The sequence below is a fragment of the Macaca fascicularis genome, chromosome 4 (assembly GCF_037993035.2).
Source record: "Macaca fascicularis isolate 582-1 chromosome 4, T2T-MFA8v1.1".
Lineage (NCBI taxonomy): Eukaryota > Metazoa > Chordata > Mammalia > Primates > Cercopithecidae > Macaca > Macaca fascicularis.
This window is the reverse complement of record NC_088378.1, coordinates 90,968,389-91,099,132: the sequence shown is the minus strand read 5'-3', so window position 1 is coordinate 91,099,132 and position 130,744 is coordinate 90,968,389. Positions and strand designations below refer to the sequence as shown.

At 37.5% G+C, this 130,744-nt stretch overlaps 1 protein-coding gene across 24 annotated transcripts; it reads right to left on the bottom strand.

The window, feature by feature from the left end:
• Positions 1–16,551: 16,551 nt before the first annotated feature.
• CEP162 (centrosomal protein 162) lies at positions 16,552–126,115 on the bottom strand. Of its 24 annotated transcripts, none has more exons than XM_074037559.1 (28): positions 126,052–126,115; positions 124,805–124,920; positions 119,521–119,635; positions 116,248–116,309; positions 114,230–114,376; positions 113,727–113,910; positions 111,714–111,781; positions 102,590–102,705; positions 100,388–100,418; positions 99,459–99,575; positions 93,630–93,824; positions 92,355–92,436; positions 86,256–86,538; positions 85,106–85,367; positions 79,737–79,870; positions 79,245–79,472; positions 78,572–78,712; positions 76,142–76,254; positions 74,170–74,275; positions 68,265–68,391; positions 66,892–67,055; positions 65,962–66,066; positions 53,832–54,044; positions 50,886–51,520; positions 47,907–48,048; positions 45,066–45,164; positions 18,660–18,794; positions 16,552–17,573 (listed from the first exon to the last, which is right to left on the bottom strand). In XM_074037559.1, the coding sequence occupies exons 5-28, from the start codon at positions 114,318–114,320 to the stop codon at positions 17,364–17,366; spliced, it is 3,981 nt and encodes a 1,326-aa protein (XP_073893660.1). In that variant the 5' UTR covers positions 114,321–114,376; positions 116,248–116,309; positions 119,521–119,635; positions 124,805–124,920; positions 126,052–126,115; the 3' UTR covers positions 16,552–17,363. The 24 variants fall into 24 exon arrangements, 22 of the variants coding, with proteins under 22 accessions (XP_073893660.1, XP_073893662.1, XP_005552492.2 ...); XM_074037561.1 differs by having other exon boundaries at positions 93,630–93,821; XM_005552435.5 differs by lacking the exon at positions 116,248–116,309 and having other exon boundaries at positions 125,486–126,115.
• Between the last annotated feature and the right edge of the window lie 4,629 nt (positions 126,116–130,744).

The window sequence follows — 130,744 nt, the reverse complement described above, 5'->3', positions numbered from 1 at the left end:
ATCAGATGGTTGTAGATGTGCAGTGTTATTTCTGAGGCCTCTGTTTTGTTCCATTGGTCTATATATCTCTTTTGGTACCAGTACTATGCTGTTTTGGTTACTGTAGCCTTGTAGTTAGTATAGGTTGCAGCCAGATAGCATGATGCCTTCAGCTTTGTAGTTTTTGCTTAGGATTGTCTTGGCTATACGAGCTCTTTTTTGGTTCCATATGAAATTAAAAGTAGTTTTTTTTCCTCAATTCTGTGAAGAAAGTCAGTGGTAGCTTGATGGGAAGAGCATTGAATCTATAAATTACTTTGGGTCGTATGATCATTTTCACAACATTGATTTCTTCCCATCCATGAGCATGGAATGTTTTTCCATTTGTTTATGTCCTCTCTTACTTTCTTGAGTGGTGGTTTGTAGTTCTCCTTGAAGCAGTCCTTCAGATCCCTTGTAAGTTTTATTCCTAGTTATTTTATTCTCTTTGTAGCAATTGTGAATGGGAGTTCACTCATGATTTGGCTCTCTGTCTGTTGTTGGTGGATAGGAATGCTTGTGATTTTGCACATTGATTTTGTATCCTGAGACTTTGCTGAAGTTGCTTATCAGCTTAAGGAGATTTTGAGCTGAGACAGTGGGGTTTTCTAAATATACAATCATGTCATCTGCAAAAAGAGACAATTTGACTTCGTCTTTTTCTGTTTGAATACGCTTTTCTTGCCTGATTGCCCTGGCCCGAACTTCTAATACTACGTTGAATAGGAGTGGTGAGAGAGGGCATCCTTGTCTTGTGCCAGTTTTCAAAGGGAAAGCTTCCAGTTTTTGCTCTTTCAGTATGATATTGACTGTGGGTTTGTCATAAATAGCTCTTATTAATTTGGGATACGTTCCATCAATACTTAGTTTATTGAGAGTTTTTAGCATGAAGGGCTGTTGAATTTTGTCAAAGGCCTTTTCTGTATCTATTGAAATAATCATGTGGTTTTTGTCTTTGGTTCTGTTTATGTGATGGATTACATTTATTGATTTTCATATGTTGAATCAGCCTTGCATCCCAGAGATGAAGCCGACTTGATCATGGTGGATAAGCTTTTTGATGTGCTGCTGGATTTGGTTTGTCAATATTTTATTGAGGATTTTTGCATCCATGTTATCATAGATATTGGCCTGAAATTTTCTTTTTTTGTTGTGTTTCTGCCAGGTTTTGGTATCAGTGTGATGCTGGCCTAATAAAATGAGTTAGGGAGGAGTCCCCCTTTTTCTTTTTTTTTATTATTATTATTTATTATTATTATTATACTTTAAGTTCTAGGGTACATGTGCATAACGTGAAGGTTTGTTACATATGTATACTTGTGCCATGTTGCTGTGCTGCACCCATCAACTCGTCAGCACCCATCAACTCGTCATTTACATCAGGTATAACTCCCAATGCAATCCCTCCTCCCTCCCCCCTCCCCCTTCCCCATGATAGGCCCCGGTGTGTGATGCTCCCCTTCCCGAGTCCAAGTTATCTCATTGTTCCGTTCCCAACTATGAGTGAGAACATGCAGTGTTTGGTTTTCTGTTCTGGTGATAGTTTGCTAAGAATGATGGTTTCCAGCAGCATCCATGTCCCTACAAAGGACACAAACTCATCCTTTTTTATGGCTGCATAGTATTCCATGGTGTATATGTGCCACATTTTCTTAATCCAGTCTGTCACTGATGGACATTTGGGTTGATTCCAAGTCTTTGCTATTGTGAATAGTGCTGCAATAAACATACGTGTGCATGTGTCTTTATAGCAGCATGATTTATAATCCTTTGGGTATATCCCCAGTAATGGGATGGCTGGGTCATATGCTACATCTAGTTCTAGATCCTTGAGGAATCGATATACTGTTTTCCATAATGGTTGAACTAGTTTACAATCCCACCAACAGTGTAAAAGTGTTCCTATTTCTCCACATCCTCTCCAGCACCTGTTGTTTCCTGACTTTTTAATGATCGCCATTCTAACTGGTGTGAGATGGTATCTCATTGTGGTTTTGATTTGCATTTCTCTGATGGCCAGTGATGATGAGCATTTTTTCATGTGTCTGTTGGCTGTATGAATGTCTTCTTTTGAGAAATGTCTGTTCATATCCTTTGCCCACTTTTTAATGGGGTTGTTTTTTTCTTGTAAATTTGTTTGAGTTCTTTGTAGATTCTGGATATTAGCCCTTTGTCAGATGAGTAGATTGCAAAAATTTTCTCCCATTCTGTAGGTTGCCTGTTCACTCTGATGGTAGTTTCTTTTGCTGTGCAGAAGCTCTTTAGTTTAATGAGATCCCATTTGTCAATTTTGGCTTTTGCTGCCATTGCTTTTGGTGTTTTAGACATGAAGTCCTTGCCCATGCCTATGTCCTGAATGGTATTACCTAGGTTTTCCTCTAGGGTTTTTATGGTATTAGGTCTAACATTTAAGTCTCTAATTCATCTTGAATTAATTTTCGTATAAGGAGTAAGGAAAGGATCCAGTTTCAGCTTTCTACTTATGGCTAGCCAATTTTCCCAGTACCATTTATTAAGTAGGGAATCCTTTCCCCATTTCTTGTTTCTCTCAGATTTGTCAAAGATCAGATGGCTGTAGATGCGTGGTATTATTTCTGAGGACTCTGTTCTGTTCCATTGGTCTATATCTCTGTTTTGGTACCAGTACCATGCTGTTTTGGTTACTGTAGCCTTGTAGTATAGTTTGAAGTGAGGTAGCATGATGCCTCCAGCTTTGTTCTTTTGACTTAGGATTGTCTTGGAGATGCGGGCTCTTTTTTGGTTCCATATGAACTTTAAAGCAGTTTTTTCCAATTCTGTGAAGAAACTCATTGGTAGCTTGATGGGGATGGCATTGAATCTATAAATTACCTTGGGCAGTATGGCCATTTTCACGATATTGATTCTTCCTATCCATGAGCATGGTATGTTCTTCCATTTGTTTGTGTCCTCTTTGATTTCACTGAGCAGTGGTTTGTAGTTCTCCTTGAAGAGGTGGTTTACATCCCTTGTAAGTTGGATTCCTAGGTATTTTATTCTCTTTGAAGCAATTGTGAATGGAAGTTCATTCCTGATTTGGCTCTCTGTTTGTCTGTTACTGGTGTATACGAATGCTTGTGATTTTTGCACATTAATTTTGTATCCTGAGACTTTGCTGAAGTTTCTTATCAGCTTAAAGAGATTTTGGGCTGAGACAATGGGATTTTCTAAATATACAATCATGTCATCTGCAAAGAGGGACAATTTGACTTCTTCTTTTCCTAACTGAATACCCTTGATTTCTTTCTCTTGCCTGATTGCCCTAGCCAGAACTTCCAACACTATGTTGAATAGGAGTGGTGAGAGAGGGCATCCCTGTCTTGTGCCAGTTTTCAAAGGGAATTTTTCCAGTTTTTGCCCATTCAGTATGATATTGGCTGTGGGTTTGTCATAAATAGCTCTTATTATTTTGAGGTACGTTCCATCAATACCGAATTTATTGAGCGTTTTTAGCATGAAGGGCTGTTGAATTTTGTCAAAAGCCTTTTCTGCATCTATTGAGATAATCATGTGGTTCTTGTCTTTGGTTCTGTTTATATGCTGGATTATGTTTATTGATTTGCGAATGTTGAACCAGCCTTGCATCCCAGGGATGAAGTCCACTTGATCATGGTGGATAAGCTTTTTGATGTGCTGCTGAATCCGGTTTGCCAGTATTTTATTGAGGATTTTTGCATCCATGTCAACATTAAACAGATCAACGAGACAGAAAGTTAACAAGGATATCCAGGAATTGAACTCATCTCTGCAGCAAGCAGACCTAATAGACATCTATAGAACTCTCCATCCCAAATCAACAGAATATACATTCTTCTCAGCACCACATAGCACTTTTTCCAAAATTGACCACATAATTGGAAGTAAAGCACTCCTCAGCAAATGTACAAGAGCAGAAATTATAACAAACTGTCTCTCAGACCACAGTGCAATCAAACTAGAACTCAGGACTAAGAAACTCAATCAAAACCACTCAACTACATGGAAACTGAACAACCTGCTCCTGAATGACTACTGGGTACATAACGAAATGAAGGCAGGAAGAAAGATGTTCTTTCAAACCAATGAGAACAAAGATACAACATACCAGAATCTCTGGGACACATTTAAAGCATCGCACAGAGGGAAATTTATAGCACTAAATGCCCACAAGAGAAAGCAGGAAAGATCTAAAATTGACACTCTAACATCACAATTAAAAGAACTAGAGAAGCAAGAGCAAACGCATTCAAAAGCTAGCAGAAGGCAAGAAATAACTAAGATCAGAGCAGAACTGAAGGAGATAGAGACACAAAAAACCCTCCAAAAAATCAATGAATCCAGGAGCTGGTTTTTTGAAAAGATCAACAAAATTGACAGACCGCTAGCAAGACTAATAAAGAAGAAAAGAGAGAAGAATCAAATAGACACAATAAAAAATGATAAAGGGGATATCACCACCGACCCCACAGAAATACAAACTACCATCAGAGAATACTATAAACACCTCTATGCAAATAAACTAGAAAATCTAGAAGAAATGGATAATTTCCTGGACACTTACACTCTTCCAAGACTAAACCAGGAAGAAGTTGAATCCCTGAATAGACCAATAGCAGGCTCTGAAATTGAGGCAATAATTAATAGCTTACCAACAAAAAAAAGTCCAGGACCAGATGGATTCACAGCTGAATTCTACCAGAGGTACAAGGAGGAGCTGGTACCATTCCTTCTGAAACTATTCCAATCAATAGAAAAAGAGGGAATCCTCCCTAACTCATTTTATGAGGCCAACATCATCCTGATACCAAAGCGTGGCAGAGACACAACAAAAAAAGAGAATTTTAGACCAATATCCCTGAGGAGTCACCCTTTTTCTATTGTTTGTAATAGTGTCATAAGGATTGGTACCAGCTCCTGTTCGTACCTCTGGTAGAATTAGGCTGTGAATCCATCTGGTCCTGGGCTTCTTTTGGTTGGTAGGCTATTAATTATTCCCTCAATTTCAGAACTTGTTATTCGTCTATTCAGAGATTCGACTTCTTCCTGGTTTAGACTTGGGAGGTTGTATGTGTTCAGGAATTTGTCCATTTTTCTTGATTTTTCTAGTTAATTTGCATAGGGGTGTTTATAGTATTCTTTGATGGTAGTTTGTATTTCTGTGGAATCAATGGTGATATCCCCTTTATCATTTTTTATTACATCTATTTGATTCTTCTCTCTTTTCTTTATTAGTCTGGCTAGCAGTCTAACTATTTTGTCAATCTTTTCAAAAAACCAGCTCCTGGATTCACTGATTTTTTTTGAAGGATTTTTTTGTGTCTCTGTCTGCTTCAGTTCTGACCTGATCTTAGTTATTTCTTGCCTTCTGCTAGCTTTTGAATTTGTTTGCTCTTGCTTCTCTAGTTCTTTTGTGATGTTAGGGTGTTGATTTTATATCTTTCCTGCTTTCTCCTGTGGGCATTTACCGCTAAATTTCCCTCTACACACTGCTTTAAATGTGTCCCAGAAATTGTGTACATTGTGTCTTTGATTGGTTTCAAAGAACATCTTTATTTCTGCCATAATTTCGTTATTTACCCAGTAGTCATTCAGGAGCAGTTGTTCAGTTTCCATGTAGTTGTGTGGTTTTGAGTGAGTTTCTTAATCCTAAGTTCTAATTTCATTGCACTGTGGTCTGAGAGACTGTTTATGATTTTCATTTTTTGCATTTGCTGAGGAGTATTTTACTTCCAATTATGTGGTCAATTTTAGAACAAGTGCAATGTGGTGCCGAGAAGAATGCATATTCTGTTGATTTGGGGTGGAGAGTTCTGTGGATGTCTATTAGGTCCTCTTAGTCCAGAGCTGAGTTCAACTCCTGAATGTCCTTGTTAATTTTCTGTCTCCTTGATCTGTCTAATATTGACAGTGGGGTAAAGTCTCCCATTATTATTGTGTGGGAGTCTAAGTCTTTTTGTAGGTCTCTCAGAACTTGCTTTATGAATCTGGGTGCTCTTGTATTGGGTGCATATATATTTCGGATAGTTAGCTCTTGTTGCATTGATCCCTTTACCCTTATGTAATGCCCTTCTTTGTCTCTTTTGATCCTTGTTTGTTTAAAGTCTGTTTTATCAGAGACTAGGATTGCAACCTCTGCTTATTTTGCTTTCCATTTGCATGGTAAATCTTCCTCCATCCCTTTATTTTGAGCTATTGTGTGTCTCTGTATGTGAGATGGATCTCCTGAATACAGCACACTGATGGGTCTTGACTCTATCCAATTTTTCAGTCTGTGTCTTTTAATTGGGGCATTTAGGACATTTACATTTAAGGTTAATATTTTTACGTGTGAATTTGATCCTGTCATTATGATCCTAGCTGGTTATTTTGCCCATTAGTTGATGCAGTTTCTTCATAGTGTCAATGGTCTTTACAAGTTGTTATGTTTCTGCAGTGGCTGGTTACCAGTTGTTCCTTTCCAAGTTCAGTGCTTCCTTCAGGAGCTCTAGTAAGGCAGGTCTGGTGGTGACAAAATCTCTCAGCATTTGCTTGTCTGTAAAGAATTTTATTTCTCTTTCACTTATGAAGCTTAGTTTGGCTGGATATGAAATTCTAGGTTGAAAATTATTTAAGAATGTTGAATATTGGCCCCCAGCCTCTTCTTGCTTGTAGAGTTTCTGCTGAGGGATCTGTTAGTCTACTGGGCCTCCCTTTGTGGGTAGGCTGATCTTTCTCTCTGGCTGCCTTTAACATTTTTCCTTCATTTCAATCTTGCTGAATCTGACAATTATGTGTCTTGGTGTTGCTCTTCTTGAGTAGTATCTTTGCGGTATTTCCTGAATTTGAATGTTGCCCTGTCTTGCTAGGTTGGGAAAGTGCTCCTGGATAATATCCCAAAGAGTGTTTTCCAACTTGGTTCCATTCTCCCCCTCACTTTCAGGTACACCAATCAAATGTACATTTGGTCTTTTCACATAGTCCCATATTTCTTGGAGACTTTGTTCATTCCTTTTCATTCTTTTTTCTCTAATCTTGTTTTGAAACTTTATTTCATTAAGTTAATCTTCAATCTCTGATATCCTTTCTTCCATTTGATCGATTTGGTTATTGATATTTTTGTATGCTTCATGAAGTTCTCATGTTGTGTTTTGCAGCTCCATCAGGTTATTTATATTCTTCTCTAAACTGGTTATTCTAGTTAGCAACTCCTCTAACCTTTTTTCAAGGTTCTTAGCTTCCTTGTATTGGGTTAGAACATGCTCCTTTAGCTCGGAGGAGTTTGTTATTACCCACCTTCTGAAGCCTACTTCTGTCAATTTGTCAAACTCATTCTCCATCCAGTTTTGTCCCTTTGCTGGTGAGGATTTGCGATCCTTTGGAGACGAGGCATTCTGGTTTTTAGAATTTTCAGCCTTTTTGTGGTGATTTCTCTCCATCTTTATGGATTTATCTACCTTTGCTCTTTGATGTTGGTGACCTTCAGATGGGGTCTCTGCATGGACGTCCTTTTTGTTGATGTTGATACCATTCCTCTCTGTTTGTTTGTTTTCCTTCTAACAGTTAGGCCTCTCTGCTGCAGGTCTGCTGGAGTTTGTTGGAGGTCCACTGCAGACCATGTTTTCCTGGGTATCACCAGCAGAAGCTGCAGAACAACAAAGATTGCTGCCTGTTCTTTCCTCTGGAAGCTTCATCCCAGAGGGGCACCCACCAGATGTCAGCCAGAGCTCTCCTGTATGAGGTGTCTGTCAACCGCTGCTGGGACGTTTCTCCCAGTCAGGATAAACGGGGGTCAGGGATCCCCTTGAGGAGGCAGTGTGCCTGTTAGCAGAGCTTGAACACTGTGCTGGGAGATTAGCTGCTCTCTTCAGAGCTGTCAGGGAGGGACATTTAATTCTGCTGAAGCTGCACCCATAACTGCCCCTTCTCCCAGGCACTCTGTCCTAGGCAGATGGGGGATTTATCTATAAGCCCCTGACTGGGCTACTGCCTTTTTTTCAGAGATAACCTGCTCAGAGGAGGAATCTAGAAAGGCATTCTGGCCACAGTGGCCTTGCTGAGCTTCAGTGGGCTTCGCCCAGTTCGAACTTCTCAGTGGCTTTGTTTACACTGTGAGGGTAAAACCTCCTACTTAAGTCTCAGTAATGGTGGTTGCCCCTTCACCCACCAAGCTTGAGCATCCCAGGTTGACCTCAGACTGCTGTGCTGGCAGTGAGAATTTCAAGCCAGTGGAACTTAGCCTGCTGGGCTCTGTGGGGGCGGGACCTGCCAAGCCAGACCACTTAGCTCCCTAGCTTCAGCTGCCTTTCTAGGGGAGTGAACAGTTCTGTTTCATTGGTGTTCCAGGTACCACTGGAGTATGGAGGAAAAAAACAAAAACAAAAAAAAACTGCAGCTAGCTCAGTGTCTGCCCAAATGGCTGCCCAGTTTTATGCTGGAAACCCAGGAGCCGGGTGGTATAGGCACTGCAGGGAATCTCCTGGTCTGCAGATCATGAAGACCATGGAAAAAGCACAGCATCTGGGCCAGAGTTCACTGTTCCTCATGTCACAGTCCTTCACAGCTTCCCTTGAGTAGGGGAGAGAGAGAATTCCTTGACCCTTTATGCTTGCCGGGTGAGGCAAAGCCCCACCCTGCTTCAGCTTGCCCTCCATGAGCTGCACCCACTGTCCAAGCAGTCCCAATGAGATGAACCAGGTACCTCAGTTGGAAATGCAGAGATCACCCACCTTCTGCATCGATCTTGCTGGGAGCTGCAGACCAGAGCTGTTCCCATTTGGCCATTTTGATGGACTTTTCTAGATATAAAATCATGTCATCTGCAAACAAAAAGAGTTTGACTTCCTTTCTTCCTATTTAAATACGCTTTATTTCTTTCTTTTGCCTGATTGCCCTGGCCAGAACTTCCAATACTATGTTGAATAGGAGTGGTGAGAGAGGGTATCCTTGTTGATATGGTTTGGGTGTGTCCCCACCCAAATCTCATCTTGAATTGTAGCTCCCACAATTCCCATTTGTTGTGGGAGGTAATTGCATCACAAGGGTGACACTTTCCAGTGCTGTTGTCGTGATAGTGAGTAAGCCTCATGAGATCTGATGGTTTTATAAGGGGAAATCCCCTTTGCTTGACTCTCATTCTGTCTTGCCTGCTGCCATGCAAGACATGCCTTTCACCTTCTGCCATGATTGTGAGGCCTCCCCAGCCACATAGAATTGTGAATCTATTAAACTTAAGTTTCTTCATAAATTGCGCAGTCTCAGGTATGTCTTCATCAGCAGTGTGAGAACAGACTAATACACTCGTCTTATGCTGATTTTCAAGGGGAAAGTTTCCAGCTTTTACTCATTCAGTATGATATCAACTTTGGGTTTGTCATTTATGGCTCTTATTATTTTGAGGTATAGTCCTTCAATACCTAGGTTTTTGAGTTTTTGACATGAAGCAATGTTAAATTTTATGGAAGGACTTTTCTGCATCTATTGAAATAATCATGTGATTTTTGTATTTAGTTTTCTTATGTGATGAATCACATTTATTGACTTGTGTATGTTGAACCAGCCTTGCATCCTGGGGATGTAGCCTACTTGATTGTGATGGATAAGCTTTTTGATGTACTGCTGAATTCAGTTTGCCAGTATTTTGTTGAGAATTTTTGCATCAATGTTCATCAAGGATATTGGCTTGCAGTTTTCTTTCCTTTTTTTTTCTTTCTCTCTCTCTTTTTTTTTCCATGAGACAGAGTCTTGCTCTGTTGCCCAGCCTGGAGTATACTGGTGTGATCTCAGCTCACTGCAACCTCTGACACCTGGGTTCAAGTGATTCCCTTGTCTCAACTTCCCAAGTAGCTGGTATTACAGGAGAGCACCACCACACCCAGCTAATTTTTAGTAGAGACAAATTTTCACCATATTGGCCAGGCTAGTCTTGAACTCCTGAGCACAAGTGATCCATCCACCTTGGCCTCCCAAAGTACTGGGATTACAGGTGTGAGCCACCATGCCCAGCCTGAAGTTTCCTTTTTTTATTTTATATCTGCTGGGTTTTGGTATCAAGACGATACCAGCTTCACAGAATGAGTTAGGGAGGAGTCTCTCCTTTTTGATTTTTTCTCTGAATAGTTTCAGTCAGAATGGTACCATCTCTTCTTTGTACCTCTGGTAGAATTCATATGGTCCTGGGGTTTTTTTTGGTTGGTAAGCTATTTATTACTATCTCAATTTCAAAATGTGTTGTTGTTCTATTCAAAGATTGAATTTCTTTCTGGTTCTCATGTTTGGGGGCTTATCTGTCTTCATTCTTTGAGGTTGCTGACCTTTGGATGTGGGGTTGGGGGTGTGTGTGTGGTGTTGTTTTTGTTTGTTTTTAACAGTTTGGCCACTCTCCAGCAGGGCTGCTGCAGTTTGCTGGGGGTCTGCTCCAGATCCTAGTCATCTTGGTTTTTCCAGTACCTGGAGGTATCACCGGTGAAGGCTGTGAAACAGCAAAGATGGCAGCCTGCCCCCTCCTCTGGAAGCTTCCTTTCAGGGGAATACCAATCTGTTGTTGGGCTGAATGCACCTGTAGGAAGTGGTTGGAGAACCCTGTTGGGAGATCTCACCCAGTTGTGAGGAACAGGATCAGGGACCTTCTTAAATAAGCAGTCTAGCTGCATTTGGTAGAGCAGTTGTGCTGTGCTGGGGATCCCTTCATCCCCCAATTGATTTGGGCTCTCCAATGCCTGGAGGCTAGACTGACTGAGACACCTAAATAGCAAAGGTGGCAGCCAGCCTTCTACACCTGGGCATTTCATTCATCCCAGGGAGAAATTAGAACTCTGAAGGCTGTAGAACATGGGTGGGGATGGCTGGAGGCCCCAGCTGGGAGGATTGGTCCAGTGAGGAAAAATGGATCTGGATCCTGTTTAAAGAAGCATTCTGGCCATGCCTCCACAAAACAGCCATGCTGTGCTGGGAAACCACCTCTGCCCTGGTTTGCTAGGACTCTCCAAAGCCTGTAGGCTGAACAGCCCAGTTGTCCAAACACCAAAGGTGGCATCCCACCCTTCCCCCAGGGCACTCCATCCCAGGGAGAGATCAGAGCTCTTTCTAGAATACCCGCAGATGAGGGTGGCTGGAGGCCCTGGCTGGGAGGTCCCGCCCCATGAAGAGGAACAGATCAGAGTCCTCCTTAAAGAAGCAGTCTGACCACATTCTGGCAATGCAGTTGTGCTGCACTGGGGGAACCCTTCCTCAGAGTGTCTGGACTCTCTAAAGCTTGCAGGCTGGAAGGGCTGAGTCGACCATACAGCTAACATCTTAGCCTGCCCCTTCCTTTGGGACCTCCACAGGCAGGCTCCACCCTGTTGCCAAGTGGTTGGTTGGAATTCCAAGGCAGTGAGTCTTATCTTGTGAGATGCTGTGGGAGTGGGTCTGCAGACTGACACTGCTCAGAACCCTGAATTCAGCCCTCTTCCTAGGGCTGGATTTTTAGTTTCAGGTCTTAAATATATTTAAGTTTTTAACCCAATTTAATTTTTATATATAATGTGAGATAAGGATCCAATTTCATTCTTCTGCATGCGGATAGCTAGTGTTCTAGATGCCACTTATTAAAGAGATTATTTTTCTCTATTGTGTGTTCTTGGTACCTTTATTACAAATCAATTATTTGTAAAAGTGTGGGTTTAATTTTGGATACTGTATCCGGTCTCACTGGTCAATGTGTCTGCTTTTGTGATAATATTATGCTGTTTTGATTACTGTGGTTTTGTAGTATATTTTGATGTCAGGCAGTATGCCTTGAGCTTTGCTCTTTTTGCTTATAATTGTTTTAGTTACTGAGATCTTTTTGTGGTTCCATACGACTTTTAGGACTTTTTTTTTTTTTCTATTTATGTGAAAAATGTTATTGTAATTTTAATAGGAATTTCATTGAATCTGCAGATTACATTGGGTAGTCTAGATACTTCAGTATTTTTCCAATTTATGAATATGGGATATCTTCCCCAATTTGTGTTTTTGTTCAATTTCTTTCACCTAAATTTTTGTTGTTGTGCAATTATTTAACACTCTCACTTTAACAGTAGATGCCTTGTGAGGCTGGAAGTTTGTTGTAACTCAGCCAAGTGCAAGATGAGGTCTAGTGTTTATTTTCAGCAATTATAGCCTTGTGGCTCTAGGAGATGAGATTCTCTCTCAGGGCACACTAGAAGCTATTAAATTATTTATGCATTGCCTGAGCCAGAAATTCAAATCTCTGAGCTCATCCGTTTAAAAATTACTTTGTCCAGCAACATTAGGGGTAAGCAACTGACATAATTATATTCCTTAGTTTTCCACAAGTGTTTGAAAGTGTCATATACAGAATCACTAAATTACATGCCTCTTACAAGTGGTTGATCAGGAGTACTCAATCCAGATGTTTTGTGTATCACAATAAGCAGTTCATCCCATTAATCCTATAGACTATTAGTGCTCCCTGTACTGTTGGAAATAGACTCCTTAGCACTTGAAGTCCAATCAGATTAGAAAGCAAACTCTAGAAACCCCAAAACCAATTAAAGAAACTCATCCTAAAAGTTCTATTCCCCTAGAATAACTCCTGGTGCCACAAATCTGTATTAGGGTTCTTTAGAGATGTAGATCAAGATTTATCATGGGAGTTGGTTGACACATGATGGAGGGGCATAAGTCCCATGATATGCAACATGCAAGCTGGAGAAATGAAAGCCAGTGGTGTAGTGCTGTCCAAGTCCAACACAGCCTGAGAACCTGGGGGACACTGGTTTAAGTCCTGGAGTCTGAAGGCTAGGAAACTTACAGTTCTGATGTCCAAGATCAGAAGAAGGGTGTCTTAGCTCCAGAGAGAGGGTGCAAATTTGTCCTTCCTCTGCCTTTTTGTTCTATATGGGCCCTCAACCATTGGATGGTGCCTGTCCACACTGTGTGAGGATGGATCTTCCTTACTCGGTCTACTGATTCAAATGCCAATCTCTTGAGCAACAGCTTCACAGACATAGCCAGAAATAATGCTTTAGCAGCTCTCTGGATATCTTATAATCTAGTGGAGGTGACATCTAAAATTAACCATCACACTAGGAGAAGATAGATCACTTCTGGAGCTTGAATCTTTATAAAAACAGCCAGATGTATCCATCTTCTGTGTCCTCATCCTGGCCCCTAAGTGCAATGATTAAGGAATAGGATATGGCTGCTGGGTTTTTAGTTCTAACTAATAACTTTTAGAGTACTTATGGATCTTAGAACCGAAGACCTGCCATATACGTATATAGCTTATTCCAAAATAGAATATAGAATCGTCATCAAAATAGGATATACCTTTTCTGAAAGTAATTATATGATGTGTGGGGGAAAGAGAGATCAGACTGTTACTGTGTCTATATAGAAAGAAGCAGACATAAGAGACTCCATTTTGTTCTGTATTTGAGATGCTGTTAATCTGTGACCCTAACCCCAACCCTGTCCTTGCAAGAGACATGTGCTGTGGTGACTCAAGGTTTAATGAACTTGGGGCTGTGCAGGATGTGCTTTGTTAAACAAGTGCCTGAAGGCAGCATGCTTGTTAAAAGTCATCACCATTCTCTTAATCTCAAGTACCCAGGGTACTGCGGAAGGTCGCAGGGACCTCTGCCTAGGAAGCTAGGTATTGTCCAAGGTTTCTCCCCACCTGATAGTATGAAATATGGCCTCGTAGGAAGGGAAAGACCTGATCCTCCCCCAGCCTGACACCCGTGAAGGGTCTGTGCTGAGGATTAGTGTAAGAGGAAAGAAGGCACACTGGCAGTTGAGATAGAGAAAAGCATCCGTCTCCTGCCCGTCGTGGGGCAATGGAACATCTCAGTGTAAAACCCGATTGTATGTTCTATTTACTGAGATAGGAGAAAACTGCCTTAGGGCTGAAGGTGGGACTTGCTAGTGGCAATGCTGCTCATTATGCACTAAAAAGGTTTATGGAGATATTTGCATATGCATATCAAGGCACAGCACTTTTCCTGAAACTTATTCATGTCACAGAGATCTTTATTCATATGTCTTATTGCTGACCTTCTCCCTGCGATGATCCTATTATCCTGCCACTTCCCTTTTTCTGAGATGGTAAAGATAATGATCAGTAAATACTGAGGGAACTCAGAGACCGGGTGCCAGTGTGGGTCCTCTCTATGCTGAGTGCCGGTCCCCTGGGCCCACTTTTTCTTTCTCTGTACTTTGTCTCTGTGTCTCATTTCTTTTCTCAAGTCTCTGGTTCTACCTAACGAGAAACGCCCACAGGTGTGGAGGGGCAGGCCACCCCTTCATGATGTTCGCACGTCCCTGTGTTCCAGAACCAGGCACTGCTTGCATTTGGAATGAATGGCCCACAGACAGTCAAAAGGACAAAGGAAAGGATGGGTGCAGCTATACATTAATAGGCTCACAAATAAAAATACACAAAACACACTCAATAAAATAAATTACTTATAGCTTAAAATTTCTTTTACATAAAAAATAGCAAACCGTAATACTTTTACTACCTTCTAGGCATATGGTTATGGAGCACTTGAAATATGGCTAGTCCAAACTGGGATATGCTGTAACTGTAAAATGTATTTTGAAGATTTAGTATGACAAAATGCAAAAACTCAATTTTTATATCAATACTGGTAATATTTAGGTAGATTATATAAATTCGTTTCACTTGCTTTTTACCTTTTTATTTTTTAATTTTTTTTTTTACAGGCAGGGTCTTGCTCTGTTCCAGGCTGAAGTGCAGTGGTGCAATCATAGCTCACTGCAGCCTTGAATTCCTGGACTCAAGCAGTCCTCCTATCTCAGCCTCCTGAGTAGCTGGGACTATAGGCACGTGTCACTACACCTGGCTAATTAAGAAATATTTTTTAAGAGATGAGGGCTTTCCTATACCATGGTGTGGTATCTTCCTATACCATGGTGGAATGAAATTAGAAATCAATACCAAAAGGAACTCTCAAAACTACACAAACATGGCCAGGCGCGGTGGCTCACGCCTGTAATCCCAGCATTTTGGGAGGCCGAGGCGGGCAGATCACCTGAGGTCAGGAGTTCAAGACCAGCCTGGTCAACACGGTGAAACCCCATCTCTACTAAAAATACAAAAAATTAGCCAGGTGTGATGGCGTGCGCCTGTAATCCCAGCTACTTGGAGGCTGAGACAGGAGAACTGCCTGAACCCAGGAGGCGGAGGTTGCAGTGAGCCGAGATTGCACCATAGCATTCTGGCCTGGGTGACAGAGCAAGACTGCGTCTCAAAAACAAACAAAAACTGCACAAGACATGAAAACTAAACAACTTGCTCCTAAATGACTCCTGGGTAAACAATGAAATTAAGGCAGAAATAAAAAAATTCTTTGAAATAAATGAAAATAGAGACATAACATACCAAAACCTTTTGGGATAAAGCAAAAGTAATGTTAAGAGGAAAGTTTATAGAATAAATGCCTACATAAAAAGACAGAAAGATCTCAAATTAACAACCTAACATCGTACCTCAACCTCAAGGACCTAGATAAATAAATGGTGCTGGGAAAACTGATTTGCCATATGCAGAAGAAATAAACTAGACCCTTACCTCTCATCATATACAAAAATTAATGCAAGATGGATTAAAGACCTAAATGTAAGACTTAAAACTATTAAAATGTTAGAAGAAAACCTAGGAAAAACTCTTCTGGATGTTGGCCTTGGCAAAGAATTCACAATGAAGACCCTAAAAGCGAATGCAACAAAACCAAAAATAGATAAATGGAACTGAATTAAAATTAAAGGCTTCTGCACAGCAAAATAATCAACTAAATAAACAGACAACCTACATAATGGGGGAAAAATATATGCAAATTATTTCCCTGAGATAGGATTAATATTCACCATCTAGAAGGAACTAAAACAATAAGAAAAAACCCCAAACAATCCCATTACAAACTGGGCAAAGGACGTGAACAGACATTTATCAAAAGAAATACAACTGACCAACTAACACGTGAAAAAATGGTCGACATCACTAACCATTACAGAAATACAAAAACCACTCTGAGATATCATCTTATACCAGTCACAATGGTTATTATTAAAAAGTCGTAAAACAACAGATAATGGTGTCAATGTGTAGAAAAGGGAACATGCGATAGTTTGCTGAGAATCCCAAGAACAGAAAACCAAACACTGCATGTTCTCACTCATAAGTGGGAACTGAACAATGAGAACACTTGGACACAGGAAGGGGAACATCACACAATGGGGTCTGTTGAGGGGTGGGGGAGAGGGGAGGGATAGCATTAGGAGATATACCTAATGTAAATGACAAGTTAATGCATGCAGCACACCAACATGGCACATGTATACATATGTAACAAACCTGCACGTTGTGCACATGTACCCTAGAACTTAAAGTATTAAAAAAAAAAAAAAAGGAACATGAATACTCTTTTGGTGGGAATGTAAATTAATTCAGCCTCTGTGGATAGCAGAGATTTTTCAAAGAAGTAAAAATAGAACAATCTCATTACTGGGAATCTACCCAAAGGAACAGAAATTATCATATAAAAAAGATATCTGCACATGTATGTTTATTGCATCAATATTTACAACAGCAAATTCATGGAACCAACTTAAGTATCTACCAACAATTGACTGGATAAAGAAAACGTGAGAGAGATATATATATATAGAGATATATATAAATGGAGTATTATGCAACTATAAAAAAGAATGAAATCATGTCATTTGCAGCAACATGGATGGAGCTGGAGGCCATTATCCTACGTGAACTAAATCAGAAGTAAAAAATAAAATATTGCATATGTTCTCACTTAAAAGTAGGAGCTAAACAATGGGTATACACAGACATAAAGATGCAGATTAGACACTGGGGACTCCAATAGGGTAAAGAGTGTGAGGGGCAGTAAGGGTTGAAAAATTACCTATTGGGTACAGTGTTTAATATTTAGGTGATGAGTACACTAGAAGCCCAATTCTCACCATTATTCAATACACCCATGTTACAACAAGCACATATATCCCCTGGATCTAAAATAAAAATTAAAAAAATCCCACATTATCAATAAAAATGTGGCACAGTATGTTCAATTTTCTTTTCTATTTCTAGCATACAAGTGAGACCTTCTCGGCTATAAAGGAACCTGTCCATAAATCACTTAAAATGTGACTGGTTAATGATTTTTAGTAAAATACACCATGATATGTTTTTATTGGTTAAAGGCAATTTATTTTGAAATGTTGCTTTGGTTGTTTGCTTTCTGGAAACATACTGGAACACTTGTTTTTCATAAGCTGTCCTGGCAGTGGCACAATCCCATCCATTTTTTAGGCCTTTTAATAAGGTCATTATGAAATCTGAGTTTCTAGGAATACTCTGGTGCATTCACTTCATCTGCAAAAGCAACTGGCACAACCACCCCTTGCCGGTGCAGCTCTCGGAGAACATCTAATATTGAGTCTAGTTCTATGCGGAACTTCTCCAGCTCACGATTCTTTAACTGTGCCAGTCTTTTCCATTTTTCAACTTCTTTGTTTTGCTCAGTTTCCACTGCTTGGTGTGTTTGCTGTATTATCTGCAAATACAAAAATTCCACATTGCTGTCATAGTTCATAGTGGTGGGTGAGGAACCTTTAACAATCTTAAAGTAGGCAAACCTGGGGTTTCTTTGGGGAACTCAGGTAAACTATAATGCTCTGCATAGATGCAGCATTTTCTGTCTTCAAGGAGTATATACATCCCAACTGTGTTAGGGACTAAATGTTTGTGTCCCGCTCAAATTCATATGTTGAGGTCCTAACCCTTAATGTGGCTGTGTGTGGAGTAAGGAAATAATGAATGCTAAGTGAGATCATAAGGGTGGGGACTTGATTTGATAATAATTAGTGTTTTCACCACTGGAGACACCAAAGAGATTCTCAGCAGAAGAGACACCAAGGAGATGTCTCACCCCTCTTCCTCACCTCCGCGCACATGGCACTGAGGAAAGATCATGTTAGAATGAGAAAAAAGGTGGCTATCTGCAAGCTGGGAAGAGAGACCTCACCAGAAACCTAACTGACCAAAACCTCAATCTGGGACTTCTGGCCTACAGAACTGTGAGAAAATAAATTTCTCCTGTTTAACCACCCAATTTATGGTATTTTGTTACATCAGCCCAAGCAGACTATATACTGTTCAAACAAGTAAAATTTCAGCACCAAGGCAAGTGCCTAAAAACACATCATGCCTTTAGATCTGCTATTTTAATTAATCTGTTTGTAATTAAGTATAGTAATATTACTAGTGCTAGCTATATAATTTAAATAATCATATTAAAACAATTTATTTCTTATAAACATTTGCTGAAATGACTTGAATATGGAACACCATCCCTTGTTCCAGGGTAAGATGTGTAAGTTTTTAGGAACCCATCAATAATTAAGAACATGATACAAAGTTTTGCTTTTTTTCCAGATATAAGGATACCAATCTTCAAGCACTTGAGATATAAAGTCTCATTTTTCTCGTAAAAGTTATAAATTTATTAAATTTTTAACAAGATCAAAATACACTGGAAACACTTTAAGTGGTAATTTTTGCTAGGGATGACAAAACTATAGCAAAGTAAAGGCATTTAAAAGTAAAGACCTATATAAATATGTAAAATGATTTACTTTACCTGTTGAAGTTCCAGTTCTCTTTGTGCATGTCTCATTTCCATCTGCTTAATTTTCTTTTCTAAGCCCACGAAATGTTTCATCTCTGGTGTATGGTTTTCTTTGGCTTCTCTCAATTCTTCTAAGAGTTTTGTAACCTAAAATTGACATTGAAGCACATTGAAGCAAATGAAAACCTATGATCACGAGAACTAATTATTTTTTAATAGGTAATCTTGAAAATCAGAATATTTGTATAACATTTCTCTATATAAGTAAGAGGCATCTTGGATTGTTAGAGTAATTAATAGCTTTCATTCTCTATATCCAGAAAGTAAAGGCTCATCCTAGCTCTGAGTTGACCTCACAGTCTAAGAGGTTCCAGCTGAATGGACCATTTTCTACCTCCCAAGTATGGCAGTGTGGTAAAGGGGCTGAAAATGAAGTTGGCACGTTCTTTAATGCATTAAGTTTCACTACAACGTATTTGTTAGTAAGGTAGTTATTTTCAGAATTTAAAAAAGTATATTTAAAGCACTCAACACAGTATAGTGCCCCATGCACAGAAAGAGTTCAATGAAAATGTATTTTTCTTCTGTTAACTCCCTATAATTCTATTTGTAATTCTCTATGGCCCTATCACTTTATAATTTGTAGTAGTTCATTCCACAAATAAATGTATACATATAAAAACAGAGACAAGGAAGTACTGAGCCCTTTCTGTGTTGGCTGCTGTCTTAGGACCTGGGGATCCAGAGATTAAAGACATAAACACCACCCTCATAGACTGTAATGCAGTGCCTTCATATTGAGCTTGGGAAAACAATTAATTGTATCTTCTTTATTCCATATAATCATGAACAGAAATTCCAACAAGAATCAGATCTTGCTAATTGTTTACATCAAAAGGCAACAAAAACCAAATGAAAATGGATAGAATTAACAATCACTCCTGTTTTCTATGAAAACACCCATTACCTAATAACAATAATACCAAAAAATTCCAGTATCTTACCTACATTAGTTGAAAAACATGCAAAGATACAAGCAAATTAAATCAGAGGCAATCTATTTTAAATGTGGAGCATCCCTGATGGTATCATCACTGAACAAAGAACTATGCAGACTATCCTTGGGATGGTTTGCAGAGAGCTCAGGGAGAGGCCTCACAGAACATGCTGTGCTGATGAGTGTTGGTTAGGCATAAAAACTGTATGTGTGAAAATAGTGTTTACTAAAATGATTGTTTAAAGAACTAATGATGACTAACCTAAGAAAGCTGATAAAGGCACAGTCATACACAGAATGGTCAAATATTACTTCAATTCCTGTAACCTTTTTAATGGTTGAAAAATGATTTTGAGTAACATTTCCAGCTGTTACTATCTTGTGATACAACTGTTCCTGGTACACCAGTTAGGAAGCTCCGGTTTTCTGAATGAAGCAGTCAAGTGAATGAGAACTCTAATATGGTGTGCTATGATACAGAGATGGCCAATGAGTAGTGAGATAAGTGAGAACACCTCACTCGAAGAGAAGATGGGCCACAGAGAATTCCTAAGGCAGCTGTGCTTGAATTGAGTCTTAAAGGGTAAGTAGTAGTCAGTCATTACATTATGATGTGCTAGGCATTAGGCTAAGCACTTTACAGATGTTGTCTCATTTTTTATTAAACCTTATATATGTTTACTGTCTGACTCCTCACATAAAACGTAAACATCATAAGAGCAAAGATTTTTGTCTTTGTTCTCCTCACTATTCCTAGCACCTAGAGCTGCCCATGGCAGAGAGGTAGATGTTTAACAATTATTCATGAATTAATTAGTGCATTCACTTTTCGATGATTAAACATTCATTGATAAATCATATAAACTTAGAAATCTGGTTTTAGAAAAATAGAGAAAATTTCCTTTTAATTGCATGTACCTAAAAGAACCTTTAAGAATATAATGAAAACTGAATATGTATATATATTTTAAAAATCCTTTTATTTTAATGAATTATCCTATAGAGATAACTTAATAAACACATAAGAAAAAAAACACTTCCTGCTATGTACATATTATTAAAAAAACTGGAAACAACCCGCATACCAACAATAAGGGATTTGTGAAATAAATTAGTAATGATTAATAAGAGCCTGAGACCTAGAGTCACAGGCAACAGGTTCTAATGGTGGCATTTCTATATGGTGGTTGGTAAGCCTGGACAAGCTTTTTCACTTTCCTTAGCATCAGTATCTTCATCTAAAATAGGAATAATAGTAGTAACTACTCTTTTGGTTGTGATGAGAATCAAATAAAATAAGGCATATAAAACACTTTGTACAGTTTCTAGTACACATTAAACTTTTTAAAAAAATTATACTTTGTTCTGGAGTACATGTTGCATAGGTTTGTTACATAGGTATACACGTGCCATGATGGTTTGCTGCACCCATCAACTTGCCACCTACATTAGGTATTTCTCCTAATGCTATCCCTCCCCTAACCCCCAACCTCCCAACAGGCCCCTGCATGTGATGTTCCCCTCCCTACGTCCATGTGTTTTCATTGTTCAACTCCCACTCATGAGTGAGAACACGCTGTGTTTGGTTTTCTGTTCTTGCCTTAGTTTGCTGAGAATGATGGTTTCCAGCTTCATCCGTGTCCCTGCAAAGGACATGAACTCATTCTTTTTTATGACTACATAGTATTCCATGGTGTGTATGTGCCACATTTTCTTTATCCAGTCTATCACTGATGGGCATTTGGGTTGGTTCCAAGTCTTTGCTATTGTGAACAGTGCCACAATAAACATATGTGTGCATGTGTCTTAATAGTAGCATGATTTATAATCCTTTGGGTATATAGCCAGTAATGGGATTGCTGAGTCAAATGGTATTTCTAGTTCTAGATCCTTGAGGAATTGCCACATTGTCTCCCACACTGGTTGAACTATTTATACTCCCACCAACAGTGTGAAAGCATTCCTATTTCTCCACATCATCTCCAGCATCTGTTTTTCTTGACTTTTAAATGATCACCATTCTAACTGGCCTGAGATGGTATCTCATTGTGGTTTTGATTTGCATTTCTCTAATGACCAGTGATGAGCTTCTTTTCATATGTTTGTTGACTGCATAAATGTCTTCTTTTGAAAAGTGTCTGTTCATATCCTTTGCCCACTTTTTGATGGGATTGCTTCTCTTCTTGTAAATTTGTTTAAGTTCTTTGTAGATTCTGGATATTAGCCCTTTGTCAGATGGATAGATTGCAAAAATTTTCTACCATTCTGTAGGGTGCCTGTTCACTCTGATTACAGTTTCTTTTTCTGTGCAGAAGCTGTTTAGTTTAAAGATTCCATTTGTCAGTTTTGGCTTTTGTTGCCACTGCTTTTGGTTTTTTAGTCATGAAGTCTTTGCCCATATTGATTTTGGACTGAGATGATGGGGTTTTCTAAATATACAATTGTGTCATCTACAAACAGACACACTTTGACTTCCTCTCTTCCTATTTGAATACCCTTTATTTATTTTTTCTTGCCTGATTGTTCTGGCCAGAACTTCCAATACTAAGTTGAATAGGAGTGGTGAGAGAGGGCATCCTTGTCTTGTGCCAGTTTTCAAAGGGAATGCTTCCAGTTTTTGCCCATTCAATATGATATTGGCTGTGGGTTTGTCATAAATAGTTATTATTTTGCAATACGTTCCATCAATACCTAGTTTGTTGAGAATTTTTAGCATGAAGGGCTGTTGAATTTTGTCAAAGGCCTTTCCTGCCATCTATTGAGATAATCATGTGATTTTTGTCCTTGGTTCTGTTTATGTGATGGATTATGTTTACTGATTTGCGTATGGTGAACCACACTTGCATCCCAGGGATGAAGCTGACTTGATCATGGTGGATAAGCTTTTTGATGTGCTGCTGGATTCGGATTACCAGTATTTTATTGAAGATTTTTGCATTGATGTTCATCAGGGATATTGGCCTGAAATTTTCTTATTTTGTTGTGTTTCTGCCAGGTTTTGGTATCAGGATGATGCTGGCCTCATAAAATAAGTTAGGGAGGAGTCCCTCTTTTTCCATTGTGTGGAATAGTTTCAGAAGGATTGGTACCAGTTCCTCTTTGTACCTCTGGTAGAATTCGGCTGTGCATCCACCCAGTCCTGGACTTGTTTTGGTTGGTAGGCTATTACTTCCTCAATTTCAGAACTTGTTATTGGCCTATTCAGGGATTCGACTTCTTCCTGGTTTAGACTTGGGAGGGTGTTATGTGTCTAGGAATTTTTCCACTTCTTCTAGACTTTCTAGTTTACTGGCACAGAGGTGTTTATAGTGTTCTCTGATGGTAGTTTGTATTTCTGTGGGATCAGTGGTGATATCCCCTTTATCATTTTTTCTTGTGTCTTTTATTCTTCTCTTTTCTTCTCTATTAATTTGTGCTAGCAGTCATATCTATTTTGTTGATCTTTTCAAAAAATCAGCTCCTGGATTCACTGATTTTGAAAGGTTTCTCACGTCTCTATCTCCTTTAGTTCTGCTCTGATCTTAGTTATTTCTTGTCTTCTGCTAGCTTTTGAATTTGTTTGCTCTTGCTTCTCTAGTTCTATTTTGTGATGTTAGGGTGTTGATTTTAGATCTTTCCTGCTTTCTCTCATGGGCATTTAGTGCTATAAATTTCCCTCTAAACACTGCTTTAGCTGTGTCCCAGAGATTCTGGTACGTCATGTCTTTGTTCTCAGTGGTTTCAAATAACATATTTATTTCTGCCTTAATTTCATTATTTACCCAATAGTCCTTCAGGAGCAGGTTGTTCAGTTTCCATGTAGTTTGTGGTTTTGAGTGAGTTTCTTAATCCTGAGTTCCAATTTGATTGCACTGTGGTCTGAGAGACTTATGATTTCCATTCTTTTGCATTTGCTGAGGAATGTTTTACTTCCAATTATGTGGTCAATTTTAGAATAAGTGTGATGTGGTACTGAGAAAAATTCTGTTCATTTGGGGTGGAGAGTTCTGTAGATGTCTATTAGGTCCGCTTGGTGCAGAGCTGAGTTCAGGTTCTGAATATCCTTGTCAACTTTCTGTCTCATTGATCTGTCTAATGTTAACAGTGGGGTGTTCAAGTCTCCCATTATTATTGTATGGGAGTCTAAGTCTCTTTGTAGGTCTCTAAGGACTTGGTCTATGAATCTGGGTGCTCCTGTACTGAGTGCATATATATTTAGGTTAGCTCTTCTTGTTGAATTAATCCCTTTACCATTATGTAATGGCCTTGTCTCTTTTGATCTTTGTTGGTTTAAAGTCTGTTTTATCAGAGACTAGGATTGCAACCCCTGCTTTTTTTTTTTTTTGTTTTCCATTAGCTTGGTAGATCTTCTGCCATCCTTTTATTGTGAGCCTATGTGTGTGTCTCTGTACCTGAGATGGGTCTCCTGAATACAGCAAACTGATGGGTCTTGACACTTGATCCAATTTGCCAGTCTGTGTCTTTTAACTGGAGCATTTAGCCCATTTACATTTAAGGTTAATATTGTTATGTGTGAATTTGACCCTGTCATTGTGATGTTAGCTGGTTATTTTGCTCGTTCGTTGGAGCAGTTTCTTCCTGGCATTGATGGTCTTCACAATTTGGTGTGTTTTTGCAGTGGCTGGTATCAGTTGATCCTTTCCATGTTTAGTGCTTCCTTCAGGAGCTCTTGTAAGGCAGGCCTGGTGGTGAAAAAATCTCTCAGCATTTGCTTCTCTGTAAAGGATTTTATTTCTCCTTCACTTATGAAGCTTAGTTTGGCTGGATATGAAATTCTGGGTTGAAATTCTTTTCTTTAAGAATGTTGACTATTGGCCCCCAGTCTCTTCTGGCTTGTAGAGTTTCTGCCAAGAGATCTGCTGTTAGTGTGATGGGCTTCCCTTTGTGGGTAAGCTGACCTTTCTCTCCGGTTGCCCTTAACATTTTTTCCTTCATTTTAACTTTGGATAATCTGACAATTACATGTCTTGCAGCTGTTCTTCTCGAGGAGTATCTTTTTGGCGTTCTCTGTATTTCCTGAATTTGAATGTTGGTGTGCCTTGCTAGGTTGGGGAAGTTCTCCTGGATAATATCCTGAAGAGTGTTTCCCAACTTGGTTCCATTCTCCCCGTCAGTTTCAGGTACACCAGTCAGATGTAGATTTGGTCTTTTCACATAGTCCCATATTTCTTGGAGACTTTGTTCATTTCTTTTTCCTTTTTTTTCTCTAAACTTCTCTTCTCACTTCATTTCATTCATTTGATCTTCAATCACTGATACCCTTTCTTCCACTTGATCGAATTGGCTACTGAAGCTTGTGCATGCATCACATAGTTCTCATGCCATGGTTTTCAGCTCCATCAGGTCATTTAAGGTCTTCTCTATGCTGTTTATTTTAGCCATTCGTCTACTCTGTTTTCAAGGTTTTTAGCTTCTTTGCGATGGGTTCGAACATCCTCCTTTAGCTTGGAGAAGTTTGTTATTACTGATTTTCTGAGGCCTACTTCTGTCAACTCATCAAAGTTATTCTCCGTCCAGCTTTGTTCCATTGCTGGTGAGTAGCTGCATTCCTTTGGAGGAGAATAGGTGCTCTGATTTTTGGAATTTTCAGCTTTTCTGCTCTGTTTTCTCCCCATCTTTGTGGTTTTATCTACCTTTGGTCTTTGATGATGATGACCTAGAGATGGGGTTTTGGTGTGTATGTCCTTTATGTTTGTTAGTTTTCCTTCTAACAATCAGGACCCTCAGCTGCAGGTCTGCTGGAGTTTGTTGGAAGGTCCACTCCAGACCCTGTTTGCCTGGGTATCACCAGCGGAGGCTGCAGAACAGCAAATATTGCAGAACAGCAAATGTTGCTGCCTGATTCTTCCTGTGGAAGCTTCATTTCAGAGGTGTCAGTCGGACCCTACTGGGGGGTGTCTCCCAGTTAGGCTACTTGAGGGTCGGGGACCCACTTGAGGAGTCAGTCTGTCCATTCTCAGATCTCAAACTCCGTGCTGGGAGAACCACTACTCTCTTCAAAGCTGTCAGACAGGGACACTTAAGTGTGCAGAAGTTTCTGCTGCCTTTTGTTTAGCTATGCCCTGCCCCCAGAGGTGGAGTCTACAGAGGCAGGCAGGCCTCCTTGAGCTGTGGTGGGCTTCACCCAGTTTAAGCTTCCCAGCAGCTCTGTTTACCTACTCAAGCCTCAGCAATGGCAGATGCCCCTCCCACAGCCTCGCTGCTGCCTTGCAGTTCGATCTCAGACTGCTGTGCTAGCAGTGAGCAAGGCTCTGTGGGCGTGGGACCTTCCGAGCCAGGTGCGGGATATAATGTCCTGGTGTGCTGTTTGCTAAGACTGTTGGAAAAACGCAGTAGTAGGGTGGGAGTGTCTTGATTTTCCAGGTACCGTCTGTCATGGCTTCCCTTGGCTAGGAAAGGGAATTCCCCGGCCCCTTGTGCTTCCTGGGTGAGGTGATGCCCTGCCCTGCTTCAGCTCACACTCCTTGGGCTGCAGCCACTGTCCACCAAGCCCCAGTGAGATGAACCCAGTACCTCAGTTGGAAATTCAGAAATCACCCGTCTTCTGCATCGCTCACGCTGGGAGCTGTAGACTGGAGCAAAAGTTCCTATTCAGCCATCTTGCATTTCAGATGGTGGTTTTTTCTATAAGACCCTGACTGGGGCTGCTGCCTTTCTTTAAGCGATGCCCTGCCCAGAGAGGAGGAATCTAGAGAGGCATTCTGGCTACAGCAGCTTTGCCAAGCTGCAGTGGGCTCTGCCCAGTTTGAACTTCCTGTAGGATTTGTTTATGCTGTGAGGGGAAAACCACTTACTCAAGCCTCAGTAATGGTGGACACCATTCCCCTCACCAAGGTTGAGTGTCCCAGGTCACTTCAGACAGTTATGCTGGCAGCGAGAATTTCAAGCCAGTGGATCTTAGCTTGCTGGGCTCTGTGGGGGTGGGATCTGCTGAGCTAGTCCACGTGGCTTCCCAGCTTCAACCCCCTTTCCAGGAGAGTGTCTTGCTGGCATTCCAGGTGCCACTGTGGTATGAAAAAAAAAAAAAAAAAAACTCCTGCAGCTAGCTCAGTGTCTGCCCAAATGGCCTCCCAGTTTTGTGCTTGAAACCCAGGGCCTTGGTGGCATAGGCACCCAAGTGAATCTTCTGGTGTGTGGGTTGCAAAGACCGTGGGAAAAGTGTAGTATCTGGGCTGGAGTGCACCATTCCTCATGGCACAGTGCCTCACGGCTTCCCTTGGCTAGGGGAGGGAGTTCCCTGACCCCTTGCACTTGCCAGGTGAGGCAATGCCCCACCCTGCCTTGGTTCACCCTCTGTGGTTTGCACCCACTGTCTAACCAGTCCCAATGAGATGAGCCAGGTACCTCAGTAAGAAATGTAGAAATCACCTGCCTTCTGTGTTGATCTCACTGAGAGCTGTAGAACAGAGCTGTTCCTATTTGCCCATCTTGCCAGCCTCCCCCTACAGATTAAACTTTTGATAAATAATTATTACTACTATTATAATGCCTCTATTTTGAAATGGTATAACAGAAGTGCTAATAAAGATAATATACTGTCATGAAAAGATTTTATGCACACATACACACGCACACTATTACATTAAAAATGCTTTGAAAATCATATGCATGCATACATATACATGAACAAACATGTATTTGCATGTGTACACACATGAGAACCATATCCACAATATTTGTATTTCTCTATATTTATGAATAGAAAAAAATCTGGAAGGATATAGAGCAAAATATAACTAGGTAGTGGGGATTATAGTGTTTTATACCTTCTAATTGCTAATACTAATTATCATGTATTAATAGTATAAAAACACATTGCATATTGAATCCATGCTCAACTAAGGACAGAAATAGCACCAATAAAAAGCATAAAAGCATATATTCTTTAATGAATAAAACTCTGTTATCTTATTCATCGTTTATTACTTTGCTAAAGTAAAAAAGAGTGATTTCACCCAGATGATGTCACTTAAAAGTGAGTGAAGATGCTTTCCTACTAGAGAAGACAGATATCACTGACTGCTGGCAGGAGTTGGCTCAGGTGCTAGAGTTCAAACAATCTGTGCATAGCCCAGAGACTGCTTCTCAGAGAAGACATTTGTCTTCGTTCTCTTACTTGTTGGTGAGTAGATAATCTTACAAATTACACATTTCAATTTACACTGAACCACAAAATTACTACTATTTTTATTACTTCAAACGAGCCTGGGCCGGTCGTGGTGGCTCACGCCTATAATTCCAGCACTTTGGGAGGCCAAGGTGGGTGGATCACTTGAGGTCAGGGGTTCCAGACCAGCCTGGCTGACATGGTGAAACAACTCCATCTCTACTAAAAATATAAAAATTAGCCGGGTATGGTGGCACAACCCTGTAATCCCAGCTACTCGGGGAGGCTGAGACATAAGAATCACTTGAACAAGGGAGGCAGAGGTTGCAGTGAGAGGAGATTGTGCCACTGCACTCCAGCCTGGGCGACAACAGTAAGACTGTCTCAAAAGAAAAAAAAAATGAGCCTGGTACTCTGTGTCTGTGTACTTTTCAATCATGTCATGTACCTTTGTGCTTTGTAACTATTGGCATAAGTTTTCCTGGTCACTTTGCTAGAGGAATTGTGAGTGCTTACTTAATCTAGAGGGCTTAGATTCTAACTAGGCTGGCACTGAAGGAGATACTGAGCACTGTGTCTTAAGCAGCCATTCCTGCCTTCTTTGCTGACAAGGCCTTGATATTGTTCATGTCATGCTGGGGTAAATTCTGATCAGTTTTACTGTCAGTTTACTGGACAACTACTGGACAAAAACAACTTATTAGTTATAGCTGTCCAGTTTTTCTTGGCAGTGATTGGTTTAGAGGTGGGCACATGTCTTAGTCTATTTTCTGCTGGTATAACCAAATACCACAGACATTTATTTGGCTCACAGTTCTAGCATCTGGATAGTCCAAATGCATGGTACTGGCATCTGGGAAGGGCCTTTTGCTGTGCTAACCCACGATGGAAGGGCAGGCGGGTGATGAGACAAGAGGGAATGAGAACCACTGAACTTATTCTTTGATCATGAGCCCACTCTTGTGATAACTAACCCATTCCTGCTTTAACATCAACTAAATGTAAACATAAGTTTTGGCAGGGACATTCAAACCACAGCAGCATGTGACACAGTTCTGAAGCAAAGGCAGTTAGCAGGAGACATGGACTATATGTATCTGTTTGATTATTTTTCTGTCCCACTGGTTAGAATGTTGCTTGAGAGCAAGGACTTCAGATGTTTCATTGCTATACCTTAAGAAGCATATAATAGGGACTGACATCTGCTCACTAAGTATTTATTAAATAAATGAATAAAAAGCGCTATGAAGGTCTTATTTAACTTGACAGCTGTATAAACTGAGGCCGAGGGAGTTTAAAGGCACTAGAAGTGGCTATGTAAAGATAACTTTTTTCTTTTGCATGAGAAACTGACCTTGGGTTCAGTTTTCTGTGTCTGTTCTCCCCTTGATAAAGAATGGCCATCGGCCACACACCAGGCACCTAGGCTTGGGGGACTTTGTATGAACTGAAATACTTCATAGGAAGACAGTTTTGGGCTCTCCTGAGCATGCTGCCTCTTGTCACTGAGTATGTCCTTGTGGGAGCCGCCGCACAAGAATTACTATAAGAGATATCGATTCTTGTGGAGCATGGGGCATCTAAGCTAGCAAGGGAATAAGACTCATGCCTGGCAGGTGGTATGAGTCTTACTTCCTTGCACCTGTGTTGTCACTCGGACAGCTCCTGGACAACTATATGAACTGCTATAAGAATGACTTGCACTGAAGAGAAATGCCTCATGCTGCCTTGCTAGCCTGCTGTTTCCTGGCCTGTATCCAGCATGCCAAGTACAGCCTTATGGTTGTTGTGTGACTCTAAATGTTTACTTGAACATGCTAATGAGCCTTATAATGGCGAGTCAAGAATTTAAACCAGATCTTATAAATGCTATGATCATTCCACTATCTGTTCATAAAACAACAGCAGCTAGCTGTAGAATATTTGGGACAAATTACAGTAAGAATTTTGATAATTCTTATGAGTTGGCCACAGTAGTCCCTGGGGTCTTATTAGAGGTTAAGTCTTAAATATTTTCTATATCTTTTATAAAATATTTATGTAGATTAAAAAACAAAATAAAATCCCATGAATGAAAAAATCTATAATCAGTAAAATGCATATCCTAATAGGAATAATATGAAAATAAGCAATAATAGCATCAATCCTTAGTTATCTGTAGGGATCATGAGTAAAAATTCATGTCCTTTCTCTACAACTGCAAGGTGTGAAGAAATAAATGAACTGAAGATTTCTGCAGTCAATTAGAAGTGGAATAATAGACTGAAAAATCTATGATGAATATTAAAACACAAAAGATTAACTCTAGAGTCTTAAAAAAAACAAAGATTTGAAAAACACATGGCTGAGTTAGCATCAACCGAAGAGGTGCTAGATGCTTAATAAGATTTTCACCCCATTGCAGCAGACATAATTTTAAAATATGTGCTTGACAATATTTTAGGTGACAAAGGCATGAAACATAATGAGTTTAGAAAGATCCTTTCAGATTTCTAGAATTAATATACTAAGTGGGAATTATCTCCAATGACATTGAGGGATTTGCTTTATGCTGAAAACTTCTAAATCATTAGTTATCTCATGGCTTATAAAATGTTAGAAACACATAAGCAATCAAAAGTCCACCGATGGTTTAAAATGTATAGTTTGTTTTCATCTGTGGTGATGTATAGTGCACTTTCACTTGTGGCCATGTGGAGACAAGGGGAGACTCCTCCTTTTAACAACTAGAAAACAGCACAAAATATTTGAAACAACTGTTTTCAGACACTGGATAAACAGCACTACAGACTGTGATTTCTGGGAGAAGAGAAATAAGGTGAGCTCTAGAGTTGTCCAGCTTATTGCCAAACTGCTTTGGCAAACAGCTTATTGCCAAAACTGCTGGAGGCAGTTTTGAAGCCAGAGCATTTCCTGGAGCTCACACAGAGGTGGGAATAGTTCATATTTCCATCAGCCTGAGAGGAAATGCCTCATAATACACAGGATGTCAGGGAGAGTCCTCGGAAGGGTATCAGCAGTAGCAATAAACTAGTCTTGTCAAAACAGCTATTTTATAGAATATTACACATAATACAGCCATTATAAATAAACCCCATATTAAAAGGTAGGTATTCCAATTAAAAGGCAGGGTGTCATTACCTTTACTCAGGACACTGAGTGCTTAGCTTTCTAGTAATTAGGCTTAAAAATCATGGGCTGTGGCTTTTCTATTTTCAAATATTTTAGCTATTCTTAAAGAACTGTCTTATCATTGTATTTCTAAATTAACAACAAAGCTAAAACTGACTTCATTCTTTATCTTGCAAACACACAATAAGTACATATACTTTCTTTTATTGCTTTTCCTAAAAACTTTACTTCAGTTCTGAGGTTCTGTAAACTCAGTGCTTATGTTAAAGTTTTATGTACATCTTAAACATTGAAAAGAATGCACAATGTTGAACTAGCCTTTCAACTAGAACAGGATTTTAAAAACTGACACTCGCATAATTGTAGAGTGTTTTTACATTGATCTTTTCATAATACAATTGGCTCTATATTTTGCCTGTGGGACTTAAGTCCTGAGTAACAATAAATGGTATATATGCATCAACGAATAGGATGTGCAGCTTTCCTGGCTTTTCACACTTTTTAGAATTAAATGGATCTTAGAGTAATAAAAATGGTAGGTTTCCAGAAAGATTTATTTTTGTAATGACATTGTTACTGGTGATCCAGTATGACTCTATCACGGTGGCCTGGCCTATTTATTAATCAAACAGTAGTAGTACTGAAGGAAATCAGAATATGTTATCTCAAAATATGCCTCTTTGACTTAAAAATTATTTTTGAGCTAAAGGAAATAAGCAGCAGCAAATGGAAGAAAAGCTTTCTATCCTCCTGTTCTGCCTAAAAGTAGGAAATAAATTTTCCTTTAGTGAAGAGGGCTCTAGATGCTTATCAGCCTAGAGATGGCACCAGAGGAATCTGCAGTACTCCATGAGTTTCCTACCATATATTTACATTCCCCCCGTTTCCCACCTTTGTAGCCTAAAACTGCTTTCCTATGTCCTGTCTTTATCTACAAATTGATTGTTCTTTGTTAAAGATGGCTTGTAAGCCAGAGTTCTAAGCCATTGTTTTGAGTTACTTTTTGTTGAGGTTTCTCCTGTGATATGTGCTGCATACATTAATAAACTTGTTTTTCTCTTGTTAATCTGTCTTTTGTTCCAGTGGTCTGTCCCAACAGGAACTCACATGGGTTGAGAAAAAATTTTTTTCCTTCCTGACAGTTTTTGGCAATGCAGATGGGACTTTCTGGGATACCCCATCCACTCTGGAACCTTCAGATGAAATCCTAGCAAAACTGGCAGAAGCTGGTAAAAGGTAAGAATTCTTATCAAACTCAGCTCTCCCAGATATCTGTCTATAGCAGACAAGAAAGGAAGCTGAAATTTTTCCTGGTCCTTCTTTTCCATATTCAGATTGGTAGAGGAAAAAAATTTGTACAATTCTTTGAATTTGTGACTCTTGTGGGTTTGGTTTTGGCGACCTATTCGTTATTATCTTTAGCCTCCTTGAAAAGGTCATTGTTTTCTATTGTCTTTTGCATCATTTGTTGTAAGGAGGAGAATCACAGTATAGAACGCAGACATAGGTCATATAAGCCTGTTGTTCCAGCCACCCTCTCAGGCTGATGAGTTTATGGTTCTCATCAGACTGGTGTGCTCACGGTTCTCACCAGACTGGTGTCTGTTTAGACAAACTTAAAGGATGAGGTTCACCTTTTATCTTGTTTTATGTCGTGAGAGCTTGGCTTTTATGACCACTAAGAACACTCTCTCTGGTCTCTGCCAGGTGGGGGGGCACAAGCGTGTTGGCTTGTGTCAGGCAGCCAGGTGAACAGGGTGGGAACCCAAGACACAAGTGACAGGCAGCGTTCTCTTTGTCTGATGCAGCTCAGGGGAGTTTGTCTGAATAAGAGAAGCCAGTCCGTAAGGAGCCTTTGGCGTTTCAAACTTTGTTGCTTGGTTCATACTGGGAGAGTCCTATCCCAGTAATGCCTGTGTGGTGTCACAGATTAGCAGGTCTGTGACTGGAGTTCTCTCTGTGGGAGGCTTGAAACACCATTTTCACACAACTATTCTGTCTGCAGAGCAATGAAGGTCTTTGTTTTCTTAGGCTATCTTTAGGAGAAGCTTTGCATATTGAGGGAGATTTGATCTTTTGCAGACTTTTTGAGGAAGCCCCCGGCAACCATGGTTAAGCTACAAAAGGCTTCTTGGTTGTTTTTTTTTTTTTTTTTTGTAAAGACAGGGTCTTGCTCTGACACCCAGGCTGGGGTACAATGGCACAGTCAGCTCACTGAAGCCTTGAACTCCTGGGCTTAAGCAATCCTCCCACCTCAACCTCTTGAGTAGCTGGGACTACAGGCGCATGTTACTGCACAAGCTAATTTTTATATTTTTTGTAGAGATGGTGTCTTGCCATATTGCCCAGGCTGATGTCAAACTCCTGGCCTTGAGAGATCCTCTCACTTCAGTCTCCCCAAATGCTGGGATTTACAGGCGTGAGTAACCCTGCATGGCTGACTTGTTTTAAACCATAAAAAAAGCTTATTGGTCTAGAATAGCAGTTCCCAGCCTTTTTGGTACCAAGGACTGGTTTTGTGGCAGACAGTTCTTCCACGAAAAGGAGGATGGTTTTGGGATGATTCAAGCTTCTTACATTTATCATTAGATTCTCAAGAGCCCACAACCTAGATCACATGCATATGCAGTTTACAACAGGGTTCACACTTCTATGAGAATTTAATGCCGCTTCTGATCTGACAGGAGGCGGAGCCCAGGCAGTAATGCTCACTTGAACCCTGCTCATCTCCTACTGAGAGGCCAGGTTCCTAACAGGCCACAGACTGGTACTGGTTTGTGGTCCAGGGGTTGGGGACCTCTGGTCTAGAGTCACATTAAAATGGGTATACCTTTAAAAATTTGAGCTTTTATATCGAAAAATGATTTTTTTTTTAATTTTAAAGGGAGCATTCATTCTAAACAAATGTCTTACTGGTACTTATGGTAAGATAAAATTTAAAAGAGGGCGTAAAAGAGTATCAAGTCTTGTCTAAAAAAGAAAAAAATAAACAAAAGTCAGATTAGACTTAAGACCGAAGTTAATATCCACACCTGCTATGGATTCCTTCTCACCTACCTATAGTCTCCTTTACTCCCAACTGCCTGACGTTGATCTACCAGAAGATCTTCCGATCTCTGGGTCCCTGACTAAAAAATCCAGTCTCATCCTCTGAACAAATTCTTTTAATCTTAAAACTCCTCCAACTTCCCCAGGAAATCTTTTAAATGCCCAGCTGCCTACTAACTTGTCTTCCTCTGAAAGATTTACAGAAAGTACTCCACTGATATACAGGGCCGGGGTGTATAGGTTACTTGTGTAAATACTGCCAACCAGGAAGTAAACAGAACACTGTCTCAGGGAACTGGCAGCCAGGCTGGCTTTGCTGTACCTACATTCCACCTACTTTCCAGGGCTCTATAATCAACTCCATCAGCTCCAGGCCTTCCTATATTTTGGGTCCCCACTACAAAAATATTCCTTAAGACTGTCCTGTGCTCCAGGAAAAGAAAAACTTAAAAAAAAAAAAACCCGGATCTTTCATAATAGACAAATATGTCCTAAAACTCCTTCTTGGAGAAAAACTTCCATCCTTTCTCAGTCCCTCAGAGATGTAAATCTTACCATGTCTTTGAAATTTAAACATTCAAGGAGTTAACTAAAACAACCCCCACATACATTTGAGACTAAAGAGAAAAAGGCGGCCCTGGGGGAGAAGAGTTTGTTTTTTTAAACACACTGCTATAAAAACTCCTTTACCCCAAATTTAGTCCATACCCTCCATAAGATTACCTACAAAGGGCAAATGAAAAATTTTAAGTCTTCCTCAGATATACTAGTAAAAAGTTTGGCCATCTAAACAGGTAACCTTAATTTATTCTATCTGCCAAATATACAATTTGCATTCAACTATTCTTTTATAAATTAGTGAGTTTTTGGGGAACGCCCTAGATGGCCGAATAGGAACAGCTCCAGCCTCCAGCTCCCAGCGTGAGTGACACAGAAGACGGGTGATTTCTGCATTTTCAACTGAGGTACTGGGTTCATCTCACTGGGGAGTGCTGGACAATCAGTGCTGGTCAGCTGGTGCAGCCCGACCAGCAACAGCTGATGCAGGGCGAGGCATCTCCTCACCTGGGAAGCCCAAGGGGGAAAGGAATCCCTTTTCCTAGCCAAGGGAAACCGAGACACACAACACCTGGAAAATTGGGTAATTCCCACCCTAATACTGTCCTTTACCAAGGGTCTTAGTAAATGGCACACCAGGAGACCATATCTCACACCTGGCCAGGAGGGTCCCATGCCCACAGAGCCTCCCTCATTGCTAGCACAGTAGTCTGAGATCTAACTGCAATGCAGCAGCAAGGCTGGGGGAGGGGCACCTGCCATTGCTGAGGCTTAAGTGGGTAAACAAAGCCATAGGGAAGCTCAAACTGGGTGGAGCCCACCACAGATCAAGGAGGCTGGCCTGCCTCTGTAGACTCCACCTCTGGGGACAGGGCATAGCTAAACAAAAAGCAGCAGAAACCTCGGCAGAGGTAAATACCCCTGTCTGATAGCTTTGAAGAGAGCAGTGGATCTTCCAGCATGGAGGTTGAGATCTGACAACAGACAGACTGCCTGCTCAAGTGGGTCCCTGACCCCTGAGTAGCCTAACTGGGAGACATCCTCCACTAGGTGCAGACCGACACCTCCCACTCACATGGTGGGGTACACCCCTGAGATGAAGCTTCCAGACCGAAAATCAGACAGCAACACTCGCTGTTCAGCAATACTCTACCTTCAGCAGCCTCCACTGCTGATACCCAGGCAAAGAGAGTCTGCAGTGGACCTCAAGCAAACTCCAACAGACCTACAGCTGAGGGTACTGACTGTCAGAAGGAAAACAAACAGAAAGGACACCCATACCAAAACCCCATCAGTACGTCACCATCATCAAAGACAAAAGGCAGATAAAACCACAAAGATGGGGAAAAAGCAGTGCAGAAAAGCTGGAAATTCAAAAAATCAGAGCGCATCTCCCCCTCCAAAGGAACGCAGCTCATCACCAGCAACGGAACAAAGCTGGACGGAGAATGACTTTGACGAGTTGAGAGAAGAAGGCTTCAGTCAATCAAACTTCTCAGAGCTAAAGGAGGAACTACGTAACCAGTGCAAAGAAACTAAAAACCTTGAAAAAAGAATGAAGGGATAACTAGAATAATCAATGCAGAGAAGACCTTAAAATAACTGATAGAGATGAAAACCATAACACGAGAACTACGTGACAAATGCACAAGTTTTAGTAAAGACTTGATCAACTGGAAGAAAGAGTATCAGTGATTGAAGATTAAATGAATGAAATGAAGCGAGAAGATAAATGTGGAGAAAAAAGAGTAAAAAGAAATGAATAAAGCCTCCAAGAATTATGGGATTATGTGAAAAGACCAAATATAAGTCTTATTGGTGTGCCTGAAAATGACAGGGAAAATGGAACCAAGTTGGAAAACACTCTGCAGGATATCATCCAGGAGAACTTCCCCAGCCTAGTAAGGCAGGCCAACATTCAAATTCAGGAAATACAGAGAATGCCACAAAGATACTCCTCGAGAAGAGCAACTCCAAGACACACAATTGTCATATTCACCAAAGTTGAAGACACACATAGGCTCAAAATAAAGGGATGGAGGAAGATCTACCAAGCAAATGGAAAACAACAACAAAAAAGCAGGAGTTGCAATTCTAGTCTCTGATAAAACAGACTTAAAACCATCAAAGATAAAAAGAGACGAAGAAGGCCATTACATAATGGCAAAGGGATCAATTCATCAGGAAGAGCTAACTATCCTAAATATATATGCACCCAATACAGGAGCACCCGGATTCATAAAGCAAGTCCTTAGAGACTTACAAAGAGACTTAGACTCCCATACAATAACAATGGGAGACTTCAACACCCCACTGTCAACATCAGACAGATCAACAAGACAGAAAGTTAACAAGGATATCCAGGAATTGAACTCAATTCTGCACCAGGCGGACCTAATAGACATCTACAGAACTCTCCACCCCAAATCAACAGAATATACATTCTTCTCAGCACCACATCGCACTTATTCCAAAATTGACCACATAATTGGAAGTAAAGCACTCCTCAGCAAATGTACAAGAGCAGAAATTATAACAAACTGTCTCTCAGACCACAGTGAAGTCAAACTAGAACTCAGGACTAAGAAACTCAATCAAAACCGCTCAACTACATGGAAACTGAACAACCTGCTCCTGAATGACTACTAGGTACATAACGAAATGAAGGCAGAAATAAAGATGTTCTTTCAAACCAATGAGAACAAAGATACAACATACCAGAATCTCTGGGACACATTTAAAGCATCGCACAGAGGGAAATTTACAGCACTAAATGCCCACAAGAGAAAGCAGCAAAGATCTAAAATTGACACTCTAACATCACAATTAAAAGAACTAGAGAAGCAAGAGCAAACACATTCAAAAGCTAGCAGAAGGCAAGAAATAACTAAGATCAGAGCAGAACTGAAGGAGATAGAGACACAAAAAACCCTCCAAAAAAATCAATGAATCCAGGAGTTGGTTTTTTGAAAAGATCAACAAAATTGATAGACCGCTAGCAAGACTAATAAAGAAGAAAGAGAGAAGAATCAAACAGACACAATAAAAAATGATAAAGGGGATATCACCACCGACCCCACAGAAATACAAACTACCATCAGAGAATACTAAAACACCTCTATGCAAATAAACTAGAAAATCTAGAAGAAATGGATAATTTCCTGGACACTTACACTCTCCCAAGACTAAACCAGGAAGAAGCTGAATCCCTGAATAGACCAATAGCAGGCTCTGAAAATGAGGCAATAATTAATAGCCTACCAACCAAAAAAAGTCCAGGACCAGATGGATTCACAGCCGCATTCTACCAGAAGTACAAGGAAGAGCTGGTACCATTCCTTCTGAAACTATTCCAATCAACAGAAAAACAGGGAATCCTCCCTAACTCATTTTATGAGGCCAACATCATCCTGATACCAAAGCCTGGCAGAGACACAACAAAAAAAGAGAATTTTAGACCAATATCCCTGACGAACACCGATGCAAAAATCCTCAATAAAATACTGGCAAACCGAATCCAGCAGCACATCAAAAAGCTTATCCACCATGATCAAGTGAGCTTCATCCCTGGGATGCAAGGCTGGTTCAACATACGCAAATCAATAAACGTAATCCAGCATATAAACAGAACCAAAGACAAAAACCATATGATTATCTCCATACATGCAGAAAAGGCCTTTGACAAAATTCAACAGCCCTTGATGCTAAAAAACTCTCAATAAATTCGGTATTGAATGAACATATCTCAAAGTAATAAGAGCTATTTATGACAAACCCACAGCCAATATCATACTGAATGGGCAAAAACTGGAAGCATTCCCTTTGAAAACTGGCACAAGACAGGGATGCCCTCTTTCACCACTCCTATTCAACATAGTGTTGGAAGTTCTGGCTAGGGCAATCAGACAAGAGAAAGAAATAAAGGGTATTCAGATAGGAAAAGAAGTCAAATTGTCCCTGTTTGCAGATGACATGATTGTATATTTAGAAAACTCCATCATCTCGGCCCGAAATCTCCTTAAGCTGATAAGCAACTTCAGCAAAGACTCAGGATAGAAAATCAATGTGCAAAAATCACTAACATTCTTATACACCAGTAACAGACAGAGAGCCAAATCAGGAATGAACTTCCATTCACAATTGCTTCAAAGAGAATAAAATACCTAGGAATCCAACTTACAAGGGATGTAAACCACCTCTTCAAGGAGAACTACAAACCACTGCTCAGTGAAATAAAAGAAGACACAAACAAATGGAAGAACATACCATGCTCATGGATAGTAAGAATCAATATCGTGAAAATGGCCATACTGCCCAAGGTAATTTATAGATTCAATGCCATCCCCATCAAGCTACCAATGACTTTCTTCACAGAATTGGAAAAAACCACTTTAAAGTTCACATGGAACCAAAAAAGACCCTGCATTGCCAAGACAATCCTAAGTCAAAACAACAAAGCTGGAGGCATCACACTACCTGACTTCAAACTATACTACAAGGCTACAGTAACCAAAACAGCACGGTACTGGTACCAAAACAGAGATATAGACCAATGGAACAGAACAGAGCCCTCAGAAATAATACCACACATCTATAGCCATCTGATCTTTGACAAACCTGAGAAAAACAAGAAATGGGGAAAGGATTCCCTATTTAATAAATGATGCTGGGAAAATTGACTAGCCATTGTAGAAAGCTGAAACTGGATCCTTTCCTTATTCCTTATACGAAAATTAATTCAAGATGGATTAGAGACTTAAATGTTAGACCTAATACTATAAAAACGCTAGAAGAAAACCTAGGTAACATCATTCAGGACATAGGCATGGGCAAGGACTTCATGTCTAAAACACCAAAAGCAACAGCAAGAAAAGCCAAAATTGACAAATGGGATCTAATTAAACTAAAGAGCTTCTGCACAGCAAAAGAAACTACCATCAGAGTGAACAGGCAACCTACAGAATGGGAGAAAATTTTTGCAATCTACTCATTTGACAAAGGGCTAATATCCAGAACTTACAAAGAACTCAAACTAATTTACAAGAAAAAAACAACCCTATCAAAAAGTGGATAAAGGATATGAACAGACATTTCTCAAAAGAAGATATTCATACAGCCAACACATGAAAAAATGCTCATCATCACTTGCCATCAGAGAAATGCAAATCAAAACCACAATGAGATACCATGTCACACCAGTTAGAATGGCCATCATTAAAAAGTCAGGAAACAACAGGTGTTGGAGAAGATGTAGAGAAACAGGAACACTTTTACACTGTTGGTGGGATTTTAAACTAGTTCAACCATTGTGGAAAACAGTATGGCGATTCCTCAAGGATCTAGAAATACCATTTGATCCAGCCATCCCATTACTGGGTATATACCCAAAGGATTATAAATCATGCTGCTATAAAGACACATGCACACGTATGTTTATTGCAGCACTATTCACAATAGCAAAGACTTGGAATCAACCCAAATGTCCATCAGTGACAGACTGGATTAAGAAAATGTGGCACATATACATGATGGAATACTGTGCAGCCATAAAAAAGGATGAGTTTGTGTCCTTTGTAGGGACATGGATGCAGCTGGAAACCATCATTCTCAGCAAACTATCACAAGAACAGAAAATCAAATACCACATGTTCTCACTCATAGGTGGGAACTGAACAATGAGATCACTTGGACACAGGAAGGGGAGCATCACACACCGGGTCCTATAGTGGGGAGGGGGTAGCGGGGAGGGATAGCATTAGGAGATATACCTAATGTAAATGATGAGTTAATGGGTGCAGCACACCAACATGGCATATGTATATATATATGTAACAAACCTGCACGTTGTGCTCATGTACCCTAGAACTTAAAGTATAATTAAAAAAAAAAAAAAGAAAAAAGACAACCCTTTTACTAGGTGAATTCATCTATGTCCTAAGCACCTGCCATCGCGAGTGGAAGTGTGAAATATACTTTAGATTGCATCCTCTTGACTAAGTGCCCTTGCATTAGGTACACGATTAAGGCAGTTAAGTGATAACTGCAAAAGCAAATGGTCAGCAAGTGACAAGGAACTCATTATATGATACTCTGAGGGCTGTGTGGTTTGGGGAAGTGTGTATGCTAGAGAAATTTATTAAATTTCATTCTATATAAAAAAAATTAGTGAGTTTTATATTATTGTGCCTGTCTCATGGCTAAAACTGTAAAATGAAATCTATATGATCTCTGCATTATGTTTACGTACATCTATGTGTGCGTGTATATATATGTATACATATTTTTTTCTACCTCTGGATGGTACTGTCAACAGTAATTCATAAAAGAGCACTATTTAATTGGCTTAAAGAAAAAGAAGCACTTACATAAATTAAGAATTCCAAAAACTCTCAGAAATATAGAAACTAACCCAAATGCTTTTCAAGTTCATGTGTCTCAGGTAATTCTGGTATATGATTAGTTTAACATTATTGACTTAATAAAAATAGGCATGCCTTCAGAGTTGTCAACAGTAAGTATAATGCAGACATACAACCCTTATGCTTCCTGGGTTTACTAGTCAAAAAAGTATCTCTGCTAGATATTTAAAATTAAAGACCTAGGAGTTCATTCCCAAATCAAACGTGCAAGTCGAAGTACAGTATCCATTATTCCATGTATATTAAGCACAGCAGGAAAAGAAAAACATGTATTTAACTTTGCTGCTTGCCTAACATGCATGTGTTGTAAAAATAGTTAACAGGAAAATAAGATGATGACTAGCTGTTTAATGGCTCATGAATTTTCATGAGCAATCCAAGCATAATTGTTAATAACAAGTACATTAAGTAAATATTAGTGGGATAAAATTTATAGTCTTCAATAATGATTGTTTTATGTTTGTAGAAAAAAATTAGTTACCCAAATCTTTTCGGTATAACTTACATCCTTGGGGTTTTGCTAAGTTAAATAATAAATATTCATTGAATATCTAGATCATTTCCAAATATACTGAAACACTAACTTATGTTTCATAGACTCATGTTGCTGAATGTAAGATTATCTACCTTGGCTTCTTAATTTTTACAGAGAAACAAATCACCTGTTCTTATTGTCACATTAAAAAAAAACTATAAAAATATGCTTCTAGAAATCATGAAATGATAATCTACAAAATGCTGGTATATGACAGGTCATAGCTGCTTTGTAGTTTTCATAAGAAATTAATGTTACTAAGGATTAAAAGTTCTAATATACATATATTTAACACTACTAAAGATTAGGGAAACAACTTTGTATGCAAAATATACAAAAAAAATAATACGTAGTTTTGGTAAGCAAAGTTATGAGGAATGAAGATGTGTTTTTGTTAAAGGAAAAAGAATAATTAAATCTGTACTAAAGTAGAATGACAGACTGTTTTAGAATGAAAAAGGAGAATGAAGAACAAAAAAATGAATGAATATAGAAAGCTTGAAGAGGGAGAGAGAAAGTTAGAATGCATGAATATCTTATGTGTCTGAGCAGAAGATAAACAGAATGTATTTATTATAAGGGTTTTAAAAATAAGCCTTAATGTCAGAAGTACAGTGGACAAAACTAGAAACTGGTTTTCTCTTTTAAAACAACAAAGCTTTCTTGGAGCACTGGTCTGCTCTTGATAAGAGATTATAAAAGATTTTCTTTACCTTTAAGTTAATTTACGTAGAAAGCAAAGATTTTGTGTTTCAGTAAAATAACTTCCTGTGTTTCCTATGGTCTCTATCAGTTCTTTGATTACTTAGGGAAACTGAGTCTTCTCACTATGCGATTTTCTGTATTTGCCTTTAGAATCTACTTTGGATAACTAAGTATTGTTTCATAATGACCTGTGATCCTATTTAACCAAATGTTTTAAACTTCTTGACATTTTTGACAACTTCCCCAAATCAAATTATATATTAAATTCTTTTGACCTCAAACTAGCTTTGGGATGTTCCAGAGGGCCCTGGAAAATCTCAAAAGAATCTATTCTTTCTCCCAGATAAATTCAAAGGAATTTGGCTTATTTGACATGATAAATTGTATGGGAATCACTGACAAAGACAATGTTTAATCTTCTTTGAGTTATTTTTGTATGGATATATTATTAACAAATGTTCCAGAAGTTGTATACAATTCCTAAAAATCTGGTATGCCTTGGTATGATGTTATCAGTAATAATTCTAGTTAATATCTTAAAATGTTGTATTGTCACAAAAATAACTAAATTTCCATATCAAGTGCATTATAATGAACTCTCATCAGATGTTTAACCATGGCAAGTTTAAAGTCTTGTCATCCACAGAGAGTTAATTGTTTTACTCTGTTACTTTCCTAAGAGCTTTTGTAAGCAACTATAAATACGAAGTGTTTTATCTTCAGAAAGATTCATGGAAAGGACTCTGACGAGTACAGGTTTCTGATAACTTCAAGATTATACCATTTGGCCGGGTACTAATTTTTCAGAATTCTAATAAAAAGAATGATTGGTTCATAGAAGTGCTAACCCAACATCAAGCAGAACAAGAATTAATTACATGGGACTAAATAAACTGATGAAGAATTCTTTTTAGGGACTTTGTTTAAAACACTGCTGATTCTTTAATATTCTGCAAGAGAAGTTTTTCTCTTAAGCTATCCATAGCTTACAGCAATTTGGTAAATTATACTTTTGTAAACAGAATTGAAATATTTATCTCTTTTCCCTCTCTCTCTCCAGAAACCATTAGTTGAGTATTCTTATTTTCATAGATATGTAAGTATTTGCATAAGTTCAGTAAGAATCTGTTCTCTTTAACACAACTGGAAACATCAGTTACATTACCAAGGCTTTGACTGGAATATCATATTTCAGAATGTGCATCGAATCAGATATAATCAGACAGTTTCAAAAAATACATTGACTTTCTGACGCCAATAAAGTCCCTTGGAAAAAACTGGCTTGGTACCTTATATACACGGTTTCCTTACAGATGAGTAAGAAATGTCACTTCCTGGCAAGCCCAGGAGCCTCAGAATATTTGGGGGATCTCTAGAAAATAAAAGAATTTACCTGGATCTATCGGTATCAGAGGCAAAAATCTGAGACAAGCCTTTGGCATGCATTCCTAGCCTGGAGAGGCTAATAAAGGGCCAATCTGAGAATCCTTATGACAAGTTCCAGCAAAACGGACTTATAAAAGAGCCTATATGATTAATCACTATTCTTGCTGCACTTTTTATGCAAATAACCAAGCCAAGTTTAATGAGACTAGACTTATTTTTGCCAACAAATTGGTCTTATTGTGATTATCTCTGATAGAAATCAGGGTGACTGCAGAAAGAAAAATACTGTGCTTCATTAGAAAACTGTAACACACCCTTGTAGATATCAGATTCTAGCCTTGTTCTTTATCTCTGGGGTTTTATTATTTACATGTAATCTAGTCTAGATTTCTGTCAATAATTATCCAAACTAGTATTTCGAATTTTTCTCCTACCCTCCTGGCTTGGAATCACTAAAATATTTAACTGCCCTTTTCCTAAAATCCTAATAAGCTGAAGCTGAATAACTTGATATAAACTGCAGAGAATCACCACAACAGCTCATATATGGACAATTTTCATGCCAATTGCTGCATGGGCCACACACTTTATAACTAGATACTCAAACTGTAAAAAATGCTTTGAGATCAACATCTAGAACTCTTGACTAGCTGCTCTTAGGATTCAGAAATTAGTATATAGACTACTCCTACCATTAACTTTTGTTTTTCTTTTGTTTCCACAGAAATGCCTCTTATTAAATCACCATATAGAGGCCTAACTTTGATGACAGCACACCTGCAATATCTCCTGAAATGAGACACAATTGCTTAATTGAATCGACCTGTTCTCAGCACTAAGACAATTATTTGATATGGGACAATGTACTTAAATTTGTTCAGTTGCACTTGTTCCAATCGATGTTTTTCTCTTCCTCTGCCAATCTCTGATCTCACAATCTCTAATCCAAATCTCTTCAAAGCTACCAACTCGGAGAGTCCTAAGCCACCATTTTGAATTACTTTGTGTTGCAGTTTCTCCCGCATCGTGTGCTGCACGTGTTAATAAACTTGTTTTTCTCTTATTAATCTGTCTTTTGTTATGGGGTCTGTCTCAACTAAAAACTCATGAGGGTTGAGGAAAAAATTATTTTTCCTCCTTGACAGTACTTAATACAGAAACGGCCTTCACTATTCAATTGTCTCCTGAAGAAAACAAACAGAACACCCAAACATCTCCCATCCCATTTTCCCCACTATCCACAAAATCTCAACAGCAAATAAAACGTAGACAACTTAGTGACTTAATATCTGAACTTCATCTGGGGAAAGCAGATTTTACATAAGCATGCTACTAATATTTTCTTGACACGTGATACTTTCAGGTTATGTCTATTTGTACATTTAGGTAAAAAATTTATAAATATGAGTATGATTGAAATGCCTAAGAAACTTATTTTAGCCCAATATTTTGGCTATTTCTTGCCTCTTTCTGTAGAATTTCTTCGCGAACTTGAAACTTATTTTAGCCCAATATTTTGGCTATTTCTTACCTCTTTCTGTAGAATTTCTTCTCGAACTTGAGAAACTACAAGAGACTCTTGTTTACTCTGCAGCTCATTAACTTGACTTTGGAAATGTCTTATAAGTACCTAGGAAATTGTTAGAAGTGCTGAGTTAATAAAGCTCCTCCTTGAACACTATCTGAAAAATATAAGAAAGCCAACTCACAAAAGGAAACTTATATACTGTTGGTGGGAATGTAAGTTAGTACAACTACTATGGAAAAAAATTATAGAGAGTTCTCAAAAAACTAAAACCAAAATTACTGTATTATCCAGCAATCCCACTACTGGGTATCTATCCAAAGGAAAAGAAATTTGTATATCAAAGGGACACCTGGCACTTGCACGTTTATTGCAGCACTATTCACAATAGTAAAGATATGGAATCAACCTAAGTTCCCATCAACAGACGAAAAGAAATGTGGCATATATACCCAATGGAATACAATTCAGCCTTAAATAAGAAGGAAATAATGTCATATGTAGCAAAATGGATGGAATTGAAGGTCATTATGTTAAGTAAGCTAGGCACAGAAAAATACTGCATGTTCTCACTCACATATGAGAGCTAAAAAACTTGATCTCATGAACACAGAGAATAGAACAATAGATACCAGAGATGGGAGTGGGGGGTTGGGAAGGATGAAGAGAGGTTGGTTATGGGTACAAACAAACAGTTAGATAGATGAAATAAGTTCTAATGTTTAATAGCAGACCAGAGTGACTATACTTAGCAACAATATTATGTGTATTTCAAGGTAACTAGAAGAGAGGGTTTGAAGTGATACCAAGACATAAAAATGAATGCTCAAGGTGACAGAAATCCCAGTTACCCTGACTTGATTATTACACATTCTTTGCATGTAGCAAACATTCACATGTATCCCATAAATATCTAAATCATTATATATCAATAAAATGGGGGAAAATAAACATGAACATTTTTCATGACTAGAAAAAGTCCTTTTAAAATAAAGCTCTAGAAAGTCTACACATTTGGAAAAAGGTAGACAACACTATCTTTATACTCTGTAGTTAAGTGTGATAGTTTTTATTTAAGAACTATTGATTAAATATAACACAAGCCTCATAATATCTGTGAAATAATGTCAGTCTCATATTTTTAGGTAAACTGAAATACATGTACAGATACTTTCATTAAGAAACTAAGAGAAATTGTGAAAAATTTATCTTATCTCTAATGCTGTACTTTTAGTGATCAGACTATGCTGACTTCTCTTTAACTCAATTTTACAATATTACTTTTATAACTCTGGGAAAATAACATTTATGGCACTACGGCATCATAATACTACCTTTCCCACCTCTCCCAGACTATTCCTTACTACAAAATCACTTGATAGAATGCTTACAGTTGCCTTCTGACACCCTATTCCTATGGAGGATAAGGCCAGAGAGGTTCTCTGTAAGGCTGTATGGATTGTTACTTTCGAAAGGCACTTTAAGTATTTTTCATTAATGTAGTCAAACAGTCCTTTTTTTTCTCAGTGATCTGAAGTTCAGTTACAGACTTCATTACATTTTGCCCCTAAATACTTCAAATGTCACTTTGGGAGGCCAAAGTGGGCAGATCACTTGAGGTCAGAAGTTTGAGACCACCCTGGCCAACATGGTGAAACCCCATCTCTACCAAAAATATAAAAATTAGCCAGGCATGGTGGTGCACACCTGTAATCCCAGCTACTTGGAAGGCTGAGGCAGGAGAATCGCTTGAACCTAGGAGGCAGAGGTTGCAGTGAGCTAAGACAGCCTGGGTGACACAAAGAGACTGTCTCAAACCTTCAAATGCTTCAACATACATCTCTTTAGAATAAGGGCATTTCTCACAAAACCATAACATTTTATACCTATGAAAATTTATAGTAATTTCTTAGTATCAATAGCCAGTCCATATTCAAACTTCCCCAATTAAGGAATTTATTTTTAATTAAGATGGTATTAAATAATTATACTTGGTGAGATAATTCTTTCTTGATGTTTTTCTCCCTGAGCTTCCTTCTTAAAATTGAAACCTACAGACAAGATGAACACAATAAACATTCATATATTTTTCAACTTGATAACCCAAAAGGTGGCTGATTTGCCACCTTTTCATTTTCTTGGATATACCATTTGAAAGTAGATTGTAGATAAAAGTCCTATTTTAACGCTATTTTTATAAGAGACAAACAGTACAGAAGATAGGCTCATAGATATTCTAAGTAGATATACCTATTATTCAAAAAGAAACACACATTTATTTGAGGAAATGCTGATGAGTTGGCAGCATTCCCTTTAATAATTCTTAGAAGACTATGCTCCATCAGAGCGAGAGCTGTGTATCTCTCTGTTCATTATTTTATTCCAGTGCCTGATTGTCTATTGATCTGAATCATTTGTTCAATAAATAAAAGATCATGGGGCAGGAAGAATGTCTAAGGATAACTGTCAGCTGGGACTTAGAGACTCAGTTCAACATCCAAGTTCAAGTACTACGGTCCTAATCATGTTAGACATATACCTCACTACCTGTGACAACAAATTTAGAGAAAGACTTATTTGAGAAGTATAGGGACAAAACTATAAAAAACATTTATATGGTATAGTTTTAAAGTAAAAAATTAAATACATAGTATTATCTTCTTTAAAAAAATTAAATATATAATATTTTCTTCTTTAAAAAAGAAATCAGGCCAATAATAGTTTCCCATTTCTATCACCAAGATGAAAAAGTTAAAACATTTCCAAATAAAACAATGTTAACTTTAATCTCATTAAAGTCAAAACAAATTTATTCAAGTCAAAAGATAAAACAGATTTGTCATCTACCTCTTGAGTTGCTATTTTACGATTTAGTTCAGTTACTTTGGAAGAAGAATTTTCTACTGCATTTTGGCAAAGGAGTTTCTCTATTTCTCTCTGATGAGATGCTTTGAGGGATGCAATGTATGCTGCAGTATCTTCCTTGACCCTACAGAGCAAATGAAAGAAAACCACACATAAAAGTGGCTCTTCAACCTCTAATTCAGACTTAGCACAAAAACAGTGTAAGAAACCTGGAAATTAAGAAAAGGGAAAATGGGCACCAATATTAACTGTACCGTGTTAGGTGCTTTATACATTACTGCCTACGAGTTCTTAGGACCAATCCATGAGCTATTATTAACTGAATTTTATAAGGGCAAACTTGAGGAAATAGTGATATATCTCCACTTTATCCCCAACCTGAGGCTATACCTTCTGAGGGAATCTAGGGTTCCAAAATAACTGTCTGAATTTAAAGTAAAGCACTTGACATTTGATCTTTTAAGATAAACTCAGATTTCTTGCCCAGATGCTTCACTGGAAAATCACAGCTGTTCCCTTTAGAATCTTCAATGCCTTGTAGGCAGCATTAACCAATTTTCAATCCATGCATGAGACTCCAGGGCTAGTTGCATGTTGTGAGAATGAGACAATCTTTATGGTAATTCTCAGGACATATTATGCTTGAAATATGCAATTAAGTAATTTGGACTGTAAGTGTGAGAGACTATTCATTTGTCTCTGTGATAAAATTTATTCAGAGGCAGTTCAGTAAATGGTTAAAATTATAAATAAAGATTTGATACACTTTCTACAGATAAACATTTTCTCTCTTACTGGAAAGACTTTGAAAATAACAGGATTTAACTTAAAGCATGTATTTTAGTAAACTGCTATATTAATATGGTGCTTCCCAACTACAGACAAATTTAACCATTGCTTATTTCACCATATGAATATTTCTCCATGGAAACAGTGTGATTAGGGTCCTAGGAAAAGAATAAAAACCTAAATTAAAGCACATATAACTGAATGATAGTAAAAAGTCGAAATATGGGGCTAGAAAAGTTTATTCTTCACTTCTCAGGTCCAGACTTATCTAAGAAACAGATTGACAATATTAACAAATTTTATATGATGTACAGGAAAATTCATAGGAAAACCTGAATTTAAAATTCTTTCCTGGAAAGAATGTGGTTCTTATTAAACAGTTTCATGCTATTATCATAATATTCAGGACTTAAGAAACAAGGTTTCCATTTGGTAGCAATATGACTGCCATATGGTAACAACATGACTCACTCACTGCCATAGCTGCCAGTCAATAAGCATTTGTTGGGTGTTTCCCATGCTCCTTCTGCTCCTACAGCACACTGCTGTGGGGATGCAAAGAAGCATAATCTTACAGTAGTTCTCAAGGAACTACAAGGCTGGGTATGATTAATCCTTTCTTGGTACATATTAGTAAGTTTTGTAGGAGTTAGGGGTAGGAGAAGGCAATTTCCTGGGAAGTTCCATGAAATGTTATGTGAAGGTAGTACTTATAACAAGAATGAGCAAAAGGCATGAGGAAATGTGACAGATTAGGTAAGTACAGTAGTATTAGAATAGTGATGAGACTTGAGATGCCAGGCAGAGAAATTTAGTCTTGATATTTAAGGAAGTTGGGAGTCACTGGAGAGCAGAATGACCCAGGTGTATGAGTATTTAAAGAATATGAATGATTTTTAAGCAAGATGACTGGGGAAGGTTAAAAAAAAGAAGGAAGATTGGAGTGGGAAAATTGTATAATGGCAGCACTGGTTTATTAAAGTAAGGAAGAATGGAAAACGGGAAACATTTATACCCAAGAAATAACAGAGATAAAGCTGGCCTGGTAATTAAAATAAATATAGACAGGGAAGGGGAGCTTGGGAAGAGGAACTAATTTACAGCTAAAAAAAGGAAACTTGAGGTATTGGTGATTCCAAGAGAAGCAATCCAATAAATAGTTCCAGGTTTCACATCTGAACTCAGCAAAGAGAACAAACTTTAAAAGTAAATCTAGAAGTCATGGTTCATAGAAACCATAAGAATGGGTAAGTTTAGCAATGGAGAAAGAACAGAGAATGAACAGAAAACCAAGAGCTCAATGCTGGTAGAAAGCCAGATTTTTGGGGATGGAGAAGGAAGAAGGGTCAGAATTCAGAAAAAGAAACAGAAAAGGAGTTTTGGTCAGAACTGCCAAGTCACAGAGGTTAAGGGAGGAAGGCATTTCAGGAGAAGTAGTGTGGTCAACACTGTTGAAGAAAATGAGGATGGAGAAAATGCCACTGGCCTGGGAAAGGTCATTATTGAGACCAGGTTTAAAAGGGGTGATGATGAAAGCCATATTTAAAAGGAAGTGAGATAGAAATAAAAGACTACTTGTGAAAAACGGGTACTGAAAGACGGGATTGGAATTTGATCAGGTGAAAAAAAGATCTGAGGATGTCAAAAGACTCAGAGGAAAGAGACAGTGGATAGCAAATGGAGATTGTGAGAAGGAAATGGATGAGTATAAAGTTCCTTAAGGCATGAATGGATGTGATCACAAGGTCAATTTGAAAAGTGATTTTTGAAAAGAGGACCTTTTCCTTTTAGACTGCCAACTAGCTTTAACAATAACTGTTTTCTGAAAGCAATCTGCCTATAGCAATAATGAACTATGACATTCCTTTGCTAGAAGAGCCCAGTGAGTCAGCTTATTAATATCATATGGGTACACGCCAAAAGGCAAGACTGGCGAGCCCAAGGACACAATTTGGGTTGACACAGAGGTTCAGGTACATCAGAATTTGGGCCACCAGCAGGTAGAAGACCCTATCCTGAAACAGATATATGCTCAGCAATGTAATATAATTTATTAATATTCACTTATGAATTCAGTTCTGGGTCAAACTAATTATCTGGAGGAAATATATCTTATAATTTTTCAATTTTTATCTTTTTATTTTTACAAATATTTATAATTTAACATTTTACCTTCTCATGGAGTTTTCAAATTGATTGATTGCTGCTTCAGATTTCACCTTCAGCTCATTCTTCTCTGAAATTAATCCCTCTAGCTCATTTTTTAATCTGTAGTTTTCTTGTAAAACTTCTGAAACATGGGAATCAGTGAAAGTATGTGGTTGGTAAAGCTTGCTGTCCAGGGTTCCAGAGAAGGAGTTAGCATTCCCTTTACTTGAGTGCAAAACATCTTTCTTTGCCCTTTTGGCAGACATTTCCTCTCTGCCCTTAGAGTTCTGATTTGATAGCATCATTCTTCTTTCTTTCTGAAGCCTCTCCACAGTTTTTGAAAGGTCTTGTATTTCTCTCTTTTTTGCAGCCAGTTCTTCATTGAGTCTTACTAATTTAGCTTTCGCATGAGCCTGTTCCACCTGGAATTCTATAGACTGAAAATCTTTATCATCTTTATCATTTTTCTTGACGTCTAATTCAGCATTCTGATGTTTAAGAATGTCTATTTCGGCTTCAAGGTTTCTTACAGTGATCTGATGGGCTTCCTTAATGTCATCAAGTTCCTTCTCCAGTGCTTTAATTCTCGGAGAGTCATGTTGATTCAATTTGCAGGCAAGTAGCTGGTCCTGCTGCTCTAGTCTTTGTTCATACTGAATCTGAAGGAAAGAATCCATGTAATCCCAAACACTTGTTAAACGTTTCATTAGTTGCTGAAGCCCTGCACACTACTGGGTTCTACCTACTCTTTTATTCAGGTACTCATTATACAGTCTGATGTCTACAATTCTGTTTCTTGAGTGAGTCAAAGGTATTGAAGTCCTATTCTTTCAGGGCATAACATTATGTATTCTTGACATATGTTATGTAATTTAATAATTGATAAGTTGCTTCATAAATATTAACTTACCTATTTTCTTACACACTGCAAAATTTATTTTAAACCTTACAACAAAACCTATTATTATGCAGTCTTTTCCATAAAAACTGTCAGCACACTCTTTGAGGATAAACAGTAAAACTACTGGGGGCACTGAAGTCTTTGGGAAACAGCACATTTTCAACTTTCTAACATCAATTTATTAATTTCATAGAGAGTAAAATGGCCTGGAATTTGTATACTGGAGCTTTAATATTTTGTTTAGTGTTCAGCAAATGAAATAAATAATTTCTCCTACGGAGAGAGGCACCAGCAGTGTTTGCTCATTCATTCAATGGGTATTTACCGAGCTATGACGTTATGCCAGGCAATATGCAGGTTCTAGCAACAAAAAGACTCAGTTCTTATTTTCAAATAGCTCACAGCTTGGTGAGGAGAGCAACATGGCAGCAGCTACAATGTCCCATAAGTGCAATAATGGGCCTGTGAACATAGTGCAGTCAGTGCAGAGGAGGCGAGGCTGCCCTAAGTGTCTGGAGGCTTGACAGAAGGTGGGAAGACTACACAGAGACAGCACATTTATGTTCGGTCTTGAGAGATGAGTGTTAATTTGGGGTTAGGCGGAGTCAGGGATGTTTTGGAAGTAGGAAGAGCATATGCAAAGCTGGTCGAATGCTTGGTATATACAGGGAATCAGAAATGAAAAGGGGAAGAGGTAAATAGTAAGCAAAGGCAGGAGTGGGATGGGGCAGGCGGCTGCAAAAAGAAACAGAGTGTTTCGATTTAGATATATAAAAGTGGAGTAGGGGGCTGGAGTTTATACCTGAGAGTCTTATTTGGTTGGTGGAACACTAATAATAATTACAATCATTAATTGTTTGCTAGACTCCATGCTGGTAATTGATGCTAGCATGTTATCAGGGATCTGTATCTCTATATCTCTGTATCTATCTGTCTATCTCTATCTATCTATCTATCTATCTATCTATCTATCTATCTATCTATCTATCTATCTATCCATCCATCCATCCATCCAACCATCCATCCATCCATCCATCCATCCATCCATCCATCCATCCATCCATCCAACCATCCATCCATCCATCCATCCATCCATCCATCCATCCATCCATCCATCCATCCATCCATCCATCCATCCATCCATCCATCCGTCTATCTATCTATGTGTAAAAGTGGGTGGAATGGAAGAAACCCAACCTCCTTGATGTGACCTTAATTACCAGGCCACTGTATTATTTCCCGGTTATCAACCTTCTACTTTTTCTGGAATCTAATGTTCTTTCATTTGTCGCTTTTCTCAAAATATAAATCTGTGGAGAATTGAGATGAACTTCCTAGAACATCTCAGCTCCCTCATCTGCAAAATAGTGTTAACAATATCTACTCCTCACAGGTGTTTGGAAGGATTATGCAAGATGAACAGAGATATTTATGAAAGTATCTAGCATGAATTCCTGACAGAAACCATGTGCTCAACAAATTTTTAAAAATAATCTATAACTGTTATTGGTCTACAAAATTTTTTTTAAAGTAAATTAAATATCTCCTGTTTCATACTTGGTCTGTTCTAGCACTTGTATTTTCTGATTCATTCCTGTTTCACAAAATAATGGAAAACTCAGAAAGTAAGACATTTCTGGAAGATGCTCCCCTACCCGCTGTTCCTAAAGTGCATACTTCTGTCTTATTCCCTTACCCTTCTCTAGATAAATTTCAGTGAAAATATTTTCAAACATGGTAATTTCTTTTTTCCTTTTGTACTGAATACATATCAAGTGTGTTTTATTCTGCTTTTTCATGACTTAATTTCCACTAATTCTAATATTGAGAGAGGTGATGTAAAGATTATCTTGTGTTTGATTATTCTGTCAGAAATAAAAAGAAAAGTTGCTGAAAGAGGACACCAAAATAGGATGGACTTGGTTTCTTTTGCACCTATTGATACCAGTGGTAAAGGTTTCATGGGAAAGAATGTTTATAGCTATTTGTTAAAGTGAGATCCTAAGAAATGCCAGCCCCCATTGTCCATCTCTGACCTTTATTTATCTCTGAGGCTACTTAGCACTTACCTTCATTTTCTGAAACTGTTGTTCCATGGTACGAAGGCTTTTCTTTGCTTCTTCATCTTTGCCCTCCAGATCAGCTTCTAGTTTTTTTATCCTTTTCTCCATAAATTCTACTGTATTTTTATCCACTGTATCACCAGCTGCTGATGCAGCCAATATTAAAGCAGGTAAAGAATTGGGATATCTTCTCTTCAGAATCCCTTCCATTTCCTTAACCTATTAAGACATATTTTCCACCAAAAAACTCTTAGATTTAATAAATGAATTCAGTAAAGTTTCAGGACACAATCTACAGAAATCAGTAGCATTTCTATATAACAATAACAATCTCGCTGAGGACCAAGTCAAGAACTACCTAGGAATACATTTAAGCAAGAAGGTGAAGGATGTGTACCAGGAGAACTACAAAACACTGATAAAGAAAACCGTGACACAAACAAATGGAAAAACATCCCACGTGCATAGACTGGAAGGATCAGTATAGTTAAAAAGACCATACTGTCCAAAGCTATCTACAAATTCAATTCAATTCCTATCAAATTACCAAAGTCACTTTTTACAGAGTATGTTTATTGCAGCACTATTCACAATAGCAAAGACTTGGAATCAACCCAAATGTCCATCAGTGACAGATTGGATTAAGAAAATGTGGCACATATACACCATGGAATACTATGCAGCCATAAAAAAGGATGAGTTTGAGTCCTTTGTAGGGACTTGGATGCAGCTGGAATCCATCATTCTTAGCAAACTATCACAAGAACAGAAAACCAAACACCGCATGTTCTCACTCATAGGTGGGAACTGAACAACGAGATCACTCGGACTCAGGTAGGGGAACATCACACACCGGGGCCTATGATGGGGAGGGGGGAGGGGGGAGGGATTGCACTGGGAGTTATACCTGATGTAAATGATGAGTTGATGGGTGCAGCACAGCAACATGGCACAGGTATACATATGTAACAAACCTGCACGTTATGCACATGTACCCTACAACTTAAAGTATAATAATAATAAATAAATTAAAAAAAAAAAATTAAAACAAACAAAAAACAAACAAAAAACAAAAAAAAAAAAAAAAGAAAAACCAACCCTATAATTCATATGGAACCAAAAAAGACGCTGAATAGCCAAAGCAGTCCTAAGCAAAAAGAACAAAGTTGGAGGTATCACATTACCTGACTTCAAATTGTACTACAAGGCTATAGCAGCCAAAACAGCATGGTACTGATAAAAATAGACACATAGATCAATGTAACAGAATAGAGAACCCAGAAATTAAGCCACATGCCTACAATCAACTGATCTTGGACAAAGTCAACAAAAATATACACTAGGGAAAGGACACCCTATTCAATAAACAGTGCTGGGAAAAATGGACTGTCATGTGCAAAAGAACGAAACTGAACTCACACTTCTCACCTTATATAAAAATAAACTCAAGATGCATTAAAGATCTAAGACCTGAAACTATAAAAATCCTAGAAAAATTTCTAAGAAAAACTCTTCTGAACACTGGCCCAGGAAAGGATTTATGTCCAACTCCCCAAAAGCAAATGCAACAAAACCAAAAATAAACAAATGGGACTTAAATAACCCCATTAAAAAGTGGGCAAAGGACATGAACACACATTTTTCAAAAGACATACAAGTGGCCAAAAAATATGAAAAAATGCTCAACATCACTAATCACCGAATAAATGCAAATTAAAACCACACTGAGGTACCATCTTACACCAGTCATAAGGGTTATTAGAAAGTTAATAAACAGCAGATGTTAGTGAGGATGTGGAGAAAAGGGAACACTTGTATACTGTCGGTGGGAGTACAAATTAGTAAAATCATTATGGAAAACAGTATGGACATTTCTCGAGACCTAAAAAGAGAACCATTTCATCCAGCAATTCCACTACTAGGATTGAAAGGAAAATATATTGTATCAAAAAGACACACACACACACACAAACAAACACACACTATTCATCCATAGAAGAGAATAAAAGCATGTTTTAAAGCAACATGGATGGAACTGGAGGCCATTATCCCAAGTGAAATAACTCAGAAACAAAGTAAAACTCCACATGTTCTCACTTATAAGTGGGAGCTAAACAATGAGTACATATGTATATACAGACTGGAATAACAGACACTGGAGACTATAAAAGGTGGCAGGGTGGGAGGCAGTGAGGGCTAAAAAATTACCTACCAGGTACAGCGTTCATTATTTGGGTAGTGGTTACCCTAAAAGGCCAGACTTCACCACTATGCAATATATGCCTGTAAGAAATCTGCACTTCTACCCCCTAAATCTATAAAAATAAAACAGTAAAAATTTTGAAACATATATAAGGTCACAAATATATGTAAAATAAAGCAATTTAATGCATAAACTTAGATTATGCTACACTTGTCAAGATTTCAGAGATACTTATAGCATATCTCCAGATTGAATCAAATGCACAGAAGCACAAATTAATTTCAAATTTTACATCCCTAGATTATCTGATAAAAAATTTTAAAGTATATTGTCTAATTACCTATTGGTTTATTTACAGAAATTCTCTTACATTCATTAGAAATATATCTTCAGGGCTGGGTACGATGGCTCATGCCTGTAATCCCAGCACTTTGGGAGGCCAAGGCAGGTGGATCACTTGAGGTCAGGAGTTCCAGACCAGCCATGGCCAACAGGGTGACACCCTGTCTCTACTAAAAAAATACAAAAATTAGCCAGGCATGGTGGTACACACCTGTGGTCCCAGCTACTCAGGAGGCTGAAGTGGGAGAACTGCTTGAACCTGGGAGGCAGATGGTTGCAGTGAGCCAGGATCGTGCCACTGCACTCCAGCCTGAGTGAAGAGTGAGACACTATCTCAAAAAAAAAAAAAAAAAAATATATATATATATGTATGTCTTCAGACTTTCAATTAGTAATAACCAGTCCTCTTGTGCACAAAGCTCTCCCCTTCTCTTTTTTCCAGACTCCTTCATATGATAGTGCTTCTACACTGTACTGATTGAAAAATTACTTACATGCACATGAGTGTGTAAACTTTTTGCAATAAACATTCAGCTTTCTAAGCCTCTGACTCTGCCTAAAGCTCTACTCCACCCCAATCTCCTGGTCCAAGTAAAGTTTAATCTACTTTAAAATAATTTATTTTAATTGGAAAGCAAGGAGGACTAGATAACATTTAATGAAGTCTTCATAAAGGACTGGATACTTTTCATTTAATCTAAAAAATAATGACATATTATATAATGAAAGAAACACATTAGGGTCCACAGAAATGACAGCTTATTATATGTGCCTGTCTATATACATGCTTTTAAAACCTATTATGGTGAAGACATCTTTGCAAAACACACAAACACTGAATTCTTTGTTGAACTGTTTTCTAGCCTATGAGCATGCAACAAAATAGCACCTGAGAGGCAGTCTAGTGTCAGTTAAGAGCATATTTGGGTTAAACTGTGCCACCAGCTTTAGGACCCTGTGTCAACTAATCCCTCAATTTAAATTTCTCTTGCCTCCTGGGTAAGATGGGGATGGTAACAGTAGCAATTTCAAAGGGTTGATATAATTGAGGATCAAATGACTTTCATCTTGGTAAGCACTTAGAGTGTGCAGCATATAGTGAGAGCTTGGTAAGTGTTGGCTTTTATGATGATTTCATCTCCTAAGGTAAGATGGTTTGCTGGTGCTCAAAATCCTGTTCATATTAGGTATCTAAGGGGCATATGATTTGCAAAGTTAATATAAATATTTCCATTTGTGAAAACGCTTACACATTTATTGATATATCATAAATTGGGATATATCCATCTACGAATACTAGTAATTCCTTTCACCTGAAAAATTCAAAGCTTTGTTTCCTCTGATATTAGTTAATTGAGTTAGTTGTAGGTATATGAAAATTCATGTATACATACCAACACTACATATCTTAAAAGGAGAACTAGATTTTATAAATTTAACATTTTAAATTAATGTATTTATTTAAAAATTTAAACATTTTCAATCTGATTTTGATATCTTGAAATATATACTTTTTTTGGGAAAAATGAGATTTTATTTGTATTTTCTTTAATTTTTCTTTTCAATATTATTCTTTGGTCAAAAATACCAGTTTGACCGGTATACAAAGTAAACTTTTTTTAACTCTCATTGAAAGTTAAACCATGAAATATTCCATTAATTAAAAAAAAGTACAAACACAATCTAAAATTTTCATTACAATATACATCTAATTAGCTCCATTTTGACTTATATTCTATTTAAAAATAGATAATTTATAATTAGTCTATTTAAGAATATTGTGAGGGGCACCCAAGATGGCCGAATAGGAACAGCTCCAGCCTCCAGCTCCCACAGTGAGCAACACAGAAGATGGGTGAATTCTGCATTTTCAACTGAGGCACCGGGTTCATCTCACTGGGGCATGTCGGACAGTCAGTGCTGGTCAGAGAGTGCAGCCCGACCAGCAAGAGCTGAAGTAGGGCGAGGCATCGTCTCACCTGGGAAGTGCAAGGGGTAAGCGAATTCCTTTTCTTAGCCAAAGGAAACTGAGACACACGACACCTGGAAAATCGGGTAACTCCCACCCTAATACGGCACTTTACCAAGGGTCTTTGCAAATGGCACACCAGGAGATTATATCCTACACCTGGCCCAGAGGGTCCCACGCCCACGGAGCCTCCCTCAACGCTAGCACAGTAGTCTGAGATCTAACTGCAAGGCGGCAGCGAGGCTGGGGGAGGGGTGCCTGCCATTGCTGAGGCTTAAGTAGGTAAACAAAGCCATAGGGAAGCTCAAATTTGGTGAAGCCCACCGCAGCTCAAGGAGGCCTGCCTGCCTCTGTAGACTCCACCTCTGGGGACAGGGCATAGCTAAACAAAAAGCAGCAGAAACCTCTGCAGATGTAAATGTCCCTGTCTGACAGCTGGGAAGAGAGCAGTGGTTCTCCCAGCACGGAGGTTGACATCTGAGAATGGACAGACTGCCTGCTCAAGTGCGTCCCTGACCCAAGTAGCCTAACTGGGAGACATCCCCCACTAGGTGCAGACCAACACCACACATCACACGGCTGGCTATACCTCTGAGACAAAGCTTCCAGAGCAAGAATCAGACAGCAACACTCGCTGTTCAGCAATATTCTATCTTCTGCAGCCTCCACTGCTGATACCCAGGCAAACAGGGTCTGAAGTGGACCTCAAGCAAACTCCAAAAGACTGCAGTTGAGGGTCCTGACTGTTAGAAGGAAAACTAACAAACAGAAAGGACACCCACAACCCCATCAGTATGTCACCATCATCAAAGACAAAAGGCAGATAAAACCACAAAGATGGGGAAAAAGCAGTGCAGAAAAGCTGGAAATTCAAAAAATCAGAGCACATCTCCCTCTCCAAAGGAACGCAGCTCATTGCCAGCAATGGAAGAAAGCTCGATGAGAATGACTTTGACGAGTTTAGAGAAGAAGGCTTCAGTCAATCAAAATTCTAAGAGCTAAAGGAGGACCTACGTACCCAGCACAAAGAAACTAAAAACCTTGAAAAAAGAATGGATGAATGGATAACTAGAATAATCAATGCAGAGAAGACCGTAAAAGAACTCATAGAGATGAAAACTATGACACGAGAACTATGTGACAAATGCACAAGCTTCAGTAACTGACTCCATCAACTGGAAGAAAGAGTATCAGTGATTGAAGATCAAATGAATGAAATGACGTGAGAAGAGAAGTATAGGGAAAAAAGAGTAAAAAGAAATGAACAAAGCCTCCAAGAAATAGGGGATTATGTGAAAAGACCACATCTACGTCTGATTGGTGTGCCTGAAAGTGACGGGGAAAACGGAACCAAGTTGGAAAACACTCTTCAGGATATCATCCAGGAGAACTTCCCCAACCTAGTAAGGCAGGCCGACATTCAAATTCAGGAAATACAGAGAACGCCACGAAGATACTCCTCAAGAAGAGCAACTCCAAGACACATAATTGTGAGATTCACCAAAGTTGAAATGAAGGAAAAAATGTTAAGGGCACCCAGAGAGAAAGGTCGGGTTACCCTCAAATGGAAGCCCATCAGACTAACAGCAGATCTCTTGGCAGAAACTCTACAAGCCAGAAGAGACTGGGGGCCAATAGTCAACATTCTTAAAGAAAAGAATTTTCAACCCAGAATTTCATATCTAGCCAAACTAAGTTTCATAAGTAAAGGAGAAATAAAATCCTTTACAGACAAGCAAATGCTTAGAGATTTTGTCACCACCAGGCCGGCCCTACAAGAGATCCTGAAGGAAGCACTAAACATGGAAAGGAACAACCGGTACCAGCCATTGCAAAAACATGCCAAAATGTAAAGACCTCAATCCTAGGAAGAAACTGCATCAACTAATGAGCAGAATAACCAGCTAGTATCATAATGACAGGATCAAGTTCACACATAACAATATTAACCTTAAATGTAAATGGACTAAATGCTCCAATTAAAAGACACAGACTGGCAAACTGGATAAAGAGTCAAGACCCATCAGTCTGCTGTATTCAGGAGACCCATTTCACACGCAGAGACATACATAGGCTCAAAATAAAGGGATGGAGGAAGATCTACCAAGCAAATGGAGAACAAAAAAAAGCAGGGGTTGCAATACTAGTCTCTGATAAAACAGACTTTAAACCATCAAAGAACAAAAGAGACAAAGAAGGCCATTACATAATGGTAAAGGGATCAATTCAACAGGAAGAGCTAACTATCCTAAATATATATGCACCCAATACAGGAGCACCCAGATTCATAAAGCAAGTCCTTAGAGACTTACAAAGAGACTTAGACTCCCATACAATAATAATGGGAGACTTCAACACCCCACTGTCAACATTAGACAGATCAACGAGACAGAAAGTTAACAAGGATATCCAGGAATTGAACTCATCTCTGCAGCAAGCAGACCTAATAGACATCTATAGAACTCTCCACCCCAAATCAACAGAATATACATTCTTTTCAGCACCACATCACACTTATTCCAAAATTGACCACATAATTGGAAGTAAAGCACTCCTCAGCAAATGTACAAGAACAGAAATTATAACAAACTGTCTCTCAGACCACAGTGCAATCAAACTAGAACTCAGGACTAAGAAACTCAATCAAAACCACTCAACTACATGGAAACTGAACAACCTGCTCCAGAATGACTACTGGGTACATAACGAAATGAAGGCAGAAATAAAGATGTGCTTTCAAACCAATGAGAACAAAGATACAACATACCAGAATCTCTGGGACACATTTAAAGCATCGCACAGAGGGAAATTTACAGCACTAAATGCCCACAAGAGAAAGCAGCAAAGATCTAAAATTGATACCCTAACATCACAATTAAAAGAACTAGAGAAGCAAGGGCAAACACATTCAAAAGCTAGCAGAAAGCAAGTAACTAAGATCAGAGCAGAACTGAAGGAGATAGAGACATAAAAAACCCTCCAAAAAAATCAATGAATCCAGGAGCTGGTTTTTTGAAAAGATCAACAAAATTGATAGATCGCTAGGAAGACTAATAAAGAAGAAAAGAGGGAAGAATCAAACAGATGCAATAAAAAATGATAAAGGGGATATCACCACTGACCCCACAGAAATACAAACTACCACCAGAGAATACTATAAACACCTCTACGCAAATAAACTAGAAAACCTAGAAGAAATGGATAATTTCCTGGACACTTACACTCTCCCAAGACTAAGCCAGGAAGAAGCTGAATCCCTGAATAGACCAATAGCAGGCTCTGAAAATGAGGCAATAATTAATAGCCTACCAACCAAAAAAAGTCCAGGACCAGACGGATTCACAGCCGCATTCTACCGGAGGTACAAGGAGAAGCTGGTACCATTCCTTCTGAAACTATTCCAATCAACAGAAAAACAGGGAATCCTCCCTAACTCATTTTATGAGGCCAACATCATCCTGATACCAAAGCCTGGCAGAGACACAACAAAAAAAGAGAATTTTAGACCAATATCCCTGATGAACATCAATGCAAAAATCCTCAATAAAATGCTGGCAAACAGAATCCAGCAGCACATCAAAAAGCTTATCCACCATGATCAAGTGGGCTTCATCCCTGGGATGCAAGGCTGGTTCAACATACGCAAATCAATAAACGTAATCCAGCATATAAACAGAACCAAAGACAAAAACCATATGATTATCTCCATACATGCAGAAAAGGCCTTTGACAAAATTCAACAGCCCTTCATGCTAAAAACGCTCAATAAATTCAGTATTGATGGAACGTTTCTCAAAATAATAAGAGCTATTTATGACAAACCCACAGCCAATATCATACTGAATGGGCAAAAACTGGAAAAATTCCCTTTGAAAACTGCCACAAGACAGGGATGCCCTCTCTCACCACTCCTATTCAACATAGTGTTAGAAGTTCTGGGTAGGGTAATCAGGCAAGAGGAAGAAATAAAGGGTATTCAGTTAGGAAAAGAAGAAGTCAAATTGTCCCTGTTTGCAGATGACATGATTGTATATTTAGAAAACTCCATCGTCTCAGTCCAAAATCTCCTTAAGCTGATAAGCAACTTCAGCAAAGTCCCAGGATAGAAAATCAATGTGCAAAAATCGCAAGCAATCTTATACACCAGTAACAGACAAACAGAGAGCCAAACCATGAATGAATTCCCATTCACAATAGCTTCAAAGAGAATAAAATACCTAGGAATCCAACTTACAAGGGATGTAAAGGACCTCTTCAAGAAGAACTACAAACCACTGCTCAGTGAAATAAAAGAGGACACAAACAAATGGAAGAACACTCCATGCTCATGGATAGGAAGAATCAATATCATGAAAATGGCCATACTGCCCAAGGTAATTTATAGATTCAATGCCATCCCCATTAAGCTACCAATGACTTTCTTCACAGAATTGGAAAAAACTGCTTTAAAGTTCATATGGAACTAAAAAAGACCCCGCATTGCCAAGACAATCCTAAGCCAAAAGAACAAAGCTGGAGACATCACGCTACCTGACTTCAAACTATACTACAAGGCTACAGTAACCAAAACAGCATGGTACTGGTGCCAAAACAGAGATATAGACCAATGGAACAGAACAGAGTCCTCAGAAATAATACCACACATCTACAACCATCTGATCTTGGACAAACCTGGCAAAAACAAGAAAGGGGGAAAGGATTCCCTATTTAATAAATGGTGCTGGGAAAATTGGCTAGCCATAAGTAGAAAGCTGAAACTGGATCCTTTCCTTATTCCTTATACAAAAATTAATTCAAGATGGATTAGAGACTTAAATGTTAGACCTAAAACCATAAAAACTCTAGAAGAAAACCTAGGTAATAACGTTCAGGACATAGGCATGGGCAAGGACTTCATGTCTAAAACACAAAAAGCAATGGCAACAAAAACCAAAATTGACAAATCTAATTAAATTAAAGAGTTTCTGCACAGCAAAAGAAACTACCGTCAGAGTCAATAGGCAACCTACAGAATGGGAGACAATTTCTCATCTGACAAACGGCTAATATCCAGAACTTACAAAGATCTCAAACAAATTTACAAGAAAAAAAACAAATAACCCCATCAAAAAGTGGGCAAAGGATATGAACAGACATTTCTCAAAAGCCAACAGACACATGAAAAAATGCTCATCATCACTCGCCATCAGAGAAATGCAAATCAAAACCACAATGAGATACCATCTCACACCACTTAGAATGGCAATCATTATAAAATCAGGAAACAATACGTGCTGGAGAGGATGTAGAGAAATAGGATCACTTTTACACTGTTGGTGGGACTGTCAACTAATTCAACCATTGTGGAAAACAGTGTGGCGATTCCTCAAGGATCTAGAACTAGAAATACCATTTGACCCAGCCATCCCATTACTGGGGATATACCCAAAGGATTATAAATCATGCTGCTATAAAGACACATGCACATGTATGTTTACTGCAGCACTATTCACAATAGCAAAGACTTGGAATCAACCCAAATGTTCATCAGTGACAGATTGGATTAAGAAAATGTGGCACATATACACCATAGAATACTATGCAGCCATAAAAAAGGATGAGTTCGTGTCCTTTGTAGGGACATGGATGCAGCTGGAAACCATCATTCTCAGCAAACTATCACAAGAACAGAAAACCAAACACCGCATGTTCTCACTCATAGGTGGGAACTGAACAATGAGAACACCTGGACACAGGAAGGGGACCATCACATGCTGGGGCCTACTGTGCGGAGGGGGTGGGGGGAGGGATAGCATTAGGAGATATACCTAATGTAAATGATGAGGTAATGGGTGCAGCACACCAACATGGCACATGAATACATATGTAACAAACCTGCACGTTGTGCACATGTACCCTAGAACTTAAGGTATAATAATAATAATAAAAAAGAATATTGCTCCATAATTATTCTGACTATATTGTGATATACCTTGATTAAAAAATATGTATTAAGGTTTAAAATATCAGGATAGAAATGCTCATGGAAACTAAATAAACATGATCTGAAATGTACATGCAGCAATCCAACTACATAGAAAATTATTTTAGAAAAATGTAAGATGATGAACTAATGTTTAATAAAAGCATTAATAAAAAAGGGAGGTTACTTTTATAAAGCAGTGTATGTCTGACCAATATGGATCAATTCTACATAATTTCTCTTAAAATAAGTCATCTAATAAAGAAGTAGCTCCTTTGGTGTTTTTTCTCTCCCACTTCTGGATGGCTTCTTAGATTGGCTAATCTAAATCTTTAGCACTAAAGAAAATCCAAGCAATGCCAGACTATACTCACTTCAGAATATTTCTAGTTCTTTTTTTAAAATTAATTATTTATTTACTTTTTTTTCTTTTTTGAGATGGAGTCTTGCTCCATCACCCAGGCTGAGGTACAATGGTACAATCTTGGCTTATTGTAACTTATTTCTCCCAGGTTCAAGCAATTATCTTGCCTCAACCTCCCAAGTAGCTAGGATTACAGGTGTGTGTCACCATGCCCAGCTAAAACTATGCCTGGCTAATTTTTCTATTTTTTAGTAGAGAGGGCGTTTCACCATGTTGGCCAGCCTGGTCTTGAACTCCTGGCTTCAAGCGATTCTCCCGCCTCGGCTTCCAAAGTGTTGGGATTATAGGCATGAGCCACTGCGCCTGGCCAGATATTTCTAGTTCTTCATACCACGTTTGGCTGATCCTTTCTTGACCCTGATCCAATCTACTCAGTCATACCTTTTAATATAAAAATAGGTCTTGTAAAAGTAATAAAGTTAATTCTTTGCTTAGTTTTCCTTCTTCTCATAAAACTGGGATAATATTCAGCCCAGTAATGACCTCACAGTTTTGGATTTATGATGGAATAATACCTATATGTTTAAGTACCATGACTTGACTACAGAATATTGCTCCCTTATGAACAAGGCTGGCAATTCATATTTTGTTTTAAAATATTTAGTTATGAATATAAATGCTATATTACAGTGTTTTAAAAACAGAAGGAAAAAATAATCCTACCTCCTAAAACAAATACTTAAATAAAAAAATCTTTATTTTAATAAGCTTCACTTTATGACTAAAGGTCTTCCACGCTGACCACAAAATGAGTATTTCTAAGTCTGAACAGTAAGAAAGGGCTCAAGATAATGGCCAGCTCTTTGGGAAGCTGAATATTTTGTTTATAGGCTGTTTTGTAACATTTCCCAAGCATTACCAGCATGTTCCCAACTCAGGGATCTCCCTCCTATACTCCTCTCTCAGCTGTCAATGGTCAGGAAAAGAAATCCTAACTCTATATCCAGAGTTTCAAAATTCTACTTCCTTCTTCCTAGATGTCTAACAGAGCTACGGTACCAAATTACCTTTTATGAGCAGGTCTACCATCTTACAAATGAGGCACATTAGTCTAAAAATTCTGTAATTATAAAGCTGTAGGTACATAAAATGATGTTATTACTTTTACTAATGTAAATACTTTAAAACAAAAATTTCCAGGTCGACTCCATCTCGTGGGAACTCCTGAAACAAAAGAGAAAACCAAAATGCACTATACATAAAATATGCTCATGAAAATTTACCCTGAACACATACTTGTCGCTCCAGATCCTGAATTTTTTTGGCATCTGCTGCTTTATCTTTTAAGCGTATCTTCTGCTGAATAGATGGATTCCCAGATTCAGCTTTCAGTTTCTCAATCTGTCAATAAATAAATAACATGCTAAGAAGCATATTTAAATGTAACAGAAAAGTTCTGGGGGTGGGGGGAAGCATAATATTAGGTACTCATTCATTTATCAATTCCTCAGCAAAATTTGGGGAATTAATGCCTCAAATTCCTTGAGCTCCTCCCAAGTTCCAGGCACTTCCTAGATCTGGCAGGAGATATGGATGGCAAACGAGAGAAACTAGGTCCCTGCTCCCAAGATGCTTATGCTCTAGTAGAGGGAGAGAGTTGATAAGCTAATAAATAAAGTAAATCAAAGGGAAAATGAAAAACCTTCAGAGTGGTAAAGGCTAAGAAGAAAATAAAACAGAGTGAAGGGATAGGAACAAAGAACCAGAAGTTGAGAGATTGGCAGCTACATTAGGAAAGGGAGTCAGGAAACATCTTTTCTAGAAAGTAGATATTTGAGCCAACAGGAACAAGGAGGAGGAGTGAGACACAGAAAGAACTCAGGCCAAAGTATTCCAGGCCAAGAAAACAAGTGGAATGAGTCCAGCATGTTCAAGAATCAGAGGACCTCTGATGTGGCTGGAGAAGAGTGACTCAGGGGAGTGTGGTATCCGATGACACTGAAGAGGCAGGCAGGGTTTGGACCCCATGGAGGCCTGACAGGTTGTGATAAGGAGCTTATATTTATTCTCAGTCTAATTTAAAATAGACTATATATCTAAAAGCAAACCAGCGATCTTAATTAATAGTTCAGAGTAATGATGCAATGACAAAAGGTTACATAGAACTGATATTACAGATAACAGGATGCATCTAGAGAAGAAATACATTCTGAAATGATCCATTACCTCAAGTCTGAGTTTCTCAATTTCCTCATTTGCTTCTCTAAGCCGAAGTGCATCTTTATCCAGAAGTTCCTGATTTTCAGCATACCACTGTAATCTTTTTTGCAGACGACTGATTTCTTGTTTATGTGTTTCTTCTAAAATTTTTATTTCATATAATTTTTCACCTATAAGATAAAATAACTCAATAACCTGCTTGTTGTTCTTCAAAATATGGAAATAAACTAAATTAAAAGATTTTAAATGAAAACCAATGCCCATCTAATGACAGCATTATGAAAAAATAAGATGCATAAAACAACTAATGTATACAACATAGTATCTAGCTTAATCTATTAACCAAAAGAAATAAGAGACTGTTTATAATCCAAATCGTCAACCTTACAGCAAAGTGAAAATTTTTGATAAATTATTTTCCACTGACCTTTTTAAAATTATAAAAGTAAAGTTGTTTCCATGGGAAAATAAATGTTGGATTTAAGAAATACTAAAAATGAAGAATGTCTATAATTATACTAAAAAGTAACAGGACAAACATTCAGGAGTGCTTATTACCATTTATTATGTTATTTACTACAATAAACTTTTACAATGGATAATACCATTACTGTTATTACTCTATATTTTACAGATAAGGGAAGCAAATGTCATTTTCTTACAAACAGGTCAGAATGGATTTCTCTGCACATATCTAACACTGAAGTTCGTAATACTGCAGAGGAAAGATCCTATCTTTTGCAAACAAGGGCTCCTCTGATCTAAGTTTCTATCCCTGTGTTCTGCCACTCTAAGTTATGGAATATACTTGTGCAGCCTCTTTCCATCCCTTCACTTTCAAATTTTACTACCTGTCAAGGCCCAGCTCAAATGCCACTCTGCCCCAGAACCCTCATTTGGCATCCCAATTCCTATCATGTTTGTTTGTAACTTTTTCTTATATTATGCGTATTCTTATCTTACTCCCCTTGGTTTTCGTAACGTAGTAGGCACCATGCCACATTCATCTATGTGTTCTTTATAAAACCCAGTGCGCTATTATTTATTCACTTGGCAAATACTTAACAGCCTACAAAGTTCCAGACCCAGGGAAAAGAAGACATGCCTTGCCCTCAGGAAGGTCACAGTCTAGCTAGGATGACAGATTTGTGAACAACCAAACATACATGCCATGAATCCAAAACAATTCTTGATTTTCTCTTGTCTTGCAATTATGCCTACTAAACTCAATCAAATTCACACATCTTTTAATAATGAATTTTAAAAAATGTTTCTAAAATTACAATATACTTTAAGGAGTAGCATTTTGATTTTACCATTCAATCAACATTAGAACAGTTATGATTATAAAGGTACACAGTTTCAGCTCAGTGTTTTACCTGTGACATAAGCAATCTGATCTTTGGCTTGGTCCCTCTCTTTCTTCATTTTTTCCAAGTCTACTTCAAGAGCTTGTTTGTCTTGTTTCAGTCTTTTGATGTCTTCCAATAAACTGTCTTTTTCTTTCTTGATATTCAAAGAAATATAAAAGCAAGTATTTTACAACCACAATAAATTGTGGTATAGTCTTTCACACAATCCATCATGAACATTGTTGCAAAATATTTTCTCTAAATTTTAGCTCTGATGTTGTTACCACCTGCCCTACCCCAGAATTTTTAATGGCGTGCAATAGCCTATTAAAATCAGTTCTAATCATCTCAACATAGCATTAAAGACCTTTCAATCTACTGTTCTAACTTCTTCCATATACTAACCATATTGATGACCCACTAATTCTCTTGCTTGGATTACTGTAATAAGCTCTTAATTAGTATGCCTCTTCTACCTCTGGCCCCTACAGTCTATTCTCACAGCAACCACACGAATTGTTGAACAGTCAGTTAATGTCATTCTCCATCAAAAACTCTCTGTTGGCCAGGCGCGGTGGTTCAACACCTGTAATCCCAGCACTTTGGGAGGCCAAAGTGGGCGGATCACTTGAGGTCAGGAGTTCGAGACCAGTCTGGCCAACATGGTGAGACCACGTCTCTACTAAAAATACAAAATTAGCCAGGCATGGTGGTGCCCGCCACTATGACAAATGGGATCTAATTAACCTAAAGAGCTTTTGCTTAGCAAAAGAAACTATCATCAGAGGGAATAGGCAACCTACAGAATGGGAGAAAATTTTTGCAATGTATCCATCTGACAAAGGACTAATATCCAGAATCTACAAGGAACTTAAACTAATTTACAAGAAAAAAAAAAACCCAAAAAACATCAAAGGGTGGGTGAAGGATATAGACAGACTCTTCTCAAAAGACATTAATGCGGCCAACAAACATGAAAAAAAGCTCATCATCACTGGTCATTAGAGAAATGCAAATCAAAACCACAATGATATACCATCTCAAGCCATTAGAATGATGATCATTAAAAAGTCAGGAAACAACAGATGCTGGCAAGGATGTGGAGAAACAGGAATGCTTTTACACTGTTAGTGGGAGTGTAAATTAGTTTGACCATTGTAGAAGACAGTGTGGCGATTCCTCAAGGATCTAGAACTAGAAATACAATTTGACTCAGCAATTCCATTACTAGGTATATACCCAAAGGATTATAAATCATTCTACTATAAAGACATGCACACATATGTTAACTGCAGCACTATTTACAATAGCAAAGACTTGGAACCAACCCAAATGCCCAATAATGATAGACTGGATAAAGAAAATGTGGCACATATATACCATGGAATACTATGCAGCCATAAAAAAGAATGAGTTCATGTCCTTTGCAGGGACATGGATGAAGCTGAAAACCATAATTCTCAGCAAACTAAGACAGGAAGAGAAAACCAAACACCGCATATTCTCACTCATAAGTGGGAGTTGAACAATGACAACACCTGGACACAGGGAGGGGAACATCATACAAGGGTGCCTGTTGGGGGATGGGGGGCAAGGGGAGGAGAGAATTAGGACAAATACCTAATGCAAGTAGGGCTTAAAACCTAGATAGGTTGATAGGTGCAGCGAACCACCATGGCACATGTATTCCTATGTAACAAACCTGCACATTCAGCACATGTATCCCAGAACTTAAAGTAAAATAAAAACAAACAAAACCAGAAAACTCTCTGCTGGCCCCTTGCAGGGTTAACCCAAAGTCCTTACCATGACCTTTAGTGTCATATAACCCAGCTTTACCCATGACTGATCACCTCTTCTATACATCCCCACCCATTCCATTCTAGCCAGAGACCTCCTTGCTGTTTTTTGAACACTCCTACCTCAAAGGGTCTGCAGTGTCTCTTCTGCTTGTAGTGGTTTGGGACCCAGATAGCCAGGTAGTTTCCTCCTTCACTCCATCAGGATTTCCGCTCACATGAAGCCTCAGAAGGCCTTCCTGTCCACCCTATCTAAAATAGCAAGCCCCATCCTGGCCCCCAGGCACACAGTTTCATTTTTTTCTCACAGCACTCATCACCACCTGACATATAAAACGTAGGATTTTATTTTGCCAAACTTTGTATCATAAATGCATAAAAAATGCTTGGGACATCAAAAAATAAAAATGAAATTCTCAATATGGACTACATTCCATACCACTCTCAGTAGTTCAAAGTGTTGTACCCCATTCCTCTGCTTGACAAAAATCACAATTATCTTTCAAACCTCACTTCAAATTAAGCTAAGCTATTCCTGATAGTACCCTCTTCTACCTCCCACAACTTCAGTTGTACCTCTAGCATGGCATTTATTACTGTTTCCTATGACACTGATTCATTTATATGTAACCTCTTCTCTTTATTAGGCTGAAGGCTCTATGGGGACCAAGCTGATTTAGTACTACTTGTTTACTTTATGGTACTAAGTGCATGGCATGTATTAGATAAATGTAGACTAAACTGAACTTTCGAAACTACTGGACTCAACAGCAGTCAACTCGGTATTTAAGTTTCAAAATGACAAGTTCTTACAAACTCTGGTTTACACTCTTACAATTTAAAAATCAGTCTTAGAAAGAAAATAAGAGCATTTGTAAAGCATTGTATAATCTTAGTTCCTAGTTGCATCGCAGATTTAACTGCATCGTTAGTTTAATCTTCTGTAGATGTCCTTTCAGGAGAGCCCTGAAACTAAAATTAATCTAAAAGCTGATGAATGCTTTTTCTGCAAAAACCTGTTGCTTAATTAGTTCAATCAATTTAGAAATGTTCTCTATCAATGTCTACTTTATGGAATTACAGTATTTTACAATTCAAAGAACTATAAACATCTGAAGTTTAATCATGCTCAATCAATGGATGTCCACTCCAGGCTTGCATATTTCAGGGAGAGAAAATGCCCACCTTCAAGAAAGTGAGTATGCCCCATGTTAAATCTGTGGGCCAGAGGCTTTTGGCTGACAAGTACTTTTCCTCTCTCATAATTTACCGTGCAGACACTGAGAGAGGCCTCTGCCACTCCTGTCTTTATCCACTTATGCTTCAAAGGCCTCTAGCTCCTGGTAAGGAACAAACTCAGGGCTTTTGCATTTGCTCCTCCCTCTGGCTTGAAGTCTGAATCTGCCTGGTTGGCAGTTCCTCCTCTTCAGCTCTCAACTCAAACATCTCTTTCTCAGAGAGAGCTTTCCTGTCCATACTATTAAATGCCGCCTTACCTCTAACTCATCACCCATTATTCTCTATTTTCATTTTCTTCAAAGCACTTCTATCTGTAATTATTTATTTGTGTATCTGCTGTCTGTCTTCTTCACTAGAACATATGTTCCTGATGAGCAAGATCTGTGTCTGTCTTATTTACCTACTATATTCTCAATGCTTGGATGAATGCCTGGTGCATGGCAGTCGTTCAATAAAGGCTGTCTGAATAAATGAGTTGTAGTCAGCCCCATTCTCTTCCCAATCCTGGAATACTAAAAGGAAAGGGCTCAGGAACTTACCTTTTATTACATTTCCACCTATACTTTATAACCAACTGACATTTTAAGAATATACTAATTGGCACTAATTTTTAAGGTATAAAGTAGACTATACACAAATATACTTGACAAGATTATTTTGTAGATTTATCCCAGTATAAATAATTTTTACTCCAAAACTATTTAAGAATACTAACGTAAATCAAAATAAAGGTATGTTTACATTCTATCTTATAGTATGTGCACAAAAAAATTCCCAAATAATTTTTACTGTTATTTTAAACTAAACTAACACCTTTTTTTTTTTTTTCCTGATTTCTTTTAGGCTTCCCCTGACTTTGGTAGCTTTACCATGATGGGACTAAATGTGGATTTTTACTCATTTATGTTGAGTGGGACTTATTGTGCTTCCTAAATTTGAGACTTCACCTTTTACCACTTCTAGAGAATCCTCAGCCATTACCTATTAAAACATTTAAATGTGCATTAGGGCATCTCATATTTCTTAATATTTCTGATATTTTACATTTCTCTATTTTTCTGTTTCACTCTAAGTTCCCTTAAATTGGTCTTTCAGTTTAATGCTTTTCTTAGTTGTTTATGATCATCTATTTAATTCTACTTTCTTAATTTCTGGCATATTTCATTCCCACAGCTCTGTTTAATGTTCGTTTGAATTTGCCTGGCCTGTTTTGTTCTTTTGTCATATTTTCTCAATTATTTTGTATATTTAAGCACTTTAAGTCTATTTATTTTATTGCCTCTATTCAATCATTCTATTGGGGTTCTGATCTTGCTGTAAAGCATCTCATGCCTGCAGATGGTGGGCTGTTTCTCTAGGTTTTGTAATTTTGCATTGTGAGCACATCATCAGTTGGATTTTATCCGTGGGAATATTGTGTGGACTGGGTTAAAGAGTGTATACCTCTAAGAATTGTTTTGCATTTGTTTCTTCTAAATCTACTAGAGGTTATCACTGACTTAGAACTACTGTTTATGTTTTTTTTTAGTTTAAGCATTGCAAGGTAGTGTCAATTCAAATACTAAACACAAATGGGCAGAAGAGATACCATTTATATTGAACAACCATTAAAGTATGTGCAGAGGAGACTTTTTACCTCTCCCTACCCAGAGACCAAATTAAGACAGAAAAGCTTCCTTGACATCTCAGTTTCTTTTTTCCTAATCCACTATTTTAGTGAAAGATGTGGTCCTTTAAGGGTATCCCATCTACAATTTGCTGTTAAAGCTCAGGCTTCTTGGTTACTAAACTTACTGCCATCTTTTTATCCCTCCTTACTTTTGGCTTCTAATGATTTCCCTTACTTTCTTGAGAGCATGGTTAATCATTTACAAGATATTTATTATATTTTTTTCCAGTATATTTTGGTGTTGTTAGTGGGAGTTTTCAAATTTTCTGTCATTAAAATATGTTCAAAATAGGACTTTTAAAAGGTAAAAACAACAGCCTTTGGAACTAATGCTAACGCTATGCTTGAAACCTTACTTTGTTCCCCTAAGCCTTCATAAAATATGGTAACATTAATTGCTGTTTTAGCTTGCTATTTTTGAGACCCACTGAAATGGGCTTTTTAGTTTAGTGCTATGATTCTCAAAGGGAGCGGTGCGAAGAAGTAACTGTCCTCCACAGGCCATGTTTGGAAATGTGGCAGAGTGGTTTTAATTGTTACAATGACTGGTGGGTGCTATAAGCACATAGTTCTTAGGGACAGGGATGATAAAAATCATGCAGTGCATGAATTACTTCTGCTTAAAATAGAGTTCTGCCCTGCCTTAAATTCCCAAACTCTTCCTATTGATAAATACTGCTTTAGAAAACTCTAGGCCATATTTTTAATAGTACAATTTAATAAACATAAAAAAGTTATGGAACAGCATTGCATTTCAACTTTATGTTAGGTATGCGGGATATAAATACTTGTAAGATACAGTCTCTGCTCTCTAGAAGTGCACAGTCTACTTCGGAAGACAGGCAGCAAGCTACTAACTTTTAAAGGTAAACAATTATCTCCAAATTACATTATTTAGGCTGCACACTTTCAAATAAGGAATTGGTTTGAAATAAGGTATACATGTCCTAAATAAAATCATGCCTCTGATAATGGCTCCATGATAAACAGGCCTGATGAGATGTGACAAATGCCTGATGAGAGGCTGAATCATAAAGACAATGACATCTAAAACCAGTATTATAGTGTTTCCTCTATACTAAGGTCACGCATATACTATACGCTAATTTAAGATATTTCTCCCTAAGTTTTAAATGGTATGAAATTTACAGATTTTTTCATACATATGGGGATTTTTACAGAAACCTTTATTATCCCTAATAGTCAAAATCCTTATGCAACTTACCTGTGCCATCCGTAGTTCTGCTAACAGATCTGTAAAATTCTGGTTTCTTGTGGGCTCTGAATCTTCAACTACTTGAGACAGAAAACGACTTTTGTGCATCTGTTCTCTGATTTATTTTGAAAATAAAAAGTTGTTTTTCTTTCTTACCAGGTGCTCCTTTCAGTAGAAAATATTCAATTCTTAAAAATTAAAAACTAACATACATTGAAGCTATATGCATAAATGAAGGTAAAATTTTCATTTAATCTAAAGATTAAAATACTACCACACTAAAAGAGAAATATACTTTAAGGGAAATGCTTATATTTATTCTAAAAGAACTGAAACCTAAGATTATTGGTTTATTTATAATATAAAAATATTAATTCCCAATTCTCACAGGAAAAAAATTAATGGTCCACAAAGATGTGCTGCATTTTTCTGTGGGGTTGTTAATGCACTCACTCCTTGGCATATTGTTCTAGAATCTTTTCTGAGAGTCGCCAGTCTCATACATGGAAACTAACAAACAAAACAAAACACATCCTAATATGTGGACCTTAAATTCAATTTTCCTGTTATTCCAGAGATATTATAGAAGGAGTTTTGGATTCCACATAAGATCATCTAACCCTAATGTACTAAAGAAACCATTTATTTCATTCTGAAAGTTAATTTAGAGCTTCAGTTTTGGATCCTGGGATAGATCTTCTTTTAGAAGCCAAGTAGTACAAGATAAGATATTTTAAAATAACTTTACTGAAACATCTGGGAAAAAAAGCTTAAGTAAATGCATTCATGCATTACCACTGTGCAGATTATCACACATGGCCTGGGGTTACACTTACCAACTTACCAGGAGAAAGTGGCAATAAATATATATATTTTGTCTGCTACCAAGTGTGCCTTTTTCTATTTTGCGTGAAAGATCAGTATGAGCTATTATTAGCAGCCCTGCCTCTTAGGCCCTAGTTTATATAACCAAAAAAGGGGGAGAAGTATATAAATAAATTTGGTAAACATTCATGATATTCATGGGTCAAAGAAACTTTTGATAACAGTCCTTTCTGAGTGATTAGGTGTTTATATAAAAGGACACACAAATAGTGGTCATTTTCTAAAAGAAGAGAGTATCCTAGCTTGTCCATGTTCATGGGCTTGGCTTTTTCACTTAATATGTTAAAATTGGAAGCAGTAACGTCCAAAAGACCTTACAGTCTGAAATATGATTCCTAAGTAGGTGCTGGTGCCCCATTACCCTGCCATGATAAATGCTGGCTGAAAACAACTTGCAGGTGCTCCTTTAAACAGCAGCCCCTGCCCCCTGACATAAAGGGCAGCCCCCACTCCTTTCCACGGTACACTCCAGCCAGTGACTAAGGCTGCCCCCTTGCCTCAAGCAGGGACCAACTCTGGTACAATCTATTCTCCACAGCTTCTTGGTGGGAGGAGAATGAAGCCAGTCTCCAGCTGAGACCACTATTTGCCCTCCCCCACCTCACCGTTCCGCTTCCCTTGCTCCTTTCTCCTGAGAGTTATCCTTCAGTATATCATCTCCACAAGGACCTGCACCATCTCAGGCTCTGCTTCTATGGAACCTGACCCAAGAAGATCATAAGTGATACTGGATGACCTTTCTTTTTTAGTATTATTAATCACATGGTTCCTTGGGAAACGGTTATCTCATTCTTAATGACTGATCAAGAGGAATACTGTATATTCAATTTCCTGAAACTGATGTTTGAATCATTTATGAACATAAATTCATATGAATTCAAATATGAATATGCTGAAAATACTATCAAGTATGTGCTAGCCATCTAACACCAAAAGAAAAATCCACTGAGTATTAAACATATAAACTGGAAACGAGAATACAAATAAAAATAAAAATTTACCATCTAAGTAAAAATAAATGTATTATTAACATAATAAGAAAATGCTTAGAAATAGTTTAAGTATATTTGATTTTAAGAAGTTCAAAAGGACTTACTTTAAGGAAGCTACTTCACTGAATAAACTCTGGTTTTCCTTAAACATTCGCTCCTCATTTTTCTTGTTTTGTTCTTGGAGATCTTTTACTTGATTATATAATCGTTCATTTTCCTTTTTAAAAACAGAATATTGCATTTTAGTTAAAAGTCATTAGTACTTATATAACATAATATACGTGCTCATAATAGATTAATCCTTTAAACGGTCTTTAAGTTGCTTTAGTTTTTGCATAGTAAAATCTTTTTTAAACTTTTTATATTATAACAGAAGAAATTTGCTGTCTAAAAACAGTTCTTTCCATAATGTTTAAAACGCCTCATTGAAAAACTAATTTGCCAAAATTCCCACAGCTAAAGGGCCTAAGGTCAGTTGAATGCACTGCATTTCACAGGAGTTAAGTGGGAGAGTGGCTGAAGGAATCACCACATCCTGACTATGTGGACCCAGGTGGAAAGACCCAGTGAGACCCTTTATGTTCTTTTCTGTTTCTGACCCCAGAGACAGAGAGAAAAAAAAAAATCGAATCACTGCTGGACGAAGATTCTGGAAGTCTGGCTGCCAGTGGTGAGATAATCAGATGTATCTATGGGTGTTCATGCTTGTATCTGATATTGACCATAAACAGGGAGTTAAAGACCAGTGTTTCAGAAAGTTGTCAGGACAAGGCAGAGCAGAGGACAGATCCAGTTCACCAAAAGGCTTGAGCTAAAGAGCTGAAGAGTGACTCAACCAGTTGAGATCAGAGGGAGAAGAAAATGTACCAATCTGCACTTTGATGCCCTCCCTGGCTTATTAACCTGTTTAAAATTAAAAATCAGATGCAAACCAAGGGCTTTTGAGTATCTAATGCAAACTGTAGACTGTTATACCATGTCTGGAATAGTGCTGGGCAGACAGTCTGTGCTTAAATACATGCAGAATTAATGAACATCCCCCTCTACTATTTAGACACATAAATTTTGTGTTGTCTCTGTTGGATGGGTTAGTTGGCATACTTATGGGTCTGTTAAATTTTCTTAAAAACCTCTGGTTTTTAATGGCAAGATCAAACTGGCAGAAGAATTTGAATGGTTCCCAGTAACCAAGGGCAGTGTGTCCTGCCAATTCATTCCAATTCGGCTACAGCAAACATTGTAATCACTGATGTGGCAATGCTTTCGATGATGTCCCTGGGTGATAATGCATGTTACTAAGGCTCAAGGTTCAAGTTACAGTTGTCAAAAGAGAAGAATGTAATGAGCGACAAGAAAGGGGAGCAGTAAGAAAAAAGGGAGTGAGAGGCAGGGAACAAAGATGCTGAAGAAAGATGCTAAACCTGTCCTGGTTGACTGTTAGGCTAGCATCACCAAGATGTCATCACACATTGCAAACATCTGCCTCTGTAGGACCCACAGATCTTCTTACATTAAATTCAAAATTTTTCACCCTCAGGACATTATCAATTAATTCCAGATTCATATTTCTGAAAATAATAGCAAAATCAGCCAATATTGTCTACTGAAGAGCATTACAGGAAACTAAGAAAACATAGGGCAGTTTTTAAGAAACCGGCCATTAAAAATACTAACAGGTAACTTTCATTGATTGATTGCTGTGTGTCACACTAAGAGTGTACAGATGCTCCTCAACTTGCTTGCCCCACAAATGGCTATATCCCAATAAGCCCAAAAGTAAGTAAAAAATGTCCTAAGTTGAAAATGTACTTAATACCCTGATAAACCCACTGTAAAGTCAAAAAATAGTAAAACTTATGATGAGGTTACATCCTGATAAGCCCATCATAAAAGTTAAAACTTTGTTAAGTCAAACCACTGGAAGTTGGGGATCCTATATATTATCATCTCCACTTCACAGATGAAGAAACTAAATTAGAAAGATTAAGTGATGCCCAAGGCACACAGCAGGTGGTAGAGCTAAGACTCAAAACCAGTATTTTCCAATCCAGAACCCACGCTCTTAGCATTTAATTCTCCTCATGGGAAATACATAGACTAGTCAAATTATTACCTCCTATTTGCCAGAATTCCCATTATCTGTTAAATAAGCACAGAAATATTTCAATATGCCTTTTTTTTTTTTTGAGATGGAGTCTCACTCTGTTGCCTAGGCCGGAGTACAGTGACGTGATCTCGGCTCACTGCAACCTCTGCCTCCTAGGTTTAAGTGATTCTCCTGCCTTAACCTCCCAAGTAGCTGGGATGACAGGTGTGCACCACCATGCCTAACTGATTTTTTTTAAATTTTTAGTTGAGATGGGGTTTCACCATGTTGGCCAGGCTGGTAAACTCCTGACCTCAGGTGATCTGCCCGCCTCATCCTCCCAAAGTGCTGGGATTACAGGCATAAGCCACTGTGCATGACCTGCCTTATTTTAATAACTAAAAGATGAAGAAGAGTAAATTTGCCATATGCTAAAGGATGGCCATACCTGTTGATATCCTTGAAGAAGTGTCTCTTGTTCTTGTATTTCCTTTTGGATTTGCTTCAATTTTTCTCCAGTGACAGGATCAGCTGCTTCTCCAAAATGTAACCACCTTGTTTTTTTGTTTGTTTCTTCAAAGCTGCTTAACTTTGAGAAATTGCAGCAATTGTTTTATTTGGGGAAGGAAATGATAAGGTGAGAAGTGAGAAAGAATAATAGAAAACTCCTATTTAGATTGAAAACTGTTTTATAATATTGAACACACTGGAATGTGACATAACTACAGTTAAATCAGCAAAGTGCTGTTTTTGTGCTGATGGTGCCGTTAATAACTCACAAATGCTACACAATGTCATCCTCTGGGTCTATACCTTCTTTGGCAGTTTTGCTCAAACTTTGATTTCTTTGAAGGTCAGAATGAACTGATTCTCTTTAAAAAGGACAGCTAATAGAAGAAAACCATCAAAATGAGCCAATTTAAATTTAATTTTCTCCCCCAAGGGTTCAAAATTTAGGCTCTCATGTACGGAATCACTCTTCGAACCATGTCTATATTTTATACAGCAAATACATCAAGTCAAACATCTCTAGGAAACAAGGATGACAATGTATTTAGCAGGGAACATAGGTTTTTTTAAAAAAATAAATATTAAAAAAACCAGAACAATGTGTCTAGTACCTTGGCTTGAAGAATATAATTATCTTGATTCAATTTGAAGAGTTCTTTTTCCTGTTGTTTCTTTAGTTCTTCCAACTTATTTTCTAGTTCTTTCTCTTTTTCTGAGAATGTGGCTTTAATTTGCTCAATTAGGGCTTGTGCACCCCTCCATTTTTCCTCTGCTTCCTGAACTCTTTTAAACATAAGTAATTCCTCCTCCTTGTTCTCACCACAGTATCCTAAGGAATCCTTTCAAGAAAAGCATTACTTCATTACAGCACACTTATATATAGGATTTGAACACAGGCCGTTAATTAAAAAAAGAATAAAAAGGACATGGTTAACAATGTTCTATTATATAAGAAAATTAACTGTTTAGTAAGAGTGATTACAGTATCACTCGAAGGAAAAGACATTTCAGTCCTTATTGTATTTTGTTAAATATAATTTAGCTTTAATGTAATTTTAGAACATAAAAACATTATGATTATTAATTTTGAATTTAATACCTACAGTCTGAAACTGAATACAGGAATCAGTTTCTGTGGGCTCTTCAGACTTCTTAGGAGTAACCAGGCAACTTTCAGTTTTGGGAGCTGGTTTATCCAAAGCTGCAGGCTTGATGAGTTTTGTTCCAGATAAGATTTCTAAATATTATAAGCAATGTATAAATGAACCACAAATGTAAAGTTAAATGTGTACTCATCAATTGTGTACAATAACTAAAAATACAATGGAAACACTAAAATGAGGATCTCAAAATAGGCTGATGGACTACACTATAACACAGCTGTTTCACTATAACTGATTGTATTCAGAAAAATTGCCACTCCGTAATCAACGTTCTACTAAATTTGACACAGATGGCCAATTAACCCAAGACTATGTCAACTGACAAATGGAGCTAAATAAATGTGAGAATGTAGATAGAAATAACTTTCAGAGTTTATTACTTTTAAATAAATTCTTCTGTTAAATGTTCATAGCAATAATCAATCAAAATTTCTAAATGACCAAGGAGCAGCTGATAACTTTATGAAACATTTTGGTGCAGATTAAGTGTGCTTTCGGAGCACATTTTTTATAAACAACATATATCATGATATCGTATCAATGGAATAATATAAATTGCAAGGAGGATTTTATAACTGTTAATTTAAATAGGATTTTAAAAGATTAACACTATTATAAAAACCTGGCTCACTCGCTCTCTCTCTATATATATAAAATTAGAAAAAAATGTGATTAATATATATTCTGTTCCAATTTTCAGCTTTTAAGGTAACCTGTAAATTCTTAAACAAGAAATCATTCTAAGGCTAATATATTATTCAGTTAATAATAAACAATGTTTAAGAACAATACCTAGAAGGGATCCTAAGATCCATATTCAACTACTACAGGCCCTGAGTTTAATAAACACTATCTGATTGCTTTAGAGATAAATTAAGAACTTCAAAATTTAAATTTTTAAAATAATTTATTCAAGATGCTAACTTTTTAAATGTAGAGTTTACTTTTTAATTACAAATGTTCTACATGATTATTAAATATTTGGAAAATATAGAATAGTCAAAAGAAAAAATAAATTACCAACAGTCCCTCACCAAAAGATTTCATTTCAATTATTTTTCCAGGTATGTGAAGGTTTTCCTTATAGAGTTATGATCACATTTAATTAGGCTGATGTAAGTTTTCTGAAGAAATTTCTAAAAGTGTTCATGAAGAGACTGTTTTGAGTCATTGTAAGAGGAGGCTTTTAAAACTTCCAAATCACTGGAGGCTCATTAAATGAACGGGGTGTGATCTGCTAGCACGATTCTCCTCAGGACAAGGCAGCTAGTACAGGTGGAATGTTCCAGACCAGAAAATCCAAAATCCAAACTGCTCTAAAATCTGAAATTTTTTGAGTGTCAACATGATGCTCATAGAAAAATGCTTACAGGAATGTTTAAGATTTTGGATTTTTAGATTGGAGATGCTTAACTAGTAAATATAATGCAAATATTCCAAAATCAAATGAAATCTGAAATTTGAAACACTTCTGGTCCCAGGCATTTTGGATACGTAATACTCAACCTATCACATGTTCTTGTTCATAGCTGTAGTCTGCCAGTCCTTTTATGCCAGAATTCTCCCTTCTTGAATTCTTAATTTTGACTTCTCTTTCAGTGGACTAAAGTATCAAATAATTATTTTAAATAATTGCACGTGAGCAGTACTTGCTCCTTTTACACATGAAAAAAATTTGCTTGAATATGAAATTTAAACATGAAAACACTGAGGAATTTGGAACCCATGAAACCTTCTTGGAATAGCAATGCATAAGAAAATTCAGTCAAAAAAGAAACCAATCAAAATAATTCCAGAATAGAGAAACTATGGCTAAGAGACAAGAGAAAAGCATTCAGTCTCTTTAATAATCAGAACCAAGAATTAAATTCAAAAGCTGAGGGAAATTAAGGTTGTAGTAGAGAATATACTAAATATATCTTAAGTAAAAATAAAAATGAATAGGAGGTATGTAAGTTGGGGATACAATATGCTTTATATTTCACAGAAGGGAAGGAATCGATTGGTAATGTCTAAAATTGAAAAAGTTAAGAAACAACACTACAGTTATGACAACCTTTGAGTGTTTTTCATAATCTCTTTCCTTAAAGATTTTTCATAATCTTTTCCTTGTATTTTCGATATACAATTTCTTGGGATGAAATTTATTTTTCTTCTTATAGATATAAGTAAACCTAGATCTAATATCCTATTTTAAAAGAACATGTAAAGTGTAATCCCATTCTTACAAAATATTTTGTCCATTTATCCACATCTGCCTCTCTCTTTCCATCCATTCATTCACACTTCCTTCTATTATGTAAGTATATACATAGTGAGATGCATGGAATCTGCTAACCCACCATAACAACAGTTGTTTCTGGCTATATCATTGCTTTCTTCTTTTACTTTTCTGTAATTTTGAATTTTAAACAATAAGCATATACTAGGAATTTTTAATTCTTAGTAAGAAAAGACAATAAGAATTTTTGTCCTTTCACGAAAAAAAAAAAAAATTAATCTAAAAATAAAAACACAAGTTACAGCCAAAGAAAATTAATCAAAACTAAACACGGAAAACAACTACATGGCTGGTACTGCTAACTGCCAACCTTCTCTTCCTTCCTATTAATAAAGATCTAATTCTGTCCTGAGCAGCAATGTACATAGTTAAAACATACTCGACCCCCTGAACTCCATGCAACTGAGGGCCAGAAGATCAAAGGTCATTAAGATGGATGCAAAAACTTTCCTGATTAGGAAGTTGATGATTTGACTGGCATCTACCTTTTACCTTTCACCCTGTCTCATGGACAGGGTCCAGAGGCGGAGTGGCCATTGTGACAGTTAAGACAAAAGTCACATACTAGGGATTTTGCATCAGGAAAGAAAAAGGGATCTGGTTCCCCGCACAGCTTACCAGCCATGAACTACCTATCTCTGGACTCTTTGTTACATAAAAAAGATACCTTTAATTTGGTTAAGTTCTAGTAGCTGGGCTTTTTCTTCATCCTAACCAATGTTGACTTTAATTTTAACTGCATTCTGTATATTTTCTGAACACTAATCTCATCTCAAACTCTGCTTCCTGGAGAACTCAACCTTTAACAAGTAACCACTATCCCAAAGGAATTACAGTTCCTCTGAATATAACTAAAACTGCTCTGGGAAATTCTTCAATAAAAAACAGAGATTAAAAACAACATACTTAATAGACAGTCTAGTGAGAAAAAGTAGTTCAGTATAAAAATATTTATGGTCCATCATTATACTTTACTATAAATTTACTATAAATTTTAATAATGTGTTTTATTTTTATTTTGGATGTCACAAATGCTATGAAATTTTAAAATATGAAAAATGAGTTTAAGAATATTATTTCACTTTACTCATAAAAATATTAGTCTTCATCTAGCAACCTCCTCATGATTCCTCTCATTTCTTTTTCACTCACTGTGACATTACCTCTGTCTTCATTCTTGGTAATTTCAACATCCTTTCAACTCCCTGGCTTTTGGTTCCTTGAACTACTTTCCATCTCAGCTACTCATTCCCATTGGCATAGTTTAGGTCTTTCCTAGACTATTATCAATAACGTAACCACTCCCCAATCTCAGTCCCTCATCTAATCACCTACTATGACTATCATCTCTGTCTTCCCTCCTCACACTCTCTGGTACCCAGATTCCAACAATCCTTTGACCCCACTAGGACTCACAGTTGATGGATCGTACCTGTTGCACATTGTGTCACACTCCCTTGATGCCCTTTCTTCCTTCATTGCTCAACTTAAATTCCATGGTCAACCATTCTAATCACTTTTACATACATCATCAGCTTCACTTGCCAAAAATGTATTTTTTGGTAAACCCAACTGTTTTACCAAGTACAGTTCATTTAACAGTTGGTTAAACAAGTTGGTTATTTAACGTGTTAAATAACAACTTAATTGTTATTTCAATTTAAATTCATGATCACTAACTTTAATTAGACTGTCTTGATTCCTGACAGTCTAACTCTCCTAGATGGCTACTTCATATCTTCTCTTTTCTCTTGTAACCTCTCAAACACCTTTGCCTAACCCTCATGCTCATCTAATGATACTTTCTATTTCTCAGAGAAAACTGGAGCTATCACAAAAAGCATTCTCTCCTCAGCACATCTAACCACCTGCCAGCATACACTCTCCCTTCCTATCTGCCTCCACAGTTCCTAGAATGCAGGAAATAGCCATGTTACTGTCTAATGCCAACCCTTCTTCCACTGTGCACCAGATCCCATTACAGCTACTCTACTAAAAAACATTGCTCCAGCAATTCTTCCCTCACTCTTGTACTTTGTCAATTATTTTTCTATCAAATCTTTCTTAACATCATACAAAAAAACCAATCATTTATTTCATAAAAACAAAGCAAAGCAAAAATGTTCTTGGTTTCATCTTCCATCTCGGCTACTGGCCCATTATTTTGCTGCCTTTTACAGCAACTATCTGCAGTGTGGTCTACAACTTGAAGCACCATTCCACTCCTATTTCCGCTTACTCCATTTAATTTGCCTTTTACAGCCACCTCTCCACGGAAATGCTTGTACACTTTATTGATCACCTCCTCCTTGCTAAACCCAAAGACCAGTTCTCAGTTCTCACCTGTCTTAATTGCTCAGCAGTAAATGACAGAGCAGTCCTTCTCAACACACTTTCTTCACTTGCTTGTTTTCAGGATTCCACATGCTCTCAGGATTCTTCTAACCTAACTCTGTTTCCTTTGCAGGTTCCTCCTCTTCTGCCTGATTTCTTCAGGTTAGCAAGACCAGGGGCCTCAGGCCTTGGCTTGCTCCTTTCCCTCTATCTATGCTCACTCTTTTGGTATTGTCAATCAGATTTCAACAACTCCCAAATGGTATCTATAATCCATATTTCCCTCCTGAACTCGACTTTTATATCTGTCTGCCTTCTTGTCACTTCTGCTTGCATGTTGAATAGATATCTCAAAACTATCATCTCAAAAATTAAACTCCCAGTTTTTCCCCAACTCTCAAATCTACTCAGTCACAGCCTTCCCCATTCCAGTTGAGTGTAACTCCATTCTCCCAGTTGCTCAAGCCAAAAATCTTAGCAATCCAAAACCAATTTTTCAGATTTTTGGTTCTACCTCCTAAATATATCCTTATCTAACCACTTTTCATCACCTCTACTGCCACCACACTGAGTCAAGCCCTGCTGCCTCCTGTAAATTGCATCTTACAAATAGAACGTGGTACCTTAAGATTAATTCTCCTCCATGGAAGCAAAGAAAGTAAAACAATATACTAAATAAAGAGTACATGATTACCTTTTCTCCTAGGTTGATTAGAGGTGGAAATCGATCTCAAGTTTTTGCTTTTTATAATGTCCCCTGAAGTTTTATTTTCAAGAGTAGAAAACATCTTGAGTGGTGAACTGGGTTTGCCATAGCCTGAGCTCCTAACTGATGCATATAATCCACGATGGGGTTTCCTTTTAAGTAAAGGAGGTGCACTTCTGGCCTTCTTGTATGGTACCTGTTTACCCATTACAGCCCCTTCTTCTTCAGAGCTAAGTTGAGATCTGTAAGTCTGTACACAACAAGCAAAAGCTCTTCAGTACCTAAATAAACTTTAACTATTGTTGTAAATGAATATTTAAAGGATAGCAAAACAATAGTGATGATCAAATAATGTAGTTTGTAAAAGGCAAACTACCATAGTTAAGTTCTTGAAGTCTAATGCATCCGAATTTTAGTATTTTGAAGCAGACCTTTAAAGTTAGCATTGAAACAAAGTAAAGCAAAATAATAAAGCAAAATTAGCTTGCCAGAAACCAAGATGTGTAATTACTTGAATGAACACAGCAGAAAGAACATATTTTGAAATGACATAAAATCTTATTTAATTTGTTATCTGAATTTCTCAAGATGCTTTAAAAATGTTATTAATACCTTGCCTTATTCCACAAAGAACTGGAGAAGACTTAAAAACATAATTCAAAATTATAAAATACAAGTAGAATGTCTGAATCATGGGAACTATAAAGCAGAAGAGATCAAGAATACAGGAAAAAGAATCAGCAAAATGCAAATTTCTTCACAGGTGTTAATTGCTTTCCTATAAAATGACAACTTAAAAAATACAAATGACTGGAAAGACTGAACAGTGCACACTACAATGATGAATAAACTTTTTCTTATACTGTTTAAATTCTGGACTATATTTTATTCAAAAAAAGGAAAAAATGTATAAAGAATGGCTTCTAAAAGCAAGCTAATGTTACGATGGTATTTTTGAATTTGGGGATTGGCTAGCATTGTAATAAATATTACTCACAAATATCCAAGATCTACTATGGAGGTTAGTATACAATCAATCCCACTAGTTTAAAAAGCACACACCTACCAATAGTACTTACATACTTTACATAACTTTGGTTCTCAATATCTCAAATCAATTTAGACTACAAATACTTACTTTATTAATTTTGTCATCCTGAGATAATGATGAAGAATTAACAGATATTTTTTTCCTCAAAATATTAAGGTACATTTTATCAACATGTTCTTCTGTGGCAGTTACTTGTGGACAGCTGTTTTCCATACTCTCATTTGTGGTCTTTTGTAAAATCACATTCTCATCGTTTTTGTCAAAAAAATGGTTCACATGTTGTGAGTCTTGAGACATAATATTTGGGTTCGTCTTCAGGGGTAAAGAGTTAACAAATTCAGTTTCTTTACTTTCGGCCACTTTCTCAGAGCTATACAACAAAACAGGACACAGATAATGAACCCTATGTAACAGCTCTTCAAATATCAGTAATAACCACGTGTGTGTGTACACGCAGACGCACTATATATATGAGTTGTTAACTATTCATATTAAGTTACTGATGTTAAATACATTATTTATAATTTTGGTTAATAGTACACTCACGTAGTGTAATGGCTTTTAATTTCAGATAATAATTTTAATGCAGTATAATGCAAAGGATTATAAAGGTGATGCTGACATCTATTTTAGAGAAAGACCAAACCAAACAAGACTGAGACTGCTTTTGTAGAAGAAAAGTAAAATATAAATTTCTAAGTGAACTTTCTGTAATATATCTTTTATCTACAATTTCTTATAAAGTTGACAGGCATTTGAAATAAGAAAAACATTTTAAACATTTCTAGAAGAAACTAAAGAAATAATCATAATTTATGTTAAGGAGGCTTAGAGTATAAATACTAAAAAAGCATATATTTAATCACAGTATAGGACAAATTTTAATGTAAAACAGAAAAATCACTAGGCTTTGAAACGAAAATCACTTCTGTGGTTTGAAACACTTAAATGTAACAATTCAATTAGATATTAAAAATCTAGAAGATAAAACGTAAGGAAATGTTTTAAATGTGGTTAAATATTGGCAAACTACAGGGTCTCCAAAAATATGGCAACTATGGTTTAAAACACTTAAATGTAACAATTCAATTAGATGTTAAAAATCTAGAAGATATAACGTAAGGAAATGTTTTAAATACAGTTAAATATTGGCAAACTACAGGGACTCCAAAAATATGGGAACTGTTAGTCTTAAAATATTTAATCATGTGTCAATTAGGCCATTTAATTTTATAATTTATAAAATAAGATTAAAGAAAGTTTAAGAGGCTACCATTTTCATATAATGTAGATTGACTTCTCGGTAACCATTAGAAGCTTCTAAAGTAGCTGGAATCATCAAAAATATAATAGTTCTTTCCTTCTTCATAGCAGCAGAACCTGGCTAGATGTTAATGAAAATTGTTTCTCATTCTTGCTGGGTACCAACTAAACTATATTTCCTTGCCAACTTCCATCTAGATGGGACCATTTACTAGTTCTTCCCTTTAGAATGTGAGTGCTATGATGCCAAGAACCCAACTTATTTGTTACTGGCTTAGTTGTCAGGTTTAGGGTGGCAGGAAACTGGTAATTAGAGTCTGGAGAGATGGCAGCCTATGTTTTACAGTGGCAAAACATTGCTAAATTGTCATCTACAAAAGTTTGTAAGGCAGACCACATGCCAGCCGACCATGGAGAACTAAGAGAAATGATGGGAAAGAACAAGGAGTTAAGTGCTGGCTACTATTAGCTTCTTTTGACAAGATATTACCAAAAAACTGATGAGCTCAACACAGAATGAGCTGGTTTATAAGCAGAATTTAGAGAGAATAGAAAGAATCTAGAAACTCTAGAAATGGGTTCTCTCTCTTTGTAGACTCAAGCTGTAAGATTCAGCCTTGAAGAATACTATGAAAAAGCAAGATTTCATGAGACTTCTTGGTTGAAGAGTGAGGAGTGACCCAGTCCCTTAGCAAAGATCATATTAAGTGTCATCCAGAGTGAGACTCCGTCTCAAAAAAAAAAAAAAAAAAAGAGTGTCATCTTCACATTTAAGGTATTGTTTCCCCAAATATCCAGAGAACTGCAAATAAACGCAGAGAAAAAAATTTGAGGGACAAGGATTTGGCCGGGCGCGGTGGCTCAAGCCTGTAATCCCAGCACTTTGGGAGGCCGAGGCGGGCGGATCACAAGGTCAGGAGATCGAGACCACAGTGAAACCCCGTCTCTACTAAAAATACAAAAAATTAGCCGGGCGCGGTGGCGGGCGCCTGTAGTCCCAGCCACTCAGGAGGCTGAGGCAGGAGAATGGCGGGAACCCGGGAGGCGGAGCTTGCAGTGAGCCGAGATCGCGCCACTGCACTCCAGCCTGGGCAACAGCGTGAGACTCCGTCTCAAAAAAAAAAAAAAAAAAAAAAAAAAAAAAAAAAAAAAAGAATAAAGCAGATTTAAAACCTTTGTCTAGCAAAGAACTTTTTTTTTTAACTTTTATTCCAGGTTTAGGGATACGGGTATTGTCCACGGGGATTTGGTATTCAGACTATTTCATACCCAGGTAATAAGCATAGTACCCAATAGGTAGCTTTTCGATCTTCACCCTCCTTCCAACCTCTCAAGTTGGCCCCAGTGTCTGTTGCTCTCATCTCTCTGTCCATATGTACTCAATGTTTAGCTCCCATTGATAAGTGAGAACATAAGTATTTTGTTTTCTGTTCCTGCATTAGTTTGCTTAGGATAACGGCCTCTAGCTCCATTCATGTTGGTGCAAAGGATGTGATCTCATTCGTTTTTACGGCTGCATGGTATTCTATGGTGTGTATGTATCACACTTTCTTTATCCAGTCTATCACTGATGGGCATTTAGGTTGATTCCATGTCTTTGCTGTCGTGAACAGTGCTGCAATGAACATATGCATGCATATGTCTTTATGGTAGACAATTTACATTCCTCTTGGTACATATCCAATGATGAGATTGCTGGTTGAACAGTAATTCTGCTTTAAGTTCTTTGAGAAGTCGCCAAACTGCTTTCCACAATGGCTGAACTAATTTACATTCCCACCAGCAGTGTATAAATGTTCCCTTTTCCCTGCAACCAGCATGGTTTTTCTTTTGTTTGTTTTTTACTTTTTAATAAGAGCTATTCTGACTGGCGTGAGATGGCATCTCATTGTGGTTTTAATTTGTATTTCTCTAATAATTAGTGATGTTGAACATTTTTTCGAATGCTTGTTGACTGCACGCCTTTTGAAAAATGTCTGTTCATGTTCTTGCCCACATTTTTTTTTTTTTTTTTTTGAGATGGAGTCTTGCTCTGTCACCAGGCTGGAGTGCAGTGGCGTGATCTCGGCTCACTGCAACCTCTGCCTCCTGGGTTCAAGCGACTCTCCTGCCTCAGCCTCCTGAGTAGCTGGGACTACAGGTGCGTGCCACATGCCCAGCTAATTTTTGTATTTTTAGTAGAGATCAGGTTTCACCATGTTGGCCAGGATGGTCTCGATCTCTTGACCTCATGATCCGCCTGCCTCAGCCTCCCAAAGTGCTGAGATTACAGGCGTGAGCCACCGTGCCCAGCCTACTTTTTAATGAGGTTGCTTTTTGCTTATAAATTTGCTTAAGTTCCTTATAGATTCTGGGTAGCAAAGAACTCTAAATTTCATCGCTGGCACGTGGAATTCACTGGGACCAAAGAGATTGCTAGGTTACTAAACTTTCTGAAAGAATATAATGTCAAAGAAACCATAACCCTGTTCAAAAGAAAAAAAAAACAAGAAACCCAAAAGCCAGTGACTGGGAAACGTAAAGCTACCTGTAGGCAGGAAGTGGATTGAAAAGGGAGTGTATCCCCCAACACGGGCATACCCCTCAACCTAAAATCCACTTCAGTTGTAGCCAATGGTGATAAAATACAAGACAAATCCTCCAAGGAATGGAATGAGGGGCTATATAGAATAATAGATTTAAGGTAGCCCCTTCTTAATAGAATAATAACCTAATCAAGGAAAATCCCTATTCCCAAGGTAGGAGGCCTTTACAAGTTCTTTCCAGTGGTTCTCAAAGTTGCAACATTGATTACTGTATTTTCCTCATACTTTTCCTTGCTGAAAGGGCATATCTACTGCAGTTCCACCATTATATATTGGGATGGGGGCGAGGAAGTATATAACCCTGTCTTTTTAATTCATCCATTGGTAGACAATGAGGAGTTGTACTCAAACCTGACAGAGAGGACTGTGCTTCACCTGGAAATCCTGGTCTTTCAGATGCATACAGTCCTGATTGGGGCTTGGGGATGCCTGCTTGGGGAAGGGGATAAGTGAGTCTGGATATGAAGAAGAGTGAAATTGATATTTTGTTATTAGAAAGATATATCCTGGCAGAGAATGACTAGATGCTGACCAAATTCATTTTTCTTTCTTGGCACAGAAACAAACCACATTTCACAGCCTCCTTGGACCTAGTTAGCTAGATGTGCTGGTTCCTACCAATGGAATGTGAGCTGAAGTGATATGAAACATATGAAACTTCTGTGTTAAGACAGTTAAAAGAGAGGATGTAAAACCATTCTCTTTCTTTCCTTACTGACTGGTTGGATGATGTCATAACAAATCTTAAAACTATGTGCTGATGACAGAAGTAGCCTGGGTTCCTAAATGACTGTGTGGAGCAGAGCCCCAATTCAGCCCCACTGACCCACAAGGGACAGTGATATGAGCAAGAAATACATTTTTGATGATAACCTACTAAGATTTCAAGGATTATGTTATGGCAGCTAGGGTCATTTACTCCAGAGTTTACTAAAAAATTTTTAAGTATGTGTACTAGAGATCATATTACTGACATTTCTATTACATATGATTACTGTTATACCTTTAATATAAGTATATGTTTTAAGCTTTTAAACACAAATGTAAAAATCTATTTTAGAATTCCTATTATTGAAATTGTTTTACCTATAACAACAAAGACACAAGACATGTAAGAAAATCTCTTTAGTTATCACTAACATACCCCCAAAGAGCAATGATGAGTGGGCACAATCTCTCCTTTAAAAATACTAATTAGCACTATAGATCAATGGAAGACTACTAGACTTAGCACTGAAGTGAATGAATTTTAGTGTAAGGTTCACTGCATCATTTTTTTCTCAACTAGCACAAATGTAGAAACAAGGCCAAGAAATCACCACATGTGGATTTACATCATGAGAATATAGTATAGGAAGGGGGCTCAAAACATGTCTGTTGAAGACACAAATGAACAAATGACAACATGAATGAATGACAGGCTACTTCACAGAAGTATTTTATGGAGATCAAAGACCTGACAATATAAGTGGTTAGGCACATGAATGCCCTGTGTTCCTGGTCCACAGCTCTATGGCCTTAGGCAATGGCTTTATTTATTTTAACCTCTTAGGCTTCAGTCTTCTTGTCTATGAAACAGGGATAATAATGGACTATAACCCATGGAGTTGCGGTAAGGTTAAATGAAATAATACATGTAAAGTATTTGCCCAAAGTAAATGTGACAAATGTTAGCTGTTATCACCTACCAGTAAATTGAGTTCATCTCAGTTTCATTTCTTGAATTACGGGCATAAAGACGCCTTCTCTACTTGTTACGAGGATCGCGTGGGAGATTGGAAATGACATTTCGGTGCTACATAAAAGTAACGCTGTCTATGATAAGGTTACTGTGACGTGTTACTCCGTGTTGAAGAATGACAGTGGGTTACACATACTTCCACTAAACTGTATTGGACCTGAAGCATTTTAATGAGGATCATTTCTCTTGTGGCTACAAAACTCACCCTGTGAGATGACAGCCAGTCTGTGACTAAGTCAAAACTAACTGGTTTATAAAGAAGCAAATCTATGACTCATAAACAGAATAACATTCACTTTCTCCCTCATCGTGAATGAACTGTTCCAGCACTATTTAAAGCTGAGGAGTCTGTATTTTTCAGTGAAAACCTTTAGGACTATTTGGTGGCAGCAACTTTTTTATAGCGTCTATTTATTTTTTCATTTAGCCCAAGATTTTTGATGACTTGAGTAAGGACAAATATAAAAAGAAGAGAGTAATGACTCACAGGTAGACTCAAGCTAATATTAGTCATTAGTCATTCACTAGGAATGATTACATAGAACAAATGACTATAAAAGTTTCCAATGACAAAACAATAAATTAAAAAATTCATACCTCACAGGTTGTAAATCAAAACCACTGACCCCAAAGGAATCTATTCTGATAGGTTTCATCAGCTCCTCTACTGTGGGCAGATCTAAGAGGCGGAAAAAAGAGCAGAAACAAAAAATGTAATGTAGGTTGCTTAATTTACATGTGTAATAGCACCAAAATTATATTTTCTCTGACACAGTTAACAAAACAGTACATGCAATAAGCCTGGTTTTCCATCTTAAGTTTCCTTATACCAGGAAAACTTCCTTTCTTATGAAATATCAAATAAATATCTCAAATATCAATATTAAATATATTTATCAAAAAATATTTATACACAGACACACTCTCAGTACATATTTGGTTGATCCTGAAATGCTGTTCTCTAACAAAATACAACTTTAGTATATGTATAGGCAAAAGAGTAAAAATGTCCCTTTAAGTGACTTCTTAATTTGATCAAGGCATATTGGAAAAGAAACTAGGCCAGGCGCAGTGGCTCAAACCTGTAATCCCAGCACTTTGGGAGGCCAAGACGGGTGGATCACCTGAGGTCAGGAGTTCGAGACCAGCCTGATCAACATGGTGAAACCCCATCTCTACTAAAAATACAAAAATTAGCTGGGCGTAGCAGCAGGTATCTGTAATCCCAGTTACACAGGAGGCTGAGGCAAGAGAACTGCTTGAACCAGGTGGCGGAGGCTGCAGTGAGCCAAGACAGTGCCACTGCACTCTAGCCTGGGTGACACAGCAAGACCCCGTCTCAAAAAAAAAAAAAAAAAAAAAAAGAAACTGAATTTTTGTTTTGTGTTTGGCTCTAATTTTATAGTTAAGCCAATGATTCCTGTATTTCATTTGAAAAAAATCTTTTTTTTTTTTTTTTGAGGCAGAGTCTCACTCTCTTGCCAGGGCTGGAGGAACACTGGTGCGATCTTGGCTCACTACAACGTTCGCCTCCTGGGTTCAAGCTATTCTCCTGCCTCAGCCTCCCAAGTAGCTGGGACTACAGGCGTGCGCCACCATGTCCAGCTAATTTTTGTATTTTTAGTAGAGATGGGGTTTTATCATGTTGCCCAGGATGGTCTCAATCTCTTGACCTCATGATCCACCCACCTCGGCCTCCCAAAGTGTTGGGATTACAGGTGTCAGCCACCTCGTCCGGCTGAAAAAAACTCTTTAATTAAGCTCAGAGACTGAGAAACAATCACTACAGCAAATTGTATTTTAATTATATTACACTAAAAACTCTTTAGAAAGGATATCAAATAATTGAAAAATTCATCTATCAGTTTTTACCGGATTCCATAGTAGAGAAGTTTTTTGAATTCTCTTCATTTTCTTGAGAATGACCTTTCACTGAGCTCTTGATATCTTCCGTTGTATTACTATCAATTTTTTGTTTGTCTTCATCGCCCAATGAATGGGCTATATGACAATAAGCTTGATGTAGGGCTTCAACATCACTACTGCTTTGCCCATAGGAAACACCTGCTGAAATAAACGTAATCACCAGAAATAATTACACCACAAATACATGAGAACTATAAAACACTAATATCATTTCTTAACCTGTTAGGAATACAAAAGTAGGGTTAAGTACCAACTAGGTAATTTGCAGCTATGGCCTACCAGCATGGATTCACAGCAGGCTCAACAACTCTTTGAGCAAGTTGAGGTATGTCCTGATGTGGTAAGTATAAAATCTGCCTTCACTAGTCATTGCTCTTTCTACTACTATTCTTAATCAACTCCCTCTGCATTGGATAAAACTATTCTTAAGTTTCCCAAACTAAAAAATTCCTTTGAAGGATTCTACCTCTCCTTTACCATTACCATTCTCTCTGCTTCTCTGTACCACCAAGCATCCTGTCATCTACACTTTTTCAACCACAATGAATTCAGTCCTCTAACTTTGCAATCCAATGTATTCCAACATCCTGCTAAAGCTGTTATGATCAAAAGCAGTTTCCTAATGACCAACTCCATTTGTCTTTAGTTCTCTTCAACTATGTGAGACATCTGACATTGTCTTTTTCACTTTATCTTAGCCAAAAGGCAGAGAAGTCATACATTGTTTTTTTTCCTGGTAACTGTTTCTTCTGCATGCCTTCTTCTTTTTGTTATTACCACCATTTTGACGGCAGTTTTCCATCTCTTATGGTCTATAGTTCATTTCAGGGCTCCATCTTCAGTCCTCTTCTTTTGAACACCTCACTTACTAGTTTTTTGGCCTGGCTAATTTCATGAAGACTTTTAGCTTCAACTATTACCCATATGCTTATGACTCCAAAATCTATGTCTTGCGTCCTTATAACTCTTTTCTGAATATCAACTTAACAGGCATCTAGATTGTCCTATATCACATCTACATATTCCCCAACTGAATTCATTATATTCCCTACTAAAACTTGTTCTACTACCAGTATTTCCTAGTCACATCACTATTTAGTCAGTCACAATAGAAACCTTGATGTCATCATTCACTCTTCCTTCCCTATTAGCCTTCTGATATAGTTTGGCTGTGTTCCCACCCAAATCTCATCTTGAATTGTAACTCCCACAATTCCCATGTGTCGTGGGAGGGACCTGGTAGGAGGTGATTGAATTATGGGGGTGGATCTTTTCTGTGCTGTTCTCATGATAGTGAATGAGTCTCATGAGATCTGATGGTTTTAAAAACAGGAGCTTCCCTGCACAAGCTCTCTTTGCCTGCCACCATCCATGTAAGATGTGACTTGCTCCTCCTTGCCTTCTGCCATGATTGCGAGGCTTCCCCAGCCATGTGGAACTGTAAATACAATAAACCCTTTTTCCTGTATAAATTACCCAGTCTTGGGTATGTCTTTATCAACAGCATGAAAATGGACTAATATACCCTCTCTTTCCACCAACTGACAAATTCTAGAAAAAAGAATTCAAAAAATTTAATGTTAATAATGATTGCACAGTTTTGAGTACTTACTCATTTTGTAATTTTTATTACTGACAAGTGGAATTTTCAAAATTAGAGGAAAATAATGAATCACAGAAGACAGGAAAAAAGAAAAACAGGTGACTAATCTCTTCTCTTCATACCCATGGTTAATTAACCAGTTATTAAAAATAAAATAGTATATATAGTCTCATCTTCCTATATATACAATGTAAGTTGTGTATATACACAACTTCTAAACAAAAGAGACAGCCAAGTGCTACATACAAGATTGTGTAAGAATGCCTTACAATGAGATGTCTTTCTAGCTAGTGCTTCAGGTCCCCATGGCTACATGAAGTATACCCAAATAACAAGTTTGCTTAAATAAACTAAAAACGGAAGGGGATACAGCCAACAGTTGAAGGGCAGAGATTTTCAAGAGGACATGAGGAAAAAGGTCTTGCTTGTAGTATGAATGAAAGAGATCATTAATTTTAAGAAAAAAGGAAAAGCACATGGTGCCATTTTTTCCTCTACAAAAATATCAGGTTGAGCAAGTATCTGCTGAGCATACATAAAAGGAATTACTTCAATGGTAAAGACCATAATAGTATCAAATGCTCATACCTAATTTAGTAGGTATGAGGTGTCAGAAAGAATAGGTTCTAGGCTTTTAAGCAACAACAGAGCAAACATGCAGAAAAACAAATGACCTAAAAGTTAGAAATGAAAAAAAAAAAAAAAAAAAAAAGAGGTAGAAGAGGCTGCTCAAAAAATGGCAGGAAAATGGTACTTTTCTAAGTTGAGTTATTAACCTAAGTCATTTTAAAAATAATTTCATGGTTATGTAAGTTAACTTTTTTCCAAGTATATCATGAAAAGGGGTTCCTTATCTGCCTTTTACATTGAAAACAGAAGACTCTGTAGTTATTTTATGTATTATTATTACAAGTCAAAAGCTCTCATATATTTCAACTTTAGAAAATTGAGGCTAGGCATGGTGGCTCACGCCTGTAATCCCAGCACTTTGGGAGGCTGAAGCAGGCGGATCACTTGAGATCAAAAGCTCAAGACCAGCCTGGCCAACATGGTGAAACCCCATCTCTACTAAAAAAATACAAAAATTAGCCAGGCGTGGCGAGGTGCACCTGTAATCCCAGCTACTCGGGAGGCTGAGACAGGAGAATCGCTTGCACCCAGGAGGCGGAGATTACAGTGAGCAGAGACCACGCCACTGCACTCCAGCCTGGGTAACAGAGCAAGATTCTATTTCAAAAAAAATAAACAAATAAAAAATAAAAAAATAAGACAGAAAGTTGAGAAGTGCCAGATACTATTTTGCAGAGGAAAGGGTCTAATTTCATGGAGCAACACTGTCATCCTGTGATGACTCCAGTAATGGAGGCATAGCACAAAATGGTACTTGCCTGTGAGACAAATGAAAGTAAATGAAAGGTTAGATCTAGTCTGGTGTTAGGAAACCTTAAGTTCTATATTTACTAACCTCTTTGATACAGCAAAGCACAAAGAATTTCAGAAATAATATTTTTAACAAAAGAGAATCTTTGACAATGTTTAAAGTTAGGAAGTGTTTGAAAATTAACCAATGGTTGTTAAAGTTAGCTGCTTAACACATGAAGTGATATGGTAAAACAAAAAAAAACCCACTGAACTTTGCAGTTGTTAAACCTAGTTCACATACTCATATGAAGACTTTCAAGTATATCTTTTATTTTATTTATTTATTTATTTTTTGAGATGGAGTCTCACTCCATCGCCCAGCCTGGAGTGCAATGGCATGAACTTGGCTCACTACAACCTCCACCTCCCAGGTTCAAGCGATTCTCCTGCCTCAGCCTTCCGAGTAGCTGGGATTACAGGCACGTGCCACCACACCTGGCTAATTTTTTGTATTTTTCAGTAGAGACCGGGTTTCATCATGTTGGTCAGGCTGGTCTCGATCTTCTGACCTCAGGTGATCCACCTGCCTCAGCCTCCTAAAGTGCTGGAATTACAGGCAGGAAACAATGCACCTAGCTGAAGACTTTAAAGTATGTATTTTAAACACCAGAAATTCAATACCCCGCAGCCAACAAGTGTTTATACTGTATAACTCTAGGTTCTCTACTGCAGCATGTATTAGTAACAAAGGGTTGACATAAATAATGACGATAATAACAACAACAAAGTTGTAACTGTTTAGTGACTCCTAAAAATGTACTATGGACAATATTTCATCTCAGTTGACCATCATAAGGGTTCATTTTAAAGAAGAGAAAACATGCTTAGAGGTAGGTACTCATTATCCAATGTCACATAGCTGGTAACTGGCAAGGTTGAAAATATGAATCCAAATCTACATGATAGTAAGTTCATGCTCTACTACGTTCAAGTAACGGACTAATCAAATTATCCTGGAGTCAAGAATATTTAAGAATTAAGACCAAAAAACTACAGCTTTATATAACTGCTTAGATCATCTTAATAAAATTTTTACTTTTAGAAATACATATTTTATTTCTGGGTTTTTCTTAAAACCTACAGTACTGGTTTTCATACTGTGTATGCAACTGATTTTGTTATCAGTTTTTCAGAGAAAATCATGGGTTTCACAGATGTATTATTGAAATTCCATTTTAAATCATGCCTTAAAACTTAAACATTATAATAGAAGCTAATCTGCACACTCAAATGTACCATTTATGTAACTGTAGTAATCTGAAGACATTATGTAATTATAATATTTTTAATAATTTTGCTTTCTTCTTTACTTGTTTCAATGCACATCTCAGAATAAAGTTTCTCTGGTCATCCTGAGTACATGAATTTCCTATAAAATACTGTTAATCAGAAAAGCTGTAGCTGTACGATGGCCTTTTAAAAAATTCATGTCTGCCTACTGAAAACTGTGCAAGGGGACAGACTATCAAAGCACGTATGTGACATGGTTCCTTAAATCAACAGCAGTAAAACTGGGGGACACGCACTCAGCACATGCTTACATCATGGTGGAATACTCAGTTGGGCAACAAGTGAGTAATGTGTCTTGATGGGGAAATTATGTCTTATAGTTGTAATTTTTTGACCTTTATATTTTAAAATGAAAGTAGATGTAACAAGTCAAAATAGTGGTGACTCCTGGAAAGACAGTGACTAGAAATAAGAGATGTGATGGACATTGTGGTTAAAGTCCTCTTGTTTTTTATCTGGTTGCCAATTACATGGGTGTGCTCGGTATTTCAAAACTCATTGAGTTGCACTATTGTGATACCACAAACTTTTCTATAGGTATATTATATATCAATTAAAAAGTAAAAAGCAAAAAAAAAAAAAAAATGAAATGCAAGCTGATGATGGTTAGTGATTTCTGAGTTGGTTAGTGATTTCCATTACTCTTTTTTATCAAGTGTCTGAACTGGTTTAGTTAACCAGTATCCATAGACTGCAAAGCAAGCTGATTAAAAAGTTCCCACTTGCAGCTATTTATGTGATAAAACAAGTGTATTTTTATACTATTCAATCAACAAAAACAAAAAACACAAACACACTGGAAGGCTGATGGTGATATGAGACCGTAACAATCTCAATAGTTTCTAATTTCAAAAATTCCAAAAGACCATTACTATCCTCACCTATTTTATGAACAAATGTAACAAATATAAGTTTAAATATTTATCCTGATAAAATATCATTTTTACTTATGAGACAGTTCTACATAAGATTTCAATTGAAGATGTGCACTTCACTGCTTTAAAAAATTTTGAAAAGGCATTATCTTGAAGACCTTTATAAGCTTTAGGAAAGTCTAGTTGGTCTCAGGTATTTCAGAATTTGGGGATGGGGTGTAGATTTTTCCTAAAGAACTACGGAAAAGCACAATAAGACCAAAGTCCCATTTCTCCTACACATGGCAGATTTAACGGAATACTCTGGAGAGGCATAGAAAATGAGTTAACGTTCACCTACAGTGCTACACTTTTATCAACATCATTTATTCATTTATTAATAAATATTTATTTAAAACCTCACTTTACTTGGCCTACTTGCATTGTGCAAATTTCAATTAAATTATTACATATGGTAGAAAAATGTCAGATTTAAAGTTTTCATTATCAATATGGTTATTACATATACATTTCTTTAGAAATGTAGTCAATTATTCATGAAGCATTCCATATTTAGAGAACAGTCAGGTTTCCAAACATTTTTACCTGTTCCTGTCATTTCATTCTCAGTCATTTCTGGTAGGCCCCTTGGCTTAGGTGTTATTTGATCTTGTTCATCAAGATTGACCTCTGCAACAGAGTCTAGTGAATCAAGCAGCACAACTGAAAGAATATAAAAGAAAAATGTAAGGAATGTAGATAAACTCAGTGGTTCTGCTGATCGAATAAAATTATTTTAAACATATGCAATGCAGGCCAGGTGCGGTGGCTCACGCCTATAATCCCAGCACTTTGGGAGGCCAAGGCTGGCGGATCACAAGGTCAGGAGATTGAGACCATCCTGGCTAACACGGTGAAACCCCGTCTCTACTAAAAATACAAAAAATTAGCCGGGCGTGGTGGCGGGCACCTGTAGTCCCAGCTACTCGGGAGGCTGAGGCAGGAGAATGGCGTGAACCTGGGAGGCAGAATTTGCAGTGAGCCGAGATTGCGCCACTGCACTCCAGCCTGGGTGACAGAGCGAGACTCCGTCTCTCAAACACAAAAAAACATATGCAATGCATATAAAAAGAAAGATAAATGCTTATATACAAAGAACATATAATCTTTTATATATATATGTAACAAGCATGTTTTATCTATATGTGTGTGTATGTATATAACAAATATGATTTTCTTCCGATGTAGAAGATAGTAGACTAACATCAACATACATATCTATGCTTATGTACAGCCTAGTGTACATGTACACACAGAAGGCAAAGGGCATTAAGAAAAGTAAAAAAAATCTTAAATATAACAGAATGGATTCAAAATAGACATAAGAAACACATTATTGAGAAAAGCTAGGAACTTTAATTCCTTAGAAATATTTAAAAACAAACACAGATAGTGACTCATTCAGAATTACTTAGATGAAATTCTGAACAGACTAATTTTTTGCCAACTAAAAGATGAATATAAATAATATTTACCATTAGCTAGCATGCCAGTTTTTTCTTCTTCCTAAATTAAAAAAGGAAAATGATGACATGTTTTGAAATCAAAATTAGGTAAAATGACCACAATGCAAATAACAGCAAAATCTGAAATCCAGGGCTTTGTATTCCACATTGAAAAGAACAGGAACTGTGTTTTCTAGGCTTCTTTCACCAACCACTCTCATTTATCAATAATTCTTCAAGACTAGCTCTGACGGAACATCTAAAATTCTCTTCTGAACCTTGGCAATTACCAAAACTAATTTAGACCTTACAAATTCTTGCTTAAAGTATTTAAGTTCCATTTGCTCATCTACCTTGCTCAAGAATTCTCTAGTTTTTTTGAATGTCAAGACAACAGAGCTATTTCACACAAGAGTTCTGCAATTATAACATTACCAGTCTATTTTCACTTATTGTTCAAAATTAATGGCCAAATACCTTGTACTCATTATTTCATCTATGTTTCAAAAGACACAACTTTCAGAAAGACAGGCCACCAAACAGCAAGACAGATGAAGTTCTTCAATATTAGAGGTTCCCTTAGAATAAGTTTTCCTATTAATATCACCTCTACCTCCTACTTGGGTAGGCAGTTTGTGGGATCTTCCAATAACAGAGCTTTAATCCTTCCTATTTTGATTCTTACCCAGACAGTGCTCTGAAGCTTCCACAGTTAGGCTGATACATTTTTATATATATGGTACGCCTTCTAAATATACCACGGTATTATGCCTTCTACGTACCTATTCATCTTTTCTTTTTTCTTTTTTTTTTTTTTTGGAGACAGGGTCGTGCTCTGTCACCCAGGCTGGAGTGCAGTGGCTCGATCTTGGCTCAATGCAACCTCTGCCTCCACGGTTCAAGCAATTCTCCTGCCTCAGCCTCCCGAGTAGCTGGGACCTCAGGCGCATGCCAACCATGCCCGGCTAATTTTTTATATTTTTAGTAGAAAAGGGGTTTCACCATGTTGGCCAGGCTGGTGACCTATTCATTTTTCAATAAAATATTGTAATGGTCATATTCCAAGTATAAATCTTATTAAATTTCTAAGGATATTCATCAGTCACATTAATTTCGATATTATTTCTAAGGTCATCTCATTTTTCCCTCAAAACTGAGTGACACGTAGACACCCAAGGACCAAATACTAAGTAAATTTAAAAATAAGAGGATTTATATATACCTGAAAAGTGTTTATCTTGAGTTTACAATTTCATTCACGCTAAAACATCTAGTCCTAACACACAGAACCAAAGAGACTGTGCCCAGACACAGACCAAATAAATAGTAATAACAAATAACAAAACAACAATATTAATTGTTCTAGCTACTATTAGATAGCTTCAAAGATAAGTTCTATAAGGTAGGCAATATGAAGAAGCAGCCCTGAACAATTCTTGGTAAGAACTGGGAAATGAGAGAATCAGAGAATGAAGCACCACTGAATATGAATGGAATCATGTCGTTCCTTATCTTAGCCAAGTAAGTTTCAGACGTAACTAGCATAAATATCAGGGAGGAACATTTACTATACTTCATAAAGGCAAGTCATACCAAAGAAAAAGTATAAGTTAATATACTTGTTTAAAAATTAGTTTTGAAATTTTAATTAAGCTTTCAATTTCTAAAGCTTAACTTAAGCTTAACTTATTTGCCAAAAGAAGTCTTTGTTTGTTTGTCTGAGATAGGGTCTCACTTATCAACCAGGCTGGAGTGCAGTGACATGATCACAGGTCACTGCAGCCTTGACCTCCCTGGCTCAAGTGATCCTCCTACCTCAGTCTCCTAAGTAGCTGGGACTATAGGCACTTGCCACCATACTTTGCTAATTTTTTAAGGATTTAGTTTTTGGAGAGATGAGATCTCACTATGCTGTCCAGGTTGTCCTTGAGCTCCTGGGCTCAAACAGTCCTCCTGCCTCAGCCTCCCAAAGTGTTGAAATTACAGGCATGAACCACTGTGCCTGGCCAAAAACCTCTCATAAAATCATCAATTGTCATAATTTTTTTCATTAAGATTTACATTAATTTGATATCTTGAATTAAGAAAATGTTTAACTGTTAAGAGACCTGTGAGTTTATAACAATTAGCAAGATTATGAAGAACTCCATTTTTTGAGCTCTTCATATAGCAATAGGCAGCCAGGTTGATGAAAAAAGTTGCAAAACTGTTAAATATATAATTGATATATACCTGTTTGGGTACACTTATTTTTTCTGATTTGGAATTCTCTTTGGAAGGCGTCTCTTCATCTTTAGTAGTCAACGGTGCACCAACATACTCATCTTCAAAATCATCACTGTAATTTTCTGAAGAAAATAATCATTAAAAGTACAAAGACCACACTGTGAAAAAAGTCTAATTCCAGGAAAAGGCTGTTGATTTCCAAAGGAAGAAGTCTGTATAAGAACAGTTTATTGAAATATTAACATAAAGATGCCTTTGGAGAATCTATAGAACTCTCCACCACAAATAAACAGAATATACATTCTTCTCAGCATCACATCACACTTATTCCAAAACTGATCACATAGTTGGAAATAAAGCACTCCTCAGCAAATGTAAAAGAACAGAAATCATAACAAACTGTCTCTCAGACCATAGTACAATCAAATTACAACTCAGGATTAAGCAACTCACTCAAAACCACACAACTACATGGAAACTGAACAACCTGCTCCTGAAAGACTACTGGGTAAAAACGAAATGAAGGCAGAAATAAAGATGTTCTCTGAAACCAATGAGAACAAAGACACAACATACCAGAATCTTTGGAACACATTTAAAGCAGTGTGTAGATGGAAATTTATAGCACTAAATGCCCACAAGAGAAAGTAGGAAAGATCCAAAATCGACACCCTAACATCACAATTAAAAGAACTAGAGAAGCAAGAGCAAACACATTCAAAAGCTAGCAGAAGGCAAGAAGTAACTAAGATCAGAGCAGAACCAAAGGAGATAAGAGACGCAAAAAACCCTTAAAAAAAAATCAATGGATCCAAGAGCTGGTTTTTTGAAAAGATCAACAAAATTGATAGACCGCTAGCAAGAATAATAAAGAGGAGAGAAGAATCAAATAGATGCAATAAAAAAATGATAAAGGGGATATCACCACCGATCGCACAGAAATACAAACTAGCATCAGAGAATACTATAAACACCTCTATGCAAATAAACTAGAAAATCTAGAAGAAATGGATAAACTCCTTGACACATACACCCTCCCAAGACTAAACCAGGAAGAAGGTGAATCCCTGAATAGACCAATAACAGGCTCTGAAATTGAGGCAATAATTAGTAGCCTACCAACCAAGAAAAGTCCAGGACCAGACGGATTCACAGCCGAACCCTACCAGAGGTAAAAAGAGGAGCTGGTACCATTCCTTCTGAAACTATTCCAATCAATAGAAAATGAGGGAATCCTCCCTGACTCATTTTATGAGGTCAGCATCTTCCTGATACCAAAGCCTGGCAGAGACACAACAACAAAAAAAGAGAATTTTAGACCAATATCCCTGATGAACATCAATGCAAAAATCCTTAATAAAATACTGGCAAACTGAATCCAGCAGCACTTCAAAAAGCTTATCCACCATGATCAAGTGGGCTTCATCCCTGGGATGCAAGGCTGGTTCAACATACGCAAATCAATATACGTAATGCAGCATATAAACAGAACCAAAGACAAAAACCACATGATTATCTCAATAGATGTAGAAATGGCTTTTGACAAAATTCAACAGCCCTTCATGCTAAAAACTCTCAATAAATTCAGTATTGATGGAACATATCTCAAAATAATAAGAGCTATTTATGACAAACCCACAGCCAATATCATACTGAATGGGCCAAAACTGGAAGCATTCCCTTTGAAAACTGGCACAAGACACAGATGCCCTCTCTCACCACTCCTATTCAACATAGTGTTGGAAGTTCTGGCTAGGGCAATCAGGCAAGAGAAAGAAATAAAGGGTATTCAGATAGGAAAAGAAGAAGTCAAATTGTCCCTGTTTGCAGATGACATGATTGTATATTTAGAAAACTCCATCATCTCAGCCCCAAATCTCCTTCAGCTGATAAGAAACTTCAGCAAAGTCTCAGGATACAAAATTAATGTGCAAAAATCACAAGCATTCGTATACACCAGTAACAGACAAACAGAGAGCCAAATCAGGAATGAACTTCCATTCACAATTGCTTCAAAGAGAATAAAATACCTAGGAATCCAACTTACAAGGGATGTAAACCACCTCTTCAAGAAGAACTACAAACCACTGCTCAGTAAATAAAACAGGACACAAACAAATGGAAGAACATACCATGCTCATGGATAGGAAGAATCAATATCGTGAAAATGGCCATACTGCCCAAGGTAATTTATAGATTCAATGCCATCCCCATCAAGCTACCAATGACTTTCTTCACAGAATTGGAAAAAACCACTTTAAAGTTCATATAGAACCAAAAAAGAGCCCGCACTGCCAAGACAATTCTAAGCCAAAAGAACAAAGCTGGAGGCATCACACTACCTGACTTCAAACTATACTACAAGGCTACAGTAACCAAAACAGCATGATACTGGTACCAAAACAGAGATATAGACAAATGGAACAGAACTGAGTCCTCAGAAAGAATACCACACATCTACAGCCATCTGATCTTTGACAAACCTGAGAGAAACAAGAAATGGGGAAAGGATTCCCTATTTAATAAATGGTGCTGGGAAAATTGGCTAGCCATAAGTAGAAAGCTGAAACTGGATCCTTTCCTTACTCCTTATACGAAAATTAATTCAAGATGGATTAGAGACTTAAATGTTAGACCTAATACCATAAAAACCCTAGAAGAAAACCTAGGTAATACCATTCAGGACACAGGCATGGGCAAGGACTTCATGTCTGAAACACCAAAAGCAACGGCAACAAAAGTCAAAATTGACAAATGGGATCTAATTAAACTAAAGAGCTTCTGCACAGCAAAAGAAACTACCATCAGAGTGAACAGGCAACCTACAGAATGGGAGAAAATGTTTGCAATCTACCCATCTGACAAAGGGCTAATATCCAGAATCTACAAAGAACTTAAACAAATTTATAAGAAAAAATCAAACAACCCCACCAAAAAGTGGGCAAAGGATATGAACAGACACTTCTCAAAAGAAGACATTTATGCAGCCAACAGACACATGAAAAAATGCTCATCAATGGTCATCAGAGAAATGCAAGTCAAAACCACAATGAGATACTATCTCACACTAGTTAGAATGGCGATCATTAAAAAGTTAGGAAACAACAGGTGCTGGAGAGGATATGGAGAAACAGGAACACTTTTACACTGTTGGTAGGAGTATAAACTAGTTCAGCCATTGTGGAAGACAGTGTGGCAATTCCTCAAGGATCTAGAACTAGAAATACCATTTGACCCAGCCATCCCATTACTGGGTATATACTCAAAGGATTATAAATCATGCTACCATAAAGACACATGCACACGTATGTTTATTTTGGCACCATTCATAATAGCAAAGACTTGGAATCAACCCAAATGTCCATCAATGATAGACTGGATTAAGAAAATGTGACACACATATACCATGGAACACTATGCAGCCATAAAAAAGGATGAGTTCGTGTCCTTTGTAGGGACATGGATGAAGCTGGAAACCATCATTCTGAGCAAACTATCGCAAGGACAGAAAACCAAACACTGCATGTTCTCACTCACAGGTGAGAAGTGAACAACGAGAAAGAACACTTGGACACAGGGTGGGGAACATCACACAGTGGGGCCTGTCATATGGTGGGAGAGGTGGGAGGGATGGCATTAAGAGAAATACCTATTGTAAATGATGAGTTAATGGGTACAGCACACCAACATGGCACATGTACACATATGTAACAAACCTGCACGTTGCACACATGTACCCTAGAACTTAAAGTACAATTAAAAAAAAAAAAGAACTTTCTCTTTTGCAAAGATTTAATGAGCGTTCAATTTATAAGACTATCTTTGGTTTATGTCATTATGGTACTTTCAAATAGTTCTTAGAGTTTTATATTTTTAGTCTTTTATATAATGAACCAAATAAAAACTTTTAGAGCTGTCCAAAGGATCTTGTATTACCTTTAAAATAAGACTTTAATATTTATTTTTAAAAGACAAACATGACCGACTACTTACTTATAAAAGGAAGGACTTTTGTGAAATCTTGCCACTTTTTAAAAGGTTGGATTTTGCTTCTTAGGTTGACTGATTTTTTTTTTTTTTTGTCTCTACAGGTATCTCTACTGTAAGTCTTAACTAGTACTTATGAAAGATCTCTGACCCTTTCCTTAGGTAACTACTGGCCTTATATGACCTTTGCTGTTTTCCCAATCCTGAGTGCTTCTTATCTAAAGCCTCAAAATTATATCTCAATGAGTTTGTGGAGAAGGAAAAGGTGTCTCCATGTTAACTCAGGCATTCAGTCTACTTACGGGCAAGGTTGGACAGGAATTATTTGACCAGGATCTCTTCTTCAATTTTTAACTTGTTCACAGTATTAATTCAGATTTGTGGCTATGAAAGGGAACACCTTTTCAGAGTGGAACTGGTCATTTTAGAAACAAACATGATCTAATTTGTATTTCAAAAAACTACATCACATTGAGAAACAGGATGGCCTGATGGGAAAAAGACTACATAAGGTACTAGAGTCTACTTCTGGAATGCCTGTTTTTTACTCTTTTCTTAGAATGAAGATGAAGACGACAACTTGTAATTAATACTGGAAGTTAAGAAATGAATTTGAGAGGGTTTGGGAGTGAAACAGGGATGCTTCCAGTGAGATATGGCTACAGAAACATCTACATTTTAATTCGTAAGAAATATGAGCTTGGAACAGCATGTATATTGTAACTTAGGTAGATAAACTAGGTTAGTTGGTTAACTATGTCAGTATCTGTATTCTGAGGCTGAGAAGTTCACCTTTGTTTCTCTTCCACATGAGAAAGAATGCTGCTTGGGATTTTTAAGTATCAGTAGACATATAGTTAAAATCATAAGACAGTTAAAAGTAATTACTTTGTATTAGGCACACTTCTAAGTGCTGAGACCAATACAAGATGATCCAGACTTTAGTCGTCTAGGTGGGAACCACCGAATTTTAAGTAACCTGCGAGATTAGACTTGCTTAAGAAAAGATGATGAACGAGGAAAGAGGAGATATGGGAGAATATGACACTGAACTTGGACAACTGCTTAGGATTCGGGAACCAATGGGAGGTGCTGTGGTGTGTGTGTGTGACTGCGTAAAGAAAGTGTTAGAAACAGTTCAGGCAGTATGGCATAGTGCTTAAGAGCATCACCTGGAGCCAGAAGGCCTAGATTCAATTCCTGGTTCCACTACTTTCAGCTGCAGAACCACTGGCAGGCCACAAACTCCCTTTGCTTTACTTTTTCCATCTGTAAATTGGGGATAATAGGACTTTTCTCAAAAGATTGCTGAGATGATTAGCTATAATGTTTATGGTAATTATTGCTGTTAACATTATTATAGTTACTTTTTTTTTTTTTTTGAGACGGAGTTTTGCTCTTGTTGCCCAGACTGGAGTGCGATGGCATGATCTCTGCTCACTGCAACCTCTGCCTCCCGGGTCCAAGCGATTCTGCTGCCTCAGCCTCCTGAGTAGCTGGGATTATAGGTGCCTGCCATCACGCCCAGCTAATTTTTTGTGTTTTTAGTAGAGACAGGGTTTCACCATGTTGGCCAGGCTGGTCTCAAACTCCTGAAGTCAGGTGATCCACCTGCCTTGGCCTCACAAAGTGCTGGGATCACAGGCATGAGCCACCACACCCAGCCTACTATAGCTACTTTTGTACTTAATCCAAATCAAAAGTTTATACAGCCAAGTATTATTTCTGATTGGGAAAAGTGCCAATCTAATAAGCATTCTTCAAAACTGTATTTTATTATTTTCAAGTAGTAACTAAACAGCCTACAGGCAAATACTAGCATCCAGCACATAAATGACTGACTTCCTCCCCAGAAACGGAAATAAAGTACATTTGAAGTAAGAAGGAAGTGTCATTGGTAGACACAGAAATGAGAGATAAGAAACAAAGAAAAGAAAAACAGCACATGTCAGAGATTTCAGGAACAAACATCATGGCAAATTAAGTTTACATAAAAATGAAAGAGTAAACTAATTTGAGAGGGTGATTCTTATATGAGAAACATCAGAGATAATATCTAGGCTCTTCCACATTGTTCAGAAAACAATCAGAATATTCACTTGTACCATTCTGACCTTTTTCGCAGGAAGATGTTACATATTCAAGTTACTAGGTTTCTATGATTCTCTATCCTTATAACTTCAAAAATGTTATTTTCAGAAATAAAAATGTTCTTAAAGTTCAGATAAACCATATGCAATGTAAAAGATCCTTTCGGAAGACATTTTTCATCTTTTATTGGCAAACTTAGCTGCAAATTTTTAACTTTTTTGCCAATCTAGAGGACTTTCTCCTCTGCCATGTTGGAGTTAAAGGGATTGTACTTTCTTTGTAAACAATACAATATATAAAACAACTATTTTCAAATATTAGAAAAGTGGCAGCAAAAAAAATGTGATTTCTAAGAAAAGAAGGGAGCTAGCCCTACAATTACCTGAAGGCACATACATTCTGAAGTACTGAGCAGGGGCGGGAGATCAGGACAGTCTCACTGAGTAGAGGAGAGACAGATAAGTTCAGAAAGGCTGAGGCAATTTAGAAAATATAAGACAGTAATCAAGAGAGGAGGTGCCTAAGTAAAAACAAAGCCCCAGAAATCTGCATAGGGTACCCTTGAATCTTTGTTGAATACTAAGCTGTTAATGCATAAAATGAGCCAAGAAAAAGTGGGATGCTGTAAGTTAGACAATTCTCAGAGTTCATACAAGACAGGGAGACTTTTGAACTCTAATCTGCTTAAGTGGAGAGTCCTCATTGATCACTAGGGGCATCCAATAGAAGCCTCAAAAGGGATGTGCTTTAGCAGTAGGGTTAGAGGTTACTAGAGTTACTCTAGACTTCCGCTAACAAAGCATAAGAAAAGCCTTGAAAAGAAATCAAGTGGTAGGATCAACTACTTACCAGACAAAGCTCAATAATACTCTTTAAAAGAGGAAAATCAAATCCAAACACTGAATAACATAAAATTCACAATACCCAATATCCAATAAAAAATTACTAGACTTCTAAGAGGCAGGAAAAAGTGTCAGGAAACTAGAAGAAAAAATAGCCAACAGAAAAGAGACCCAGAAACAAACAAATACTAAAATCTGTAAAATATGCTTAATATTAAGGACTTGAAAAAAATGAACATAATGAAGAAAAATACTAAAGAATTTTAAAACAAAGACCCAAAATGAACTGTTAGAGTGAAGAAAAAAAAAAGGATGGGATTAGGCCAGGCGTAGTGGCTCACGCCTGTAATCCCAGCACTTTGGGAGGCCAAGGCGGGCAGATCACGAGGTCAGAAGATCAAGACCATCCCGGTTAACACAGTGAAACCCCATCTCTACTAAAAATACAAAAATTTAGCTGCGTGTGGTGGCGGGCACCTGTATCCCAGCTACTCGGGAGGCTGAAGCAGGAGAATGGTGTGAACCCGGGAGGCGGAGCTTACAGTGAACCGAGATCACACCACTGCTCTCCAGCCTGGGTGACAGAGCAAGATTTTGTCTCAAAAAAAAAAAAAAAAAAAAAAAAGATGGGATTAATAGCAGATTAAAGAAAGGAAAAAGATCAGTAACTTGAAGCAAAGGAACTGTTCTATCGTGAACAGTGAAGCACAGAAAGAAAAAAAGGTTTTAAAAAATGGAACAGTCTTAGTGACCCATAAAACAAAGCTTAGCACTCTAACATAATAAGGGTCAGAGGGCAGGAAGCGGAAAGCAGCATTATTATTAATATTTTAAGAATTCATGGCCAAAATATTTTTTATTTTGATGGAAACTATAAATCCATAGATCAATGATGCTCAACGAACTCTGAACAGAATAAATATAAGAAAAGCATACCATGACACACCATAGTCAAACTGCCAAAAAACAAGGATAAAACCTTGAAAATAGAGGGAAAAAAGACATGATATACACAAAATAACAATAACAGGAATTACCAGAAACTTCTCATGAGAAATAAGGTCAAAAGACAATAGAATAAAATCATTAAACCGCCCAAAGGAAAAAAAAAACACTACATAAAATTCTATATCAAGTAAAAGCATTCCTCAAAAACAAAGGCAGAGTATATTTTCAGATAAACAAAAGCTGAGAGAACTTGTTCCTAGCAGTAACCTGCACTACAAGAAATGTGAAAGGAGGCTCTTCATGATGAAGAAAAATAATTTGAGATAGAAATTCAAATCTACGCAAAATGGAATACAAAGCACTGGGAATGGTAAATATATGGATAAATACACATTTTAACATAAATATCCATTTCTTATATTCCTTAAAAGTACTTTTAAATGATAATTGATTGCTTTAACAACAACAACAATAATGCGCTTTTTTAAATAATAATGCGGTGTTTTTAAGACATGCAGAAAAACGTTGACAAAAATAGCAAAATGGTTGAGGAGAGTTTATTGTTGTTAGAGTTCATATAAATATAGTGATATAATGTTATTTGAAAGTAGACTGTAATAAGGTAAAGACATATATTTTGAGTCATAGGGCAACTAAGAAAAAAAAATACAACAAAGAACTATAGCTAAAAAGCCAAAAGCAGAATAAAATGGAATACTATAAATAATACAATAGAAGGGAGGACAAAAGCAACAAAAACAAAAAGATGAAAAGAAAACACATGGTAAAACAGTAAACAACTATATCAATAAATACATTCCTGTAAAGGGTAAAAACACATCAGTTAAAAGGCAGAGACTGTCAGATTGAACAAAAATGCTAAAACCAGCTATATGCAGTCTACGAAAAAAACATTTTAATATAAAAGCACACATGCATTAAAAGTCAAAAAGCAGGAAAAGGTACACCTCTCCATCAACATGCTTTGCAGGTCTTACCATGTCTTCAGAGATGCCCACAATCCTGGCACAAAAATCCTTTTTTCTTTCTTCCCAAGTGGTCCACTGCCCACTCTCAACAAACGAGGCAGTTCACTTTTAACAATTTCTTAGCAGCTCAGTTTATAACACAGGCAAACCCACTCTATCTATTCAAAGCTCTAAGACAATATGATTTTCCTTTTAATTATTTTTCCTATCAATGTCTTCATTAAAAGCTATTATCTTTTCAAATATTATAAATTTAAGAACCAATGAAATTACCTGCCAGTTCTTCATGTTTCGATTCATTCTCATGTTCGTCATCAGTTAGTTCTACATTAGCTTGATTACTGGAAAAAATATTTATTCAATTTAGCATTATATGTTAAAAATATATTCTCATGCAACTCTTTCTGTATACCTTTTAAAAAAATCCCTAAAATTATACATGTTCTCTCTCAAGTCCTCTTGTTCTATCAAAAGCTAAAAATTTGAGAGCTTTAAGGAAAATGTTTTGAAAATAAAGCATCTTCGAAGCATATGATTAATTGTAGCTTGAAAGTAATACAAAGGAAAAAGATGCCCTATTTCCTAAATATACACAATTTTACTACTATGTGCATTTTACATGTCCAAATATTATCTTATGATCCACACTAAAGATTAGAAATTGACCACAAGCTATGAGAACCAGTGAAGTCCATACAAAAACCAGAAAAAAATTGCTAAGGTCAGCACTTACATGCTAATAAGCCATTTAATCCTGAAATGGAAGCTGAATCGGAGCCTTAAAACAAAACCTAAGCAAGGGAACAAAGGAGCTTGAGTATGATTTAATTATATTGGATGTATTAGTTCATTTACTGCTTTCTCTCAAGCCAGGAATCAGTTCTACCTTTTCAGTCTATCAACCCTCTTTAGTGAGATTGTAAGAGAAACTATAAGACTATGTAATAATGATGAGAGCTACAAACACCTAATATTGCATGTTCAATGCTATTCTGTACTTTGACCGGCCTGTTCTGGAGCAGAAATATCAATAGTTAAGAATACTGTTAAGAAATAAGAAAAAAGTTTAAAAATGTAGGCAAGTGGCAAAAAGTTGTGGCCCACAAACCCGGCATGCTTAATCTGTATTGACACCGTTGGGAAAGGCAATGACCATAGGCCCTGAATGTCTCTGTACATTCTTGCTGAATATGCCAAGAGTGCAAGACGCTGATCATTTTTCACCATGCCATTTCGGTAACATTTCCGACCAAATAAAGAGCAGGCTTGTCTCCACTTTATAAAAGTAATACATTTTTCCAAGCTCAGTGTTCCTCTTCTGTAACACAGCCCACTGTGTGTGCATACATCAGTTATGGATCCTTTGCCTTGCCCTCAGCATACTCATAGGGCATGGGGAACCAATGCAAACAAATGCGACACTCAGGTACTGCCTTTGTTCTTTAATTCTGATCCAAGAATCTTCTGTCTATTGTCAACATCATAAAACTGGAAGACTAGCTTGTTAGCTTGCCAAGTAGGGTAAAAATCTCAGACCCTGAAAAGTTCATGACGATAAATGCATTTCTTTATCCACTGTCTATAAAAAACTAATCATCCTGCAGAGCCTAGGCACTCCAATAATCAGAGATTATGATTCTCCCGACCCTGAACTCAATTATACCTTTGTGATCTCAAAATCCTAAATAAAATCGTAATCTGCTTTCCATTCATAATTTTAAGAATTACATGGATAACTAAATAAGGGCATTGAAGACCTCAGGTTTCAAAGGTCTTGAGAATGGCAATGGTCTAGTGTAATAAAGAGAGGATCAACTCAGTGAACTAGTGGGATTCCTAGAATAAATGAGGTTTCCTGATAACCATCAGGGTCAACCATACAAAGATTAAGACACAGATCAAACTTGTCTTTGCTCCTTGGTTCCCACCTGCCTTTCTGTTGTATTTTTTCCTGAGTTTATAATAGTAACCTGGACTCTCTTATTTATCTGTGGAAAATGACTTAATAAACTGCTTTCCTAGTAAGGACTTCTTGGCAATGTACTATTAGTCTCCATAGCATGAAATTTCAGACTTTGGAGGCAGCATGGGCTCCCAAATACAAAGAAACATATTCTATTCACACATAAGAAAAATCCTAACTGTAAAATGAACAGATAACAGATTTAAAAAATAAGATTTAATTTTGCCTGTTATAATGTTTACCTATTTAAAATCATGCATATATCAGCCTTCCAGAAAACACAGAAAACATAAAAATCATTAACAGTTTACACTGTACTTTACCTATGTAAAGCTTTAAAATGTATAGAGTCATTAGAATCCAATTCCTTATTTAATCTCGAATAATCAATGGAAGATGTCAAGCCTTTCTCAAGCCTGGCAAAAAATTGTTCTTTCTCCTCTTGTTCTTCTAATGTGTCCAATCCCACTCCGAGAATACTATGGTTGAGCTCAGAAACTACTAGTTCTAAATGGAAAGCATAAATATATTTTAGTAATATACAGAATTTTGAAAACATTGATTTGAATGATGCATTTACTGACATTATGTAGCAAATTTAAAAAATTTTACAAATATTTACTCTCTTACTCATCAAATACGAATTCATATTAATAATATGTAAGGTTTAAAGCTTCTCTAGAATGGTAATTCTAAACCTCTAGGAAGATATTAAATCTGTCTATATGCTTCAGTAAAGGAGGCTTCAAGATAGTTAACTTTTGTAATTCTGAATATAAGCATAACAATTAATAATTGACCAACTCATATCCCTTGCATTTCTTACCATTTGTTTCTAAGCTATCAGTACTTAAGAGAGAGGTTCCACTGCTCTTAAGAAATTGAATCTTTTCAGCAGACTCCTCTTCTATTTCCATAACAGGTTGAGAATTCTTCTTTGTTTTCAAATAGCTCACATTTGTTCCAAGCTGTCCTAGGAACACAATTTAATACAGATGAACATTTATGTTCAAAGAATTGTTCTGACCACTATGACAACACAATAATAATGTTATGCTAATTTTATGCACAGAACCTACAAAATAAATCTGCTCTATTAAATAAAAATCCATCAGACCTAACACTCACAAAAGAAAGATTATAATTCTATTTGGTGGCACTGTATGATATCAAATAGAATACTTCAAAGGGTTGCACCATAAGACAAAAATTTTTTTTAATCACTTTGAAGCCCAAGTACTTAATACAGTATACCATCCCACTTTAAGGAATATCTTCTGCCTCATTCCTTCTGTTCTTTACATTTCTCAGAGGGTTTTTGTTGCGGAACTCTTAACGCTATTGGAAATAGACTGTGGGCGGCATGAATCAGTATAACAAAATACAAGGGGGCAAAGTAGGTACAATTAAAAACCTACTAGGCTAGGCAGAAGCCTTCGTTAGTGTAAATATCATTTCAAAAAATAGATGGAAATAGTTAAAGCTCTTTCAAAGTCATTATTTCTAAAACAATGGCATCAGTGGCTCACTGCAGGAGAGGTTCTCACGCCAGGATATGTGCATATTGTTGGGGACAGGAGGGTATTATAGTCTCTCACAGCATTCAGGAATTTGAAATTTTCTCTAAGGCTAATATATATTAAGCATATTAAAAGTGTTTTATGACTGATTAGATGTTTGATGATACTAAGAAATTATTATAGATATTTCTTAGACAATATTTTTTGGTTATATTTTAAAAAGAGAGTACTTATTTTCAGAGATACTTTGAAATATATGTGGAGAGAACTGATAAGCTGTTGGAGATTTGTTTCAGTATAATCCTGAGTGTTGGAAGGTGGAAAATAAGAGAGAATATCGATGAAAAATGATTGGCCATGAGTTAATAACTGTTGCAGCTAGGCAATGGGTACACAGGAGTATGTGGCACTTACGTATATGTTTGAATTTTTTTATAATAAGAAGTTTCAAAAATGTTCTATGAATCCTGGGTAAAAAAGTATAACTTATGTTTATGTAGCAAAGGTTTGAGTATTATTTACTTTATTCAAATTTTTTGACAAACTATGTGCCTAGAACATTGTTAGTGCCAGCTATACAATGAAGTCCTTTACCATCGTGAAGGTTAAAATCTAACAGGAGGAGACAATCGACAGCAAATATTCATGGGTGCCTACTACACACCAGGCATTGTTCTAAATGCTGGGGCTTTATCAGTGAATAAAAAAGACAAAAATCCCTGCTCATTCATGTGATTTGAGGGAGGCAACAAGTAAAATAAGTACATTGCAATTAAATAGTACATTAGAAAACAGTTAAGTGCCAAGAAGAAAAATAAAACAAGGAAGAGGAACAGAGAATGCAGGAATGGAGGGCACTACAACTTTAAAAAGGATGGTCAGGAAGGCCTTCACTGAGAAGTTAACACATGAGCTATGGCTTGGTGGGGGTGAGGGACCAATCTATATGAATACATGGGGGAAGAGTGTTTAAGGAGGAGGAAAGAAGTGTGAAGTCTCTAAGGCAGGAAAATGCCTAGGCATGTGTGAAGAGAAAGGAGGCCCAATGTAGTGATATTGGCATAAGCAAGGGAAAGGTAGTCTAAGTTGGGAGGTCAAAAAAGTCAGGGTGTAGAACTGACGTGGGTGGTAGCTTGAATGAAGGTCATCAGCTTTTATAACAAGTGAAATGAGAAGCTATTAGAGGGAGGAGGTGGCTATGATGTGGTAGGCAAGATTTTTTGGTGTAAAGAAGTTTAAGGAACTCAGAAGTCAGGTTATTAGAGGCAACAGCTATGTTGTTAATGTAGTCACCAATAATTAGACAAGAGAATTGGAGACTCACAGTGAAACAGCAGCTTAAATCTTTGAGGAATGAGGAGGAATAACCCGGAGTTCAGTAGATAACTGCAACAAAGAAACATAGTAGGTAGGTGGCCTGATGGCAAGGTTCATAAGGAGATTGGAAGGAGAACAGTCTAGAAACAGCAATGAACAATAACCTACTCCTTTTCCAAGTCTAATGGAACAAAAGACGTGGTAAAGAAAACAATAACCATTGGAGGTTACCAGAGAAGCAGCACTGTTCATAGAGCAAAGTTAAATGTGAATTATAACTCTGCTTTGAAGGAATTATGTAAGATTAATTGGGGGGGGTATACCAAGACAGGAAAATCCAAGAATATTTCCATGAGGAAGTAACATTTCTGTTAAGATGTGAAGAAAGAGCAGGAAATAACTAGGTGAACTAGGCCAGGGAGACCAGTACAGGCAGGGGACACAGTAGGTACAGAAGCATGACAATGGGAGGGGCAAGTCACATTTGCAGATGCCAGAAGGCCAGTGAGGCCGGATTCAGATTTGAGGGTAAGCCTAAGGGGAAATAAACCCAGAGCAAGAAGTCAATGGTTGGACCATGCTCGTCCTCATAGGCCAGGCACACGGCCTTGCTCTGTATTACAAGAGCACTAGAAAAAACTGGTAAAGTTATACAGTATCAAAATTTCCTTATTTTAACAGTATATATTTGTTGTAAAAAACTGATATATGGAAAAGGTAAATAATTATAATGAGTAATGTTTTGTTTTTGTTTTTTGCTTTTTAGTATTCTTTTGTTCTTTGTTTTCTTCAAAAACCAGATGACTGAAAATGTGTGCTATAAATATTAAGATTAGAAAAAAACATCACTTTTGGTTAGAAGGAAGCCTTATTAAGAAGTCACAAATTCTGACTTCAATTTCCTAATTAGTGTCCTCTTGGAAAAGGCTAAGAATCAATTTATTTTATGCCTTTCTGTAAATAATGGTTTTACTGGATCAAATAATAACCTCCATAAGTTGTAAAAAATCAAGAGATAGATTCACAGATGCTTCAAATGCAAAAGTATATGCTAAGTTGGTGTGCTGTGGTGGCAACATGTCCAGGGTGTCACCCTGGCTCTAAAGCAGGACTCGGTGTTATAGCTCACACTAACCAAGCTCACAAGAGATTAATGTAACAGAAACAAAGATCCAGTTTAGTTATTTACAATAAAGAATACAATCAGCAAGAGGATGAGATAGTTTCACCTTCTAAGTTGATCATTTTATTCCTATGGCAACCGGGAAACAGGCAAAATTATAATGTAAAAGTTGCTCACTGTTAATGTTTAATGGTACCTGTCTTAAGATTAGTAATGCATTCCTCTTCTCAAGAGGGGTGTTGAATTCTCCCTCAGAAGGTTCTACACTCTTGATACAGGAATCATGTCTTGGCTTTTTATACTAATGCCTAGTATTTAGAACACAATATGAACTCAGTAAACATTTGCTTGAATCAGGGACCAGGTTATTCCCGTGGGCAGGGAAACCTCCCTCTGTTTAAGTTGACATTGCCAAAGTTTGCTTCTTGACTATCCTTCTTTCCTTCTTTCACTAATCAAATCTATTTTTGATACATTTAAAAAAATTTTAATACCATCAATCAGGTTACATGTGAATATTTTTGGTCTAGGAGCTATTCTTTTCCTGTAGGATTAAGCTGTATATATCTGCTCCGATTCATTATCTTCTAGACAAAAGGCTTTATGTCCCAAATCTCTGTCAACAATTCCAACAGTACTTCATCTTATAATATCCTTTTCAAGCATTAAAAGCAGGGAGAGATTCTAAAACATAATTCTTCACTACAAAGTTCAGCATGTTGCATAAGAATTTATAAAAAATACACTGAATTTTTCAATAAGGAATTTCTTTAAACTACAGTATTAAAAAGAACAGAGAAGTGACTGTCAAATCTACTTTAATATGCATTTATTAAACAAATTTATCACTTAATGTTGAGGGTCAGGGGATATAAGGACAAAGAGGTGCTTCCTACCCTCACAAAGCTCCCAACCTCAGGACTTGTCCTATAGGTTACAACTATCAACCCAGTGTGTAAGTGTTACTATGGTGTTCTGACATCAAAATGAAGGAGAAACTAATTGTGACAAGAGAACTAGAAGATAGGGTGAAGGACTGCAAAAAGTGGTGATGCTAGGCTTTACTGGGTAAGAAGGATGAGAGGAAAGGCATTCTAATGGCAAGGAAGCATGAGATAATGCACAGAGGCAGGGAGGCCTATGGTGTTTTCCAGGAGATGAGGAATGATTTAGTATGGCTAGAACACACGAGAAGGCAGGGTTCCAGACAGATCATGCAGAGCCTTAATTATGACATGAATTCAGGCTCAATTTTTATGGGGGGAAAAAAAAGTCCATATGTAAATTTTTTCCCTAGAGATCCAGAAATTCTATCATTTTACAAAATTGTGCTTAACACTGATCCACAAATGGTATGAATGTAGGTACTGAAATAGAAGCAGTCAGGGTTGTTGACAGATATGGCAATATCATATATAGTAAACCTATCAGGCCAGGTGTGGTGGCTCATGCTTGTAATCCCAGCGTTTTGGGAGGCCAAGGTGGGAGGACTGCTTGAGGCAAGTTTGAGATCAGCCTGGGCAACAGAGTGAGAGACCCTATCTCTACAATAAATACAAAAAAATTAGACAGGCATGTTGGCATGTACCTGTAGTTCTAGCTACTCAGAAAGCTGAGGTGGGAAGATTGCTTGAGTCCAGGAATTTGAAGTTACAATGAGCTATGATTGTGTTACTGCCCTTCAGCCTGGGTATATCATATACATATGTATATGAGACATACATATATGTATATGAGACATATATATAAGACATATATATAGCAGTAATTTTTTTTTACTACTGTCATTAACAAACTGTGATACCAAAGTCTATAGGTTTGTTAAACTCTTCCCAATGCAATGACATTAATATACTGCCAGAATATCTTATTAAATCACATTAAATCAATTTATCATTAAACATGATAATATACCTGAATTGTCACCTTAATTTGAGTAAATATAAATTATCTCCATGTAAAATAAGCTGATAATGTTATAACACAGATTCTCAATTACATAATAAATAAAATACTAGTTATATGAAAATCAATTCAAACTTCAAAAATCCACACTATTAGTATTATTTTCTTTATTTATAGTGAAGTAACAAAATACAGGTCTTGACTGACCCCTTGTGGTCAAATAATTTGAAACTAAAAATCAGCAACATTTACCATCATCTTTAAAATCATCTTCAGTTATCCACCAAGGCACTGTATCTTTCTTCTTCATTTCTTTTTTAGATTGTCTAGCTGTTTTGTCTGAATTTTCAAAAGAATCATCTGAAAGCTGAATTGGATATAAGACAGTGAATTTGAAAATACAGTGTAAATTCAAGAATTTCAGATTCATCATTAAGCATGTTTCTATTAGTTCGCTCACAGTTCAGCTATCACATAGATAAACAACATTCTCACCAATAATGTATAAGCTCATAGCCACAAACATATTTGGCCAAAATAACTTAAAAATCAGACATACATCTCTGAGCATCAATTTCATAATTAAACAAGTAAACCAGGAGAATAACAACAAAGACATAAAACTTGATCAAGAATTTTTTTCCGGAAAGAAAAAATAGGAGGATACAATCCTGTCTTCTGGATATTCTCTAGGGTTTAAGAATAAACCTGGCTGAACAAAACTGCATAGCACCACTCTAGAAACAGAATTTCAAGAAAAGGAAGAACTGAGTTTCAGGGTGTAAAGAGGAGAATGAAATTGACCAGAAAAATCAGCATATTTTTTCAGCGATTAATAAACGCTTATTTGCTTTTTTCTACTCTTCCAATCCAAATTTTACTACACTCCTAAATCTTATGCTCTAACCTCAATACCACCCACCACCACCTAGCCAGTAACTTGGTCACCCTTTTCTCTGAGAGATAAAAACCTTCAAACACCACCCACCTCACTCCACTACTAAACTGACTTGTGAAGGCACTTCTTTCGTCTCTCAGACAACACAATCCTTTCCTCCACTCTAAGCAGAACTTCTCTAGGTTCTTCCTTCCTTGGTTATCCCATTTGATTTCTGTATGTTCACTCCCTTCTCTCTCTACTCCCCTCCCTTCCCTCTGATTATACACCTGCTCAGCACTGCATCTCCATTGCCTAGCACAGTACCAGGCACAATTGTGGAATGAAAAATGAATATTTACTCAACTTTGAAAAAAAAAATAAAACAAAACAAAAAAATTCCTTATCCCTATATCCATTTTACTCTACCTATCACATTTCCTTGACATACTAACTCCTTGAGTTCACTTAACCACTCATAATCTGGTTCCCATCCAAAACAGCTCTCCTCCAGGCACCAAAGGACTCCGAAATGCCACGAATAAAGTAGCACTGTCAGTTATCCTCCCTGATCACATCATGGAATTTGCTACTGGTGATCAACTCTTACTCTTACTTCTTGAAACTCTCTACCTTGACTTTAGTAGCATCACTTCCTCCGGGTTATTCTTCAGATCTGTGGCTACTCCCACCCATTGATTTTAATAGCTTTTGCCTTTTTGCCTATTTATTTAACAGGAGACTTCTCCAGGACTCTGCTCTTGATCCTTTTTCAATCTCATTCTACATTACTTTTTCTGGAAAAGAAATCAACATTTACTACATGCCTGCTCTATGTCAGGATCTACACTCAGGTTAACTCACTTAATCTTTAAACAACCCTGCAGAAATTTACTTATGGTGAAACTGAAGCTCTAAGAGGTTAAGCAACTTGCCCAAATTGCTACTGTTAGTGTTACGAAGTGACATTTAAACCTATGTCTGACTAACTCCTGTCCACTTTCCACTATACTATGTAGTTCCCCAACTAGAATATTGTTATCTGAGAGACCTTTTAAACTTCTAAAATGACAGCAGGCACACCCATGTGCGTGCACCCCCCCCCCCCCCACACACACTTCCACTTGCCAAACAAAAAACTCTACCTTAGTGACTTGAAGAATGTCAATTTTAAAACGTTCAAGAAGAACTTACTGTCTTCACTAACAACCAGGTAGGAAGACAGGAAGAGGGAAGAAAAAATATTCCTTATCCCATCTGAATTTCTGAAATTAGCTGTATCACTTTTCACTTTCTCTCTAAACTTCAGTATCACCTTGAGGTGTTCCATTTCTCTCTCCTCCCATTTTTTCAGTTTATTTATCTGTAACACAGGCATGGTACCACTGACCTTGTAGGGCCATGACAAAGAAGAGAAAAAAAAATGAAGATTTCTAATACATGATAAGTGTTCTTACTTTGAACAACCCTCCACAGTGCTTCCCAGCACTTTCATTAATTATTTTTTATCAATATGATTAATTAAAAATGAAACAAAACAGGCCGGATGCGGTGGCTCACACCTATAATCCCAGCACTTTGGGAGGCTGAGGTGGGCAGATCACAAGGTCAGGAGTTTGAGACTAGCCTGACCAACACGGTGAAACCACATCTCTGCTAAAAATAGAAAAATTAGCTGGGCGTGGTGGCACGTGCCTGTAATCCCAGCTACTCAGGAGGTTGAGGCAGGATAATCACTTGAACCTGGGAGGCAGAGGTTGCAGTGAGCCAAGACTGTGCCACTGCACTCCAGCCTGGGTGACAGAGCAAGGCTCTGTCTCAAAAAATAAATAATAAATAAATAAATTAAAATTAAAATTAAATAAATAAAACACAATAAAAAAAAGCTGATTCTCAGATATAACAGTTGTTGGCAATGATATGGAGAAACTGGAACTCTGGGCTGGGTGCAGTGGCTCACACCTGTAATCCCAGCACTTTGAGAGGCCGAGGTGGGCAGATCACTTGAGGCCAGGTGTTCGGGACCAGACTGGCCCACATGGTGAAACCCCAACTCTACTAAAAGCACAAAAGTTAGCTGGGCATGGTGGCAGGCACCTGTAATCTCAGCAATTCAGGAGGCTGAGGCATGGAAATTGCTTGAGCCCAAAGGCAGAAGTTGCAGTCAGCCAAGATTGCACCACAGCACTACAGCCTGGGCAAGAGAGCAAGACTCAGTCCCCCACTCCAAAAATAAAAGAAATTGGAACTCTGATAAACTAATACACTACTAGTGGAAATGTAAAATAGCACAGCCATTTTCGAAAATAGTCGGGCAAACACACAGCTATCATATGATACTGCAATTTCACTCTTTGGCATATACACAAGAGGAACAAAAACACATCCACACAAAAACTTGTACGTGATCATTCATAGCAGCATTGTTCGTAACTGCCAAAAAGTGGAAAGAACCCAGATGTCCTTCAACTGATAGGTGGAAAAACAAAATGTGGTACATCTACACCATGAAATATTACTTAGCTATAAAAAGAAATGAAGTGTTAACACATACTACGACATGGATGAACCTTGAAAACATCATGCTAAGTACAAGAAGCCAGACCCAAAGGGCCCTATAATACATAATTCCATTTCTACGACATGTCTGTAACAGGTAAATATTTAGAGACAGAAATCAGATTAGTAGTTGCCTAAGGCTAGGGAAGGGGGAAGGAGGAGATGGAGTAACTACTAACAGCTATGGGATTTCTTTCTGGGGTGATAAAAATTCCTACAATTGATTGTGGTGATGGTTACATAACTCTGAAACCACAGAACTGCACATTTAAAATGGGTAAATTAAATGGTATGTGAATTATGTCTCAATAAAGCTGTTTTTAAAAAGCTGGTTACCACTACTCTCCTAAAAATAGAGATATATAAACTGTCTTTGAATAAACTGAACAATAATTTATCAAAGTGAGAAAAGTTAGCATGACTCTAAAATCATGACTTTCATTGTTAAAAAAAAAAAAGATACAATGCAACTGAGGATGGATATAAGAGGGAGAGAGACAGAGACAGAAGGGTGGGGGAAGGAGAGTATTGGAGAATGTGTGTGCTAGAAGGGTGGTAAATGAGTGAAGAATAAAAATATCTTCTAAATGGCCTGTTCTGCTATCTTTTACAGTAGAAATCATTCTTATAAATTTAATTTTCAAAATGTGTCTGTATTTGAAATTAAAATCAACTTTTCAAATGGTAAATGAAACTTATTCCAAGTGCCTAATTACATCTTGGCAATAGGTAGATGCTTTTTTTAATCCTTAAAACAATCCTACAAAGAAGGCATTATTTTTCCATGAGACAGACAATGAAAGTGAAGTTTTTTTGTACCACATTAAACTCCCCCCCTTTTTTTTTTTTTAACAAGAATGTATGACGTATAATAGCTTAAAATGTGACTCTCTTGAATGCGCTACAAGGCCCATCCATTTATATAAATAGAGTTATGCATCGCTTAATTATGAGGATATGTTCAGAGAAATGGGATTTCATCATAGGAGCATCATAGAGTGTATTTACACAAACCTAGACGGCTCCATGGTATAGCCTACTCCACACCTAGGCTATATGGTACATAGCTTATTGCTCCTAGGCTACAAAGCTGTTCGGCATGTACTGTACCGAATGCTGCAGACAACTGTAACACAATGGCAAGCATTTGTGTATCTAAACAAAGAAAAGCTACAGTAAATATATGGTACAAAAAATTAAGGTACATCTTTATAGGGCAGCTCCATTATAATCTTATGGAACCATTGTTGTATATGTGGTCTGTTGCTGACCAAAACATCTTTATGAGGTGCATGACTGTACAGAGAACGTGGTATGAAAATTTAATGTACTCATTCAAATAGTTATTATTTATTAGGTACTATACATATAGTAATGAACATGTTGATATGTAACAGCAATGAACATAGAGTCATCACATTACAGACCATACATTCTTATAATGGGAAGCAGAAAACAGACCCATACAAGAAAAATAATTAATGTGCTAAGTGCTATAAAAAGAATTAAATACATACTAGACTAAGAAGTGACTTTCTGGTTACCTTTTACTGGATAAACAGAGGAAGCCTCTCTGAAGTGGTGATATTTAAGTTAAGATTTTCACCAGCCAGGTAAAGAGTAAGGGAGGAGCATTATTGGCAGAGGGAACAGTAAGTGCAAAGCTCCTAAGGTGAAATGAGCTTGAAATGCCTGGGAGAGAAAAAAGGCCACAGTGGAAAAATAAAGTGGATGAAAGAGGAATATGAAGGCAGTGAGACAGGTAAGAGCGAAATCATGAAAGGCTTTAAAACCATGGTAAGGAGTTTGGTTTTTCTTTCTACATGTGATGGGAGACCAACAAGAGTCTTTTACTGGGGAGGAACACAGTCTGGCTGCAGTGTGGTGAAAGGAATGCTGGGCTATGAGTTGGGAACTGCTGCAACAGCCCCGTTGAGATGATGGCACTGAACTAGCAGTGGCAGAAAAGGGACAGAGCTAGAGGGATGATGGGAGTTGACAGTTTGGTGATGGACTAACTGTATCTTCGAGGTGACAGAATTGAAGGATGAGTCTTTTGAGACAAATTTGACAATACAGTTTTTAAAAATATAAACTTACCTCTTTCATAAACTGTTCAAACTCTTCATCTAGCTCTTCTTGGGAATAGTTAGCCATAGTCAACAATTTTGACCTCCCAAAGTAAACATTCTAAAGTATCTCAAACATTGGAAACACTAAATGACAAGAGACATAAACATCTTTTGAGGAAATCCATCACATCATGAACACGGTAAGACTTAAACTTCAGACATTTGTTATGATTCAGTATATGTGCACTTTTTTTTTTTTTTTTTTTAAACCCAGTAAGCTGGTCAAGAGATTCCTAATTCATTAAGCAAACTGATTTGGAAAATCAGCTTTGACAGGATGTCTTGTACTCAACGTTCAGAATTATGTTTTCATCTGTTAACATCCAATTGTTAAAGAGTGGTCTCTACTATATTTCCCAAACCTATGTTTGTGTACATGTGTTAATTAGTACCTCTCAAACACAAACCAGGTCCTCACAGGGAATCTTAAAAACTGTAAGTTAGCAAATCCAAAGGACTGTTTCTTGCAAAGCACACAACTGTTTGTGCTGCCTTATCACTCGGCTGGTTATTTTACCAATCCATAGTAATAATATCGTAAAGCAGACTGCACAGTTTCGTAAAGCAGACTGTATCCAGATACGGGGGTGTTTCAAAATATACACAAATAGAATTTAGTAAGAATTAGTAATTTAGTCAAAATACTTACAGAATACTTAGAGTTAATGAGTACACAAATCAGTACTATGTTTCTTTTGAAGCTAGGGAAGACCGACAAAAACTATGCGCGGAACACAAGCAGAATCCAGTGATTTGCAACGGAAAGCGTTCCCCTAGACACCTAATGAACCCAACCGTGGGTCGACCCCCAGCTCCTGAACTCCCTAGAGCAGCTCAAATTCCAGTTTTCTTTTGTAGAGATGGGGGAGGGGAAGAGGGCTCGCAGACCCAGACAATACCTTCCCCATTGTGCAGAATAACACCTCTTCCCCTCATTAGCACTTTCGATCAGTTCAGGGTAAGTGCGGTTAAGGTCTTGGCCTGAATAGCTTGGTTAGAGGTAGACTCCACCAAAAGCTTCTCGAGCCTGGCTACGACCCCGTCCCCGGAAGCGCGGGTTCGGGAATTAGAGGGAAGACAAAGACGCATTGGCCGTGGGCTCCAGGCGGAGAAGGGAAATGACCCGGAAAACTAAAGCCCTTCGGTCGAGTATGAAGTACGGCCTCGGCCAGGACGATTTGGGTGGGAAACCAGCGTTCACACCTTACCACCTACCTCTGCCTCCCAATTCCGCGCTTTCCCGGAAGGTCTGTACGGGTCAGCCAGTTGTCAGGGTAACAAACTTCAGCTGCCGGGTTCTGGAGTCACATGACCCGGGCTGGTCACGTGGGCCGTGGGTTTCCCAATGCCTTTACAAGCGAAGGTTGGAATAACCAAGGCTCAGAAAGACACTCTAGTGGCTAAACCTTCGCTGCTGCAGTAAAATGCCTTTCCTTCACTGGCTTTCTCTACGTTCCTTAGAAAAGAGGACGGCGGCAAACCGGTTACTGTAGAAGCGAGACGGAGGCTTCCAGCGGGATTGGGGGCCGCGGTGGTTGTAGGCCAGCCCGTGGCTTTCTGGGAAACGTAGTTTGGCTCCACTGGTGCTTGTGTTTCCGCACTCCGCATCTTCGCCTCCCAGCCTTCCCCATACTTGTCATTCGAGCGCTCTGTTTTTCCAAGGGGCAATTTTGAAGAGATTGAATTTCTTGGATTTATTTGGCGTGCAAAGACCTGTGTAGGCGTTGTGAGAGAAACACAAACCTGTGAGGAAAAAAACTGTCATTTAGATGGGGACTCTGTTCCACCACCTAGTGGACAAGAAATCGAAAATACCCAACCAGCAAGATTCTTACTAAGTTATTGCTCAGAGCTGGCCTCAGAGCTTCTCTGTGGCTTCCCGCTACCCCTACTTTTCAAAACTCCATTCTTTACTGGCATTTCACAATTACTGACTTGGATTTTGTTTTCTATTTATTTTCTTTTTTCAAAGCATACAACATTAGCTGGAGTTTCAGAGGACAGCATTTAGCATAGTGTAAGTAAAATCTACAACAGCTGCAGATTTTGCTGATGGTAGACTTAGTTCGGGACCTCATCTTTAGCTAGAACTGTTTATTCTTCAAGTCTTTTTTGCAATCCAAATATGTACGAACCAGGAGCTGTGGACTATGATGCAAATATGAATAATAAAAATATCTTAAGCTAGCATTTATTGAGAAGTTGACTTCCTGCCACTTTCTATCAAAGACTTATCTTCCCACATATGATCTAGAGCCTTTACACATTCTTCTTCTCACTGATCTTGTTCCACTGGTCATTTCCGCATAATCCTTCGACTCTGGCTGGCTGTGGGATTTTTCCTAACAGCATTTGAACATGCCTTGAGATCCTCACCTAAAACATCACTTTTGACACACTCTCTTCGTTCTATTATTTCCCAGTGGTTGAAACGATCTCTGTCCTTACCTTACTTGCCAATCTTTTCTGAGGAATTATTTCCACTTTAGCTCCCTTTCGTCAGACCTTTGAATCCTGTCTCTATATGTGTAAGTGTACATATATGACAGCATTTTATTTGATCTCCCATTACTATTTGATACACTTGTCCCTTCTCTCTTTCTTGGTTTTTCTTTCACATTTATAGCCTCCTGTCAAGGATTTTCACTGCCTCCATCTATCGTAGCTGACCTCTAAATGTTAGAATTTCTTTGCTTTTCTTCTTTTTCTTTTTTTCTTATTCTTTCTTTTCTTTCTTTCTTTTTTTGAGACGGAGTCTTGCTCTGTCACCCAGACTGGAGTGCAATGGTGTGATCTCGGCTCACTGCAACCTCCACCTCCTGAGTTCAAGTGATTCTCCTGCCTCAGCCTCCCGAGTAACTGAGATTACAGGTGCCCACCACCACACCTGGCTAATTTTGTGTTTTTAGTAGAGACGAGGTTTCACCATGTTAGTCAGGCTGACCTTGAACTCCTGATCTGCCCACCCTGGCCTCCCAAAGTGTTGGGATTACAGGCGTGAGCCACTGTGCCTGGCTAATGTTAGAATTTCTTAGGGGTTATTTCTGGACTCTTATTCTGTCACACTTTATGGTACTTCCATACACCTACTCATTCAAGACAGAAATCTAGGAGTTCCCTCTCTACCATATTTTATTCATCAAGACTTGTCAGTGCTACCTCCAAAATGTGTCTCTATTCTGTTCATTTTACATCTTAATTACTAATGACAGAGGCATCTTTTCCTCTTGTCTGAACTGCCTCACTAGCCTTCTAACAAGTTTCTCTATTTCAACTCCTATCCTCTTCTAACCCATTGTCTACACAATAGAAAATGTGATAATTTGAAAATGTAAATCAGGTTACTCCATTGCTTAAAATCCTATAATGATTTCTCACCGTACTTGGACTAAAATCCAAATATCTACAAGGACTTGTATGATATGGTTGGCACTGCTCTCTTCTACAGCCTCCTCTCACCCCCACTCACCAAGGCATGCAGAATTATTTGCAGCTCTGGTACAGAGTTCAATCCTATTGAGGTTAGAATTGAAGCTTTGGTATAAGGAGTGGAGGATGTATGTTACTGTGTCTAAAGAGTGAATAATCATTTTGTCTCTATGCATAAACCTACAACACTTATGCTTATAGGATCCAAGAGTTTGTTATACTGAATTGTGGTAGGAATGTCACTAAATTTTTGGTACTCAATTGCATTGTTATACATTTTTCGAAATAATAGTCATTAAAAGAATGATTAATATTTATTGAGAGTTTACACTGTGCCATATAACTATTGTATTCATTTTTATAAAATGAATTGACCTCATGACCCATAATTTAAAACACCGTTTAATACTAGCTCTCATCATAAATATGTATCTAAAATGTCAGTGAAATAGTTGCTTTAGTAGTTAAATCACTCTGGGTAGCATCAGTTTCCTACTTTTATATTCTCCATAATTGTTACAGGTTTCTCAATTGTTATGTGTTTCTTTTTGTGTTTCCTAGAATGATATGAAATTTGATTTATATTTGGTGTTTATCCAGCTCTCTATTGAGGTTCTAGAGGGGGAGACTGTACCTCAAGCCTTATATTGCTTTTTCTCATAGCAAACAGTACAGTGTGAGAACTCAGTCAACATTGACAGTATGGTTGTAGCCAAGACCTGCAATGGTAATGGGATGTAAACTTAGCACATTGTGGGAGTGGATTAAGGAGAGGAACTGAATCAGATACAGTTACACAATAGTTCCAGTTGCTTGCTTCTTTACCTCTAATTTTCAGAAGGGGGCATTCTCTTCACGTATGTGGATAATGAGGAAGACACCGAAGGAATCATGTCATTCTAGTCATAAGAACATTAATGATTTTTTTTTTGTTATTGCCATTGTTACTTTGTTTGTCAAAGTCATTGTTGACTTCTGCTCGTTTGTCCACATCTGATTGCTTTTGACTACTTAATATTTTTCTTAATTGTTTTATATATGAAATGTAGTAGTCAAAGTTTAAGCTGTTGTTATAAGTTTTCCCCAAGTAAAAGAATAATAATTATTCATAGTAGAATATTGAGAAATTTTACAGTCATATTTACAAGTGTTCAAGTGTTTCTAAAATAGAAGCAGATGCTCTTTCCCTAGAGTATGCAGAGCTGCCCATTTACAATTATATCATGAGCTCATGGATGGTGATTTAGGTAATGAAATCGTTTTTAAAATAATTCTTTAATAATTCAGTAAATGGCCACTGAGGATGTCAGTAATTTGGCTATGCTTCTAAATAATACAATTAACAACATGGTTTTATAATTATTATCAAAATGCAAAAACACAAAAATTGATGAATCAAGGAAAAACTCAGGCTATGAAAGACCCTGTAAGAGGAGGAAAAGACAAACTAAAGATTAGGATAAAATATTTGCAAACTGCATATCTGACAAAGGGCTGCTATCTAGAACATATGAAAAACACTAGTAAAATAGTAAAATCAGCAAAATACACAATTAGAAAATGGACAAAAGACACGAGTGGACATTTCACCAAAGGGGACATGAGAAAAGTATATGAAAATGGTGAATAAGCACATGAAAAGATGCTCAACATCACAAAGATATTCCACATCATTAGGAAAATGCAAATTAGAACCACAATGAACTATCACTGGGTGAGGGTAGGTATGAAGAGGTAGCACAAGAAATCTTGATCGTTCTGTGTCCTGATACAGTAGCAGTTATAGCAAGCTACATATTGATAAGATTGCATACGAATGCACACACATGCCACACATATACAAGTGAGTGCATATAAAATTGGTAAAATCAAAATGACCTCTATTCCATTTTCCCCAACTTTCTGTCAATCTGTTACTAGATAGAATAAGATTATAGGTTTATATATATATATATATATATATGTTTCACAATCCCTTCTTCTAGGAAAATCTTGTGAGAAGCACAATGGGGGTATAAAACAAATAAAAGCAGAGTTGCCATGGTTGGGAGGCAGGTGAAGGATGGTTTTGAGCTCTCTTTCTATGCTTTTTTATTGGCCTTGAAGGGACCTCCCCCAAGCTCCAGAGTGCTGTCTAGAACTGCTTATTTTAGACTATAATTCTGTAACCCAGATAATCACATAATTTCTACATGTCTATTAATATATAATCAATGTAATACATATATGAATTCACCAGCAAGTTAGAGAAATAATTAAGTATAAATATGTGTTTTAGTATATATACAAAATTGTGATTTTTAGCATATCTAAAATATGGATTAAGCTCATCTGATTATTAACAAATTATTAGGCTGTGTCTATGTGATAATGTTAGTCTAAAATTAAATTTTTTGTATTCACATAGATGATGGTGAGATGATTGGATACAAGAAGAAAATATTAGAATTTATTTTCAATGTATTTTTATCTTAAACTT

What these genes read in the sequence shown, in the direction of transcription:
- CEP162 (XM_005552435.5), bottom strand. Translation starts at nt 124,861, where the DNA reads ATGGCTAACTATTCCCAAGAAGAGCTAGATGAAGAGTTTGAACAGTTT. An exon ending in ATTATATTCTTCAAGCCAAG is followed by an intron (nt 78,713 to 79,244) that starts GTACTAGACACA and finishes AATTTCTCAAAG; the next exon opens with TTAAGCAGCTTTGAAGAAAC. An exon ending in TTCAGGATCTGGAGCGACAA is followed by an intron (nt 54,045 to 65,961) that starts GTATGTGTTCAG and finishes ATGTCTTAATAG; the next exon opens with GTTAAGGAAATGGAAGGGAT.